Source organism: Myzus persicae, unplaced genomic scaffold (assembly GCF_001856785.1).
Source record: "Myzus persicae strain clone G006 unplaced genomic scaffold, MPER_G0061.0, whole genome shotgun sequence".
NCBI lineage: Eukaryota > Metazoa > Arthropoda > Insecta > Hemiptera > Aphididae > Myzus > Myzus persicae.
The window spans coordinates 50,894-160,309 of NW_019103250.1; the positions used below are offsets into that span (position 1 = coordinate 50,894).

Consider the following 109,416-nt stretch of genomic DNA (forward strand, 5'->3'; position numbering starts at 1 on the left):
TTTGAGGATCTACGTAATGTATACAACTTGGAGAAGGGTAACTTATTTTACTTGCCAATATACTTATAATAAAGTACCTAGATATAATTAATTTATTATATTTGTAATAAAAAGAGAAAATAGAGCATATCAATAAATTTGAGTTACTTTGATGATCAATATTGCAAAATACTTTGGTAAAAGTAATGTAAATAACGTCAGCGTTATACTAACTTTCATCAATGTTGTTGTTATATTTTGATGAATAATAGATAAGAAACATATTTAAATTTACATATTATCTTACCACACAGGTATAGATTTTCAAAAAGTATAGTTAAAATATCTGGTCAATATCTATCATTGAATTTTGATTATGTATTACACCTCGTAGAATTAATTTGATATCAATATCATTATTCCAATGAAGACTAATTGATTAAAAATCGAGAGTATAATAATTGAAATAATGTGTCGGTTGAGTTATATGAATTTAATATTTATGATAATAACCAGTTGCAATTCAAACCACTCTTTAAATTATATAGTATGTAATAATTATAATGTTATATTATCAGTGCCATAATTACATCAGAAGCCTTTTAACAACATTAAATATTTAATATATTTTCGGAATAATTATGATTTCAAAATAATCATTAAAATTTACATTTACTAGTCTTCTCTGATCATTGAGAATATGGTCTAGAATTGTTTTAATTGTTTTTCTCTTGAACCATTGCCTAATACTAGTAAATATATTTAAATACCTAGGCAATTGGTGAAATAGACAATGTGTTCAGGGTTACTATATTAACATTTTCAAGCAGCTGATGGCAAATCTGTGTCTTTTTTACTTATAGTAGGCATTTACAGATACCACTATGGGTACATATTCATTTTTTATTTATTGTCATAACGTGTATTACATTTCTTAACTGATAGTAACTATCAGTATTATTATGAATAATAACCTCTTATACGCAAATCGTTTTTATATTATATTATAGTCATATACAAAACATATAAGCTATAGTCTTTCATTTGTAATAATAGTACGTATTTACTAAGTTGTTGTAGATTATTATTTACTAATATTTTTTCAATGTTCTAAAATAATTCGTTGTCAAATATTTTAAAAATAACAACAATAAAATATATTGTTCTAAATATAGTATTTTTTGAAGTACTTAATATTTAAAACTTAAAAATAATCCAAAATTGTGTACTATAATTCAATTAAACACGTCTGAGATAACCAAATTAAAGAAAATTGAAAATATATTTTCCATCTAATTTAAGTCATTATAAGTAGCATTTTAACTAACATTAATAACACTAGGTGCATAATATTATTATTTAGTTTTAATGATAAATATTATAAAAGAGTTGAGTGATTGATAAAATATAAAATGTAACCCAATCCAGAAAAAATGATATATATCCAAATATATATAATATATAGATAGTCCTTAACGTGAAAAATAAATTACTGGGCAGACTAAAGTAAAAAATTAATCTAATCGATATAGGTAATGACCCCTAAATAGTCAGTAAGATATTGAAAAAAATGTATCAAGTATTAGAAAAATGCTTGAATAATAATAATTACTGTATTACTTACATCAAAAAATATAGTTAGTTGGAAAAGTTACATGTTAAGAATAATTGCATGTGAAATAGGATATTTATCACATTTGTGGCTTTTTACCGAGAGTTAAATTGGTTTATCACCATCAAACGTGACACAGAAGAAGTATATTTTCAAAAGTTGAGAAAAACCCTTAATCTGTGAATTTGTTAATTAGATAACTTTACTCTGTATTCATAAGAACAAAATTACACGAATTCTTAAAAACTCTTTGAAGCATTCTAACCTTCAGACTTCTCTTAACTTTGTAGAGTTCTATGGAAAACTGTACACTTAAAACGTAAGCGTAAACAGACTAACTAAACATTTTGTTTTGTTTTTCTAAATCCCTATTCCTGTGTTATATAGTTTTGGTTTTAAATATTGTATTTAAGCAGAAGTTTTTATCAAATTATTTTCTTTCGTAATAGTCTTCAGAAAGTAAACTTATTTTCGAACGTTAATAATACAATCTTTATAATTTGATAATAATTTTTGAAACTTCTGTTTTAAGAGTTTAGATTTATTTGTATTCTAATGATTTTTAATAAAGGAATGTTTGATTTATTTAATGATCGTTAAATTTAATGTTCAATGAAAAATAGTTTCATAAGCACTTATCAGTTTCGAAAATATTATTTTTAAAATGTGTTCAGTTACGATCGATTGTTACAGTTTTATGTGCTTGTTTTTATTGCCTGCAATACATTTTTGTACTTAAATCACCGTGGTATTGTAAGTAAATTAAATACATTTTATAATTTTAAGCCATCTAGTTCAATAATAGTTTTATACGTTTACATCCATATAAAATCTGTGTTTCTCATTGATTTATATTATTAAGCCATGTTACATTTGGTGGGTATTTTATGTTTTAGTCGAATGGTTCCAAATCAAATTGTTCTAAACTTTAGTTGCAATTATAAAATATATGAACATATGCATTACTTAGTGTAGCATAGAATTCCCAATTAAATAAATGTTAGAACATCGCCCGAATAAGTCTGATACATGACATAATTTCCGTAATGAGGAAGAAGAAGAAAAGCTCTAAAACTCTAAAATCTAGTTGCTTAAATAGATAAATCAAAGAATACAATTGAGATAGACTTTTTGTACCTCACCTAATTAAATATTTGGAAGAACTCTTCCTTCTAATTTTTAGATCTTAATATTCATCAGGGTTGTTTCCAAGTTGTCAGCTGCACTTAATAAATGCCTTTCCACCATTGGTCTGGATAATTTCCCTGTCCCATCTACAATCACTTACTTAATTGTTCGAGATGTTAATGTAGATGATCAAGGACTATTATTAGCTTTTTTAACGAACGTGAGAATAAATATGTAGGTTAAACCGTAAACTCAAATTCAGCAGATTTCCGCCACCTTGGTAGAACTTGGGTCTGATCGCCAACATTTATATCACCATCAAACGAAACTTTGAAAGCCTTCGTGGAATTACACGTGAGCTTATAACAATTCAGCTGATATTTGCCTTGTAATTACATTAAATACACTCTTATAATACACCTATCAGTACCTTACTCACATAAATGGGTATAGATAGAATAAACTCTCAAACCAAAACCATTTCTCGGAGGGTGAGAATATTAGGGTGAATCTCCATTCATGTTCCAAATTAATGTTGTCAAGTCAGAATATTTTAGTTAGGTGGTGATCAATATCCCTCGCGCCGGCGGTTTTAGAAATATAAGACATCGATAATGATTGTCTGACAAATCCAAATGTGTACATATTGCAGTATTGCGCAGCAAACCGTACCACCCCGATTATATGTCTGTAAAAAGCATTTTTTTACCAACTTAAAGTTAATAACAAGAAAAAAGATCATCTTCTGAACCTGTCACATTGCTCATAGTTCTTTGATGATACGTGCTTATATGAAACCTGTGACCACCACACTTGGCGACACTTATAGACCGATCACAGGCACAGCCAATTCTGACACTTCTATCCGTCTTCACGAGTCCCATGGCTGTAAGTCATCGCTCAAGTAATTTCAATCGACTATTTTGTAATCTCTGATAATAACTCTTACGATTTCCAACAATCAATGTACCTTAAATTTAAATTTATCTATTGAATTCATAAGTAAACCTAAATATCTTTACTTTTTTTAAAGTACTGAATAGATGTATTGATTTTTTTTCCTCTCTTGTTTTCCTATAAAATAAATTGAATAGCTGTATAATATTATTATGCTAAAACTTAAGTAAAATAAAAATGTATACGAAAATAAGAATAAAATTTATTTCATTCGTTTTATTATAATACGTTTCTCGTAAATTTCGAATGAATCATTGTATATAGTTTACGGTTCAGCAACATTATCAAGAAAACACAAAGTTCCAAAGATTAAGTCATATGAAAAAAAATGGCCTCACCATATAAAGCTGTTAATGGGCAGTAGTATTTTACAGCCAACTTCGTACCTCGAGCAGCGTTATGCGCCATAATTTATCGAGACATTGGTTTGGTTATTAAAATAATAATGCAATCATCATCACCATCATCATCATCATCATCATCATTGTCGCCATTGTTGTATATTCTCAAAAATAACACAATTATAATACATTAGTGTATTACTATTATAGTAATCGAAAAACCTCTTGTAATTTTATATAACGTCAGAGACAAAGCACAAATAACACGTTTTGATCTTTGTGTTCTTTAAAAAAAATGGGTTTGCAAGTCGTTTTCGTGGTTTATATTCTATAGTGAGTGGTGTTATCGATATTAATGCGATATTATGATTATTGTTATTGTTATTATTTTTAGTATAACCATTATTGTTATTATTGTTATTTATTTATTGTTATTATTATTTTTTTTGTATTATTACTTTTTTTATTGCCATTATTTTTTGGCATTCGCCGAAAACAAACTAAACTCATACATTCGTCTCCGTTATAATTAATACTATTATAACGTACCACTACAACTACGGTGGCTCTGTTACGGCAGTTATAGTAGTTTTAGTTAACGAGCCATAGCCACGAACTGACTAGTGGAGTATATTGGCTAATAACCCATTCTGGACACTGGTTGTGTAGGCAATAATCTCTCATAAACCGTAAAACTAATAACTGAAAAATCGATAAGCTTCGTATAGTCAGTTGTAGGTATCGTGCACTAAAATTCTGCCGCAGTTATTTGTTTACTGTAGTCTACGACGAGTATGCTGCCAACTGAACTTTGCACGTCTTCCTGGATTGTACAAATAGTAGATGATAGTCTGGTTTTAATAGATAAAAAACGAAATGTTCGAATGATTTGCATTGAATTGAAAATTATTGAAAACCTTCAGTTGTATTAACCATAAAGTTAATTCATAAAATAAATGTGGATTACAGAATTACACATCCAGAGAGTACCACAACAAAAATGTGCCAAGTACTCAACCTCAAAGTTGATAATATGGAAAATAATGCATAATATTATTGAGATAATAATGTTTAAACATTTTGAAACAGCAATATCCAATAACACAATATAATATTATTATTTGTCAAAATAAAATTTGTTGAAACTTTTTTTTAGAAAATTATTTTGTAAAAATGTAAACATTATTTTCACGAGAACGCTTAAAATTTAAGGGATAGATATTGAATAGTCATTTTTGTGACCTTTGTCGTCAAATTTTGCATCACATAAATTCAATTCTGCTATTTTCTACTTATTCACACACATCACATGCATACACATGAACACTTAATAATTTGTGAACCGTGAACGAGTATTACACGTACATTATTTTTATGGCAAATTAGTTTACTTTTGCTTCAACTTTGAAGCTATACTCAATATGAAACTTTAGAACCACTACAAAGTGCCGTATAAAGTGCCTCGAAAATTCAAACGTCTTATAACTATATTTTGTTTTCAATTAAAAATTAACAATAAATGTACTTAGTATCAACTATTAAAATGAGTTTCTAATATGTTCAAAATTCATTGTTAAACTATATTATAACTACAGTGATATAATATGTATAACTATCAACATAAAATTACATTTAAAAACTGAAACTAGTTTTGAGAATTATTATAAATATAATGTATGATTTCTGTAGTACTATTACTTAAAATGTATCAAGGTGAAGTATAAAGTTTTGATTTTTTTTTATCAAAACTAATTATGTATAATATATATCAAGACCGTTTTAATTGTTCGTATTGATATTGTCTGAAGGTTAAACAATTAATTAAAATAATTAAATATAAGAAATTATTTAACCCAGTGAATGGATACAATTTATCGCTGGATTTAAATGTATTTATAATTTGGTTTACAAAATATTATTTCCATTCTACATTCTACGTATGATTTTTTTTTTCAGTGACAAATTATTTAAGAACATATATTATCATATTTTTCAAAATTGTTGATTCATTTATGATGTGTAGCGATATTTAATCAACAAAAACAAAAATAAACCAAAGTGTTTTAAATAATTTTATGCCGTAATCAAGTATAATCGCTGTTTCAAATATGTCTTCAAAATGTGTTGACAGTAAGTAATGAGTTAGGTAGTTTTCTTTTTTTCTTGACAAGGCATTGTCAAAATCGTCGTGACAAATGTAAGATCTAGATTCGATTAATGAAACTTTTTGAAGATTCTATATTCTACAAAAATAGAATCGCAGCATATTTTTGTTTAAAGTTCTCTGATTGATCTGTGTAATTGTTTAATGGTTGAGATATCAACAAAAAAAGAATTATAAAATATACTACGTGTTTAGTACTAAAAAAAACGATTTATTTTCGTTTTCAAATATTGTGATTATCAATGCCTAATATCTGTATCTAGTATAGATTACAATTTGGTAAAATATTACTTAAATACTATAACTTAATGAATACCAAGAAAATCATAAAAACATATATTTATAAAATATAATAATTATTATCAAAAATCACAAATTGTAGAATATGAATAAAATATTCTATATTTTTATTTTCATTCATCAAAATAAAGTTAATTTAAATGTAGTTATATGATGTGTATGTTGTACCTATTTGTTTTATATTATTTGGTTTTAAAATGAATGTCAAAAGTTTAAATAAATGTTATTTTATTTACGACCATCAAAGTCGAATTGACAAGTTGTGATATGTTTCATTAAATATAATGTCTGCTAATCCTCAACTGTACATTATAGTACATTTTTAGTCAACGTATTACATTATACAATTATTACATTCATGAAATACATAATAAATTATTGGTTTGAAAACTATAATATAAAATAAATAATAACCTGTCCTAACCTATAAAATAAAAGTTTAACAAAGTCAAATAAATATTTCAAATATTTATCAATATATATTTTTATGTTTATGAACATTTTAGTTAATGTTTAAAATGACTATTTTCTACTAAATACAAATTTAAATTATTGAAACAAGTACTATATTAACATCCACACAAAGTAAAATTGATCAAAAACACCATAATATTAAAATAACTTTACACGCTCAACTCTTAGATAGTAATTTCTCTAAATTATTCAATTTTACTTTTACTATATGGCCCTTAAATTTTGAGCGGGGCGATGAATAAATTGGCTTACAATGATGTGTTTGTTTTTATTATCTGACAACACTTTTTATAGAAACAAAAAATTCTTCGATCTTCAATATTATGGGTGGTTTTGGTAGCAAATTGGATCTAGTTTACACTTAAGGTGTTAAAAAATGTACAGTGCTTTTAACATAACGCCAGATTTCGACAAAACTATATAAATAATTTAGAGCCCGAAGTATTATGACTTCACAAATACAGTCATGCCTGAAGTTTTTTACATTTACAAATAGCAAATTTTTTTTTTTTATGTTAATAAAAATGTGTTCCTTACTCAAATAGCTTGATCATTTTATACATAATGCACCAATAAAGTTTGTTTTACAGCAATTATTATTTTAAAAAAATATTGAAAAGACACAGTCAGGTTTTTAAGTTCCAATTTTGAAGAAAAATTGGATATTTAAAGGTTATAGAAAGTTATAATTATAAAATATTACAACCACTATAGGTATTATAGTACATTGATAATGAATTATAAATTTGTAACAATAATAAATAGGTAGCTTCTATGTTTTTGTCAAAAATTAATTTAACAAACCGTATAATTCAAAGAAAAATAAATAACCTTAACAATATGCACAAATTATAAAATAATCTATAGATATAATATGTGGACTTTACCCTAAATCATTTTCTTTTTGAAAACAATCATTGAATACAAATCTTCACATACATTACAATGACGAACTTACACAATAATCAAATTCACTCAAAAACTTCTCTACTGAAGAGCTATTTCTTCAGTTTTGTGACAATTATTTAAATAATGTAATATTAAATAATATTAAAATTTAAATAGTTTATTGTATAATATTAGGTGATATTTTAATAGTAATATTATCTTATTTAATACCTATATTTAAACTCGTGGTATAATGAGTTATGTTCGACATTTATGATTTTTGTGGTAATTTGTGACATTTAGAGTCAATTTGGGTTTTTTCAGAACTAATAAAATTATAGTATCATTTGATCTAGTGTTATATTCACTCGTTCATAAATAATGATAAATGTAATTTAAAAGTTATGTGATAGGTTCCAATAGTATTTTAACAAATTTCTATCAATAGCATCAATTTACTAAAACGTATGATGTGTCATTATTTATATAAGAACAACAAAGCTGTGTTTCTTTTAAAGTAATGTAATTATATCTATTCTCCTTAAATTTAAAAAAAAAATATATCTTTAGTCTTTATTAATCAGCTGTTTGTATTTTAGAAAATTTAATAATACAAGTCTAGTGATGAATACGTAGACTGTACATTAGGAACTGAATGAATTCCATTGAGTGAGTAATCGATGGGGCTCGAATTATTATTATATCAATGTGTAACTAGTAACTACTATACTGTTAAAGTCCTCTGGGACCTTTTACTACTGACTATATATAGCCGTTTATAAGCTTTTCAAAGTATATAGGACGAGGTTATTGTATTTACAAGTGAAATCAATTGTACGTAATTTGAAATGTCATTGCATAATATAACCACGATATGTCGATCATATTTGTATTTCGTATTTTGTATTTCGTAGAAATTAACTTAAGAGTGTCAACGTGAGTCATATACTAAGCTTGAAGCGACACGCGTATAGTGTGAAATTTAGTTCTCTACTTGTCTCGCTTCACTACAACAATCATTCAATAGTTTTGTAGCTGACGTAAGCTCATCAAAGTATTATGTCTAACTTAACATAGATAATAGGTAAACTATAAAAATGTTGCCAACTTACCATTTCGAAATCATATCAGCAACTAAAATGCTAATTTGATTACGTTTAAATGTAGTTTAATAATTATTATCAATATAGCTGTGCAGCCTGCGATGAACTTCTTAGTTCAGCATATTATGAACTTTCTCGTTTGACGTATGGGACTTCCAATTCTATTGAAAATTTGAATTAAATATCTAGTGGGTTCGTTCTTTAAATGTTTTCAATAGCCGATCACATCAATTCAAACTCAAGTTGAGTTTTTAAAATCTATGAGACAATTTAATGTATAACAACTAATATTTCGATCAATAAGAAACTTCGAGGTTAAATTCGTGGATATAATAATATGATAATAGCACTCTAACGAACTGTCAACAAAACGACTTGTAACGACTATCATCATTAAAAAGTTTATATGTGTACGCAATTGAGTTATAAGTGAGGGTAGTGTTAAGAGTGGATGCCGGAGAATAGAGATAACTATTTGTGATTTGTCTTCCCAAAAAATAGCTATAACGAAGTCGACTTGTAGAACGATAGAACACTAACAATTTCACATCACATATTATAGTAAACCGTACATTTCTTTAGGTGCTTTTTACCAGAAACTTTGTAATAGGTATACCAATAAAAACCGAACTCTATTTTGGTAGCTGTTGGGTCCAACATAATATTAACTCAACATTAAAACAGATATGACCAAAATTATACGAAATCATACATTAAGTGGCGAGCACAACACTTAAGTATAGATTATATGATCCAAATAAGAAGTATAGTGAATAATATTTTAATTGTATTGTTGTTCGCTCTCGTGTAATAGAACAATATTTTGCACATCACGTTATCGAACAACGAGCTACAATACAATAAATATAATAAATTAATAAAACGTTGAATTTATCTGTTAACAAGATTAATAAACACGCTGAATTTTATTTTTGATTTCTCAAATCTAATTTTATTCAAAATTTCCCATTTTCAAAAAAAAAAAAAATAGTGTCAAATTGCATCTTTAACATTATACGTGTGTACCACTACATAGCTGTAATCTTTATATTATTATGCTTAAAAAAAACTTTTGCATAAAAGGTTTTTTTTCGATCTAATAAAATTTTCTTACAATGAAACTTTTACATTCATGCTTAATTTATGCTTTTGTTTTGCTTTGGCCAACAAAATATATTAGATAATTTCTAACACTATTACTTGTATGCATTTTCAGCTGAGAACATATTTGAAAATTATATAAAAAAAGAAGGGTTTCGTGCAATACATTTCAAATTGGTAATGTTTCAAATATGATTCCATAAAACTACGATTTGCATATTAAGCTTTTATTTTTTTGTCGTGCACTTAATGACTTGGAAAGAAAAACTAAAAATCATATAAAAGTGTATACGGTGCATTATGAACAAAACATTAAGAAAATCGATTAAAATGACAAATAGGACACAGTTCCCGGGTATTTAACTTGTCTCTGTGGGAAATTATGGTACGTTTTGGTGTGACATTTAAAAACAATAATAAATTATAGAATTTAAAAAAACAGATTCTAATTATTGATCTTTGGTGCAAATCTTATTTACTGACATTTCTTAAAAATTATTTGACGGAGATTGGTAGATTTGTGCTTTGTTAAGAGTTACTTTTGAAAAAGAAACTCGAAAAATATCCTTTTAGAAGTAATATATTAATAATTTATGATCTATAAACATGCTACATGAAACTTTTTGAGCACTTCTCTATACCCAAAAACTTTTCGCAAAAATCGAAGAAAAAAACAACAAAAACAACACTGGGGAACAAATACATTTAATTTGACATAATAACAATCTTTGAAATGTGTGTGCCTTATTTAAATAAGTGAAATTGAATCATTGAATTATGATTGGTATTATAAGAAAATATGGAACGTTTATTTATTAAGTAATATTATCATTAGAAAATTGTATTTATTGAATCATACTGCAGATAACAGTTACCATTGTAAGCTAATTATTTTTATCAAATTCAATACATTTTTTTATTGTAATAAATATGATTTATTTTAATAATTGGTATACTTATTTCAAACAAATGAAAAAAAATTGTAAACCTAGAGTTAAAAAAATTATAATAAATATTACACATCGAAATTTATCAAAAAAAGAGCAATATCTTGCAGTTAATTATTTCAGTAATGTTTGATTATGATGTTATATTATTACTAAACAACGAATTATTTTATATTCATCTATTTTTAGGTATGTCAGGACATACATGTGTTTTTATCTAATTACTTTTTTACGCCAAGGTGCAGTTTTTCAGCATTGGTAGTCTATGATTTTTCTTTTTAGATTTTAACTTTCAAGAATATGTATTTGTTATTTCAATTGAAGATAAGAAAGAAAAAAGTAAGCGTAAACAAAAAATATTTAGAAAATATATACTTTTTTATATTCATAAAAATATTCATATATAAACTTGGGTTCTATAACGACCGGCGACCAAACTTTTCCGAATGATGCTTTCAAATAATAAACCCAGAAAAATGCTCACTGAAGTACTCGAGTCATCTAATTTTTTTCTCAGCTAGTAAATTACATGATTTGTAAAAATTCTCATAATAGACCCACCGTTTTTTTACTTTCGAGCGATAGCTGTAGATTTAATTATAGCCAGTCCCTTAAAACAAATTACCATGAATGTGCAAATATGACGTCATAAATGCATATACACTCATTACACAACTCAAACTATTGAATTACCGAATGAGCACGAAGGATATTAGGAGAAATAAAATATGTTACATTAACAAAGTATTATGTAATAATAACATTAAGATATTTTTGATGAATGTGCATTAACTAATTTCGTGGACATTATACTCATATCGGTAATATCATCACGATTTTTGCAATTTTATTGACGGTACCTATATTTGCAGCAGAGCAAGGTGTAATACATGTAATCAATCGATAGGCGTCGTGTTATGAGTGTCTACGTTATCTAAAGTGTTGCTTCAAAGTTAAAACTAATTGAATACCAGTATCTACCATAAGTAGCAGATTTTTATTAGACGAATAAAAAACTTACTCGACAACGGAACTCACGTCTTACCCATATTTTTTTGTTTTTTCAACAATTTTTTAGAGTAAAACGGTAGCGAATGAGGTGGCATTATTATTGTAATCCCGCGTAGCAGTATAGAAACGATACGAAGCCACACTATATTTAATATTATATGCACGCTGTTACTAAATTATTGTTATCGTAAAAATAAAACTAATATAAAATGAAACGGCGGCGGCGAACACGCGAGGAAGGATGAGACGGCTGCGCGATAATCCAATATCACGTCAAAGCTCGTATCGCCATCGACCGCTGTGGAAAAAGTTTCCCCCCAGGGAAGACGTGTCGTCTATCAACACCGGTTGCCGGGTGATCTGATGGTATTATAAATAAACGATATCGTGGGCAAAGCGACGGACGTGATGTTTAAATGGCATGTGTTCGGTAATCTAGCCACAGCCGAGCCCCTCTAGACCTGGACGTATTTTTTTACATATTTTTCTATCTTTATTATTTATTCGCCGTATTACATTTATAAATGTTACCGCAGTTGACGAGATAAGTAGATCGCTATCATTGTACAACTATGTATATGTTGACACAATATATGTCTACGACGAGCATTGATGAAATGATATGAAGAAAAAAAGTCAGTTTGTAATTATTACCAATGTCTTAAAAATAATCCATAAATAGTGTTCACTTCCCCGAAAACATAATCATGCTTCATATGTTTTCCTTGCGGAAGAATAATATTAAGTAGATAGCGTGCTACGGTTTTTACATATTTTTTAATCTTTATCATATATTAATGTACCTTAGGTAGGTATACCGAGTATATTTTCTGTCCGTCCCGACTCCAGAGGTACTTCTGAACTTATATATATATAATATGATAATAATTTTTAATTGTAGGTACCTACTTTGTTATAACGAATAATATTATTATAATAATAATAATAACTTCAGTTATACATAATATTGCAGCAACAGTTTATCAGCCCAGTCATATTATAAAATAATGTTATAATGTTCTGAGTGAGCGCCCTTGTACGAAATCCAAATTATTATTATACCTACACGGTGTGTATGTTATATTATATATGCTTTCGTAGCCAGGACTTTGCGCGACCACTGCGGCGGTGGTGTACGCGTAAAATAATTTCGGGGTCGTTTAATGCGTATATATGCTGCGCTACATTCCGTCGTCAACGCCGCTGTAGCCAGCCACCACCATCGTTACCCTAACCCCTTTGACCGACACACGCATACACATTCGGAAAATATTCCACAGAAAAGTTTTCCTCCCCTCTCACACTCTCTCGCTCACTATCTGCCCTCTCTCCACCATCTCTCTCACTCGCCCTCTCACCACTGCATCACCCCGTCTCGCTCTCTTACTCCTTCTCCAGTCTCTCTCTCTCTCTCTCTCTCTCACTCACACTATCACTCCGACCCTGGTGGTCACGCGGTGATATACGCGCGTGTGTGTGTGTGTGTGTGATGGTAATTATCGTATTTGGCGCGGGTGTGCGGCATTCTGACCGGGAGCTTTGGCGCATGCACCGTCCGGAATCGCGACGAGTAGCGCGAGAGTGCCAGAGCTACGTAACCGGCTGGTCGACGGGACGAGTCGAAGGCGATATAGCGACAACGAGCGTGTGTGCGTGTGTGCGTGTGTGTGTGTGTGTGCGTGTGTGTGTGTGTGTGTGTGTACGTGTGTGTGTGCGCGCGTGTGTGTGTGTGTATGCGCGCGCCAGCACACAGCAGATAGCCAGCGAGCGCGTCGTCGTCGTCGTCGTCGTCGTCGTCGTCGTCGCCGCCAACACCGCCGTAGCCGTTGCCGTCGTCGTCCCGCCGCCGCCGCCCGGCGTAATACAAAACGCGGTGGTGCACGCGCCGCCCGGGCAGAAACGGCGAAAACGGGCGCGCGCTTACGGTGTGCAAATATAGAGGTAGTATACGCGGGCGGTACAGGGCGGGGTTTGGACTGCCGTGGAAAGTTGCGCGCGCGCGCTCGCCCGCTCGCTTGACGGCAGGGCGAAAGCTAGCGGTACGCACCATCAGCACCACCGACAACGACGGCAGCAGCGGCAGGACCAGCGTTGGGAGCAGCCAGCCGGCGGTTGGAACGGCAGTGTTGTGGTAGTGGCGACTTGGACGCGTGTGTGTGTGTGTGTGTGTGTGTGTGTGTGTGTATGTGTGTGTGAGTGTGTGTGTCAGAGAGAGCGAGAGAGATAAAAAGCTCGCGCGTGCGTGCGCGTGTGTGTTGGTGTGAGTGTGTGTGTGTGTGTGTGTGTGTGTGTGTGTGTGTGGCGGCGAGCGCCAAAGACGTTCCACCGAGTACATAGGGACAGGTTTTCGTACACAGTCGCACCGCGGTTACCGCTGTCGCAATACCGTCACGAAAACAGCTCATCGATATAATATTATTATTGTTACATGGTCATCGAATAAAATATTCTATCGTTTCCGTGGCCAAGACGTCGTCGTCCGCCGTCTGCCGTCGTATCACACGAGCTGTCTTCACCTCGGAAACCGGCGCCCATCCGTTGACCGGTCGCGGACGCTCGCCGCCGCCGCTCTCTGCAGGGCCGCTGCGAGGTTTTGGCGTCCCCATTTTTTTCCGGCACGTGCCACACCGATCGCAGACGGCACTGTTCCGGTCCACCGCCGCCGCCGTTAAAATGGACGCGACGGTCGGCCACCGTCCCGCGGACACCCATCGGCGCCAAAACACCGGCGACGGACTCGGCGACCAGCAGCTGGTATACGGCCGTCAGCGACGACAGGACAACGGTCGTCAGAAGGAACCACTGATCATTGTTGGCCACAACACGTCCTGTTGTTGATAGGAGACGGGACGTCGACGACGAGGACGGGTCGTGCGCGCCACCGCAACCGCCGCCGCTGAATGGGACATGGGAATACTCCCGTATCTGCTCATCGTCTACCTGATCATTGCAGGTCAGTGTTTAGTAGTATTTCGATTTAATTTTTTTAATTTTTCAGCCGACGTTTTCAGCGGTAATATAACACCAAGGGCTACAAGTGCATCTCCCTGTAAATGTTTGACATCGCGCGTATCTAGTTTATGGAAACCCTCGGGTTAAAGTCGTTATTTAGACTTCCAGAATATATTTAAAATTTTTCCCGATCCCCGAAAGCGACCATACCAAAGAAACCAAGAAAAAAGTCCAAGAAACTTTAACAAGTGTACCTTCATAGTTTTAATTAAATAATTCATAATAATATTACTATGTGCTCCCTATTTCGACTTCATTATGCAGAATCGTTTTTTAACTGTTTTGTACTTTTTCTATTAAACACATGACATATTAAACTTTACGTGTAATACTTAAATAATAATGCTATGTGAGTATTTCAAACGTAATATAAAAAAACATTAAAACCATTAGATTATTTAATGAGTCTTCATCTCATCAGTTTTAAAACCAAAAGGTTATTCATATCGTTGGCAATAATATTTTTTATTTAACATATATTAAAATATACATAAAATCTATATTGGTTTTAACAATAAGCATAATATGTGCGTAATAAATATAATTCAAATTAATACATGAGCAGAGAAATCACCCAGTAGTAACACTGAGATCGGCAATAAAATAAGACGTAAAAAATAAATATCCACCGATATTTTAATTTTAAGACCATTATTGCTTTTTTTCTTTGCAGTGATTATTTAGTTAACAGCTACTGCTGACAGAGATTACTATTTACTACACATTTCGTGAGTTATTTTTCCATTTTTCACCCCACAGCAGCTTTGTTCATATATTTTACAACTGTTGATTTTGACCCGCGAGCAGGGGAAAAAAGACTGCGTTGTCTGTTAATGACGCGGCTGCGATGGGTTTTGCAACTAGTTGCACCCCGTCAATATGCGATTCGTCCGTTTCGGATGATAATATGCTCTAACATCTGCGAAAAAAAATCTTTCACAGTATGTGATTTATATGTAATATGTGACTATGTGTGACTTGACGGTTTTCAATATGGAAATAGAGTGTTCTGAACGTCCACCGATTTGATGATGAGAAAAAACCTTTTAAAAAATATCGCGTCATCTACAACTATGGTATTATAAAGAGGTAATTGGAAAAATTCAAATCACAAAAAATTTGGAATAACTTTTCTCCACAGAACGACACAAAAGGGGATTGCATATGTTCTTAACGTCTTAGCGAGAAATGTCAATCGTATACCCAGTACCACGTACCTACCAGGTGTCAGGGAACTAGTATACCTAGAACTAGATATTTGTCTTAGGTACCTAGGTACTTGAATTTCGGTTAATCGATTGAGTTATTAAAAAAACCACAATAATACAGCCCATTTGGTAAACCTACTATAGGACATTACTGTTGTTAAAGAGCTGATCAGTTAAGATGATAGTTTTAACCACTTTTGAAAATATAACAAGTGTTGTTTCCAATTGCTCATATCTCGATCAAATAAGTTTGTAAAGATTATTTTAGAATTAGTTGACCAACGCTTATTTTCCCGTGAACTGAGGTAGGTACTTTCACTAATACTGATATTCACCTATTTATATTTTACAGCGCTATGTTTTACATAATATTTTGTTCTTTTTTCCTCGAGTGACTTCTGGTTATATTCTGCTAGAGTATTAAAATGTTATATTTTTCGTTTGGAATACTATCTTCTAAGAAACAGAGTCAATTAGTACATATGTAACCTCGTTGTATTTATTTTTTTTAACAATCTAATTTTTACGTGAACTTTCCTCGAATTTAAGTTGAGAATCAAAGTCAGAAAGTAATTGCGATCAAGCATATAGGTTCAAAAATATGTAACTATTAAATATATAGTATTGTACACTGAATATAATCAATTTATTAATATTTTTATTGACTTACAAGATTTTGGATTAAGTATACAATGTATGTCTTTAATAGTTTAATACATACAATAATTGTTTGAAATATTTACCTATTCCCGTTTATATTACAGTTTACATTCAAAAATAGTTTACAATCTTTATGAAATTCACGTTGTTTTTCTTTAAATATTTATTTTTAAATATTTTATTTGCATTAAACAATATTTACCATATCTAGATTATATAAATATACATCTTAAAAACAAGTTAAAGTAATAAGAGCGCCAGGGAATCCGTAATCGATGTGTATATAAACCCTGTAATTTGTACGTATCTAGACTGACATATAAAGCCCTTTGACTTGCCAACCTAAATTTATCCGTTCCACTTTAATTCAAATTCAACGATTTAAAAAACCTGAACTAAATCCAATGTATGATCTGAAAAGCATCAACTAAACATTTATTTTATAAGTTACAGTTACTAAATTCGATTTAATATACAGTATAAATATTTTTAAATGGAAATTTAATTTAGAATAAATCAGAATTATGTTTCAAATTGTTGTTTGGATTTACGACATTGATATTCAATAATATTAACATATTGAATAAAAAATTTTTTATTGACATTACTCATAATATATTATATAGGTACGTAACGTTTTTGATTTGACGATAATTATTAGTTTAAATCTTTAGACGATTTTTCAGTGCCAACTTATTAAATTAAATTTCAATTTAAATGATGGTAAACATTTTTATATGTAATTTTATTTTTATCCATTGGTAGTCTTTGTTATCAAAATTTCCTATTCCCAATTTTACTGTCCAATTTTCTATAAATTAAATTGTTTAGCTAAAAACTTATTTTAGATTCCGAGTTAAGCCTGTATTGATTTTACAATATGTTTTTTTGTGTGCATTTCGAATACTTAAACATAAAAAAAGATTTCTGATAGGAAATTGGTTCTGAAATGTACTTTCAGGAGGTTAATTTTTAATGTTGCCATTATTTTTTAATTCAGAAAAACAAAAAAAATAACTAAGAAAAAACGAGACTTTTTACACAGACTAACAAAACTATCTAGTTTTAGGTTAAATCAATTTGTTTATTAATGAACAACTGTAGGTACTGCTAAATTTCACAAAATGTTTAGTTTATATTTGTATTTTTTTATACATGGTGTGATTTGACTTATTTTGAGCTATTTATAGACTATCACATTAAAAAAAATTAAAAATCGATAAAAAAAAACTTAAAAATGTGGAGTTTATTGTAGTTATTTTAAAATATTCAAGATACGTGGCACAATAATTATTTTATAAGACTTTGAAGTTTGACAAAATTTTCCAATATTACGATGTTCTTTTTAATTATTTTTTAGTTAAAAATCTATCATTCCATTTTTATAGCTAAGGCTTGACAATTTAATGAAAGGTTTTTCATAAGACTACTTAGTAGTTCATACTGGAACCAACAATTCTGAAAATACATAAACACAATGTTTTCTGCTACAGATATTTTAAGTTCAAATTAGGACAAAATTAGATAGAATAAATAACGATTTTAGTTAAATCTTAATAACTAAATATTAAAAATATATATTTGTAATATAAGCTAAAAGACGGTATCTTAGCTTAACTTAGCTTAACTTACTTACCTACTTCCTCCATTTTTTTAGTTTTAGGAGTGCAAAATAATGATTCCAAATATAAAATATTTATACATATATTTTATTTTTTAGTATGACATAATTAATATTTAACAAAGATTATTATTTTGCTTTGTTAATACAAATATTTTTTTTTGAAATATCATCTGCTACAAGTTCTTTAATGTTGTCTGTTATTAAGTGCAGAAGTCTAAACAAATAAAAAACAAAATTAATTTTTAACGTTAAATTGGTAACTTACTATAAAATCAACGTTAGTTGTTTTTATAACTTTTATCTTACCATTTCATCATTTATGACAAAAATTACTAAAATAATACATTAAAAAAAATGTATTTTTACACTTATTTTAGTTTTTTAAGGCCTACAAATAATAATAGAAAACAGTAATAATTGTGATTTAATGAAAAAAAATATCACAACATTCATTCATAACAATTTATTAATATTTTTTATATGCATTGTTTTCAAGTGTAAAAATATTTGATAATTATGACAGCATCATTTTTAATTTTAGAATAATTAAACTAATTATTATTGAATAGTAGTGAATTGTTGGTATGATTGAAGAAACCTTTCATCAAACGTATGTACTTCAGAATTTTTGGAGTTATATATGTTTAAAAATTATAAAAGTTTACACAATAGGCTGTTTTATTTTTCTTATGATGATATAGAAACCTATGTTTTAGAAGTAACATCAGCAATGACGAAACTAGTATTACTTTCAATGAAACCATGTGTATGTATGGATAATAATTATTTATCAATATATTATGCATGCATCTTTGAATAGCATATTAATTTAGTAAAGAAGTCAAAAACTTAATGTAAATTATAATTTATTGCAATTAAAGATGAAATCAGAATGATGGTATTTCAAAGTTATAAAACTTTAAAACTATTACATTCTTGTTATAGCGATACGGCCAATATTATTACTATCTTCATTTTACAGTGATTTTATTAAAGTAATCATCGGTTAAAATGGTGACTCAGAAAAAAAGCAGCCTACAATCATCCCGGTTGTGAAAGATCCTACTACTATTATTACTATTAAGTAAATAGACTACTAAATCAATGGTTGTCGTGACGATTAGGATAATAAAATTAAATTGTAGGGATAGATTTATAAAGATCCAAATTATTTGGGATGTTAATGTTATAGCCAAGTACCTACAAATTGATTGAAATATTTCATCAACAAAGTATTTTTTGACAACGTCCTTAAACAATATTGTTTTGATTGTTTCCTTTTTATTTTCAAAATTATTTTACACCACAATATAGATTTTTTAAAAACCGTTTTAACAGTTATAGATTAATGGAATTTATGAAACATTATACTATAATTTGTTCTTAAAAAATTAACATACTAGCTGAGAAGTCTTTTGTGTTTATAACAATAGGTATTATATTATCATTACACTTGCTTTATGATATTATACTCATTATCAAATATTGTAGATCATTATTCATTACATTAAAAGTTCTTTATTATTTTTTTAATTACTTAAATAAACATCGATGTTTTTTTGTAGTATCACTTGACATCATCAATTGTAATGTTCTTTAAATCATTCACATGAAACCTAGATTTTATACACTTATTCAATAAATAATACAATTTAATTTAATTTCCCGATTTCCCCAAAGGGAATATTTAAATTAAAAGTTAGTAACTAGATTATCAAGAACTAATTAAATTGACTGGTATTATGCAATTATACTGGGTAAAGTTTAACTAATTATTTATATATATATATATATATTTTTTTTTTTCGTAATTGAAGGTTTAGTATTCCGAAATTAGCTCCGGAATGAAATATATACATAAAATAAATATTAACTGAATTAATTACCTATACCTACATGTAGCGATAGATAAATTGCTGGATTAATTTCTATAAAATTGCAAATCTAGTAACAAGATACAAGTTATTTTCTTAATAGGCGTCCTGTCTACTACCCCTTATTGGCCAAGTCAGTTATAAAAACTAAATGTACACTCTCGGGTCACTCGGAGCCCACAAGTATATACACTAGCGACCGCTATGGAAAGTAGTCTCCGGCTTCCTGAGAGTTTCTTAAATTAGTTGTAATTTATTAATAAACGATTGCGGCGTTAATCCCAAGAAGTTCCTGAAGTGTAGTCAATACCTCAAGGAAAAAAAATTACAGTAGCTTAGTTACATTTCAAGTTACACCTTACTTAATAACTTATGTTATTTCTTCAATAAAATACTGACAAAAAAATTATGGGCTCATGATAAAAAAGGGTTTAGTCATTAAAATATTTTATAACGTCGGGTAAAAAATATTACATACCTAATTTAATAACTAATAACTAATATGTGGTTGGTTAGAGCATTGTATTAAATAAACAAAATATACAAATATCAAACTATGACAAACTAAAACATTTATATTCATTTTAATATAATATAAATATTTTCAATTATTCCGATATTGGATCAAAAAACAAGTTTTTAAAACTTCAACAAAAATTGTATTGATGTTGTTCAATAATATCTATTATTTTAATTTTTAAGTTACAATTAGAGTCGTAACAATTTACATTTTAACGTAACGGAATTTGCTTGAAAATTAAGTAACTGATTATAAGTACTAACTTGCTTACGTAACTTTGATATGGGTGAACGCTGATAACTGCCCAGCCCGTGTACATGACTTGTGGAAATTTAAATATTATAAAAATAATATAATACCTACATCACTATAACTATATTTTATTTTCAAAAATCAGCTTTTAGCTGCTGTCGTTTGGTTCATACGATTTCAAAACACGTATACACATATCTAGATATCATTTCCTAAAGGCTAAAGTCTTGTCAAACCATCACCCGGAAGAATATTTCCGATTTCGACAACTTCCGCTGCATCGGTTCAGCATATATTTCAACTTCCTTTTACACGAGTGAAGTTATTGGTGCAAGTTGAACGCTGAGCTCGAATACCAGGAAAAGGAAATATGAACAGTAGCTAAATGCAAATTATAATTTATTCAGTAAATGAACGAACAATGTTTACATACGAACACTGGTACAAAAGTTGAATTTTCGATGTTGCGATGATATTATCACATTCTGTTTATGACACACTAACGATTTGAAAAAGCAACGCGTTAAACGGTGGTAAATCTATCAGTTAAGGCGAGTGATGAAGAAATAAGTGGAATAGTGGGAAAATGTGCCACGCCTGAGAGTTGCTTTACTATATGCTATATGGAACATAAGCGTTACATTGCCTCATTCCACGTACAAAATTCTTTTTTTCTTTCCACCGTTGTCGTCGTCGTTACCATCTCCTCCTCTAAATGGCCGACAATCAAGTTACAAAAGTAATAGTCTATTCAAACACATCTGCGAGCCGAAACGATTTTCCCGAATAAAAAGTTTTGTGACTCTCGTGTAAAAGAACTCCACACTGACACCGTGTTTGCCGGCGACAACGAGGGCGTTTATGGGTCGTCGGCGGGCGGAGGCGTATAATGGTAGCGGGCGGTCTCCCCCCTCCCCCGATCCTTGACAAGTGTACGGTGCAGCACACTGACTTTGTACTTGGAAACTAAAGGTGTGGTATATATAGCAGTAGGAGAGAGAGAGGTGGGAATGAAAGAGATAGAACGAGTGGCAGAGTGTAACGGAAAGAAAGGAAACGAAGTGAGGTGCCAGCACGATACTTACACATAGAGAGAGTCGGTCGAATATATTTCTTTTTTCCATTTCTCACTCCCAGTTTAAGTACTTCGGGAAATATCACCTAGGAGTTCGCTCGGCGTTCCGGATGCAAAAGATTAAGAGACGAAAAACCAAAACGAAACGACTGCACTGCGACCGGCGTGCTGCAGCAGGCGTTAACTTGCAGAGCAAGTTTTTTCTTGACGGCGGCCTCGTCGTTTACGGTCTCGTAAAGTGTGGTGGGGTGGGGAAGAGAGGTGCAGGAGAAAAGGATCTACTACGCGAAGGTCCTGCCACGGGATGGTGCCGTCGACGCCGGTGGTTTTTTTTTCGGCGTAGGCTTGATGAAATTACCGTTGATGCCCTACCCCCGGCGAGCCACCTTCTGCTGCTGCAGTATATATAGATGTATGTAGGTGTATGTATATGTGCACACGCACCACAACGGTCGGATAAAAAACTAAAAAAAAATTGTATTTTCTATTTGATTTATGGCGCCCTGAAAACTTTTGTTTAAAACATTTCGTTCCATCTATTTAACTTTATGCATAATAATATACTGTTTTCCTTCCTTGAATATTTCCAAGAGAAAATTTCATCCGACAAACATTTATATTTAATTATGATTTATGTGTTCGAGAAACGGTTTCATTTTTCGTTTTAGTTCTTATTTTCAATTATTACAGTCTGTTGTACACTTGTTTTCACAGTCGTTTAAATTCATCGCTACCACGACGCAGCAAACGTTGAAGTTACTTAATAATATGATTTCTAAATATTATTACCATGATCGTACAAGTTTCACGGTGTGCGACTGTTTATTATTTCTAAATTGATTGGCCATGTAATGCGCATTTGCAGATACCCCAGAATTGAATCAAACACACCGAATATTAATAAGAATTACTTTATGGCTCTCCGCCTTTAGTACAACATTGCAGTGTTTATAAAGTGTCATCGTGAATTAACGAAGGCAGTCCACCCTGACTACTACGTATTTATTTGTGATATACAATGAACTGAATAATTAGTCGTTCGATATTGAATACATTTACCAATTATTAAATTACTATAGGTATCATAATACTCTCGATATGAGAATGAGACTAGTGACTACTATAGTTTCAATTTATTGTTTTAATATTCTGATAGATATTTAAAAATAATAGAAAAAATTATTTTACTGTAAATGTGATATTGTATTGATTATATCGTGTAGTTAATATTATGTTCGTTCAATGGTAAAAAAGGTTATTGGTGATCATTTATTATAAAAATATAAGCCCTTATCGAAAAACTCGAACTTGAATGCAAATAAAACTGATACTATTAATTTGTGTATGAATAGCCTACTGAACACGCTAGTGCATGGTTTTGGACTAAAATATTATAATTGTTTTTTTTCATTGATTTAAATAAATCCGTAGCAACAGATTGAACGATATTGAGTGATATTGACATAATTAAATTACTCATGGATAAAATTAAAGTATAACGATACAACAATTTTATTGTCAATTTTAGTACAATAAAAGCTATTTAATTGAAATATGAAACGGTAGATATACAGATAATTACATGTTGTTGAGTCTTGAGTTAATCAGTAGGGGCGCTAACGAATTTCGATTGAGAAACAGTTGGTATTTTGGTTGAGCGATGCAGCTAGAAATTCCAGAAACATAGAATTTTCCTTAACCTGTGAGTGTAGTAGCATTCGGTGAAAATGTGTTTGATATATATAACGAGGCAGTATAAAATGTAGAGTCTTCATTAGCCATTAAAACACTGTGAGAAATTTTTGTATGGCCGATTCTTAGTCTTAGATAATTATTATTATTGTTATTGTTATTTACTTAAATATAATACAAAATATAATTTACTATATGTCCAACAAAATGTAAATAAATAATATTAGCAGCCAATGGACCATAACTTGTAATATTATTATTACTATGGGAGTATGGTAATAAACAATGCAATGCATTGATTATATAGGAATTTTTCCGATTCAGCTAAGTCTACTAGTAATTTGCCATCTTAGAATAAACACGATACTAAAGTGTTATTAAATAGATTTTATTTATTCGAATTCGAAATTGGTTTTTATTAATCCGATACGATAAAAAAAAAATATATCCCCTTATATATTAGCTGACAAATCGTACAAAAAATATAATTTAAAAAAAAAGTGGGCAATTAGCAAGTGGATTAGGTTAGGTTAAGTTGAGTAAAATAGTTATTTTACGTTTAAATAACCTTTGTCGTCAAAGTTTTAACCACAGACTCTCATAAAAAATAATTGTGCAATCACGCTTAAATATTTCTTTAAATTTTTGTAAGGAAAATGTATGAGTAATTTTTCATTAAATATTCAAAAATTGGTTATGAATATTAAAAATGTTATACGTTTTTAACAACAAAATAGTTTGAAAATGTTGGTGATTATGATACATTTTTGTAATTTTAACTTTAAATGCGTACAAAAAAATTTAAAATGTGTGACATCTTTTTACGATATTACTCATTTCTTGAAATAAAATCTTATAAAGAACCTTGTATTAAATTTTCTAGGTTTTTAACTCTCAAACGAAAATTCAAGAAAATTTTAAATCCCTAGGTTATTTATTTTTGAATAATAACAAAAACCAAATCCGATATGACTAAAAACTAGTTTTGCGAAATTTTTAATTTATCAATTATAACCTCGCAAAAATACTTACATAATATTACGATTTGGTGAATAGAACGTTTTTTTATGGTTGTACTGTTATAATACACTGCGGGATGGAGTGACGGAGACGGTCAATGTCTTGGGTAGACCGTTTTTCCACTTGTTAAAGAGTCGATCTCATTTTACAGAGACATTTTATTTGTTATTAGGTACTTTTTAGAGCAAACTCTATGCTCTTCAGTAAACATGTTTTCTGAATAATTAGAGTAGGTATGCAGGTACGCGGGTTGCAGCGCATTGCAATAATAAGGTATAATTTTCGTGATAGACTTTACGGCTTTAGGTACATTGAGTTACTGTGAGAAAGCGGCACCCTAATATTATTTATTACAATTTTTACCTTAAATTACTCAATAGCTGTAAACTGTAGTAGTTTCTGCCTCCGGTGTATTTATGCTTGTCGTTTCACTGGTGTTCAGAACATTTTTTTTTTCAAATGAAAGAAGAACTACTGTGTTTAATTTATAATAATAAAAATCATATGCAGAAGCGGTGTAAAATATTATATTGTAATGAAGGGTGGTCGGCTGACATTGCAGAGAACCAATATTTGAAATAAAATTCGATGAGGGTAGATTTATGTGCCACTCAATCCCGTTCGTAACGATTTCGCTGTAATATTAATAAATTACCTGATATTATTATGGCACAATGGTGAATAGGCATTAAAGGCTAGTATGGAATCAGTAGACATTAAAACAAATTAAACCAATAATAACATACGAGTTGGTAAAATTATATGGATAGTCAAAATTAAAGAATGATGTGGACGAAACATTAATAAATTTATGACGCCTGATCAGTTACACAATAATATTAGAGTGTAAGAAAAATGTCACAACCATTACAGTTTGACCTCTGTAGGTTGTGGCATAAAATATTATTATTTTCAATCCATAATTATCATTGTACGAATTGTAATAACTAGTCACTGAGTTGACTAATGATTATGTTCACTCCGATAATATGTATTCAAATTAATAACTATTGTCAAACTCAATCCAGACGGATAATATCAAATTGAATATTATTAGCACAAACATATTACCTCATTTAAAACATATACTTACACATTATTATAAAAAGAAAAACAAGCTTACTATGGTAAACACAATTTCGTATAATACATTTATGGCACTCCAAAAAATGTAACCCAGATGGCTAGGTATTTAATGTTATTTCATTAAACCAATATAGACACGACATTTATACTAATATAATATAACCCTGAATAATAAAAACTTTACCAAAAAATTAACTCTAAATAGTATAATAAATTATGTGAGATCGACAATATAGTATTAAGCCACAAAAGCATTATGAGACAATTTAATTTATATGAAGCAATAAAAATATGTGTCTTATTAGGAAATTAATAGAACCTATTATCTAATGAATAAACCAGGGACGTAATTCATATGGAGTGACTGAAATTGTATAATATGTTTCACAAGATTTTAGGTTAGATTTTGAATAAATAAACGCAGTAACAAGAAAATATCAAAATTCGTATTCCATATTTTTTCTTAATCGTCCTGTATAATATATATAATTTTTACTCTGATTTTTTTTTCTTAAATTATTTTCAACTTTTCGTTTTTTATGAATAAATATACTCTCACAATATACATACCTACATACATAATGTATCTCGTTCATATTTATGTAGTATCATTATTCATTATTTTTACCAGCCCTCCATCTCAGCTCCACTATCACCTAAACTAAAACTCTGGATTTACCCCCTAAAACCGGCAACCGCATGGTTCTGAGTAAGAAGTTAATAAAATTTCACTGAGGCAAATACAATTGTATAAAATATAAATATACATTTTTTATTGCTAAAATATTTTACTAATATTATACATTTCTTTGAATAATGCATTTATTTTGAAGAAGTAAACATAATTTCGAAGTTTATTTCTGACATAAAAATAACGATTATTGCAGTCATTTGGGCGGTTGCCTCGCATGCAGTATAAGAGGGTGAAACCAGCTCAGGACAATGGGTTTTATATTATATGTATACATAAGATGTAAATGTGTGTTTGTGTGTATCATGGAGTGATTTACCGAGGGGCCGTGTTTAAAATGGCACTCTAACTACACTTTTGTGTCTGATGAATGTTATTGTTCACGTCTCATACGAACGCGTATCTTTATTTTTCAAGTGGGTTCTCATTCTCGTACACTCTCATCCACATCTTTTACGCTCGACCAAAGGACTTAAACACCGAGAAAATCGGTAGGGTAATTTCAATGGGGATAAAAAAAAATAAAAAATAAATGAAAAAATGTTGACCATTATCTTAACGATACCAAAAACGTAAGTCAATACAGTTATTAAAACAAAGGGTAATAACGTTATTTTTTTTAGTAAATAAACTGCAATGTACAACAAAAAATTATCGTCAAGGTAAATATTTTAAACAATAAAAAATATCATAAGATAGTTGATATTATAAAAAAATTACCATTAAGGTTTTACACATTTAAGTTGGTTATATTCAATTACATTCAATAGTAATTAGTTCATTTACGTTGAAAATAATATTTTTAAGTTCTAACTAACTAAATTACTTGTCAATATAAATAATTAAATTGCATTTACAAAAAATAAATAAATAAACGTTAAACGGTATATTATATTTGAATAAAAATATAATTTTTTCTTAAATATTGTATAAAAAGTTAAATATAAATCTTATTGGATTTACCATGTCTTCGATTAACATAAATTATTAAAAATTATAAATTAATACAATTTCTATGTTATTATAATATACATAAAAATTTAACTCAAAACTTTGATGTTTCATCTGTCATCATGACATCAACAATTGTTAAACTTTTACAAAGTAGGAAGTCTCAGTTATATTTCAAAATTTAGATTTTCATTAAATATTATAAGATGGTGGTGATGTTTTAATTCTACTGCATTATTTATCATTGAGTTTTAAAATCAAAATTATTTTGTAGTAACTAGGGTAAATAAAACACAATGTAAGTTTTATTTGCAAAATATAGAAATATTAAAATATTTATTCATTATAAATTTTGTCTTATGTGTAACTATTAGTATAAGCTGTTGGCACATTCTTAAATTTTCTCAAAATATCTATAAAACCAAAATCAAATTATCATTTTCTTAAGTAATTTATAGACATGATGAATAAGTAAGTTGAATTATAAGTATAAGATAATTAAATACATTATTCACTAGGCTTCTAAACATTTTTATTTCTTTAATTTGGTTTTTAAATAAGTTATTAAGGTAGGTATTACATTTCTAACGAACTTTTGCAACCATCACCAACAGATTATAAACTGTCTATAGCATGGAATCTTAAGTTTTCTCAGAAAAAGTTTATAAGTTAAATTTTTTTATAACTAAACATTTTTAATATTCTATTTACCTTTTTAACACATAAATTATAAAAATTATTTACAACTTAATTACTTTTTAATTTGATGTTGATAAGTTTTATTCTTGAATAAAATGAAGTATTCTTGATGTGTATTTATAAAAATAACTTATACGTTGCTAATTAATGGTTTTTTTAATACAGCCATTTAGTTTTATATATTATTACAGTATATGTCTAATTTCTACCAAATACCAATTAAACTAATAAAAATATCTAATTGTTAGTATAAAACATAATATTTGCATTTTTAAACTTATTATAGTATGAAATTGTACTATTATTATTATTATTTTTTTATTTATGATTATGCTGGCTTCAAAAAATAAGGTTGACCAACAATTTTTTATATTTTGTGTCTTATACGCAAATGTGTTAATATTTAAAACAATAAATTGGTAAATATTTGTATTACTTCGTATTACTAAATCACAAAATGAAAAGTTGTTTTTCATTGTTGTAACTTGCCGCAATTAAATTGAAAAGTATATCCAAGTAACTAATCGTATAATGCACTACTAAGTCTATAGTCTAATGAAGTATTAAAATGTTCATACTATAGCTAGACTTTAGCCTACAACTTTCTATCTTGGACTTTCATGGTATAATCAATCTTGCTATCTTGTCAATGTCCTTATATTCAGTATACCGAATACAAATTGATTGAGGAAAGACAACCTTCATGTACGTTAACATCGAAATAATTACGAATACTTACAATCTTGACCACTTTATAAACAATTGGGCGAAATCCAATTTCAATTAAAAAGGTTGGTTTTTGTCTTTATAACTATTTCGAAATATAAAGGAACTTATTGACTATACAATTATTGTAACTCATAATATGTTCACAATATCTTTGCTTAGACAGAAATAAAATTTCTTTCGAACCATTTCGTAAGCAAATAAATACTCCGAGACTAAAATGGAATAATTTATTACTTTACTTATGTGAACTATCTAGTATACCTTTTTATTACAAAACAAGCACTAACAATTTTATTATATTATTGTAAGACATGTAATTTGTAATGATCATCACCTATTATCAGAAACCATACACTTGCGACATATACTGATAATATTTTGCTACCAACAAATATTAAACCTATGTCAACTAATTAATTAAAAAAATATTTTATGATCAAAAGGATTATTTCAAGCATCAGCTAGGTAAACAAATCAATATGTACGGTTGTTATGGAACTTTTTCGATGTTAGCTACCAATAATTAGCTTGCTGACATGATATATATCTTATTCATGAAAAAATACAAAACGCACGGTCCAGCTGTCTGTATCTTTTATTCTTCAAATATAATAGTACAATACCGAGAAAATATATCTATTATTAAAGCCATTTACCAGGTATTTTATCGAAAGCATCAAGGGAATCAGGCTTTAGTCCTTCAAATGACAAAAAAATATTTCTGATATTGTTTGAAAATCCTTCGTTTTCATAATCATATATTTTAATAAATCATTTTGTTTATTGTTTTCCATATCATACATAGGTATATGTACCAACTACCAACATACATATTTGTAGCCACTTTCATTTAGAGAATCACTACTGCCGGATAGTTAACTACTGATTACAATTTTATGTTTATAATATATAGTAAAAATAAAAACCGTTGAACAAATTAATAAAAGATAGCTGAATGATAAATATTTAAATAATTTAAATCGTTAATTGAGTATAATAAATTATTATCTTTGTAAATGTAATTTATTTATTATTAAATACGTTATTAAAAATAGTATTTATATAATAAATTAATAATTTTGTTAGTTATTTTCAATTACTTGATTTAAACATTTGTAGCATATTATATTGTAATAATAAATTAAGAAAAAATGCCTAGAAATTCATATGTACTTGAATACAATTTAAAATTAAATATACTCGCCTGATATCGGTGTCTTAGCNCAGAACATTTTTTTTTTTCAAATGAAAGAAGAACTACTGTGTTTAATTTATAATAATAAAAATCATATGCAGAAGCGGTGTAAAATATTATATTGTAATGAAGGGTGGTCGGCTGACATTGCAGAGAACCAATATTTGAAATAAAATTCGATGAGGGTAGATTTATGTGCCACTCAATCCCGTTCGTAACGATTTCGCTGTAATATTAATAAATTACCTGATATTATTATGGCACAATGGTGAATAGGCATTAAAGGCTAGTATGGAATCAGTAGACATTAAAACAAATTAAACCAATAATAACATACGAGTTGGTAAAATTATATGGATAGTCAAAATTAAAGAATGATGTGGACGAAACATTAATAAATTTATGACGCCTGATCAGTTACACAATAATATTAGAGTGTAAGAAAAATGTCACAACCATTACAGTTTGACCTCTGTAGGTTGTGGCATAAAATATTATTATTTTCAATCCATAATTATCATTGTACGAATTGTAATAACTAGTCACTGAGTTGACTAATGATTATGTTCACTCCGATAATATGTATTCAAATTAATAACTATTGTCAAACTCAATCCAGACGGATAATATCAAATTGAATATTATTAGCACAAACATATTACCTCATTTAAAACATATACTTACACATTATTATAAAAAGAAAAACAAGCTTACTATGGTAAACACAATTTCGTATAATACATTTATGGCACTCCAAAAAATGTAACCCAGATGGCTAGGTATTTAATGTTATTTCATTAAACCAATATAGACACGACATTTATACTAATATAATATAACCCTGAATAATAAAAACTTTACCAAAAAATTAACTCTAAATAGTATAATAAATTATGTGAGATCGACAATATAGTATTAAGCCACAAAAGCATTATGAAACAATTTAATTTATATGAAGCAATAAAAATATGTGTCTTATTAGGAAATTAATAGAACCTATTATCTAATGAATAAACCAGGGACGTAATTCATATGGAGTGACTGAAATTGTATAATATGTTTCACAAGATTTTAGGTTAGATTTTGAATAAATAAACGCAGTAACAAGAAAATATCAAAATTCGTATTCCATATTTTTTCTTAATCGTCCTGTATAATATATATAATTTTTACTCTGATTTTTTTTTCTTAAATTATTTTCAACTTTTCGTTTTTTATGAATAAATATACTCTCACAATATACATACCTACATACATAATGTATCTCGTTCATATTTATGTAGTATCATTATTCATTATTTTTACCAGCCCTCCATCTCAGCTCCACTATCACCTAAACTAAAACTCTGGATTTACCCCCTAAAACCGGCAACCGCATGGTTCTGAGTAAGAAGTTAATAAAATTTCACTGAGGCAAATACAATTGTATAAAATATAAATATACATTTTTTATTGCTAAAATATTTTACTAATATTATACATTTCTTTGAATAATGCATTTATTTTGAAGAAGTAAACATAATTTCGAAGTTTATTTCTGACATAAAAATAACGATTATTGCAGTCATTTGGGCGGTTGCCTCGCATGCAGTATAAGAGGGTGAAACCAGCTCAGGACAATGGGTTTTATATTATATGTATACATAAGATGTAAATGTGTGTTTGTGTGTATCATGGAGTGATTTACCGAGGGGCCGTGTTTAAAATGGCACTCTAACTACACTTTTGTGTCTGATGAATGTTATTGTTCACGTCTCATACGAACGCGTATCTTTATTTTTCAAGTGGGTTCTCATTCTCGTACACTCTCATCCACATCTTTTACGCTCGACCAAAGGACTTAAACACCGAGAAAATCGGTAGGGTAATTTCAATGGGGATAAAAAAAAATAAAAAATAAATGAAAAAATGTTGACCATTATCTTAACGATACCAAAAACGTAAGTCAATACAGTTATTAAAACAAAGGGTAATAACGTTATTTTTTTTAGTAAATAAACTGCAATGTACAACAAAAAATTATCGTCAAGGTAAATATTTTAAACAATAAAAAATATCATAAGATAGTTGATATTATAAAAAAATTACCATTAAGGTTTTACACATTTAAGTTGGTTATATTCAATTACATTCAATAGTAATTAGTTCATTTACGTTGAAAATAATATTTTTAAGTTCTAACTAACTAAATTACTTGTCAATATAAATAATTAAATTGCATTTACAAAAAATAAATAAATAAACGTTAAACGGTATATTATATTTGAATAAAAATATAATTTTTTCTTAAATATTGTATAAAAAGTTAAATATAAATCTTATTGGATTTACCATGTCTTCGATTAACATAAATTATTAAAAATTATAAATTAATACAATTTCTATGTTATTATAATATACATAAAAATTTAACTCAAAACTTTGATGTTTCATCTGTCATCATGACATCAACAATTGTTAAACTTTTACAAAGTAGGAAGTCTCAGTTATATTTCAAAATTTAGATTTTCATTAAATATTATAAGATGGTGGTGATGTTTTAATTCTACTGCATTATTTATCATTGAGTTTTAAAATCAAAATTATTTTGTAGTAACTAGGGTAAATAAAACACAATGTAAGTTTTATTTGCAAAATATAGAAATATTAAAATATTTATTCATTATAAATTTTGTCTTATGTGTAACTATTAGTATAAGCTGTTGGCACATTCTTAAATTTTCTCAAAATATCTATAAAACCAAAATCAAATTATCATTTTCTTAAGTAATTTATAGACATGATGAATAAGTAAGTTGAATTATAAGTATAAGATAATTAAATACATTATTCACTAGGCTTCTAAACATTTTTATTTCTTTAATTTGGTTTTTAAATAAGTTATTAAGGTAGGTATTACATTTCTAACGAACTTTTGCAACCATCACCAACAGATTATAAACTGTCTATAGCATGGAATCTTAAGTTTTCTCAGAAAAAGTTTATAAGTTAAATTTTTTTATAACTAAACATTTTTAATATTCTATTTACCTTTTTAACACATAAATTATAAAAATTATTTACAACTTAATTACTTTTTAATTTGATGTTGATAAGTTTTATTCTTGAATAAAATGAAGTATTCTTGATGTGTATTTATAAAAATAACTTATACGTTGCTAATTAATGGTTTTTTTAATACAGCCATTTAGTTTTATATATTATTACAGTATATGTCTAATTTCTACCAAATACCAATTAAACTAATAAAAATATCTAATTGTTAGTATAAAACATAATATTTGCATTTTTAAACTTATTATAGTATGAAATTGTACTATTATTATTATTATTTTTTTATTTATGATTATGCTGGCTTCAAAAAATAAGGTTGACCAACAATTTTTTATATTTTGTGTCTTATACGCAAATGTGTTAATATTTAAAACAATAAATTGGTAAATATTTGTATTACTTCGTATTACTAAATCACAAAATGAAAAGTTGTTTTTCATTGTTGTAACTTGCCGCAATTAAATTGAAAAGTATATCCAAGTAACTAATCGTATAATGCACTACTAAGTCTATAGTCTAATGAAGTATTAAAATGTTCATACTATAGCTAGACTTTAGCCTACAACTTTCTATCTTGGACTTTCATGGTATAATCAATCTTGCTATCTTGTCAATGTCCTTATATTCAGTATACCGAATACAAATTGATTGAGGAAAGACAACCTTCATGTACGTTAACATCGAAATAATTACGAATACTTACAATCTTGACCACTTTATAAACAATTGGGCGAAATCCAATTTCAATTAAAAAGGTTGGTTTTTGTCTTTATAACTATTTCGAAATATAAAGGAACTTATTGACTATACAATTATTGTAACTCATAATATGTTCACAATATCTTTGCTTAGACAGAAATAAAATTTCTTTCGAACCATTTCGTAAGCAAATAAATACTCCGAGACTAAAATGGAATAATTTATTACTTTACTTATGTGAACTATCTAGTATACCTTTTTATTACAAAACAAGCACTAACAATTTTATTATATTATTGTAAGACATGTAATTTGTAATGATCATCACCTATTATCAGAAACCATACACTTGCGACATATACTGATAATATTTTGCTACCAACAAATATTAAACCTATGTCAACTAATTAATTAAAAAAATATTTTATGATCAAAAGGATTATTTCAAGCATCAGCTAGGTAAACAAATCAATATGTACGGTTGTTATGGAACTTTTTCGATGTTAGCTACCAATAATTAGCTTGCTGACATGATATATATCTTATTCATGAAAAAATACAAAACGCACGGTCCAGCTGTCTGTATCTTTTATTCTTCAAATATAATAGTACAATACCGAGAAAATATATCTATTATTAAAGCCATTTACCAGGTATTTTATCGAAAGCATCAAGGGAATCAGGCTTTAGTCCTTCAAATGACAAAAAAATATTTCTGATATTGTTTGAAAATCCTTCGTTTTCATAATCATATATTTTAATAAATCATTTTGTTTATTGTTTTCCATATCATACATAGGTATATGTACCAACTACCAACATACATATTTGTAGCCACTTTCATTTAGAGAATCACTACTGCCGGATAGTTAACTACTGATTACAATTTTATGTTTATAATATATAGTAAAAATAAAAACCGTTGAACAAATTAATAAAAGATAGCTGAATGATAAATATTTAAATAATTTAAATCGTTAATTGAGTATAATAAATTATTATCTTTGTAAATGTAATTTATTTATTATTAAATACGTTATTAAAAATAGTATTTATATAATAAATTAATAATTTTGTTAGTTATTTTCAATTACTTGATTTAAACATTTGTAGCATATTATATTGTAATAATAAATTAAGAAAAAATGCCTAGAAATTCATATGTACTTGAATACAATTTAAAATTAAATATACTCGCCTGATATCGGTGTCTTAGATTAATTGATTTCACTCAATCTCGTAGTAGTGTTTTTATATATCAAACTTTGAACTAACAGTAAGTATTTTATAATATTAAAACTTTTTAAACATATAAAAAAATTATTTTTAATATGGATCAATGTGATCTTAAGAAACTAAGGATAATAATATTATGATGTATACTTATACATTTTTAATAACCAATCTACGATTAAACTAAATCTAAAAATACATGTCAATGAATTTATAAAAATTCCCTGTGCCGCCTATTATAGTATACGATTTTAAAAACCAGTTTTCTTTTTTACTTCACTTTTTTAATTCTTAAAATTGTGTTGTAGTACAACTCATTAAAAATTAAAACCATTCACCGTAGTATAAACTTTGAACAGGTTTAAAAAAACTGTTAACGCCAATTTTACGATGTTTTAATAACTAAGCAATATTGATTTTTTGACGTTGAAAAAAATATTTTTTTTCTGTGGATGATTTATATGACTCATTGAAACTTTTTTATTTGATTGATATAATTTGCATTCCAAACACCAATAATGAGTGACAATAATAATAATTTGACTAATATTTAAATAATTTGTTTCCATAAAATTCTGAAAAAAAAGTAGAGCCGCTTAGTTGATTGTCATTTAAATCATTGTGTCTGACATCATTAATTACTCTGTGATGATGTGTGACGTATTTGACGGATTAACTCTACTTTAGTACAATAGTATCAGCTGAATTGATAAAAACGCTAAAGGGAAATATCTGAACTATATCGTAAGAAATATATTAAACCGGTAGAACATTTTGCAAACATTTGTTACCTACTGCAAGGTAAAAATAAACGCTGGTACATCAATAATTTGTTTTTTGTACACAAAGTTTTTATTATAATTTGTAAGCAATTATATTATATTAAGTACCACCTACCATTGTTTGAGATTGACAGCCCGTAGAACTTAATTGCTTTAAATATGAATATTTTAGTTTAGGAAGTTATTATACAACCTAAACTTAAATTTGTATACCATATTTTTTACATTGTTGTTATTATATTATATTTTAACAAAACCCAAAGACTAATTATAAACATGTTGAAGTTCTAGACTTCAGTGAAATATACGCGTATTTGAATTAAAGAAATACTTTTGAAACTATCCTCGTAAAAGCCTAATGAAAAAAGTTTTACCCAAATATGCTAGAAATATTTGTGTACACTCACAAATCTTTTTTAAATATTTAGTAGTCAGTCTAACTGAATAACTGCAGCACTGGTATACAATTCTTATGTATAAATTAATGCTGAATAAAATGCGATGTCTTCTATGAATCATTATTGCCGTAAAATGTCGTGTGATTTATAAAATTTAATATTTATTTCTGTAACAAACTATATAATAGTATCTTCGTAGCATTCAGACCAATCGTTTACTCAGGACACAAAATATATTATATTGCTTTTCCTGATATTACGTAGACAACATATTTTTTCTGTAATATAGATAGGTACCTTATATAGATAGGTCTTATATTGGGCCATAAAAATTATTGCAGTCTTCTACGTAATAGAAATGTTGGTAGTCGTCACGTATTACATAATTTTGTGTATCCTGGAAAACATAATATTATTATTATAATTTATATGGACACAAATCATCTTCTGATCCAAAAATATACTCTTATAGAGTTAACTCCGATGTCCCGCACTGTATCGACAAAAACGCAATGACGTATTTAATATATTATATTATATTGTGTACAATTATATATAAGTAAACGGGAACAAATTCGCTATCGGAGAGATTTTATATTTTTGACTTTTAGAGTGTATTGGATTTTCCAATTTAACCGTCCCGTCGTCATCGGTCTTGATAGCAGAGCTGCTTTAATCACATTTTATCGTAATAATATATGTTCCACGCGGCATTTAAATAGCAATAATCGTCGTTAATCCGATATAGGCTTTCAAATTCATCGTACTGTCGTTATCAATCGTCTCCTACTACCAAGCTCCTTTGCGTCCACCCAATTACTTCAAATACGATTATATCTGACAGTAACAGACATCCTGCAGGGTAGTCTTTCGTAGAAATGTGAAAAACGAGCGAGTCACAAATACTGTAAGTAATAGAAATCAAAACGAATATGTTCGGATCGGAATCAAAAAAATTTTATTCTTTATTTCGTTCACGCCTGTTGGTGCATTTTTTTGGTATTTCATTTTTTTTTTTTTTTTTAATACACTCTTGAGACGAGAAGTTGTGTCCAACAACAATCACACAATTGAATATGATATAGAATAATATGCAAAAAAATATATCTCATTAGAAATATCAATCATAATATTATAATGTCGGGTGGTTATAAATGGAATAATAAAATTATGAGTATGAATAAATACTGCGACTTTCAGAATGGATTTACCAACATAATAGATATTATGAGATGTCAGTTCGTCAGGGAAGAATTTTGAAGAGCCTAATTCAAAGTTTGGATTGTGAAGTAGGCAATAGCTATAATAATATATAATATTAGGCTCACGACCGGAAATAATAGAAGCGTAAGACTGATTGGCCCGACGAGGATAACCTTCTTACGATTGGAGAAAGGCTCGGGACATTTTTTTTTAGGATTTCTTGTATTTTTGTGACGGCTGAAACATTTGTACATGTACATAACTAATTACTAATAAACGTGTCGGCGAGCTTATCAAAAACACATCTGTCGTGTTTTAAACATTTTCCAATGTTTCTTTTTTTTGTTTTATTTATATTTTATCGTAACTATATTATGTATGCAACTATATTCCTGCTTCTCGTATTCATTTGTCAACGTGAACCCCAAACTCGAACCTTCAAAAGCTTTTTAATCTTCTTTTATCTAGCTTTCAGGCGGCATCGTGTTCAGATAACTCACTTTATGCGGTACTCCGGTATAATCATCCGATTCGCTCGATCGAATATTCTCATTTTAATTAATGAATTGAACTGAAACAATTATAATAAGTGCTCACAATGATACTTACAAAAATGCGCTCTGTATTGTATATTTATATAATATGCAAATCAACAAACTTTTTGTTTTTAATAAGGCAACATCCGAACAAGCTGATATTGTATGAGATATTGTATAAAAATATTTTATTGTAGTATACAATGTTATAATATGCAATTATTTTTTTTATTTTGTATTGTATTTTATTTTTCAAGCATCGTTTTAAATAATTTTATAAACATACTAATCACACAGTTCAAAAGTACAACTGAGAAACTCGGTATTAGCTAACTTTCAAATACATTTTTTTTATATAGCTAAACTCTTCACGTCATGTTTCTTATCAAAGAAACTGAGTGAGATTTTTTTTCTGTCACGTAGTATAAATATTTAAAACTTTCGCCTTACTCTTCAGTTTACTACTCATGTATAGAAAACAAAAGTAAACTCTTTTCACTTTTATATTATTTCTTCCAGATGATATGCTTGATATAGAAATACGCTAACTGAAGCATACATTTATAATTCATAGAGTTATAAAAACAGCTTTACCCGAGCCCATAAGAAATTAATAGGTGTACATATTAATGTTTTTTTTTTACACTGAACAGTGGAAATTCAAAATTACAACTTTTGAATTTTATTTGAACGTCTAAATTATAAAATCATAATATTATTGTTTTAAAATAAAAAATATATAACAGGCACCGGCCAAAAATTATTAAAAACCTTATAAAATCTACATCTAGTAATCATTATTTAATCAAGATTATATTTATATTGCTGTTAATTTAGTTAACAATCAAATATAAAATATGTACTGTTGAAATGTATGTATCTTAGTCGTTGGGATTAAAAATTCTATATAATATATCAAGATTACTCTCCAAAGAAGAATTAAAATTATCACACCAAAGACGAATGCCATCTAATAAACTTTAAAATTATAAAATTTGAAAATAGTTTTGGGCTACCCGTTCGATTGGGTAAGTCCACGCTTTCTTTTATCCATTTTATTTTGAAGAAAAGGCTAATACGAGATGTTACCAAAAATATTGAAAGTAAAAATCAGACGGATTGAATAATGGCTCACTTTATTTGTGAAATAAAAAATGTATATATTTGCATCATAATATACTGATATTTGTCAACAATGGGCGAATAAAACTAAATTACTTTTATACAAAATTAAAGCCATAAATGCTAAATATATAACTATATACATGTATATTTTTTTTTATCGCAAATAGTATTTATACACACGATGGCATGATGAGCATCTGAGTACCTACTTAAAAAATTACTTTATTCAACATAAAAATATATTTATACTATCATTATTATTGGATGAACAGAGGATAGAATTTATTCTGTATTTCCAGATTTTTTTCTCATCATAATAAGTAATAACGTACAAAAAACAATATTATATGGCAAAAATCCTGTGCAGATAATATATTGTTTCATATTTTATGTTAAAATATAGTTTATATTTACATTTGGGTGCCCATTATTTTAGCACGCCGCTAGTACCCACCTACCTACCTATAAAATAGATTATAATATAAATGCGAGAATAATAACAATAAAACGTGCGATATACCTTTTTGGAAAATGGAATATTATTATATCTGACTATATACATATATATATATATATATATACTATTATTATTTTATATAGGTATATACGATCTTTAATCACATCTAAATGGAAATAAAATGCACCGGCGTGGTGTGCGTCGGTGAAAATTGAAAGAGAGATATTTATTGCTCCTCTTTGTGTACACACAATATGGCTAATATTGAATAGCAGCAGCAGCAGCAGCAGCAGCAGCAGCAAGCACACTGCCATCAGGAGCATCTCATCCATCCGGCTTTTGTTATTGATTTTCTCTTTTCCTGTTTTTTGAGCGCGAAAGAAGCACGGTGGCAGCACCGGCAACGGCCACGGGACGAGTGGGCGTCGGGCACGGGTGGTCGAGACGAAGGCGGCTGCCTGCGTATCTGCTCGTTGTATGTTTTTATATACACACACACAACACGCACACATACACACACATTGGGGTAGGGAAGTGTGTACTACCTTAATGTCGCGAGTTTAATGTGAAAAGGAACGATGCGGGTGGATTTTTAATTAAGACTCGTAATACGTATTATGCATTATGAAGGGTTAAACTTATTAAATGAGAAACTCCGGTTCCCATGTTCATTGCGGCATAAAAACCGAAAGAAGAAAAAAAATAAAAACTGCAGAAAGAGAAGAACAACTTGGTCGGAAGTGGCGGGAGAGTGGCGTGGATACACCGCGGTGGCATGGCATGCAGGCAGTTATACCTACCTACCAACCTACACTGTAGCAGTATAGTTGTTGCAGAAAGAAGACGGAGAAGACTGCAAAAAAAAAATTAACGAAGTTCCGCACTCCCGCCGCGTAGGTATAATATTATACAGTTGTCTATACACCGACATTCACCTCTGTGGACCCGTGTCTGTGTGGGGTACTCTGAAGTAATAGTAATATGTACGAATATTATGCGTTTTTACATAAGTATTCGCCGACACCATCGTATCAACAATGATACTATATGATCTGCCTAACACTGCAAGTTGTCGCTGTCACCGCCACTTTTGGTCGTTTAGACACATCGGAGTGGGTTCTTGAGTTATTGAAATAAATATTAATCACTATAACTATTTTTTAAATGTTCCAAGTACACCCATGTATGTACAGTCGTATATGACACATATTTAGGTGTAGCTGAATTGAGTTCAGGGACGCATTTCCGTCTTAAATATGTAGCTCACCATCATCCACCCCTAAACCAACCACCAAACAGTACATACATTTTTTAATTAAAACAGTAACTGATCAATAACTATTTAAAACTTTTTTGGTCTTGTGTATTGGCGTTTACGAGATAAATTGTACTTTGTTTTGATTCTTTTATACTCTTTTGCCCACCGATTAATTCATCACAACGAAAGTCAATAATATTCCCCCGAGGGGTTTGATGGCATCGTGATCGGTTTGAAAGTTTCAAATATTCGATAACCTCTTTGGATATACACCTACCTCGTTGAATATCGTTATTTGTAAGCGGCATTTTAGTGTGCATAATGGAAAACTACGTTTACCCACAGCCACCGCTTTCTTCGATGGCAATAGGGTGGGATGAGTGCGTGGGAGCGCGAAGTAGCTAGGCAATAGCAGCGACGGTGAAGACTGACAAGATTGATGGCGTGGACCCATCATTACCGTAATGCGTTCTTCCGGATCGATTTGATGTGAACTTTTTATTTACTATTATTACCATGTGGCTGGATGGAAGGACGATCGCAACCGAAAAGTGATAATAGACAATTATTTCTGTAAACATATTTCGATCAAAAAACAAACCAAAAGATTCAATCATCAAGTGCTTTGATATTTCATCAATTTTTGTGTCAGTTGTACTCACCGAATTTATTAAATTAGCTTTAGCTTGCTTTGTGTTTATGTACTATGATTGTTCCGAAAAATTCCAGTGATTTCCACCGTACAGTAAACATTGTGCGGTTGGCCATAAAAATAATCAGTCATGGTAAATAGATTATATATTATGTTTGTTGTCTTGCAGAGGCCCAAAGTAAACATAAATAGAAAGCGATGGAAAGCAGAAAACACTTATTATTGGGAATGTGAGGAATGATGTAAGAAATAGTTAAACTTAGAGGTCGAAATTCAGTCTTACTCCCCAAACGAGAAAATGACGCACATACGTTAAACGGGACGACTACTGTCGTTACCACAATACGCTTATGTTTACCTAGTGGATGGAAAAGAAAAAGGTTGAAAAAAACGCATTCGTATATAACAGAAAGGAGTTGACCAAGTAGGATAGGTATATATACAGTATAAGAGGAAAAAAGTAGGAAGGTAAGAAGGGATTGAATTCTGAGAGGATATTTGGACAATCTTAATGCCCTCTTATCCTCTTGATCGCATCTATATTGATATATCAATGGTCAACAAAAATAATGAAATAAAAGTCATTTCGACGTTTCCTCACACGCCCTGTTTTCATTTAGAAAAAGTATGAGCTATTATTATCTTCAAGAAATCTACTAAATCCGATTTATAATTATTTATTTTTAAAAATTATTATAACAATAATTACAAAACAATAAAAACATAAGCAATTATTGTCATATTTGTTGAGTTACGGGTAAATTTTATTGCAATATATTAAACTGATCTTTTGAAATATTTAAAATTTAAATAGAACATTTCTTGATTATTTTTAATCCAATAATTCACCTTTATTTTAATTGTTTATCAACAATAACTACAATTATAAATCAATGCTGAATCTTGCCTAACATGTAAAGAAAAAATGATTTTTAGTTAATTAACTATTTTTTGAAAGTGGTTATATAGATGATTCAAAATGTAATAAAAAATAGTTGTGACGATAGTGTATTTTTATTTAAAGGCTGAAAAAGAATCTTAGCGTTATATATGAACTATCGATTCGAAAACACTCATTTATAATAATTTTAAACTTAAACTAAATGTCATAAATTGAAAAAAAAATCAAAAATAATATTTTAAATAAGTATTTTAAACTCTTAACAATTTGTCAATAAACTAAGTATTAATGTATTATTGCCTTTTGTCTTATAATAAATGTTCTTTTTGTTTAAAATGTTAGTCCTAAAAGACAGTTTTTCGAATGACAATCATGGAATTTAGTATCATTTATAACTTTGAAAAACATCCTTTTAAATCCCTCATTGTAATGAATCAGTTTTTATTCATTTGAATATAAGCATTAGTTATTTTGAACACTTGTTCAACAGATTTTTTATGTAATTTATATTCTGTTGTATTAGTGAATGACTATAAAACGAATTTCATTAAAACGTTATAAAATCGGTGAAAAATATAAAACGAAATACGCTAATAAAATCCTTTTAAAGTTAAATATAATGATAAACCATAAAAAGCGCAATAAAAAACAAAGCGAATTTGTTCCTACGCGAAAAGAATCAAATAAGAGTATCTAAGTTTTCCAGATTGTAAAATTGTTTTTAATCAATATGTACAACATACATATAATAATTAGATTCTGGTTTGTTATACAATTACTTTGACCGGTCATACACGAGTAATGTTAAATTATAAATGAATCATTTTTATTGTTTTACGTGAACTGACATTGTAATAATGGTCATTTTTTAGAAATCTTTGAATTATCTACCTCCATAGTATATTTTATGAGATTGAAAAAAGTCTGAAAATGACGAATTCTAGAAAATTCCAAATATAAATAATAATAATTCCGAAATTAGATATTATATGATAGGACAGATGTGTCCTTAAGACTTCGACTCAACAATTTTTCCTCTAAGGCGAATAATCGACCCTGATCATATTTATTTTATATAGACCGATAAAAAAAGGTTTCCACACAGCCACCCCCGTGTATAATTCAAGGTCCTTCTATTTCTCTTTGGAAAGACACATAAAATGCAAAAGATGAAACAAGATAATAATAACAATACAAAATCCAAATATATGGACATATATATACACACACACACATTACACATACCTGTATAGAAATATTGACGTCGTAAAATGAAAAACTCTTCCTTTTCTATATCACATCCAAATTTTACTGGGGACAAAAGAAATAGAATACGATTACATTCACCGGAAAATAAAATCTAACGATTACCGTGACGTCCGTTAGGCGAGAGGAAAAAGCCAATTTTAACAAACCCAATATTGGAAATGAACATTTGCTAGGTATATGTGTATTTTGGCCAACAGGGAATCCTATTTAAATGGTTATATTTAGTGTGTTGTTCGAAGTTAAAGTAAGAGGACGAAATTATTCCGAGAGTACCTATGCATTATTTAAATGTGACCAAAATTGGGTTGTATATTTTCAGTATAAATCACGAACAATTCATAAGGTAAAATAATTTATGTAAAACGTTCTACTTTCTAAGTAAATATAAGCAAGAGTCCAAATATATATTATATACTAAGTACCGCCGTTATGTTTAGATTAAAATTTAAATTAATTTAGTAAAACATTATGAAGTAACCTAAATCTATCCACCGCGATATTTGAAATAATTTTGCATCATCGCGTATCCTTAATCTATCATTGTATAATACACAAAATATAAGTGATATAATCATACACTTTTTAATTTCAAAAACTAATATAATAATAATAAAAGAAATATATAACTTCAAAAAAATTTCTTTTAATCGTATAGTTTGAATTATGTTATTGAAGTTGTATGATCAATGATAATATTATCATGATCATTATGATACAGCAATTAATTGGATAATTTAACTCAAATATCAACAAAGTACTTTTTATTGGTGAGTCATCTATGAATTAACTTAGATGTGGTGAATTAAGGTGGGCTCATTTTTTTTCATTTAAATATTTTACAACTAATTTTGACATTGCCAGTTACATCATCAATTTATTTGAAATTATTGATTTGATAAAGGCATTTATGCACTTGTGTAAATTCCTAATAATGATATACTACATTTTACATAACGACAGTTTCAATTATGTAAATGAATCATTGCACAGAGTCATTCAATAAAAAAATAACATTGAAATCAATAATGAATTGTTAAGATATAAAACAGTAATTAGTTTAATTCGAATTAACTACAATGATTAAGTTAGGTACTGTAGTTCATTTGTGTCGATAACAAAAAGTTACTTGATTATGCACCAGATACTTCATTAAATGAACTAATAGCTAGGTATGATTAATATACATTATACCTACTCCAAATATGAAATCCATATTATATATAGTAATACTGAATCAAATGATGGATAAACTTCAAACTATTAGTTGGAGAAAGTTTTACAAATTAGCAGTTCACAACTTAATCTTTCCTAGAAGAAAAAAAAATGGTTTCATTTTAAATACCTTTAAACTTATTATACTTTTTTTTGTTTTGTTACATCTGCTTTGCATTTTAATTAATAAAGTTTCAAACTTGGTTCGACAGTTTTTTTCCACTTAAAAATATTATCAGACACACTTTGTATTATTTATTACACATTTAAAACATAGTATTTAAATAAATAAATATATCAGAATCGACTTGATTGTATCTACGCTTACTTCAAACATTTAGTATAAAATTATAATAAAGTTATATTATAGATTTTCGATATAATCAATAACAGTACAAATATATCAACTAAAAACGCTTGATCTTATAAATTACTTTATTTTATCTCGGACAAAATTTATATATCCATGTTATTTATAATAATTAATAATATTATACTCATATGACCACGCCAAAGTTGTATAAAATAAAATATTAATAATAAAAAAGTGTTATTAAGTCATTATAAATAATATGTTATCAATCATTTCATTAAGTTTATAAAACTTGTAATAAAAATCTAGTATTAAAAAATGAAATTATTGATAGCACATAAAATATTATAGGTAAAATGGGCTTATGAGAAAATTATTCATATTTTTATTACGGCAAGTAATCAAAAATATGTGGTAAACATAGAAATAAAAAAAAAATTATAAATGATTTCAATCAAATACTATATTATTAGCTTTATTTATTATACTACATCTATAAAATATACTTAAATTATGAAATAAATCACTTTAATATTAAAATTTTTAATTTAATTTAGAATTAGAAACTAAGTACTATTTTTTTTTTCTATAACGTCCTGATTTTCTACACCACAAAATCGTTTTGTGTTCTGAACTGGAACTGTTCTGTAATATAGCAAACACCTGTATGATTTAAGTTTTGAGACAAGAGCACTTGAACTGACAATAAAGAACTGTTGCTTAGTTATCGCGTTTACAGTAGTAGAATATGTTATGTTTCTGTTAAGAGTGACTTGGAATATCATAACCCCTGAAAAATATGGACACAAAAATGATAGGTGATGATACTTGGGCTTCTACTAAAAATACAACATAATATAGTTGGTGATCATTTACAAAGCATCGATGTTAGACAAAAATTTGACAAATGTCAAAATACATGTGAAGGTCCTCACTCATTGTTGTGTATTAATTATCTTTGAATACCATATCGCAAAGTTAGTAAATAACCAGAAAACAGAACTTTCTATTATACACTGATGTTCACTTTGGTGAAATACGATAACAGTGAAATAGATTATGCCATGTAAAGGACATCGAAGTTTACTTGCAATAATACCAAGTATGACGTACCATGTGTCTCCAATAAAAAAAGGTTCACTTTTGAAACACGAACAGATATAATTGATCGATTTCGTCCACTACTTTACGTCATCGTTGCTCTTGTACGGCAAAATATGATAAATTATATTATCTGAAGCCCTGGAAATAATCTGATCAAACTTCTATGGTCTCAAAATAATTCTATATTTCACATTCAACACATTGTTATTTTTTTCACACCAACAATGTTTCATTCTATTTTTTTTTTTTTTAATAAACATTAATTAATTAATTTTATGAACATATTTTGACGATAATATTTAAATAACCTTTAAATTAATTTCCTAATAATAATTTGATACAACCTTAAAATGATGCACACTTAGTATTAATATATTATTATGCATGAATACACAGTTAACAGGGAAAATGAATTTCATTCGAAAAGCGAAATGCAGTTGTCGTTTGTTTTAGATTAGCGAACATCCATAATATTATAAGAAGAAATAAGCCCTACTATTCCAAAAAGTAAGTTTCCCCGTCGTTTTCAAGCGTAAGTAATATATGATGGAGATGATTCATGTTGTAACTTGTATAGTTACGTATGAGATACAAAAACAAATTATACAACAAAATCCATATGTGAAACAGCATTTCACCGGCCGATTGCGACGCCAGCGCACGATAATCGGTAACCAATAAAAAAAACTACGTTAAAAGCGTGAAAAAACCCCAAAATTTCAGCGATACTTATCTTTTGACAAAACATACTCCGATGGGAACTTGGCTTTAAAAAGCTTTTAAGATTAGGGCAATTTTCGTTTTAAAAAGCCCTTTTTTATGCGCATCGTTTAATATGGTAAATTATTCACGGGAAAACGGGTTTTAAATCATTTTTTCATTCATTTTTTTTTAACTATAACGAGACCCGTTATAAAAATAAGTATGGCATATTATACGGTCATGTAGTAATTAGATGTATAATAACCATACACGAGTATAATTTGTCGAATTGAAAACCACCGCTTTCGTTCGTTATTAAATTATTATAAATCTGTAACAGAAGTTATGGTTATAATTAGGGCTCGAAAGCTGATGCATTCTGAATTTTTTTTAACACCACATACGACGCTTTTATATCAAATTTGTGTGAAAAAGTGAATCCAATCGATATCACCATCGCAAGATTATTTAGACAAGTCTATACATATTTTATGGCCTCGAGGAATAAAACATGTCAATATTTTATTATTTTCAATCTCTGCCAATCTCTATATGATGAAAGCTGGAAGAGGTATAAAAGTCATATACTCCAAAATGGAACACATAAGTTGTTTGGCCCACGGATTACACTGGGTTGCGAAGACATTCAAAAACACTACCACTACAATAATTTTAGATCAATTATTAATATCAAAGATGAAAAAAAATATATTTCACCTATCGTGTGTTCGATATTTCAAAAAAATAGTACACAATATTTCTTTACCACCACAACCTGTATTAGAAAGCTGATGGGGATAATGGCTGAAAAGTAAAAGTTGCTACCCGGTCTTCCGACATAACATTTTGAGGATACTAAATGGTTTTGAGAGCCTTATACAAAACTTCCAATAAAATACAACCAATTACAAACGAAACGGGTATCCCATACACGATTTATAGGTACCTAATCAATTTTTGACCCGCAGTTTAAAATAACAAAATTACCAAATGTATTATAATATATATTTATCAACAAAATATTATTTAATATAAAATAAGTATCTCTATCAAAAATTATACATTTATAAATTCATTCAGCGGGTATCTAAATAGCCTGGCTCCTATACTCCAGGTTCAACAGCCCACTACCAACTCCTCACTGTGATAGTACTTATTTTCGAAAACATTTTGAAATTTAAAAAAAATATTATTGGTCCAAACAAAGATGATCAAGTACATCAATTGAAATAATTAGAGCTGCGGGATAGTGTGAGCGATTATGATGTAAAACGTAATTAAATGTATGTTAACTCCAGCCTTGGAACTTTGGCTGATTCTGTTTCTAAGTTACAAACTTTTGAGAGCAATCTGTGCAGCTCGATACAAATTAAAACAATATTGAGATTAAAATTAAATCAGCTTCTGAGTATAGCATTGGACATTATTATTGGAAATCAAGAACAAATTGTAGGCTATATTTGAAAAAAATACTGAATTTTAAACAATTTCAAAAATTATAAGTGTCGAAGGAGTTTCAAGAGTTTTTAAGATGACTTCAGAGCTGAAGGTTTGGCCCTTTTAAAAGTTGCTCCCAATCACTGCAGTGGACTTGGATAGGTATTTTATACATATATACATAAATATTTACTTTCCGATAATCGCCTGATCGCCGTTCTTTTAATCTTGACAACATCAAATATACTCAATTTAATGCAATGCAATAAGTTTGAGTAATCTTTAAGATTTTATAAAATGTCTACCTATATTTAAAATTTAAAAAATTTGTATAAGAAATTATACCTACCATTCATTAATTTAAAGCCATATTATTTGTAATTTTTTAAGGTAATTTTACATTTTTAGATAATATTTGCATATTTTTTCAATGTTTTTAAGGTCATCTCGATTCCCAATATCCTCGGCGATTATGATTTGAGAGGTTTTTATTTCGTTTCCTTTGCAGTCCTGGATTACTCTTAGAAATCTCGAGGTATAACGATCTGCGTAGTAACCGGACAAACCTTTTCTCACACACACATTACCCGTCAGCCACCGTATCGTATTATGGCAATAATAATAATATAGAACGACAACTGGAATATCGTTCAGACAGACCAGAACCAGACCGAACGATGTGGAATATTGCACAACATCGATTTCCGACTATGCGCGAGTGACAACGGCTAGAATTATTTATGCGAGCGTGTATCTTTTTAAACATTTATTCATTCTCACTCCCTCAATCTCTCCCTCTCACTCTGTCTCTCTCACTCGCTCACTCACTCTTCTCGGTGAGCACACACATAAATTACAAAAACAAAAAAAAAAGCCCCAGAGTGAAAGGAAATGAACAAAACGTTATACACTTAATACACGAAACGAACGTTGCAGTGCAGATACTGTCGTCTATATATGGCTCGACGCACGACGAGAACATATATTCTCGCTCGATTTTATACTTCAATTAAAAACCCGACGATGTTCACCACCACCACAGTCGAGTGAAAACGAAAACAATGAACAGTCGGTAGGTACTCGTATGTTTTTTTCTTGTTTTTCGAAACCTCCTGTTATGCGTATATGGAAACGCCCCCCCCCCCCATCCACTCACGACATCATGAATATCGAACAACAAAACGTTCATGTGGTTATCTCAATATTTCGACATTATATTATTATTATAATACAAGCAAACCGATTTTTGAGTATTGTCACTTATTATTAATTTTATACAAATCGTTCAAAAGGGTGTACGTCACTTTTGTGACTGTTTATTACTATCTATTTATATTTAATATAAAGATATACCCGGTGGTACAGCTATACAAGTATTTAACAAACAACGGTACAAAGTAACTAAGTAGTCCAAATATTGTATAAAAACAAATGCGAAGGGCTAGGGCTTAATATAACTTTACACAAAAATTCTTTTTTAACTCAATATTTCGGTATTGTTTATGTACACATTTATTATTTATACATAAACACTAGATATACATTTATTCATTAAAGTGGCTTAATTTTGATTTCCCCGGTGGTTAAGGCAAACTTTAGTGTCTGTATAAGGTCTCCTAAATTACCAACTCAAACGTGGCCTATGCTGCTTTAAAATTAACTGCACATTTTCCCCACATTTAACATTTTCCACATGAGCCTTAAATTAATTTAAAGAAAGTTTACAATCTACAATGATTTAATAATAATGTTACAACGACCTGGTTTGCTGACATTGTCTTCATTAAACGTTTCAATATTTTTTTTTTTTTAGACATTCGGTCGTTTTCAAGATAATTTATTATTTATAAAATATATAATTGCAAAAATCAATATACTGCAAGTATTCAGCTGCGATAGTAATTATAAATTTATTTTTCGTATAAAAATTATTTTGTGGCTACAATTAATTACAAAAATACAAACAAAGTTTATAATCAAATTCTTAGTTTGAAAATATAATGCTTGGTAACGCCATCTTTATAATACGCAGATAGTACCTTATAGAATTATTCCATCTCGTATTTCTTGTGTTAACATATATTTTAACCAGCATTGATGATGAAAACAAAGTTTATCAAACATGGGATTAAAATAAAAATGATTTTCTCGTCGTTAAATTATACAGTTCTAAAACTTAAAACCATGAATAACATATTTACAATTATAATTCATTCTTGTATAATATGTAAATAATACGATTTATGTTTGAAATATAACTATACATGGTACAAATAATTTGATACATTTATGTATCACATTATATGTAGCATATCATGTACCCATTTAAAAGTTATTTTATCCTAAGGGGATAAAAATTTCTTTCATTATCGAAAACCTATCGTCAGTTGTAGACTTTCAGCTTAAAGCAACTACTCATAATTCATGATACAGTAACAATACGGTGTTCTGTGATAGTTTATTTCATTATGACATTATTTACAAATGTTTTATATCATTTTATCATTACCTACTTAGAATTTGAGATGATGATTAATATTTACGTTTTAAAAAACAATACAATAAAACTGCAAAGTAAAATATTTTATTTTTTTCAAAACGTGATTTCTTCATGACAGGTGATTATATCTTAAACACACTAATGACTTTTAACACAGGAATAATATAAATTTCAAAACATTGTAAAATAAATAATATTTTGAATGAGCTACGAAAGTGTTATTTCGTAATTATTGTAAAAAATGAAAACTGTTTTGTGTTCTCTATATATAACATTTAAATCATAACATCTGCTATTTTCGTCTATTATTATTATTATTATTATTATTATTAATATGAAAGCTAAAATTACACAGACTGTTAGCCTAACTTAATATTTTATATTTCAGAAACTGATAAACATGGTGTATTTGAATTTTTACATAGATGCTGTTATAACAAATAATTAGTGTCTTACATAGAGTAATAAAACTTATGGTGTCTTATTTAAAATAATTTACCATTGGTGAATAATTGAAAGTATTTAGTGTACGCGTACAACTTTGCGCTCGTGAACAGAAAAAAAATATCCATACCAAATTCACTAGTGATTTTCCAAATTACCCTTACTAACAGGAAGCAGCTGGAAAATTCTATTAAGTTATATAATATAATCCATGATCAAGTGGTTTTAGCAATAATTTGCACATATAATTCTAGTTTCACAGCGGCAGTAAACAATTCCAGTGCAGTGCACTCGGAGGCCACTGTTTTTTCTGTTACAGTAATTTGGAAAAGTTCAACCCTCGGAGGCATTAAATTATGGTACAAACGCGGAGAGAAAGAGGACTAAAAGAAAACCCATTGCTAAATTATATAAGTTTAAATTCAGTTTGAGTAGTAACTAGAAATTGTGTAATAATATCGTCAACGTTGTGGACGTCATAATAGTATGATTTTTATTAAATCGCAATCAAGCTGATGAGCATTGTCCACACATTTGTGGCAGCTTTTTATAAAGCTTTTGTTTTTAACTTTATTACTTAATAGAGCATTCGATTTATGCGAAAACCACAAAAGCAACCAATTTAAAAAAAAAATAACAAAATTTATCAAAAAATAACAGCGGTATTTAAAACGATTTATTTTCAAAACTTACTCTAACAAAATAAATAATAAACATTTTAATTCATCCATTCGATACAACATACCATAAAATAATATTTAAATTTAATTAACAAAAATTAATAGGTACCTATATATTATTTCTAATCAGTAAGTACCCATTAATAAAATTGAATATTAAATTAAACCTATTGTTGTTCATTATTCCTTATTTATTATAGCTAATACTTTAACTTTAACTTATAAACCATGTTATCGAAATAAGTGTCACAAATACCGGGCATCGCCAATAATAAAATATGATAATAAATAATAAATCTGATCTTTTGTTAAAATTTAAACAATATCATCATACAAATGTAAAAGAGTTCGTTTTAATCATATAAAAATAAAATAAAAACAATGTAATATCCTTTTATCACATTTTTTTTTAAAATTTTTAATATGTTTTCTTAGTCTTAAGAGTAATCGTAGTTTAAATTCCTTGTATCTAAATCACAAATAAATCACAAAATAGCGATAAAGATTAATAAAGGTACACGCTGAAAATGATTTTAAAATATAATGATTATTATTGAAGGGGAATTAAGGATGAAAAATAATAAGTAACAAAATGAAAAAGAGAATTTTGCTATCCTTGTAAAATGTGATTTGGCCCAATCAATGGATAGTGTTCGACGTGTTTGTTGGTATCGTTTTCGTTTACACTGTAGTCACGTAAGTAGAACGTCCCTCCGTCAGTTTCCATCTCACTCACTATCTTCACTAGACGACCAAATACATAAAATGTATATATATACACATTTTTGTAATACCTACATATAAATATAATAATAATATATAGAAATGTGGATGAGAAATAACAGGTTTGTCATGTGTAAAAATACAATTGGAATGCATCATACAGGGTGAAATCACATGCGCTATTTTTTTCTTTGCATTTACGATTTTTTTATTATTTTAAGCACAATGTCGTAATATATTATTATTATTAAATTACTCTTCTGAACACGAATTCACAAATTCTTTTGAAAATCATTTAACTAACACATTAAAAAAAGATAAAAAAAAATAAACACCACTGCGGTAGGTACCTAGGTAAGTACTTGTAAAAGGCAAATACTTAACAAAGGCAAAAAGAATATTATTTAATGTACACTGCGCCGTATAATAATTTTAATAAAATAAAGAACTGGAACGAGAATAATTATAATTAATACAATGAGCGCTGCCCTCTCAAAGCATACCCTGTATAGTGTATACATACACGCATACGTGTGGTAGTAGGGGACCGACATATTTCCTGCGTTTGACTACTTCCTCGCCGCCATGAAAAGATAAATGACACTGGGAAAATGAAAAGGATAGAAGAAAATATTCTTTTTCCTCTGCGATACCCTTTCACTGACGTTTTTCCACATCACAAACATCGGTTCACATTATCGATGTCTGCGTACATGACTTATTTGGATTGTGCATGATTTTTTTCTTTAATACATAACTTTGAACTTCTGGTTTTCTACAGCTATGGAACGTTTGATCTTTAAGACGATTCATGAATGCGCAATAATATAATTTACTAATACATACAATTATCATAAATGTATAACTACTAAACTGTGTTAGGACTTTACCTAGTATATAATATACATTATTTGATTAAATTTTCTGACATAAATTATTAAACTTAACTAACTATTGAAAATTGTAATGGTTTTAAGACTTAATACAAATACGTATTATTATGTATAATATAATGGTATATGATCACAAATAAGCAAACTGCAATGCCTAAGCACAGGATTCAAATATTAAATTATATCAGAATATTCAAAGTTAACATATTATGCGAAAAATAATTGAATCGTAAAAAATCAAGACTATGTTGAATAGTGATGTTTCAAACCAAATGTAGTAGTGGTTTGACGACTACAGGTGTCGCTGTAAGGAAAAAATGAGGTGTACTTTTTGAAATGATTTTGCAGAATACATTATTATTAAGAAAGCAGGATGTCAGTCCATAGCAGTAATAAAAATTGACAGATAGATTTGAAAATTAAGTTCAAAATGAGTTTAATGAAAATAAAAATTAAGAAATACAGAAAAAATTATTTTATAACTGTATTAGTTGATTAATAATTATTATTAATAAAGTTAATTACCTTTTTGAATAATGTAAAATTCTATTTGAAGTTGATTTTAGCCCTATAAAATTTTATAAAGTTTTATAAGTCATATAAGTCCTAGTTTGACTTCAAATTTGAATAGCTCAATTTGGTTTGAGTTCAAACAAAGAAAGACATTCAGTTTGATCTCAACTATTTAAAGTGTTTAAAGTGTTAAAGTGTAGGTTGTTATTTGATACAATATATTATGCATATTAATTCCAAAATGTAAAATGATTTATTTTTATATTCCCTAATATTATCGAATTAAAGGGTATATTTTTATCAATGAGGATTAACTATAATAATAATAAACATTTTACATTTACTTCAGTCATTTTCGTCCTATCTAAATGCTAAATGATAATAATAATACATACTCACTGAGAACTTAATAATATAATGTATTATATTTCAATATCATCAAAACTTTAGGGTTGTTATAGAACGATAATCATTATAATAATTTGTAGTATACGCTTTGTACATAAATATTTTTTTTAAATTCAAAGCTTTATCTCTCCCGTAATATTATTGTACAGAATCGATATACATAGCTTTGCCATAAATAGCAGGTATATTGGCACAAGAAGGCGTCTCGTCCGCCGCACTGCACCAATATAAATCAAATATTATGATGTATAAAAAAATATTACATTCGTATGTATAAGTTATATTTTCCAAATACAATATCAAACAATAACCAGAGAACAATAACATGATTCAATAAATGAAAGATACAAATCACATTTCAACAGACGAATGCAATATACCATAGATATTATTATTTTTTAATTAAAATTAACTCTGAATAAATATTTGTCATTAATTGTATGCCCACATAAAAATATAATAATTACTATACCAATATTGTTGACTATTTATTTTATAAAGAGTTAATTTCCATTATAAATATTTAGGTAATAGGCGGTACACGAATAACGTAAAATCTAGAGTTTGATATTTATATAATAAATTACTATAATCGTTTTAAGGTTTCTGAACTATACCTGTACGTTTCTCAAAATTATAATTTCGTGTAAAAGTACTGGAAAAATCTGTATTTAACTCTGAATTAATGAACTTTACGTCAACGCAGAATTAATGTCACCCACGATAAAGCTCCGAGTAGGTAGTATTAGTTACTCCATAAAGTGATTAAATTTGAATTACCCTATTCCAAAAGATTTATGTCGATATATTTTCAATCGTATTCATTACTGCGCGGAGCGTATACGAGATTAATGGAACATGTAATGAGTGTTCAAGTAAACAAATTAAAGGCAAATGCTTTAAGAATGTTTTTAATAAAACAATTTACCAACACCTGCTAGGGGGCCGATCCATTTAAATTAGTTGAAGTTATGGTGAAATTAACAGGCTGGCTGTTATAAGTTTGTACAATAGTTTCGTGTTCTGCAGCGGCGATCGATCGACCTAACCTAAGTTTGATTGCAACTTTTCACATTCCGTGGAGACCGAAGATTATCGTTGACATGAAATTTAGTAGTGTCGCCTGAGGCTCTGGGTCATCCAAAATAATAGTAAAAAAAAAACCTAAATTGAAAACCGCCTAGTCTGGGGAATTTTGTTGCTGGTGTTAGTGTTGGAAAACCCGTCCGCGGGATAAAAATATTTATGGTCCGACGTACAATTTGTCGTCCGACGTCCCCGCTGGTTACAAACGTTTTTCTTTAAGGGCCAACGGCTTTTAATTGGTAGATTGAAATTGATTATATCTTTGACTCGGAATCCACTATGTATCCTTTCGGCTTTTTGGCTTATATTATATAATCACCATTATGTAGTATACTAGCTGTCCAGCCCAGCGTTGTGAGTGTAAAAGATTGGTTTTCCTTTAATAAATTTATTTGTACAAATATGTATGTACTATACTTCTATAATTATAATTGTAATATAATATTGTAACTAATGATCACAATATAAATAGACAACAACAAAATAATTTCTTTTCGTGACCTGAAAAAATGCATATCTGAGGTATCTAAAAGTAAGGACTGGAAAAATAAACTTTAAGTCTATAAACACACAATATACGTCTCAAAGTATCAATTAGTATAACTTTTTATTGAAAACTATCCAGTAGTTGTTCTTGAGTAATAATTAAAGCTATATAAACCAACGTATTTTATAAATATAGAGACGAAATATTAAAATTATTATATCAGATCAATATTGTATTTTAATATGCAACTTGTGACAACTATTTGTAATAGAAAAAACAATTTTTTAGACAATTTCCATTGCGAAATACCCATCGGGTTTTCCCGAATTTTCACATTTTAGAAGAAACATTTCCAATTTTTCTGTCCATAAAATGCTATTCGGAATATTACAAACATTTGAAAAAAAATTTTCCAAATCGGTCCCGCCGTTCTTGATTTATTCTGTTACCAACAGTCAACAGACAGTTTTTTATTATAAGCTACCTCTTCTGTATGTGCCAAAGATTTGGTTTTTTTTAAAATATATTTGTAAAAAAAAATGTATAATAATATGCCATATTTCTACTAATAATAATATTATAGTACCGTAATATGTAACCTATGAAAACTATTTATATAAACAAAAGGAATGCTGATTTATTGTGAGCAGAGAAAAATTCGTATGTGATCTATTCACTTGTGCTGCCCATAGGGGTTGGAAATAGGTTTAAAATCTTCTACTTGATATATTCTATAAATGTTTTTTTTAAATCAAAATAATCGGATGGATAGTTTTTGAGATTAGCTGTCGCAAATAATGTAGATATCACGTTTATATAATTAGATAATAATATTATATAAGTACTAGCTATTATGTGTATTATTATTATTATTTTCACTGATTCGTAGCGACCGTGTTTTTATACTCCGTATATAATATTATTATAAGGCGTTTAATACAATACCTTAACCAATAAACAAGCTACAGCGATGGTACTGAAAATTGCTAGTTACCTAGTAAAATAAAAAAACAAATTAGCCCATAATTAAAAGAGAAATAACCCATTCAGTAATTTAGACTAAAATTGTTTTTTTAAGCCTTATCTGCCAATCTAAAAGATACAACAGATTCGTTGGACAGCGTAGTATTGGAGTTTCACAATACATTGGTATTTTTAATATATATTTTATACAGCGTGCTCTTCTTGAGTATTATAATATAAATTTTAGTTCATCAATTTATCTTAAATATTAACTGCATATAGTTTTAAACTCTCTAGTTATATTACAACAATAATACAATTATCAAATATATAATTTTAAGAACATTTTAGGTCTTTTTATATTATTTATATACTATTTTGAACTAATTTGGTATTATTCACTATTCTTGTATTTTTTTATTATTATTATTATTATTATTAATATATCGTGCAATTTTTGTTTGTATTTAAAAAAGCATGAATATATTGTACAATATTTTTCATAGTTTTTTCTTACTATAATATTTAAAAATATGATAGTTCATATGTTTTTTTTTATGAGCATTTTAAATCACGAACATTTGTAAATTATTTTGTGGTTAAAAATGCATAGCATTTTTAATTTTAATACCCAAGGTTTGAACATTTGGTGCAAGATTCCTCATAAGTTTTTATTACTGGAATTAAAAAATAATGTTTAGCTTAGTCACATTTATTTTTATGAGCGTTTGAAGTTCAAATGTTGTTAAAATTGGATATTAAAACGTAAAATAACGATGTATCTCCTCAAAAGATTTTCGTTTGTCGGCCATTTGAATTTTTCTAAAATTTTTTATTTTTTTTCTCACCTTACAGCAGTTAGCTTAAAGTTTTTTCAAATTTTTAAATTTTATTTACAAGGATATGTATATGTTAATATTGAATACAGTAATTTTTTTTTAATCCTACGATTCTATGTAGCACTACAAACAAAATTGCATCCACCTATAAATGTCTGATCGCGTCTAAACATGGGCGGATAGGCCTACCGGGCAACCGGGCATTTCCCGGTGGGCCCCCTTCGTATTTTGGGAATGGCGCCTTTTTTATGGTTAACGCAATGACACATTAATATTATATAATTACAAAAGAAATTTCAAATTTGAAAAATTTTATTATTTTATATTATAATCTTATATTTTTTAAGTTTTGAACTACAAATTATTAATTAACACTGTGGTTTTGTCAACATTTGAACTTTAAATGCTTATAAACAATAATCATTCCTATATGTATCGTTAATATTTTAGCTATAATAAAAACTTATATAGTATATACCTATTACATTTTTATCTTTTTAACCGGACAAATAATTTTTTATTGATATTTGTAGGAAAAAAACTCAAACTAATCAAATACAATTGAAGTGAAAGGTTACCAAACAATTTTGACAAATTTTCTTTTTTTTCCCAATTATTTTAAAAGTACTGGAGGATTTTTAATGTTGACCTACCAAAAGTACTTACTAGATCAAATTTGCTTTTGAAAACATATTCGAATAATAATTCAAATATTTGTCGTAACGATTATTCGAATAACTTATTTGGAAAAACTAGGTATCGAATAATTATTCGTTAGTTTATATTAGTTGCGGCCCATCACTAAGTATATAATATAGGTGCTTATTAATTATTACGATAATTGTAATATAATCATGTATTCATGTAGAATATTAACTAAAAGAAACTATATTTTATAGGTATCTTAGTATAATTTTTACACTTAATAGCAATCAGCAGTATAAAATAAGTAGGGGTTGTCAAATAAATTTTCTAATATTTTTGAAATACAAATTGTGTTTCTTAATGTGTCTATTACATTTATAATTTTCAACATTATTTAAAGTGTAAAAGCCTAAATTAAACACTCAACTTTTATAATTAGATGTACTTAATTGTCAATTGATAATGGAATATAGATGTTGTTATAATATATTTTATAGATTTTCTAGATGTTAATATTGCCAAATATAACAGACAAATCATACACGTCCAATGTTTTGTTTTGATATTGTAGGTAACATAATTAATCTAATACTGTACTTGCGAGCAACTTTTTTTTATGTGGGGCCCCTTTTTAAAATTGCCTGGTAGGCCAAAAATGGCCTATCCGCCCATGCGTCTAAATAATGTTGTACCGTAAATTTATTAATATTTGAAAATATAATTTTTGAAAACTAATTTTATATTTAACAGCCACAAGCCACTATGACTATGGTGGAAAGTATTTTTTGATTGAAGTGATCTTAAAAATAAAAAAATTAAAAAGTTGTTTTTGGTTCTTAATTTTTTTCCCAGAGATAACCAATTAATAAAACATAAATTTTTGAAAACGTTTTTAAAGTTGAATTATTATTTTTCATTAAATATTAAAATAATGTAAGTCTCAAAGTTTAAACAGGAGTTAGAGGGTGGATGAGTTGTTTTTAATATGAGTAAGACGGCGAAGAAACGAGAGCAGGATATGCAAGAGGACACACACCCGGTGGGACACTTGGTATTTTATGGGTACCTATAATATAACATCGTAAATAAAATATTTATTACTGTTATTATTATTTTTAGACGATTCTCTGTAATAATATAGCATATACATAATAAAAATATTATATAGTGATATCGACATGTTAATATTATATTATATTTTTTTGTCTCGTACAAATAACACTCTTATAGTTCGGTACAGCGTGTGGTACGGCAAGTTGCTCCTCTCACTATACCGCGATATTCGAATCCCCGAGAAAGCAAAAACTAATAAAGTCCCAAAAGTAGTAGCAATAACAAACACGGCGCGTTTTCGTTATCATTTCGATCACGTTCGAATTGGACGCTATCGAGGGTAGGTCGGCAGCCCCCCCCTCCCCCCGTCACAACGGTATAGCTACGGCCCTGTTTTGCAGTTCTTATCTATATACTTATAGTAAATATAGTGGTTTGTCGAAGAGCTGGAGTCGGCCAGATACTGCGTCGCCAATCGACCTAGTCAGGTCGAGAAACCATCCACCTCGCCCCCCAAACCGTATATGGTCCGGGGTAATAATAATTGTAGTAGTTGGACTTTGACGTTTTCATTTCAGACATCGTCGACAGGACATCTATTGTATACCTATATCGTCACAGGCTTTTCAAACTTGGTGCACTGCACAGCAATGGTACGTCTGAGAAAAGAACTTATCTCATGCGAGATGTATTATACAGGGTGATTCGACAAACACGCTCAACTCCTACATTTTTTCCTCAATAATGAATTTGTTCAAATTCTGATTTTCGGAATCGTTATGAATATTCTACTCAAAGAACGTAATAATTACTGCCAAATTATTAAATGAAAAAAATGGCTCACCTCAGTTTTGTATGGGGAGAGTATGCTAGATGATTCACTCTGTATAATGGAGACATCGATTCGTGGACGAACAGTTTTTATAATATTATGTGTCAAATAACAATCTCTAAAAACGAAAATAAGATTTCACTTTTGTTCCGTCCCGCGCCGACTGTTATACGGCCTCTTTCAGCTCGATTATCGTCACAGGTAATTTTCGTTGCTTTTAGTTCAGATTTATTTTCACATATTATTATTTCTACTTTTTTTTCTCTCTGATAGAAAAATTGTTTTTGTTTTTTTTTTTTTTCTTTTCTTTGACTCACGACCTTTAGTAATTTATTGACACTATAATACTTTATTAATAAGTTTTTACTTTCCAAACTACATATCAACAGAACTACGTACAAGGACATACACGAGCGACCATTCGTATTTTATCCGGAACAAACCATTCGTTTTTCTTCCAATGATTTTTTTTTTCTTTCGTTTTATCTCTCAACGAAGATAGTTTTGATAGAAAATTAGATATAATACCGAACGTGCAAAAAGTTTGTAGAAAACTTTTCAAATCGATTTATATTGTACCATATTGGATAATTACTAAGTATGTGACTAGATGCTGAATTTATGCAAAACAAAAACAAAAAATAATAGTAATAGTTATTTATAAAGATCACGTTCAGAATTCCATTCAAAGTTGACTTTTTATTATTAGTTTTTTATAACTGAATAATATAATATATATATTATCGAAATGTAGGTACCCTATTTATGGCATCCCAAAAATCGACAAGTATTCCTAAACATATTAAAACCATCTGAAATGTTAATATATTTTATTAATTATTATTTCAGTGAATAAAATTGATCACATTACCTTAAAAATTATTGATGTAATTAATAAAAAGTGACAAATTCTTGGCTATTCATCAACAAAATCTATCAATAATATAGTTTTGAACTAATATAATATATTAATTACATTACTAATTTATTGAATTGTTAATGTCAATTAGCAAAATAGAAGTGGAATCCATTCAGTTTAAAATAAAATAAACATTGATTTTGTTAAGTTTTTTTTGTTTTCAGTGTACCCTTATTTTTAAAAACCTTTTTATTAGGGCTCGTAAAGTAATGGAACAATGCGATCGTCAGATATTTTAGTAGGTAACATAAAGTTTTTGTTTTTGTTGAATCGTATATAATTTAATTGGGCATACTATGTAAATATTTGTAGTTTATTTTTATTTTTTACGACGGACGGCTTACAACAATTTTTAATGATATAAAAACAATAGATACTGTATTTATTTTGAAACGACATCAATTAATAATAATCATCATCATTTTGATTTTTAATATGGCTAAACGAGTTTTGGTACTTACAATATTTTGACGATTTTTGTTCTTATAACGTTCGTTCGGATATTATTATAAATAATAATACACTCGACATCAAAACATACATGTATAAGAAAACAATGATATCCCGCGACAGCTGTATAACAATAACAATGTTAATATTATAATATGATTGACACCAAATAATATAAATTATAACTTCCATAATATATGTTACAGTATACATAACATTATATCCATGATGCTATTTACTATTACCATTGGATTCTGTATATTATTGGGGAATGCAGAAATACTTCCAAACCCACCCACCAAACGTGGTGGCGGCAGATAACGGCATACTCGTTTATCAACCATGTATACGGTTTGGTGGTATAATATTATCATGTTGTGCGTAAACAAAGTATTGCAGATCTATTATAATTCTATAATATAAAGGCCAAAATTAGATAGTTCTGAATGTCATATTATTATCCGTTTAATGACGTTGTCTGTGGCGTGAATTTATAGCCTGGACCGTCGATTCGGATGCTGTGGACAAATTAGGAATGTTCAAAGTGTATTGTCATGGTACCACAACAATCCTAAGCTATTAATTAATAATTATTATTAATACATTAAACGGAATTTAACTCCACCACCACGCCGCCACTACCATTTCGTGCACATGATGACCTCCGACAAAATGCGCCCTCGTTGACGTTTTGGAGCATAATATATATCTTCGAAAAACTATTTCGAACGGGTGAGCTCACGAGAGCCTTCTCATTGTGGTACGCAATTGAAGACCTGGGAGCAATAGCCAAACATATTTTTCAATTGATACGGTTTTTCAGGAGGCATTTAAAAATGTTTTAAAGATATACATATTTACATCTAACTTCAATTCGTAAAAGTAGCAACCAGTGCCACAGTATCAAAATCAAATTTGTATGACCTCAAAACCAAAAAATAAAACTCGGAGGTGTCTAATAAAGTTGCACTAAGAAGTAATTATTTCTTATAAAAAGTGTTGATTATATTTTTGTATAAAGCTGAATCCATAACAGGGTAGTGTGGATGTTTTTGGGAGTGTGTGAGTGTATACAACTAAAATGCGTTGTTAATTTCAATAGGTATTGTATTATACAATATTATTACGTGTTATTTCTTCCACGATTCTGCTGTATGAAACGTTGAACGAGCTTATATGATGATCCACAGTGGAAAGGGCTTACCCACTTAGTACCTTATCATGTCTTGTAGCTAAAGCGCAAAAATTATCTTCCCTGTAACTATACATAATAATGTTTATATCATTAACCCACTCATATTGCGTACACACACAGCATGAATTAATATTGGTCCATATTTTTATTTTACAGAAACGCTATGCGGACCTCACGAGAAGCGATTGCTCAACGATTTATTAGACCCTTACAACACACTAGAGAGGCCAGTAGCTAATGAATCGGAGCCACTACAACTTAGTTTCGGCCTTATGCTCATGCAAATCATAGATGTGGTGAGTTATTTTGTTTAGTTTATTATATTTTAATATTTAATATAATAAACCGCAATAAATAGATTTGAATTAAATAATTCAAATGCATTTTCATTTAGTATACTTGTGTTATAATATGTTTATTATATTTGATATTTATTGTACTGCAAATAAATGAAGTTTAATATGAATTAAAAATTGTGTTCTAAAAAAAAAAATGAAAAGGTCACACGATACAACTGATGGTTTAAAAATCGAATACAAAAACAAAATATCAAAATGTATTTACAGCATGGGATTTTATTTATAATAATTAGTATAAAATGAACTCGTATTTTCTGAACAATCAATAAAAAAACCAAAGCGAATAAATGCGTACAAATAGATAAACACACCGAACACAAAATTATTTTTAAAAAAAATTGAACCATTTACGATATAACCACTAAACGCCATAAAAAAATAAATACTATACCTCATTTTCATGGTACCTCGTTATAAATATATAATTTATTTATCATTAGATTACATAATATTTAAATATGTATAAATATCGTTTAATTGTGGTTGCTATAAGTATGCGTATAGTTGCGATAAGTAACCTATCATGGATTCTAAAAATGATAACTCGAATAGTATTAAAAAATGTCGATGTCCCATTTGGCTTACATTCAAAGCAATAGATAATTTTATTTTCTTGCAGCTAGTTTTGAATTCTTTTTTTTACTTTTGTACGTGCAAGTCATCTGACTTTATTATAATGTGCTTTTTTGTAGTCATCGCTGTTTTTGTTGTTTGGTTTGGTAAAAACCCGTTAAAAATGTTTTACCCAGTTCACATAGTCCGCTAAAAAATTCTAGCTCAAAGGCGTGGACAAAGCGTATAATTTGTGCAGGGTGGGCCGAGTGAAGTTTAATGTTCGAAAAGTACCCAAGCAAGTTTTTTTTCAAACTTTTTATTTTTATGACCAAAATACTTTGTACAGCTGTAAAATAATAGATTAAGGTCTTGAAGGTGCATACAATATTATTGTATTTTTATTGAATTTAATACATAACAACATATTTAAAATGCATATTTATTGTCAAATTCCTAAGCAGATTTAGATAAGATTCTTCTTGGTACTCGTCATAGTAATTCATAATACGATTTTTATAACGAAAATTATCAAGTTCAAAGAATATTTCATTAATTTGATTTAATATTAAAGTATCCAATTAGGTACCTTACTTATTTGAAATAAAAGTACATTTTTAGTTGTAGGTACCTACCTATAGTATGTAAATAATAATTACATCATAATATATTTAAACAATACTTATTAACTATGTTCAAAATGTATTATTTTACTTTAAAAATATAATATTAAATTTATGGTTTTTTTTTTTGTAATATAAAAATGCAGACTATATTGAACAATATTATACATGGTAACAAATTTTTGAAAAAATCATTATTTTCAAACAAAATTTCAGTAATTTTACGAAGTTATTTTAAACCATTAGTAACAATGAACTAAAATGTACAATTAAAATTCCAAAATTAAATCTGACAAATATCAGAATATTTAATATAATCATTCATCTCAATTTTAATATTAGATTTTCAAATGAACTCTATTTCTCAAACACAAATACATTATAAAGTTTAATTCGGCTTACAAATGGATTCCTCGTTTGCATAAATAAATGAATGCATGTTTTATAGTTTATTCTGGCGATTTAGATATAGATATTCCATAAAAATAGTTTCTGTCAAATATCAAAAGTAAATGTGTTGTGTCCCTGACGTAGAGTTACCGCAGTTTCAACTTCATTACAACTACATGCCGCAAAGATTATCAAAGAAGTCTCAAATTCATTTGGCTAATGCCAAACATTTTATATTTTGGTCACGAATATTTTATCCTAGCTCAAGTACAGAAAATAATTCAAGATTTTTACCCAACTGGCTTTGCAATATATTACCTATGTTAAATTTTAAATAAGGGGAAAAACTAGTATTTTAAGAATGAGTTAGGTAGATACTTATTTCACTGAATGTATCCAAAAGAGCAAAGGGGACACGAGGACAGTTTAATAAAACATTCCTAAGGTATTTATATTTTTTTTTCTGTCCGTCACCACCGTGTTTCCACCAGAAAAAGGAGAACTGTTTAAAATTTATGTATTCGTCCTCAGAGTGTAAACGTCAGTTACCCCGGTTACCTAGCATTCTGAATGTAAATTTATCGACCTCTTTTAAAAAGGGGTTAGAAAACATAATATTTATATCTATAGGTAGGTATACATAAATACATTTTCGCACAGTTGAATTATTTCGTATTGACAGAAAATTTGTGTAACGCAATGCCAACGCATAAATGAATCGACGTCTCTTTATTTAAATAACTCCTCAAAATTTACGTGCTTAAAACTTATCATAACACGATACTTTGAACAATGTTTTGTACTAACACGCACGTAACTATTTGTTTCAGGATGAAAAAAATCAGCTGTTGATTACCAACATGTGGTTAAAATTGGTAAGTATATTTTGAGCTGAATTTATTACAATTTATTTCTTACAAAAGGTGATATTGATAATGTTTTAGGAGTTCATATTATCTTAAAAATATAAGTAGTTAAAATGATAAAAATATGTTCTAGTTAAATTATATACTACAATATGAAGTTATTATTGAATTTTATTGAGATATTTATTATAACTAAAATATGTTTATATAAATATATAATTGTAAGGAGGTACCTTCAATTTTATAAAAATATTTTAAGTTATAATATATCATGAGTATAAAATATATTTTATTAGACTTTCAGGAAAATAATTAATAAAAGTAATTTTATATTGAAAATGTTTAATCGCATAATCAACGTACCTAGTTGTTAGTTTATCAATTCTACAAGTTATAAGAACCTCGCTGTACTTGGAACGTGAAGACTTCTCTTTGGCCTACAAGAATTTAAGGAATTCACCAACAAAAATACCCTTGCTCTGTTGCCAATGTATATTTTTCATTTATCACCATAGATTCAACTACATGAAACATTATTTCAGCACAAATGCGAGGATAATTTAAGACTTAACTCCGTTTACTGAAAACGTCCCGAAAAGAGTCTTAGTTATACATTGCTAGGAAGGATTGGTATTGGATGTAAAGGGAATGGATTGGGGGGCTACCCGTGTGGTACATAGAAAATAGAAATGTTGGTTGAAGTTTTTCGAAAAACATACATAGTTATAGAATATTTTAAACCATATCTCACTGTTAGTTATTTTTTTTTTATAAAGTTATTAATGTCTATAAATGTAACACTTTTACTAAAGCAATGTGTTCAAATGTTTTCAAAATAAAAACCGTACACCAAATGTTTGAATAAATGTATATAATATTAAATAGATTATAAAACTCAAATTATTATTTTATTGTTCTCGAAAAAAATTAATTATTTATAATATCAGATTTAACATACAACACGTAAAAAAAGTACTTAAACAAAAATTAAATAATAATTATAATGATAGTAAATTATGCACTGTGATTTGCAAATATTATGTAAATAATCATCCGTAAAATAAATATTCTGTCATTCTTATACTAAATGCAATTTAGTTGAAGTAGGTACGTCATAATTTTTTGCCGAGACTCATTCAAAATTACAAGATTTTATGCCTTCGGCATAAAACTTTAGTAAATCTCAGTTGTTTTAATTTATATGAAATGGAACGTTTCATTGTTTGTCTTCTAATCTTAACTTTGTGCAAAACAGTTCTATATACTACCATATTGCGCCGACGGATTGGGTATACAATATGAACAGAAAAGGAAATTAAAATATTTTTGTGTATTGTACGGCCGAAAAAAATCGTTTATGTAAAAAAGAGTAGTTTTCTTAAATAAAAATGTTTTAACACATATTTTTTGTTTTTATTATTTAATAAAAAATATCGGCTACTAGGCCATTAGTTCTTAATATACTCGTATATTATTAATTTAGTCTTAAATTAGGTTATATAAGTTGATTCCCTCTAGGAATTTGACAATGTTGGTGTTTGATAGGAGATCAGGTTGATGGGTTGCACAACTGGTATGGTATGTGATGTTTCATCCTTGTGCCTACATACATTAAACATTCCGTTTATGTATTTTCCAGTGAACTATTACCACATAAACTATGATTATATTATTAACAACAATCAATATCGATAAATTATAAATAATTATTATTTTGTGTTCAATAGGTAAGAACATTATTGAATTATAGTCATGGTTTTTATTAAATTCAATATTAAATAGTACAACAAAAATTACATAATATACTCATTACTACATTGTTACGCATTTGTAATTCCCTGTTCATAAATAGTAATTAAATTATTGATTCCAATAAAATGCCTTTCCTATTTAGTCCCATATATTGTATCTTATAAAACTTACCAAATTCTGTTTTAAATTAAATAGCACATAACGTTGGTGTTACTTATTAGATTATTATTTTATTTTTGAACTGATAAGTATCCTGAGGAGGAACATATTATTTTAAACTTTCTTTCGGCGAATACAAATATACCTCAATATATAGTATACGGTATAATATTATAGCAATTAGCCCAAATGTAGAACGAAATTCCTAACAGCCTCTCTCAAGTAGGTATAAGTACCTACAAAAGAAAAAACCAATAATAATACACAAATGTACCTCAAAATGGTGATTTCAAGCTAAACACTTCGATTCTTAGAGCTTAGGAAAATCTATAGTTAGAGTGAGGTATTTTACATGTTTGTATTTTATAGTACCTACACACGTTTACTCCGAGTAGTTTTCAAACAAATACAAAATGTTTTGTCCTCTTGATTAATGTAATGTACAATCATATGTATCCATATAGGTTTAGGTGGACCATTTGTCATGATTTTTATTTTTTTGTCTCTTCACCTAAAGTCATAAAAACGGTTAGTAACATAAACGATTAATCACACACGTGGTGCCACTGAGTGACAAATAAAGAACGAAAAAAGTGGTAGGTAGGTATTCTGTAGAAACATTCACGGTGGCGGCAATATAAACCAATTTAATGAAATAAAAAAACACTAAGCAAAATACACTATCTCAAAGTGCATGACGCGTACTATATAACCGTTTTTGTTTTTTATTCATAATTAAAAATAAACGAACAAAAACTTTCAATTTATATTTGTTTGTTTTTTACAAAGTATTAAAATGCAATTTGTCACACGAGAAAACATAATTTAAAATATACATCAACAGTCAACACCTGTATTATCATGAATCGCTTAACCCTTTTTAATGTATAAAGTTTACCTATGTATTTTGTTTATATATTATATAAAGGTGGTCCAAAAAACTTATTTAAGAAATTTAAAATGAAAACCCTCTCATTTTTCAAGTGATATTAAAAAATAATTTTGTGAAAATGTAGACCCGATTACTCATCCCCTTCAAGTTCCACAAAAGGTTTAAATTACAGCCCAAAGAGGTTTTTCCTATTGTTTTTCAATTACTTATTAGTTATTTCAAATGTTTGACTAACTTTAATAAATTGTCTACAACAGTCATCATAACGAACGTACCTACCAAAATAATGATAAAAAAACAAAATATGTAAATAATCTAACAAATTTTCGTTTTACAGTTAACTATTTAAAAATATTTTTTTGAACAGATTTTTTTCTTTAAAATAAATTATAATCTTACTAGGTATCTACAAAATAAATTGTTACGAACAAGTAACAATAGAAAAATATCATTAGATCACCCGTATTTTTTTCTATTGTTTTTATTTCTATACTATGATATAAGTTTTTTTATGAAGATGATATTCAGTGATAACCACGCATCCAAGCCATTGCTGAGCACAACATTATATTCAAGCAGCATTTATTTTTAAACCGATTTCCCTCTATTTATTAATATATACTGTTATTTTTAATACCTATAAATATTTATTTTTCAAACAGTAAATAGCTATACACCTAGCCAAAAGATAATGGGAAAGATGCCAAAAGTAGATACCTACAGTTTGAATGCTTTCCTCCAAGAAATATTATAATTAATTCCAAGAACTCCTCATAATCACTTCTTCTCAGCCAAAGACAATACTTCATGGATCTTTTAATTTTTCATAACATTTGTGTTTAAAAAGTTAAACGATGTATAAACTAAATATAAACTAACTTCTATGTATTAAAATATAAAACTAACAATAATATTATCGATTATTATTGGCCTTATTATGAACTATACGATAATAATTCTTATATAATATTATTGACAAAGGTTCGGTGTTTTAAGAAGTAGAAGTGTACAATATATTATACATACTTTATTTAATTATTAAATGTATCATTAAAACGATTTTAATTTAAATTTAGGAGTGGAATGACGTCAACCTCAGGTGGAACCACAGCGACTATGGTGGTGTGAAGGATTTGAGAATACCACCGCATAAGATATGGAAACCAGATATGCTCATGTATAATAGGTTAGTACACATATCACATTAATGTCTACACCTACACAGATGACATGTAACTCTATCATAAACATACATTTTTACGTTATTACAGTAGCATAAGCACACTAATAGTATATTTTAAAATTTTATAACCTAGTTAATAAACTTCACACGTTTGTCATTAATAGTTGAATAAACTCAGGTAGCGATGTAAAGGATTACACTGTGTGGAATGAGTCGAGTCAGACAAGTAGACCTTGAAGGTTTCTGGGTGACCTGAGGGGGAGGTTGGAATGCATTGGATAATGATGCATACGAAATTTGAATTGTATCTAAAATAGTTTAATAATATTTAAAGATTGCGAGTGCTGAACACGAATATGTCGACGATCTTTTGCACTAAACAGAGGTGTACGCCCAATGTAGAGGTTAAAGTATTTGGAGTATTTGGTTTTCAGCTTATTTCGATCATTTTAGATTCAAACCAATTATATAATAAAATAAAGAATTGTCTGTGAATAGTAAAAAAAAGAAGCAGTCGAGAAAGGGTTGTTACTTTTTTTAATCTAATGGCCGTGTAATAGAGTCATAAAACACACTCAAGACATTTTAACAGGATCTTGATTGTCGATTTATAGGGTGATTCTTGAGAGAATAACCCGTATTTATAATAAGAATACGGCATTGAAAAAGTTGCAAACAAAATTGTCTATTTACTATTATGTCAAAACGTAAAGGACATAAAAGATAAGAGACAAAATTAATGTGATAAAGTTGGAAAACCAACCGAGTGTAGATAGTTAAGGATATTATAGTGGATGCAGATGTATAAAACATGTATAAGTTTGACCTAACAGAATGGAACAACAAGCCACTGAAATAATATGAGTTAAAATAAATCATTCCAAAAGCATAGGGAAGTTTTCTGATAGGAGTGAGATCAGAATAACTATACGATCTAAGAGAATTCAAATGAAAGGTTTGCGTATGAAATAATATAGTCAAAAATGCCATGATAGTGGCGTACCACAAAATTTATTGAAAAACTCACTTGTCCGCTTTTCTTATTATGTATTTCAGAATCATATAACAAGATACAAAATAATTAATATCCGATGACATCTATGATGTATTCATTATAATTAAAGATTGCATATCTTGGACTAAAACTTGACTATAGTGAAATAAAATCAGTAATTTTCAATTAAAATTAATCGACTGAGTAAATATTTAATTTTAATCAGTGGTGGATCGTGAAAGCCTAGTAGCCGATAAGATAACACCCCTCTATCACATCCCTATGTTACGAATTTTTAAAAGTTTTGGTTAAATCGATTTATAGGTATTAGGATGGACATTAATATAGGTATAGATTATCGAAATGAATTCACTCAATTTACTTCGTGTGTGTATGTGTGTGTAATAAATACTTAATCATTTTATCAGTGTAAATCCGTCGAATATTGTTAAGAATATAATCGGATAATTAGCACTTAAATCCCTAAAACTGAACAAACAATATATTTTGAAACTTATCAAACCGCAATCAATAATCATTTTTAAACACCTCAATAACCTCTACTCAAATCTAAGACTGTGACATACTATTATATTGTTGTACGTTTAAAAAACAAAACATAATATGAAAACGTGACAGTTATTATTATCTACCTACCTACTATTTCCACCTGATAAACAAATGCACATTTTTCCCTTCAAAATTTAAAACTTTAAATTATCGTAGACAAACCTGCAACAACTACCCACACCTACGTAATAATGTTATTATTTTACATCATATTATTATAATCACACCGATGTGTAAACCGTCTCTCTGAATTGCGTGTGTTTAGCGCTGATGAAGGCTTCGACGGCACGTACGCAACCAACGTGGTGGTCAACAGCAATGGTAGCTGTGTGTTCATTCCACCGGGGATATTCAAGAGCACGTGCAAGATCGACATCACGTGGTTCCCCTTCGACGATCAAAAATGTGATATGAAATTTGGCAGCTGGACATACGACGGATTTCAGGTAAACTAGACAGGACAACTACCTACACGGGTGAAACGACACGAAAGCGTGAAACTTTACTCTAATACCTAATATAATATTATTGGGTATATCACAATTTCGCGACGTTTTGTTTATTCTGCCCATCAAAATACTATTATTATTTTCATCGAACCTTCCGTCGAATTAACCGGCTTATTGTCGTGTGGTCGCAACTCGCAACTATAATACAATATTAACGTAATTAAACTCACGTTATAATTGCTTTACGGCTCAAGGCATGCATCATGTGTTTTTATTGAATGTGATATTGTAATACATAAACTAATGACTACAAAATATTATGTTATATTGTTATGAAAACATAATGTGGAAAACATGAAACAATAACTTCTCACGTCACTATATACTCTGACAGCAAAAAGAAGTTTTTTATTTTTATTCTCATACATGACACAGAACATTATTGGTGTATTTTTATTAATTTGGTTGAATTTACTTGATCGACTTTTTGATAATGGTTACATTTTTTTAATGATCCAAAGAATTTTTTTAACCTAAACTAATAATTTTTACATCCTGCAGTTTCGTGCACCCAAGTATTTTTCTAATACAATCGTTTTTATTGTACATTTCAGTTGGATCTACAACTCCAAGATGATCACGGAGGAGACATCAGTGGTTTTATTACTAACGGTGAATGGGACCTGCTTGGTGAGCAAACAAAAAACAGTTCGTTTTCGAAAATGATTTTTTTTCATTTTTAACAGCTTTGAATTGTTTATATTTACACTATTTCTGATTATTTACTAATACATCAATTTTAGGTCTACCTGTGGTTTTTTGAGAGATATATACTGATAATTATTTAGTAAATAGATAATTTAATTTTTGGTAATAACTAATTATCTTTAAGCAATTTAAATTTCTCTCAAAAAACCATAATATTATAATATTATTATACTTGTACATACATACAAACCATAATTAATTAGTTTTGTTTTCATAGTTTTCTAATATTATGTAGGTACATTTCATTCTAGGTAGAAAATTAATAATTAGCCTATACAATTCGTTTATTTTAGCATCACTTAGATACATATTACATAATATAAATTATCAATGTAGTCATTAAAATACAACAATTTTAGAAAATTCGTATTCATTCATACTTATACGAATGAATAGTTATTATTTAGGTATGCTGAAACTCTTGAATAAAACACATTAATTTGACTTTCAAAATATTTTTATCTTTGTTGATATTGTTAACAAATTTAAGAGAAATCATAATATATCCTTTAGAATCCATGTAATAGTTTTGTTACCTAGTGTACAACACGATGCTTATAATATCGTGTATTGTTATACTTAAATAGATACTTACCTACAGTGAATCAAGTAACGTTTGATAGTGATCAATATGGGTATAATGAAGTAATACAAAAGTCATAACTTTGTCATACAGCACAATTTAATTATAATAGTGTACAAACTCTTATACGTGAATACAATCCTCAACATTCAAATGTTTCTCGAGTTTCAGTTACCTACGTACCTTTACATATTTTATTATAAATGTTTAGATCCGATACTTTGACATGAACAATTTGCCATTGAATACATAGTGGTAGAACTCTATCTAATAAAATAGACCACACGACACAAATCAATAAAGCACATATTATACACAGTATAGTCTTAGGCATTATGGTGATTGGTAAAGAACGAATGGGATTGAGCTGCGAACAGGACCTACCTATTGTACTTCCTTATTTGTTACAGAAATTCTATTGAAATACTTTATGCATAGATACAGGATAGGTACTTACACAGCTTACTTGTTTATAATCTACTTGGTATGTGTACAAATATTATTCCAGATACTTTACACTATCGTTTATTTTATTTTTAATACACGAATTTATCCAAAAAAAAATAAATATCGTTTTCGATTTTCAAACAAATCATATTTGTGTTTTCCAATTATTGTCCATAAACTGTCTACTATCACTCTGTAGAACCTATTATAAATTGGAATAATGAATAACACGGATAAAAACATATTCATTTGAATTTCAGCCTACAAAGAAGCATCGTTCCAATTTATTTATACTCTCCAAGTGAAGATAAGGTAGTAATAAAGTAAAAATAGTAAAAACCTAAAATATTATGATATTTATTAAATATTATACTAAAATATTTATCGACCAATCATTATTTGATGAGAATACTTGCTGAACATATACTTTTAGTACATAGAATACATTTTCCTCTGATTCCAAATATCCTGAACAAAATATATAGTAATATAATAATGATTAAAATATTTTTAAATACATCTAATCCAAAACTGAAAGTTATATTTTTAAAAAAAAGTTGTATAAAATACTTTTTTAAACTTGCACTAAATCACATCGATTTAAAAAGCATGGTGTAGATAATAGGTGTACACATAATTATTAAACACGATGATAGTGACGAATTCAAAATTTGTATTCCCTGAAGTCCCTTAGAATTTCTGTTTTTTTCTGATTTTTAATAATATAGTTATTTTTTTTGACCAGATGTATTGAATAACTCGATGAAGTTCAACATTTTATATGCTATGATCTCTGCTCTATGATACGATTTTTAGATACGATCATATCAAATACAATAAATAAAATCAATTATTTTCTGTATTAACAAAAATCAAACTATTATATTATTGCTGTTCTACGAACGATACTTTTGCTTATTGTTTTTATAGCGTATGTAACATAATATTATTATTTATTAACGTAACATCATAGCAATCAATACAGTTAATAAATTTGCATTAATTAATAACTATAATACATAGGTAGTATTTTTTTTTTAAATATTAGGATATTTTATTTGAATTCGTCACTTAGAATCAATATTAGTACTCGTCAAACTTCAATTGATGAATAACAATACAATATTTGTATGACAGTCACTTTAAACACGTAAACAGTTTAGGTACCTTATTAGTTTATTTTTTTAATTTTACATTTTTGAAAAAAAAGTCTTGAAATAATATAGTATTGACATAAAACTAAAACATCACATTAGATAAATACACCTGAACACACATTTGATTTAATGTACATTATTTAGCTTCTTAGTTTGTTTGCACGTTAATTTAATTTTAATAATCACTGGTCTAATAATTAGTTAAAAAGCTTATTATTTTAATTTTTATGCTACTATAGTATGTAAGTAGTTATATATTAAAATAAAATACGGTGATTCATTTAATAGAAACTTAGTATTATACTAATATTTTCAATAATTATTGCAATAACAACTTCAGTTCATAATAGCCTAATTCGTTCAAGGTTTTACTAATAATATACCAGTTTTTATTTACTTTATTATTTATTTAAAAATGAACTTGATTCCAAACAAAAATCATATTATTTAATTTCAAATTTAATTAGATATATTATAATATAATTATATGTTTTAAAGTTCTATACATTTGATATTAAAATAGAGGAAATAATTTAAATTTCAATACGTAAAAGTTATATTTTCATGGAGACTTTTTTGTAAAGAATTGATGTATTTTGGAACGGTTTAACAACTTAAATTGTAATACATTTGTAAAGTTAATGGATCACCTTATTTATATTTTCCACCTTTAAATCTATTGTGATATTATAATATGTTTATTACAATGATGTTTTGACACACAATTGTTGTTTTTTAATGTGTTTTTGTTTCCACAAAAGTATTGATTCACTTGAAAACAGTTAAATCATAAAAGATAAATATTACTGTTGTAAATGAAATATATAACGTCTGGACCGTCTGAGCTGTATATTATTATTAATATAATATAACGCATCGTGTAATATTAACATGAGCTATAAAATAATATTTATGATCATATATTACTTAGTAAATTTTTTACTCGACATATTGCACCTATGTATTTATTTAATGGTACGATTTTCATCGATTTTCATTTATATTATTCTGAGGCTTGTAACTAACCAAATACTTTCTCTCGAAAAATTAAGTTCGCCAAAATTTGCTTCACTATAATCGTTTTTAATATTTAATGAGATTTCCATTTCATTGACAATAATCAAGATGAATACATAAAAGTTTATGGATGCTGAAAATAGTTATAAGCTCATCTAGGTATATGACATTTTTTTAATTGATTATTTGCAATCAAAACTATCTTACATTTACCCCAAACATTATTTACTATTTTCAATGCGTAAGAAATATATTTGATCAATACTCAGCATATAAGACAGCTGATATTAAAATCGTATTTAAACATGATGGTTAATGTTTGAAAACTTCGATACGCAGCACTCCAACCATTAGAAGAGAATAAACGAAGTACTAAATATAGATATTTCTGACGATTTAGTAATATTTTTCAATCGCACCCCATATATTTTATGCTTTCATGTTTCAAATAGGTACTACGTTTATAGGGGGGTATAATGATATTAAATAAAATGCCTAAAAAAATCACCAATAAAATTATCAGTGTTCGTCACATAAACGTATGGTCACCGATCTAGAATTAATGTCATTCAGAGAAAATCAAAAATTCTAGAGTACCAACTACCAATGTGATTCATAGCAATTCGTAATGCTTTTTTGTGGGAATAAAAAAATCATTTTTTTTATAACGTCTTTCATAAAATTTTTGAACTATGGAGTTTCCATGAAACTATTTTCTTAAAATAATTCCTTAATACGTCTTTGTTAATGCTCGTAAATATCAAACACGAAAACACACGATGAACAGAGTCGACAAAGACCCTTGGAAATCCCTGTTGAAAATATACCGTACTGATTGGTCATTAGTTAAGCATTAACAGAACACTCGAGAAAAACCATGCGATTTAAACAATATAATATGAGAAAAAGGGAAATCGCTTAATATCATGTTTACAATGTTTACACGAAGAAGGAATATACAATATTTTCTCCTCTCAGCATTTCACCAATTATTGTAATTATAGCATATGAACGTTGGGCTTGGTCAGAAGTTCCTAACCTCTGAAAGCAAGGGTGGGTCATTGAAATGGACCCCTGTACCAATAGGGTTAGGTACAGCGGTATAAGTAGGTAGGCAGTAAGGTAAATAATAAAATATAGAGGTACCAACCTATAATCCAGTATAATATACATAATATCAAATTATATCTGAAACGGTGACGGTCCAGTGCGTTTAATAACACAATGTCATGAATACAGAGATAATAATATTGTGACAATAATTAATGTTTGTTTAATCTTTTTTTTTTTTAATAATCGCTTTCCTTCACACATGACTCTTCCTTTTGGCAGGCGTTCCCGGAAAGCGCAATGTGATCTACTACAGTTGCTGCCCCGAACCGTACATAGACATAACGTTTTCCATCCTAATTAGAAGGCGCACCTTGTATTACTTTTTCAACCTGATAGTCCCGTGCGTGTTGATTGCGTCTATGGCCGTACTAGGATTTACTCTACCGCCGGACTGTGGCGAAAAGCTATCTCTAGGTAAACGAAATCAAATTAATAATCGTTTAGTAATATGATAATAAATAACTATTTGTGTTTTTTGCAACATGTCAGAGTGTCTCCCGTCGTGCAATGTCATTTGCTGTGTGTGACATAAATTAGGGGTTTTTATTAATTTTAGTCTTAAGTGTAACATAATAATACGGGTATACATATTACATATTATACCATAATGATATTATATACCTAGTGACTAGTGGTAATGTTGTGAGTCACCGATATATTATCTACGGTTCAGAACCATATATAACTACCTATACATAATGCATAATGAAATTAAACTAATTAAATATATGTTTACGTAATAATAATATGATATTATTGCGCTTATAAATTTATTATATAACATGTACATATTTTTTTCAGCTATTTTCACGTCTCTCTCGGCAAACCACTTATAAATAAACATTTACTTTTGGAAACTCTATCGTAACAGCTTGAGTGGTCGGACTGAAATTAAAAAGTTGTGTCCTTTTGGTCGGATACCTTACCTTTACTAACTTTTTGCAATTTTCAATATGTATCAAGAGCTTTTCATTGGCCATTAATCGAGTTTAACCAAAACCACGACCTTCAGGTTTTTATTTTTCATAATTACGAGCATCTTTTGTAGTATTTTATACAATAGTGACGTGTAATCAACCAAAATCGAATTAATAACTTTTTCGCATTGTTGGGCACGTCAACAAAAGAAAGAAAACCAAAAATTGTGTTTCCAAAACTAATTCTTTTTGGACGTGATTTATTATTAATGTTTACGATAATTTTTTTGAATACTATTGTTTACTGCAGTCTGTTATTATATTATACTACACGTAGGTAGAAACTTACCAGTGTATAAATTATAATTTAGGTGAGTAATTCAAAAAAATAGCCATTGTCATTTCGAGTCATGTGAATCAAACACACCAGAAATATATATAATTATATCAACTTCAATATTATTATTCCATTTTTACATCACAGAAACGAGTGTCGTAGATTAAATTATCAATTATTCGAACCACGACTAGATCATCCTATAATGACAGGGGTCGAATGTATCTGAGATCGCAGTCGTGTCGATTTTAAGCATTTCACTCTGTCCGATTCTGTGCAATACTATAACGACAGCAAACCTTAACGGCAGTGACAATTATTATTATTATATTATACAACTATAAACTAAATTAAATTAATGGGGTGCTCAGGGGTAAAAAAAAGCCTGATCCAGCAGGGATAGATGGCAGTGTTTCGTTTCAGGATTCAACCGGGGAAGGTGCTTTTCTTTAAACACGCCACACTCTCTCTAATTTCTATTCACTCGTCTCGTTTCCGACCACTGCGTCTTAAAACAATAAATAAATAAATATCTCAGTATGTGATACAATTACGTCGTATTTTCGTGCGTGTATTATATCGGAGGAAGTGGTGGTAATGCGAGAGAGAGAGAGACGGAACTTTCGCGAGGTAGCGAAAAATAAATTGTTATTCACACTCGCACACACATACACACCACACAATATTCGTGTGCATCATTATTTTTTTTCTTCTTTCACTTCTCAATCTTTTCGGTTTTCACGTGTATATGTGTGCGTACGTGTGTACCAGCTACTGTGTATTTTTACATGTTTTGGGGACGCTTGTCGGGCCCAACGATTTTCGTGGTATACCGCTACCTCTGTTTTGTTTGTTTCGTTTTTGGTTTTTTTTTTTTGGTTTTTTTTTTAAATCAGTTTTTTACAGACATGAAAGCCGCGAGGAGCTTGAAAAACTACTCGTGTTGTCCGAATCCGTACGTGGATATCACTTTTACCATATTCGTTCGGCGCAGAACAGTTTATTACATCGTCAACCTGATATTGCCAAGCGTTACGCTGGCCGCTATGGCCATGCTCGGGTTCACGCTGCCCTCAGACTGTGGGGAGAAAATGACCTTAGGTACCTACCTAAATGCGTACACAGTCTCACACTTTACAATAATAATGTATGAACTCAAAAACACACACACACACACACGAACACGAGTACACCAACAAACGTTTACACACAGGCGCACATACACAAACACAAACTCAAACACTCACAAGCAAACACACTCTCACACATTTACGTACACAAAAGCGCGTGTGGCCAAACAATGATAATATAATAATATTATAATGTTCTGGTGACGTCGTCGATGACACGACCAGACTATAATATTATAATACCCATCATCATTGTTGTTATTATTATAATTCATAATATATTATATATTATGTATATGTATTTATATGTCTGTATATAATGTTACAATTCAATAATATATACTTGTTGTAATATCTATTACTATACCCGGTTGTATACGAAACGAACCGTAGTAACCGCGGTTCGACGAGACGTTCTCTTCTTCAGATTAAACGGGCGGCCGGGGAAACGATATCGTTATTACTATGATTACTATTATTATTATTATTATTATTATTATTTTGTTTGACACTTTGTTTTGTTTTGTCAATCTACCATAATTGGCGTGTAAATATCAATGTTTTAATTAAAGGTGTAACGATTCTCCTGTCGTTGACCGTTTTTCTAAACATGGTGGCCGAGACAATGCCGGCTACTTCGGACGCAGTTCCTCTTTTAGGTAACGCACGGCCAACTGAGCATTTTTGTATACAATATACGTACTCGTTTTACACGAAAATCTATGCGTATATGATATACATAATATATTGTAATAACATATTTAATACATTTTTTTTCGTGGTCACACGACTTGGCTAAGGAGGGCACACAAAACTACTACCACAATGGTAACCGAAACGCACCGAGTATATTTTTTTCATTATATATGAATTTATATAAATATATATATATACATATATTGTAAAAATATTATTGTATTTTTTCACAAACACATTTGAGGTCAAAAATGTTAAGTACTCTATATGTTTTTTTTTATTATTATTATTATTTTTTTTTTTTTTTTTATATTATTTTTTTTTTTTTTTTTCTTCTAATGACAGCGTAGTCGATTTTTATTGACAGGAAATATTATATTTGCATATAAATTAATTTCCGTAAAAATCTATCGTAGTATAGGTATTAATATAAACTCCAATTAAATATTTTACTACCATATATTATAATAATGTAGAATGTAACACAGTTACATTCATAAATACATATGGTGCAAGCAATCATAAAATATGAAATATAATATAATGATTAACATTTAGTTTAAATTCTAAAAGAATTTTTTTTTAAAGTGTAATTCATTATTTATTTTACAAAGAATACCTCTACACTTTTTAATTTAATTAATCAGCAAAAGTTCATACAACTTACTTACCTATAAATCTATACTAATATATTTATCAATATACAAAATTATTATAAACACATTTCGATTTATTAAGCAATAAGCTAAACATGACTCTAATACCCAAGTATTGGGCACGGTTAATACTATATTTTTTTATGTATACAAAAAAACAATTTCAAGTTCAACCAACTTTTTACATTTTGTATATTTCTTCATAAATAAATATATCGGTCGTAAATGCCATTAAATAGTCTGATGATACTTTTGATCCCCCGTTAGATGGAAAATCATCTAAAAAAATATGGAGTTTTCAAAAATGTCCCGATATAATTACCTGAAAACGTGTATTTATATTTAAAAGAAATTTCAATGTGATTGGTTGGAGCAGGCTGTCAGTCGAAATTACGGGTCATCAACTAATAAACCGGTTATTAGATTTTTACACAATTAACTTTTTGAAGAAGCTAACTCGAACAATAGTTTTTTTCTTAAAATGGGTGTTTGAGTGAGTTTTATTACACATCTATTATGTGGATATTTTAAAAATAATTTTTGGAGTAATAAAACCAACGATAGTTAATATTAGTTGCTATTGAAATTTATAGCTGAAAAAATTGTGTTTGTGCTAATGACTTTAATAGATTTTGAACACAAAATCTATTATGATTCTATTGACACAAACGAACTATTTTATTTTAAAAGAAAAAAATCAAAATATACTTATTAAGTATATCGTAGCTCGAGAGGAACTGGAGACCAGGTTCCCATAATAATTGCATTGACAAAATACACATTTTCAGCTTATAAAAAACGTGTTGTAAACAATGACATTTTATATTAATTTATATTATACATTTTTTTTTTTTTCAAATAATATGTATTCTTTTCAATAATCTATTAAATTCATAATTAATATATTTTTTTTGATGTTGGCGAACAGGAGTTACGGTTTTGCTATCGCTTACATTCTTCCTAAATATGGTGTGCGAAACAATGCCACCTGCCTCTGAGTTACCACTGATAGGTATAATCAAATTAAAAGTTTGTTATTTTTCTTTGTGTTGTTGTTGTTGTTGTTTTTATTATTATTATTATTATTATTATTATTATTATTATTATTATTATTATTTGCACCTGTTTAAGGGTTTGTACTTGGATGGCAGGGGTGCAACAATTGGGGGACTTCAATTAATAAATATCAAATTTAACGCGTACCATATAAACATCGCAATAATACAAAAAAAAAGAAATATATTATTATTGTTTAAAAAAAAAACATTTTAGTTTCGGTCACAAATTGCTTGGAGGCTTCACATAGTGTCAAGTATTTTTTCTTTTTTTTTAAAATTATTTTGATACGGCCAAAATAAAACAATACGATAAATGCTTATTAGATATTAGATAAATATTATGCTTGTTAATGATAATTATTACATATTCTAGTACTGTAGGTTAACACCTACAAAAGTTATCCTGTGGGAATACATAACAATGTTTTGCTCGAAAATCAATTGTCTAATTATTTAAGAACAAATTTCGTCAAGTATCAAACTTGTATAGACTTAAAACGCTTTGTTTAAACACAACTTTTATTATTGTTGTTATTATTATTATTTTGTTTATTATTTTTGTTATTTTTATTATTTATCATAGTAAAATATGATTACATACAACTCAAATGAACGGTCACGGGTTTTTGTTTTTTCCTTTTTCATTCGGCCCCATCATAATGTTTTTATTTTCCTCCTATACATATTTATATTATATAGATATAATATATATATGTATAAAATACGATATACGTACATAATATTATATATATTATAATAGGTATAGAGAAAATTAAATAAATAGATGACTTTTTGTATGACGTACATAATATAATGTTATTAATATTATAATATTATCAATAACGTACCTATACCTACTGCACGTGTTAAAAAATAAAACATAACTATTACTGAATGCATATACTAAATCGTACATGTATGAAACTATATTAATATGTCATTTAGAGCGCTTAGTGCCTATTTTAGAATTATAGTTGGTTAGTAAAGTAATGCTCGGGATACACCCATAGACAGACACAAGTCACAAACACGCACAGTACACGCACAGATACAGAATATTACACACACACAGTATACACGTACACTAACACACCCTCACACTCACACACTCACACACACACACACACACACACACACACACACACACACACAAACACTCCTTGCAATGTATAGAAACTACACTATAGATGAATATATATATATATATATATATATTATATTATACGCTTTAGAATGCGCTTTCAGACGCGCACACTTAACACACTGAACATGCCCCGATTGCTGTGACTACAGCAGAAATCGCTACTTTGGGGATGCAATTTAGTGGTTTCAAAAGAATAATAAACCCGCACAGGCTTCGATATCGTCCGGGTGATAATGTACATTTTCTTATGTATTATTATAATATACCTCCCACTTGCCGGTTCACCACGATTTCCATTATCCCTCCACGTTACCTCCACCGCCTCACGATCACCAACGAACCACAAGTCCTCCATTCTCAAGAACTAGTTATATATACCACCACTAGCTCCCGATAGACATATTATATAACATTACAATTGAAATAAAATATATACTATATACCTATACGTATACATATTATATTATATTATTATATTTATATATGTGTGTATATAATATACTCGTATGTGTGTGTGTGTATAATATATAAATATATATAAATATATATATATATATATATATATATATATATGTATATAATATATACTCGTATGTATGTGTGTGTATTTATATATATATATATATTATATTGTACAAGATCGATAAACAAATATCGTGTAACCATAATAATGCATGTATTGATCTATATTATTTTATTTTATTTTTTTATTATTTGTTACATGAAAAACAATATTGTTTAAAATGTCTTTGTATTTGGGCATAATAAACGTCTTAAACTTTAGAGTGTGGAGTCCTTTAGCTTTCTACCAGAGTCAGTGTTCGCTTGATTAGTGTTAATAATATACAAGTCAAAGCAATAATAATATCATTTTTTTATGCGCACTGTAAAAATATTACCTTTTCTTATTAAACAACTATTATATTATATTACTATTAAATTTTAAAACAACAACGTTGCATCTTACAAAACGCAAGGTTTTATAAACGATTAATATTATATTATTATATTATATATTTTTGTAATGCGATTAAACTATTTGGAATTTCAGTCGATTTATTATTATTATTATTATATTATAGGATCCCTGCATAATAATAATATTCTGTTGCTTACTATTAAGACATATTATATTATAAAAACAGTTAACGGGATCGCATTAAACGTATATATCATAATATGATAATAGTATACCATAATATAAACAGCACTGTATTGTTTTATTTCACCCTTCGAACCTGGTCTCCAGAAGAAAAAACTTATCGTAAAGAAATTATTAATAAAAAAAAAAAAAAACTATGGCAAAAAAAATAACGACCGAAAACATATTATATTTTCTCCATGTTAAGTGACCTGAGAAACAAAAACCCAGTGAGCACACACGTAATAATTGTATTTTTGTAGTTTCCGTGTAGTTAGCTGTTTTGTTCGAGTTTATTTTCGGTTTCATTTCAACACTACCGCTGTAAACTGTTCATATAATATTGGTATTATACGTACATGTATTAAAATGAAATTGTATTCATCAGCAACACATATAGGTACAAAAGATTATAATATTATATAATCATTAGGTCTAAAATATAATTTGTCGTACACAACTGTTTGAAATTTGGTGTCGTCACGAGTAGGTACTCGAATTTTCGTCCATTAGTTTTTACTATTTTTTTTAGTCACCGTTAGCCTATTATACTTATACCTAAACGTTATCATTGATTTAATTTTGTTATTATTATTATCACTATAATAATTATTATTATTGTTATTGTTATTTTTATTTTTATTCTAATTATTATTTTTTTTTTTTTTGTATTATTATTATCATTATTATTATTACTATTATTATTGTTATTATTAATATTATTATTATTTAATGGAATGTGTGGTGTTTGGCATTTATGTTGTTTCAGGAGTGACAATCCTCCTATCACTGTCCGTATTCTCACTCATGATAGCCGATGCCTTACCACAAACATCTGAAGCTATCCCCTTACTAGGTCAGGCAAAATTAAAAATAAAAACAAATAAATACATGTCGTATTAGGAACAATTTAATATTAATTATATATATAAATATATATATATATGTGTGTATTTAATCATATATATATAGGTATATCTATATGACTGTGCATAATATATACATACACGTATATATGTATTCACTTAAATCTTATATATATATGTTTACATACATATTATATTTATATTAAATTATATAAATTATGTTTCATATTTTATATACATATTTTTAAACACTGTTTTTATACTTGTATTTATATATATTTAATATTTATACATATAATATTATATAATATATATATATACATATGTGTATGTATACATCCATCTATTGCTGTGTAACCATAACCTAGTTCGAGTTTTTCATTTTGATTTTTTCCATTTAAATAAATCACACGCATATATATATATATATTTATATATAAATATATTTAAAATTATGTATATATATAATTATATATGTATATTTTTTAATATATATACATTATACATATACATGTTTTGCGGAATTTTGTGGTTTGTGTTCAGCTCAGCTTGCTCTTACTTTCTCTGTTTTCTCGTACATACAAAATAAAATAACACATTCAACACACTCGCAACAACACAAACAATTCTAATAATCAAAAATACGGTATTTTGTGTCTGAAAGAATAATAAAAAACCATAACGCTATGAACTCTAGATAAATCCTTTTTTTTTAATAGACGCATAAATTATAAATTATATAATATAAATACAATTTCCGAGACTTAAAATTTATTTTTCTGAGGAATTCTATAATTTTTAAGCCATTTGTAAAAAAAAAAACTTGAAAAAAAATAACTAAAAAAAAGAATAATACCATTTGAAATGAAAAAATTTATTTTTTGCTTAAGATTAAAATAATTTTACTATGTTTTGATTCTCATAATCCTCGTTTAAATATAAAAATAACAAAATATATTTTTAAAAGATAAATACGTCCTAAAATAAGTCTTATGTCACACCGTTTCGACCTTTCTGGGAGAGGGACTTTCTGGAACCATCGAAGTTCATAGCGATATGGTTATCGAAATATCGGAATCACAAAACACATACAAAATAAATTATTTACAATTATCAATTTTCTTTGCGAAAAGCCGAAAATGCTTGTACAATGTACATAAATACAAAAACACAAAAAAAACATCATATTTCTTCAACATCATTACAAACATTTCTATAGCATGCTATCTTTTTGTTTATGTTTCGTAAACTACTTGATCGTCACCGTGTTTCATTGTGCATTCGTATTTGTATTTGACATTCTGCTCTCAGTTGTCCGATAAACCATCTAAGCAGAAAAAAACCTAAATAAGAAAGAAAGCCGTGCGAATGTTAAATAATAATTTTTAAAAAAAGCTACTACTAAATAAATACGTATATTAATGTATATATATATGTATGAACATATACATGCTTATATTATGTTAATATACACTACTAAACATTTAAAATAATGTACACAGTTTTGTTCGTGTGATCATGAATACGTGTCAGTATGTTTTATTTATTCATTTATTTATTGTTTTTGATTTCACTCATTACAGTAGTTTTCTGATTGTTAATTTATTTTTATTTTTTCATTTTCTCTACATTTTGTTTCTGTTCAGTTTGTAACACCACACTATTAAAACCGAAACAAGGTACCAGATGACGTGATATTGCAGACTGCACCAGTGATCTATTGATTTCCAAAAGTTAAATAATTATTAAATAATTAAAAACATTTTTTTATTATTATTATTTTATTACAAATCAGTATAACTATAATTTATTCATTCGTTTTTTATATAATATATTATATTATATATTATATGTAAAGTAAAATATACATTTTGATTTATTGCAAAATGTTGATATTATTTTTATTTTCATTTGATTTATTTTCATTTTTACGTTAAACATGTTTATCACACTTTATTTCACCATTTCCTTCCTTTTCCTCCTCATTTTATAAAGTCATTTTATAATTTATTTATCGATTTTATTTTTTTATTTTTTATTTAATTATTTTCTCTCAATGTTGTGTGAAAACAATAAAACTGATTAAACCGATGTTGCCGCGTCAAAGATAAATATTAACCAATTCGTATTGTAAATTAAACAATATTTGTTTATTTCACAAATTAAAAAATGGTTAAATATTAATTTAAAAAACAAAATGTTTAATCAATCATATATATTACTATAATAATATATTTGTGGGCCCCTCTGCCTCCAAGTAACAAAGCCGGTAGTTTCTTAAAAATTATTTAGCTAATTTTACACATGACTTCATGCAAATCGGTTAAAAATAAATAAATATATATACATAGATTATAAATGCATTTTACGTCGAGTAAACGAAAACATAAAACTAAAAGGCGTTAAAAACTGTATTCTACCCGCCATTAAAACTATACAATATTTAAAAATTCAATTGATTTAAAACTGAATATTTTTTTTTTAATGCAAAACAGAAATGATTAAATAATAAGTTATTTTAACTCCGATTTGTATAAGTCATTTAAATTATGATTACCTTAAGACCATAGATGATGAACTCTGGTGTAATTGTTTCTAAGGAATGAATGTACATACATACGTCTGTCGTGTATACATCAATTTTAAACATCTAGCGAAGTTTTTGTGTAAACAACTAATATTTTAAAAAATACGTACAAATAATTAGTTTGGTGTCTTATATTATTATTATTTTGGTTTTTTTTTTTTTTGATAAAACATTTAATAGAATATATTTTACACTATTTATATTATTGAAACTCAAATTTTATTAAATATTTATGTTGGTGGTAACAATTGAAGTATAGCAAAAATGTAAGATGACATTATAGGTACATGGCCATTGTAATACTGGTTTATCATTTATTTTCTGAGTGTTTGGGCTTAACTTAAAGTCTCAGGAAGTAAAATTTATTTTTTAATACAAATAGTTATAAAATAATGGTAGTTAAGACATTAACAGGTCAAACAAACAAAATAGATCGTACTCTAACCAGTGAAAATGCACTACTTTATACTTCATCCAGTTAAGTTAACAATATGTCATTACTAAGCCCAAATACACGTAAATGTTTATATTAATTACAAAAACACAGGGGAAAAGAAAAAAAATGCCTAAAAACAGTGTGATTATATATTTTTTTACCTGCATTGTTTTATTATTTGATTTGTGTATTACCAACATTCAATTCATACGATTTTATTGTTACTGTATTCTGTTTTTTTATAAACTGGGATTTTGTTTGTAGTGATAAATCATTTTTTCATCGACATCACGCAGCAACCTCTACTCAATATATAATTTAAATGAATGTTTCGTCTATGTCATAGAAAACATTTTAAGAAAATATTATACAAGTGACAGTATATCATAAAAGTGTAATCTATAAGTGTCCAATATCATTATTATTATTATTATTACTATAAATATTATTATTATTATTATTATCATTATTATTATTATTGTTGTTGTTATTATTATGTATATACAGTATACGTAAAAGCGCTAAAAACGCGCCGATGCATGTGGACACGTCTTTATCAATTTTTTTTTTGTGTATTTTATGTATACAATGAAGGGAATTATTTGTAAAGATACTTTTGTTTAATTCATCAACTAAAATCAAAAGAAAAGTACCTACTTCGCTAGATGATAAATCGTCAACGAAAATAATAAACTTCATTCTATAATCATCCATGGTCTAAAGTGTTCATTTTATAATGATGATGATTTAAACAAGACTTGATCGTTTATCAAAAATTAAATTTAAAATATAAAAATAGTTACGAATGTTACGATAATTATTGTATTACTTGCATGAGTAGTACATTACTTTACATCTGTCTGTCTTAAATATACAAACCTGTCTTGTTTATGTCTGATTTTATTTTACAATTTATTATCTATGTAGTTTGTTTAGAATACTTTTTACTTTCTCAGTCATTACATTTCAAAATAGATGACATTATATTTTTTATAAGAATCCACTTACGAATTCTACAGTGACTTGGAATTATATATTTTTTTTCAAACTTAAGTTTAATGAAATAATAAAAACAATTATAACTATAATATTAGTTATTACGAAAATCTAATGTATTATAAATTCAAGTACATTCGAAGTCACAAATTAGATTACATTTTTTGCACTTAGAAAACATGAACGCACGATGCTTTAAAAACAACGGACAAAAATAAATACCAATGCGACGATTATTAATATATGTTTTATTGTGTTCCTGCGGCCTTTAGGTACATATTTCAACTGTATCATGTTCATGGTTGCATCGTCAGTCGTGTCCACAATCATGATTCTGAATTATCATCACCGTAATGCGGACACTCACGTCATGTCCAAATGGGTAATTAAATTATTATTACATTATAATATTATGGCATTATATTGGAATAAAGAATAAATACACATTAAGACTAAAAAAATAAATAACAGAGCACAAGAACAAAGTAACAGTAATCTAGTTATTATTATGATATAAAAAATATTCGATTTTAAATTATTAAATTAAGAATATTATCAAATTAACATTTACTGTTTATAAACCTTATTTTTAATTATGTTTAAATTGGCATAACATAACTTAGGTATAAAAAGTATTGGATAAATATTTTTTTAGTAAAATTATATCTCTAATATAAAACATACCAATTACATTTAAAACTTGAGATTAGTTTAAAAATCATATATATGTGATAATATAATAGTTTCGATACATTGTGTAGCAAAATTGCCTATCCAACGCGCCGCTACATTTATTGTTAAACGTATTTTATATTAAAAAATAATGTATTATCATCATTGCTGTTTGAAATGTAGTTTCTTAAATAATAATATGACGTGTGATGAATATAAATTAATGAACAAAAGCATTGATCTTTTAGTAGACAAAGTTTAAAGTATGTCATGTATTTCAAATATGCAAAAATAATATTCTGTTATTGTTATACAACAATTTATATTATGTAATTCGGTTTAGATTAAATTAATATAAATAAATTAAAAAAGATATTTATTACAACATAATATCGAAATCAGTCCATTCATACATTTTTGTTTAAAACCTCGAAATAAAGGGCGCCCGTAGAGAGGCTGGCATTTCTTTTTTCTATAGTAATGTTAAAAGCTTTTTTTCTTTAAGTTAAGAAAATTATTATTTACAAAAAAATAGTTAAATGTTAACAAGTGTAAAAGCACTAAACAAATCCGTTCGGTGCTCTCACATAAATATTTGCTACGTTTCTAATAGATTGTACACACAATACAGAAATTTAAAACTGTATAAATCATAATATGTTATAAACTATATTAACTGTAGATAGCTCAATGCTAGCACCCAATTAAACATTCATAGGATGAATGGAGGGGGAGTTCGGAAGTTTCCATTGTCCTGTAATTTTCCTAAAAATATTTGAAAAAAATTCTAAAACATTGATAGTAAACATTTTTTTGGTTTAGAGTATTTCGTTTCAAGATAGATAAGCTCTTATGCTTTGTTAAAAAAAATCAAAAATTGTTGTATAATATATAAAATGTTTTCAGAATCTACTATTTTTTACAGTGGTTTCAATTATTATACATGATACAGGTTATACAATGACATAATTAGGAATTGGTTCTGGTGTAAAATATGAGTTTTAGAAATTCTAATAGTGGGGGGCTATGCAACCACATCCCCCTTCTTCGTTTAATTTCATAGATCATAATATTATGTTAATTTATTACTATAAATTTAATTAGGTAAATGGTTTGATAACAATTTTCAAAGACAATAAAGAGTGTAACTCTTAATTTAGTAATGGTTGTGCTCAATTATGATTCAATGATAAACCATTGAGTATGTTTACGATTATGAACAAACGCCTAGAGATATGTCAGCCTATTTTATACTACTACCAAATAATTCGCGATTTGAACAAATTTCATCAAAATCTTAATTTACAACTGTCGTTATAAATTAATATAGCTTTATACTAAAGTTTTTTTCTGGTTATTATAATAAAAACTTTTGAGAAACCTCGTTTTCAATTTTCAAACCTTAGGTTTATATTTAAATTGTGATGAATTTATAACTAAAAATAGTTTGTCATGGTTCTGTCTGGTTTTTTTTTTAAATTAGAAATTAAAATAAAATATTGAAACTATCTATTTTCGATACATATGTAAGAACAATTTACAATGAACCTTTTAATAAATTTCAAGCTAATAAACAAAATTCTTCATCCTAAAGTCAAAAAAAAACTGAAAAAAATTGATCATTTTAAATGTCTATAAATAACTTACAAACAGCTATATTATACTTCAAATTTGACCACGTCTTTAATATTCATATTAAATAAAAATGTGTTGAAAATAAAAAAAAAATTTTGAATACCAACAAATAAAACTTGTTTTAATTTGTTCGTAGTTTAACCCACTTTATTATTTGAATGCTTACGATAAATTGGACCATTTTAAGTCTAACACTAACTACACGGTATATGAAATTAAACTACATCATATTGTAACTCAATAATAAACTATACTCATTATTATTATTATATACCTACAGTGTGCATTATACAACACACGGTTGATCAATTCCTGGAGCCTATAGAACATTATTCGAGTAGACGTTATCGATTCCACGTAAGGGTTGGGTCGTCTTTATTATAATAAATTCAGATTGGAAATATCTCATCCTCTCCCGGTACTATTCATGAGCCACTGAGTTTGAGCAACCAAGTATAAAATAATTTTCGTGTAATTTAATTATATAGGAGTTATCGCATTACCGCGGTCACATAATTCCCTGGACTTTGTTATATAATATGATTAAGTACAGAGACTTAATCTGCAGTGGTAATGCTATACCACGAAATACAAATAGGACAGAGGTCAGTCGACGAACATCTTAAAAGTACCTACTATTACTAACAGCTGCTGGTTCCCCTAACTCTTCCAGGGCTAAAGACGCGTGGAGACCCCATTGGCGCAAGAAATTCGTCACTACAATTCGTGGTTGGGCGCGGTACCTATGTTTTGTTAAAGGAATTCCTTTTTACGAATTTCGTCAAAATTATAAATTCAAATGCTCATTAAAAATTAATATGGTTTGCCCTAAACTTAGTTTTTGTTTCTAGTTTTTGAATGAAAAACTTATGTGAAAGCTTGTATTTAATTATTAAATAAGACTTTAAAGGTCTTCGACCATTCAAAAAATTGTTTCACCAATATTTAAATAAAAAAAAAAGAAAATATCAATAGCTTAAAAATAGTTTAAATGAGTCTAAATATTTTTTTAATATATTTTCCAAGTACAATATTGTATAAAAAATGTTAATATAAATATTTTGTGAACATTTCAACTACCAGAACTGTTATTCGTTTTCGAAATCCAACTAAATACGATTTTGCTTAAACATTCCAGTTTTTTCCGATTGTTTCGAAAAAGATTTTTAATTTTTTCCTCCAAAAAGTACCAACTATAGTTCCAATTAGCTACAAGAAACCACACTCAAAATTAAATATCGAAACATTTACACTTACATTATTGTAAAATCAATACATTCGTCGTTCCACTTAGAATCTAAATTGGATTATTTTAAACTTAAAATGGACTGTATTAAACGTTAGATAGCTATAGAGACAGCACATGTGAGTTTCTACGATGTATCCTCAAGAGACTATAATATTGATATAAGACTTTTACCACATATTAAGGCAACAAAATATAATATAAATTGATTTAAATATAACTGTTTATTGACTTATTATTACGGAGATATCATTGTAATGCAAAGGGATGGTAAAAAAAAAACTTATTATTACTACTAATTACTAATAAATTAGTAGTGACTAGAGTACCTTTAAGCATATAACTTAATGACGTTTACACAGAAACAGTTCAGTTACAGAAAAATTAACAATAAGAGTCTAGCAACATTTTTAAAAAAAAACTTAAGGGTATGAGAGCTCTATTTACTTCTCGTCGTCACCCTCCCCCCCCCCCCATATTGTCTACCCTGTTTATAATCAAAATATACTTAGACAAGGATACTCGTAACAGCAACGCCAAAGATAAAAATACCAACTTGAATAATAATAATAATTCGTGTGCGTGTCTAAACAGGTGAAACTCATGTTCCTGGTGTGGATGCCGTGCTTGTTGTGCATGAGCCGACCTGCCCGCGACGAGCCACCCGCCAACGGGAGCAAGTCATCCGACTCCAAGAACAAGTCGGCGGCGTCATCCATCCACCATCTGCCCGACCTGGAGTTCCGGGCCAAGTCGTCCAGGAGCCTGCTGGCCAATGTGCTCGACCTGGACGACGACCTGCGCTCGTCAACTCGGAGCTACCCGGGCGCCCGGAGCCAAGTGGCGCCGATGCCCGAACACGTGATGGTCGAACAGCAGCAGCAACAGCACGCGATGTTGACCGGCGGTGGCGGAGCGGCGTCGGCGGTGGCCGCGGCCTCGTGTCTGGGGCCGCACCGCGAGCTGTCGCTCATCCTCAAGGAGCTCCGGGTGATCACGGACAAGCTGCGCAAGGACGAGGAGGACGAGGAGACCACCAACGACTGGAAGTTCGCGGCCATGGTGGTCGACCGCATGTGCCTGTACATATTCACCTTCTTCACGGTGGCCGCCACCATAGCGGTACTCATGTCCGCGCCGCATGTCATCGTCACGTGATCGCGCCACCGACGTCATTGCGTCCGGTTCCGGCTTCTATATATATAAATATAATATAATATATATATATATATATATTATATAGGTATATAGATTTTGTTTTATATTACTATACAAAATGGTTGCGGCGGAGCAACCATATTATATTATATTATAATGACCACATATGATGTCACATCTGCATAGAATGCGGAAAAGTGTCATGTAGAAATCGGTGTGGTACCGTTTTAAGTATATATTATACGCATACGAGATAACTATAATATTACTAAAAATTATTAAATTATTATTATTATTATTATTATTATTATTATTATTAAATACTCCTCCTAATATCTAAAATTATTATAATTATTATAATTTTTTTCTTGAAACTACTTCTTCTCTAATGATGGTTAACTAAAGTATATATATCTATAAATATATATTTGGTTTATTATATGTAATAATAATAATGATATATATTACTCTGGCCCTGCTCCTTGAAACGAATTAATGAACGCACATTATTAACGTTTAAACTTGTTCCATGAAATATTAAACCGAACACGTCAAACATAATATTATTTACATCAATAATATTGAAATAATATATCCAAGCGAATAATATTTTATACGAGGAATTAAAATAGGCATATTTATATTATAATATAACCAATTATTGAATTTACTACAAAGTTGGTCCCTATACCTACGTATTCAGTGTACGATATTGCCATATTTTTAACATATATTATATATTTGTTAATTTTTTGAATATTTTCATAACACAGAGAGTGTTATAGTTGAATTTGACGTAGATAAACTGCCATGAGAATAGATTATTAAATTCGTTTATTCATTTTTTTCGTCTTATTTAAGGAATAAGGGCTCTCATAAAAAAATGTATTCACACCTAATTGACATCTGAAATCTCATAATAATATTATACAAATTATAGAATCGATAAATTTTTCATTGTCACAGCGTTGCAAAATCCACAACATGTCGTGACACTAACCTAAACTTTAAAATCAATAGTTATTATTATAACGATATATTATTATTTATTATATTACCTATATAACTGAACATCGAGATACAACATGAACGTTTCTATTACTAATTTCCCAAATATACATAGGTTTAACTAAAATTAATATTTATAGCTTACTATAATAATGTATTGTATTTTCATATAAATGCAATTATTTCAAATTATATAACTTCTATTGCATAATACATTAATACCTATTGATAATATTTTTTTATTATTGATGATGAGTTTCTCAATATTATTGATTCAACTGTGAATAGTTTGAAGTGCAATTTCATTAATCACACCCATGTGAACACATTTTGTCTCGAACAGTCAGCAATATATTTACTTCTTATTATTATCACTAATATTTTTACCACAAAGAGCAAAAACAGTTTCAAAATTCAGAGGTTCCGCAACTGCTCTGAAAATACAATACTAAATAGGTAGTCTCCGAGTGACTTGATTATCGCCAGTCATTGTCTTTAGATTCCTACTTACAAAGTAAACACACTCTATCGATTTTGGTTTTAATAATTAAAAATTTTAATTTATTTTAAACATCAGGGGTGTCACAAATTGTTTACATAATGCCTGTTGCTAATTGATTTATTTTTAACGGTGATAAGAATTATTAATAACTGTTTATTAAAAAAGTATTTCAGTAATATAGAAAATGCAATAAATTATAAGTCTGATATAATGAAAAATCATACCATTATAGCATTTTCGACGAATTTAAAAGTCAACTTTTTTCCGTAATAGGAAATGGATTTTCCGTCAGACAAACACGATCCAAATGTCAAACTGTGGTTCAACTTCGGTTCTTAATATGTAACTTAAAATAACGCGCTAATAGAACGTATGGGTAGCTATAATTAATATTAGTAAAATTATTAGATCGTTAATATTTTACTGGAATACATACGTCAATAACTTAATTTATTCCATTATCTATCTCTATAATAATTACTAAAAGTATAAAGTTATTTGTCATGACACCCAATTTTTGTGTCCTCTTGCTCAAATTAAAATATTTATAGACTTGATATTATCATATTATTAGTTTAGCTAAAACAATTTGCTTTTTATAATAATCATCTGTGAAGTAAGAAATAAATTTATATTAATCAGACACTCCTAAATATCTAATACGTAACTAAGTAAATAGATTATTATGCGATCAGATTATGCAAATAATCGTATTTAAAATTTGTACAAAATCGATCACATACATTGTTTATGTATTTGTTAGACATGTACCTATTAGATTAATTAACTGTTTTATTTAACGTGCACGTTTTGCTGTGACAATCTTAAAATTATATCATCATAAAGCCCAAAGGTAAATATTACAATAGTAATACTAATAATTATTAAAATTATTATCAATATCATTATTATTATTATTATTATTATTATTATTATTATTATTATTATTATTATTATACATTTAACTAGGTATTAAAAATGTCTAATGCATTAAATGACAAAATCTTGAGTCGTCTTCCGGTTCAAATAAATGTCATATAACAAAAACAAAAAATAATTGAAAAATATATAGGTTATAAAATACTTAAATTTCATTTGATAAAATACCTATATATAAATTATTATATACCACATATACAATTTAGTAGAAATATCATAGAATAGCGATTTGGAATTAATTAATTTTCTTCGATGATGTTTCATGATTGATCGTTAACAAACAAAGTGTTAAATAATAAATTCAGCTCAATTAATTGCTTTAATAAATAAAATAAAATAAAAATTATTGTAAATTAAAAATACATAAACTACGTTTGTTTAGAGCTATACATTGTTTACGTAATATAAACAAAACTATTTTATAAAAATGGAAATCATTTTAAAATTAAATGTAAAAATGATTATAAAAAAGTTTTATATTAAAAAAAAAATAAAATAAAAAACATGTAAATACCTACTTTGTTATTTGTACGTTGTTATTGAATCTTGTTAACATAATTATAATTGATTTTATATTACTGTAGCCCTTAGAAATAATAAAATATTAATGTATAGGTTTTGAGCATTTTGTTATGTTTTAAGACGTGATTGAATATAAAACAACTATAAGAGACTTAAACTATGTGTAACATGAATTTGACAACCTTATATGCTTGAACATATGTGTAAAAAAACACAGTAATCCATATTATACATCTTATTGTAAGGACATTCTACTATAACGACATTATTATATCAAATTGTTCTAAGACGTTATTTTATATATAGTTACTCTTGTCAGTATTATTTTTATTATTATTATTACTTTTATCATCATTAGTTTAAATAGACGAATAGTAAGATAAGTAAATAAATTAATCGAATATTTAGGTAAAAGAAAAGTAACACGTCTTCATTTATATACCTAACAATTGTTCGTCAGATTTCATCTATTATCTGAATGTTTAATTTTTATTATTTTTTAATAATTTTATTTTACTAATATTGTTGTTTTTATTATTTATTTGTTTATGTTTAGATACAGCTGAACGCTCTGTTGTATTACTTTTCCAGTCTTTAATCTAAAATTATAATTACGAAAAATTACAAAAAAAAACATAGGAAATATAATACAACTAAGTCCCTAATTAGACTTTAGTTTGATTCAATGATTTAATATTGTATGCCCTAAAACCATATTACTATCATAAAATTTAAATTAAATTAAAATTATGGTCCTGCTCATCTAGGCGCTGTTTTTTAAATTGTTAAGCAAAAATAAATGATTAAAATTAAAAATATATTACATAATTATTATGAAATAAAATTAAATCCATTTTATTATAATATATATATATATTATACATGACGTGTTTATATATATGTTATATTATCGTTAAGTAAAATACAATAATTTCGTATTCGTTATCAACTAATCGGGTTATATCCATTTAAATTTTTAAATTTTTGTTTTGTTTGTACGCCTAAGTTCATCTTTATCTGCCATTTCTTAGCAGACAATCAAAAATATTTAATAACATTAAGATTTGTTGAGAATCAAAGGAAATAATTTTCTTTTCTATTATTTAAAAACCTTTAATCGTTGTTTTTTTGTGTTATTCTAATACCGTTTTTATTGCTGTAATAGGTTTAACGTTTTACTAAGCCGTAACACGTCTCTTTCTTAAATTTTTTAGAGTTTTAGTAAATAAAAACTGTTCAACCGTGATTTGTATAACTTATCATAGTTCTATGACAATTTCATTTCAAACCAATAAAAAAAATAAGAGCATAAGAATGTTAAATTGAAATATTAATAAACAATTTTAAACACATACTTTATTTGTTAATAATGGTTTGGTAAATGGTCTTATGACTTTTTCTCCATGTTTTTTTTTCTACTCAAAATGTCATAATATGCTAATACTCTTAAAATTATTTATATCATTAGATTACGTAATATGTTTCGTTAAGTTTTTTTTATTTTTGTGTTTATTTTATACAAAATTTGTTTATTTTATTTTTACAGTTCATGTTTATTTGTTTGTAATTTCTATGACAAATCGTAATGTGCGATTTTATAGGCCAACAGATTTTAAAGGCCGATAAATATCTAATATTAATAATGATATCCGTAATGTTATTATATATTGATGAAACAATACAAAATGGTGTACCTACACATAATATAGATTTGCTCATAGTATTTGTTAACTCTTGTGTAATGTAGATGATATTTAATTTCAAGCAATTTGTACTTATAAATATAAAAAGTTATAATTGTGATTATTAAATTATATTAATTTTAATCGTTTACTGGATATTATGTTGACTCTTACGCTCACACAATAGGTAATAACACGAACTAAATCGATTTTTACAATGCCTGGGGTTAAAAACAAATTGAATATTTTGAAAACCAATACCATTATTTGCGGTTTCACTAAATTTTCGTTCATATGTATAGGTACATAATATGAATAATTTAGTTATGAAAGGTGATAAATAATAATGGTTAACTGTTTTCGGAAAATTACTTTTTTATAAAAAAAATATGAGTATTCTGTGCTTATGGTCGGTCAGTATTCGGTGATCCACTTAAAGTACGACACCCATCATTTCAAAAACTACTAAAATGTTTGAAAATATTTTTTTTAAATAGTTGATAGTTTAAAGTCTTCCCAATTATATTTTTACTATTTTTATCGTCATTATTTTTAAGACAACATGCATTTTTAATTCCTTATTATAAAGCAGAATATTTTTTGGAGAATTTAAGTACATGTTTTTGGGAGAATAGTTGATGAATTATAAGTAATTATTTAATGTCTCGATGAGTGAGTGGAAATCAGGAAATGGTACATGTGTGTACGTGGATAGGAACCCAATAATCCATTTTTAGCCTTATGTAAACCAGCGGCTGGTATCAAATTAGTCCCTACATGCCGAATTGGTACCAGCTTGAAAAAGGTATTTAACTTAAGCCGAATTTGTTACCATTTAATTATGCAAGCCTTCCCTTTCGTGGTTGTGTGTTAAGACTTCTTCACATAGACAATCTCCATTCAATTTCACATAAGCTTTTTCGTTTTGTACATGTCCACTTCTGTAAACTAACCTCAGCAAGACTCCTTTGGAATCCGAACTTGTAATTGTCAATACTCAACAACTTAGTTCCCTTTTTACTAAACAATAGCTCCGTAATAACAAGCAATTTAAATTTAAATAAGACGATGTATAAGCGGAAACAAATTTATGTGAGAGTGTAAATGACACAATGCATCAATTCGGAACTGTGTAGTGCTCACTAATAATATTGTCATACGCATATAGGATACAAGAAATAGGAATAAAGGATGCTACCTACCCATAAAGCGATATAAGTACGTATCTTAATCATCATCTTAATCGGTCAGGTTTTCACTATCTGAGTATATTTTACTGTATAAGCTATAGAGTGTAGGTACTTCTATATTTCTTACCAATTACACATAAGTCATAGGTCCATATGCTTTATATATGCTTAGAAATGAAAATTGTAACTATTTGGCCTGAACACAAACGGGATCGAAACCAATTCGGCTACTCCCAAACCAATACCCATCACGCAATCTGTAGATAATACCACAGATTAAATGAAATGTTTCTGTGATGTGTCAAAGCCTATACAATTATTTATATTTTGATGTATTTATTCAATTCATTTCTACAATACTGATAAAGTGATAACAGCTGATTATAAAAAAAATTACAATAATACGAGAATTAAAAATAGTAGGTATTGCGTACGATTTTAGAAACACGAATAAAAATATGGAAGAGAGGTAAGTATAACTACATAGAAAGGTTTTGGTAAAATAATTGAATTAATCAGGTTGATGGAAGACCATGTTATGTTGAAAAGACAGCATCATAATAATTATTATAAACATAATATATTTGATTATTATTGGTATTACCCATAGACGTAACTAGAGGAGGCTTATTGGACTAAGCCCCACGTCACAAATCACAATTCCTAGTCTCACCAACGATAACTACATTTTAGATTCTGAACGAAGCAATGAATGTATTGATTTAATGATTTTACAATAATAATGTGTTTTTGTGTGAGCGTGTATGTTGTTACATTATAATTAATCGAAATAATGCTTAAATATTCAACTTCAGTATCTTTTCCGATGGGCAAATGAATCTAGTTGGTGCATTCGACAGATCAAAATTTAAAATTCGAAGTAGTTTTCGAATGTACCAGGAAAAACAAACGAAAAATAATGGATAAATGGGAATTTGTATGCAAAACCAGTTTTCGACAAAAAAGATTTTGGTTTTTGGTGTAAATCTAAACAAAATTACATTAGATATAGTGTGTCTACCTTTATTTAAAAAAATGTACATCGGAAATTCCAAAGAAACTTTTATGCATGTTTGAAATTCAAATTTTTACTACATTTGAAATTTACTTGATTTATCATTTAACGATTTTCTTATTTTGTGGAAATTCAAAAAAAATATAACCATTAATACTCAAAATTTACACCCTATGTTTATTTTACACTCGATACAATTTTCAAAATATTTTGAGCTGTTTACAGACATTTTAAATCTAGTTTGTTTTTTTATAAATGTCAATAAAATTGTATTCGTAGGGTCAAGAAGCTTTAATACAGGGTTCCTCTCAGTGTTACAATATCAGCAAAAGTAATTAAAATACATAGACAAGATAATTTTTTTTATAAGCATTTTAAGTTCAATTTTTATATCTAGGCATTGAAAATTTAAAATAAGGTTCCATGTAAATAGTTTATACCGTAACTGAAAAATCTAAAAAATATATAACCAGTTTTGTTCATAATTATTTTAAGTTCAAATTTGAACGAAAATAATAATTTTAGTTTTGTGTTGTAATTTAAAAATGTTATTTGTGGGTACTTGAGACTTCTAAAATATATTATTATTACAAATATTACTACAAACCGTTTTGTATGTGTTTTAAGTTAAATGTTTTTATAGCTCAAGCTTTAACACTAATTAATACAGTCTCTCATAATTTTTCTAACGTTGAAATAAAAATAGCAGAAGTACATACCTAATATTATGCAGTTTTTTTGTAAAAATGTAATATAGGTAGTTAAATATTAATTTAGGGGGGGGGACTTGAAACTTCTAGCATTATATGATATACTTTCTATCCACTGTTAATTTTTTTAAACCATAATAATAATTCTAAGCTATTTATTCCACAAACCACAAGAACTTATTTTTACATTGTTCTACTGTCTACTGTAGGTACCTAATACGTTAGAAGACAGAATTGAATTAAAGTTAATATGCACTATATGAAGTGTTTTGGGCAATACTTAGTTCAAATTCTAGAATTACTAATAAATAATCAAATAATCTATTAGTAATATAAATAAATTGTAATATACCCTTAGAAATAGCTGCTTATTGACTCATTAGCAAACATATCTGCTTAAAATGGTTGTGTTTACAACTCTTTATCATTGAATTCAAATTTAACACATCTATTACAGGAAACTAATTACGATCAGGTAATTAAAAAATATCAGTTAAAAGGAATTTTTTAAGGGTCAAAATAAAATTATTCAAACTCCTTCATAAAATTAAAAATTGATTATTATTTTTTTAGTACTTAACAATAGTATATATGAATGTTTGTGTAAGTTTAATATAAATAGAAAATTATTTGTTATTAAACAAGCACGGAGGAAAATTAGTTTTCAGTGTGTAAGCATATAAAGTACAAAAACTTATACAAAAAAAGTATTAATAATTATTATAAATTTAACTCTTGAATACACTTAAAATGGTTACATAGGTCTTCCACGTCCACGTCCCTGTTGCTGTTCTTCACCACCACCCGCCTTGGGATTTTTAATTGTTTGATCTACCGACAGAACTAAGCAAGCGGCTTCAATAGCAGCTGCAAGCGCATTTTTTTTAATAATCACTGGTTCCCAAACACAGTTTTCAAAATTGTCTACAACATGTTCACGATTGATATCCACACCAAATGCTTCACCTCCTTGAGCATGTTTTTGGCGTAATTTGTTCAATATATTAGTTGCATCAAAACCAGCATTATCACACAATTGTCTTGGAATGATTTCCAATGATTTTGCAATAGCAGCTACAATCAATTGTTCTTTGCCAGCTATTGATCTAGAGTAATCACGAAGTACTTTACTTAGTTCCATTTCAATAGCACCTCCACCTTTACAAATTCAAATGCAATTAATAACAACAACAAAAATCAGTCAGAAATAAATTTACTTACCAGCTACAATGGAGTCATTTTTTACAGTTCTTCGGACAATCATAATAGCATCATGTAAAGAACGTTCAGTTTCATCTAATAAATGTTCTCCGCCACCACGTAGAATAATAGTGCATGCTTTGGCATTAGGACATCCAGAGAATATATTGAATCTATCACATCCAATTTGCTTTTCTTCAAAAGCATCACATTTACCAAGTACAGAATCGTTTAAGTCATAAGTTGTAGCAACAATGACACCACCACATGCTTTCATGGTACGTTTTAAATCTTCATCAACAACACGGCCAGCACAAAACATGTCTCTAAAATAATTATTAAAAATACAACCAATTATATAACACAACACAGGAAAGTTGACATATCTCGCATACCTATCAGCAAAGTATTGAGTAGCAACATCCCCAATTGGCAGTTTAGACAGTACTACCTGAGCTCCACTTTTATAAATATGTTCAAGTTTCTCATATAAAATGTTCCATTCAGTATCAACGACTTTTTGAAATTCCTGTAATAATTGAACACATATAAAATAAATAACTAAATTACAACAATGGTCTATCACAACACCACAAAATGACTATTAGTCATAGACCTATTAGTTAATAAATTTATGCTATTAGTATTCAGACCTCAGAGCTAGAGGGAGTGGTTTGTCCAAAAAACTCATTAAGAATACAATTAAATAGCTGCATGAACTCCAAGGTGGTAGCATGTTGCAGATTAACAAAAATTAGGTTTATATGGTTTTTTTCTTATTCGTGTCACCAATTTTTTTCAAAACAAGAAATTGCAATTTGCAAAACAAACTAAACGCAATAGGCCACCAATAGCTAATATGAATAATAAATACGACTATAACGTTTATAATAGTATAACATAAACAGAATAATAGTCAATAATTAATGAGTAATAATAATAATAACTCTAATCAAAAAAACAACCTCGTGGACACTAAAATCTATAACACAATTTATTGTTAAACGTTGATTTTAAGACTTAAGTACCTATTAATCAGTTTATTTTATACTAAAATGTATTATTGTATTATAAATATTGTCTATTGCTACTAGTAAGATATGTGTTTTAGTATGTAAGTAAATAATATTGTAGTATTTTTCAAATAGTTATAACTATGCTAAAAAATAATCAGTATTCATGGAATAGACCAATGGTAAGTGGTCTAGGATTAAATAAAATGTTATTTCTAAGATGGAGAGAACATAAATGGGTGTGGCATCCTCTTAAATACTTACTACATAAAATTTCAAATTCAAGTTATTTTTTATGGGATTACATTTGATTATTTATAACAACTTAATACTCAATTTAATTTACTCTCAAATCTTAAATTAGTAGTAGGTAATATTAGAAAAAATGATATAAATTTAATTTACCTCAACAGTATTTACTCGCACTTCAGCATTAGAACGTTCAGCTTTCAATTCCAGCTCAATATTAAGCAATGCAATTTTTGGGGACTTATAATGTTTTGGCTGCATTTCAAAACCAGCATATGAAAATGTTTTCTTAAATGACACACCAGTAATGAGTTGTGAATCCTGTTAACATATACAAATAAATTAAAGCAACAATAATAAATTGTGTATACTATAATTTTTAAATATAAAGATAAAAATGAATATAAATTAGAATAAACTACTTTCATAATTAATTACATATTTTAAATAATAATATTACTATTAAGAAATATTATAGTATTTTCTATTCAAAGTTTAAACCATTTATGACATTTTGTCCTTTATCTACCTATATTATTTATATAACTACTATTCTTATAAAGTGGTTCACAAGTAAAATAATTGTCTACTTCTTTAGCCGAGACTACATACCTAGGAGATTTAGGGTCGTTCTAACAATGTCAGGTAAAAGTTAATGGACACTTAACAGGAAGAATTCTGTAATTTAGTGCAAGTAATCTATTGCTTTTTTTTTTTAAACAGTAACTTCATTATTAATAATTTTACTTGGCATTATGAAAAGTAATTTAACTAGTTCAAAATTATGTTATTTAATGTAAGACTATTAATTACCTAATGTAATTATTACTTTATAATAATATAATTAACAAGTAGCATAATTTTTATGCAATTTACCAAACATTGAGGAGTAATTACAAATTGGGGAGTTACAAATTTAATTGTATTAGCTAACATTAAAAAAATTACCTGTAATCCACCACCTTGAACTTTTTTAATACCAATCATGTTTAATGGCAATAATTCATCTAACAATAATACTGCGTCAACGGCAATCTTTGAAAAAAAATCTTTCTCTTGATGGATTAGCTTTGAATTAAGAGCAGTGGCAGCACACTTTTGAAGGAAAGTACGGTATTCTTCATCATTATTAAATTTCATCTATAAAAATAATAGTAATAGAAATGATTATAGAATTAGTTAAACTCATATATAACTCAGTAAATTACTTTATAAGCAATTTGATCAATTCTGTCTTGTGCAATTTTTAAGCCTTTACGCAAAGCTTTAATGATAATTCGGGGATGAACTCCTTCTTCAACATAAGGTTTCACTTGTTTAAGGAACTCTCCTGCTAGTAGGACAACACTAGTGGTACCATCACCAACTTCAGCATCCTGTGATTTAGCAATATCAACAAGAATTTTTGCTGCTGGATGGATTATGTCTGATATTTTCATGATTGTTGCACCATCATTGGAAATAGTTGCTGTACCTCGACTATCCACAATCAACTTATCCATTCCACGTGGACCTAACGTAGTACGAATAGCTTCAACGACAGCTTGGCAAGCAGTGATATTAGATAATAGTTGAGATTTGCCTTGGCTATCTTCAGTTCCTTCTTTAAGCAATAAAATTGGGGGACGCTAGAAAAAAAAATTTTAAATATAAATACCTACAACACAGTATACAAAATTAAAAATATTATTCAAAAATAAGATACATTTTTTACTTTCTAGAATGATAAGTGAAAATGTTAATGTAAAAACAAGAATAATGGTATATTGTGTAACAATTCCATTAAGTATCTAAATAACTTATTAGTTATAGGTATCTGAATATACTGGTTTCTCTAAGTACCTACAGAGAACCAAATAAAGCAAAATTAACTTTGAAAAATAGAAATTTTGATATATGAGTCATTATTAAGAATTTAAATATTTCATAACAAATTTGAATAGCAGGATATTTTTGGGACACCATTATCTCCATTTTAGATTATATACGATAGTTGAATAGTGTCTAACAAAGAAGTTTCAGAACTTATGTTTTCTTATATAAAAAAACGGAAAACAAATGAATAATCAATATCAACTAAGTGTAGGTTATTATTACATAAAGTATAAATGAAAATTAATAATACTTGGTAGGTATTTAATCCTTTAATAAAATGTTAACATGTTCAATATTTTATCAGGAATTACCACCACAGGATCTTTTTCTATTTCAGTTGTATTTCAATACACTTTCGACCAAAATTAAAGACAATCAATTAAACGATCTCATATTTTGCACTCATGTGGTGAGAAAAGTAATAGGAATAATACAGGACCTTTCATGTACCATGTCATGAAATGTAATTGTTTAATAAACAAATAATTTTACAAGTACACTTACCATCTTGTAGGATTATTTTTAACTTTTAACACTTAAAGAACTACTAATAAAGAAACTAAAAAGAAACAAATCGGTAAAGTAAATATCACAATTCACAACAGTTGTAGAACAGTACAAGAACTTTGGGATTTAATATTTTATTTTCAATTGTATAGTTTCTTACTAACCTATAATCGTGTTTCCCAAATGCAAGCTGCACACGACTGCAAAGAGGTTAGAGAACTGTTCGGTGTGATTGGTAGGCATGGGCGGTAGCATTTATCATAGTAATATGGCCATGGTTGCATACCAATTATGGTAGGCGAACATAATTGTCCCATTGAAATCACTAACCAGTAACCACTCTTAGATAGAATTGAAATTTTAACACAACATATTAAATTGACTACTTTTTAAAATAAAAATAAAAATAAATATCAGAAATGACTAATTTAATTTAATTAATAACTAAATGAAATACTACGATGCTCTTATTTTGTTGTATAAAATGCAATACCAAAAAATCGTAGATACTTGAATAATTCACCAAATGTTTATTTTGTCATTAACTATACCTACATTGTACATAATAACATTTTCAAAATATTTTGACTCGTTTAACTTAAGCTATAGCCTATATGTATATATATAGAGTGATCCATTTAAGAGGGTACTCTAATTATTTCAAGGAATATTAACTTTTTTGAATTTTTTTTAAACTTTTAGATTTATATGATTTATAATATTTAAATTGTTTTCACCTTTATATTTCTTAAAGAAACCACCATCAACTTTTGATTTTCAAATGAGAACATATAATAAAAAGGTCATAAAATGATGAAACTATTTTTATTTTAAATTTTCGCATTTAAGTTTTTATTTTTTTTTTTTTGGTTTACGAGATACAGTTCCTCAAAGTTTGGTGTTTTAAGGAGGTGTTATAGTCTGTAATGCTGCAAATATCCAGTTATCCAAAAAAACAGTTTTCTACTAATCATTCTTCGTAATTCGGTATGTATAATTAGTCGATAAGCTAATAAATGATCTGTGTTCAAAGTGAATCCTGGAAAAAATGTCCGGGGACATTGAGTCCCTTTTGAAAAAAGTTGGACAAATAGTCCCAATTCATTTTTTTATTGTTGGACACTAAGTCCGATTACACTTATTGCCAAACAAAAAGTTCAAAAATATAAATTATAGTTCCATATACAAATGAAAAAAAACATCGATGACTACAATAATAATAGTTTAAAAAATTCAATACACAAAACGTAGAAGTTTCGTTGAAAAGGTATTGTGTAAAAATAATTTTTTAGTATGGTTTGACTTTGAAATTTTGATTTCGGGGTGCCAGGCTGACCGACCTATGAACAGTTTAAGAAAACATATATACAACAATTTAATATAAAAATTAGTATCCAACTTCTATTAATTATATTCATTAGCAATTGCATATAATTATAGATGAAAATTAAATAGAATATTTTTAATTTTCGAACTTTTTGTATAACAAAAAAAATGTGCTTGGAGTTTTTGTTTGACAGTAAACAAATTAATTTTTTGTTCAATTTTTTTAAAAATGGACTTTTTGACAATAGTCAATAGTTATTACTCATTAATTGTTACCTTCGGTTGAACGAATGAACGATATCGAATTCATCACTTATACCAGCTCTTGGTCTTTACAAATGAGTAAATTCAGACATTCAGTAAATATTGTAATCACAGAATAGATTAGATTAGATCAATTAGTAACTACTCCTTAAACCAGTCTGTTTATAGGGCAGTTTGTATGAACTCAACATTATATTTATCGCTTTATCAGTGATCAGTCTCAAGCTCGCAATTCCTCGTCTGTCACCGCGTATAAATTAATTATAATTATTCAATCATCGACCACCATTGTTGAATATCTCAAAATTTTAATTTCAGTAACTTCATTCATTATAAACAAAACTTAATTTAACTTTGAAAAAGTGTTAGGTATTTGGTTATTATTTCTACCGAAACACCCACGTGGCGTTAGTGTAATTACGATTAGGTACCTCAACACTCAACAGTCTATACATCGCTTGTGTTCACCACATTAGTATACACTTTTCACATTTTCCTTGTCTATACTAAGATCTTAAACATTATCAAAAATAATCATGCCTTATAAATGGACGCTTCAGGCCGAGGATTTGGAATCTCATAGTTGGTGCGAACTCAGACCCTTTAGACGAGCGGTTCGTGGTCTCATAACCAAGAATATCACTGTTCAAACCGATTGTGACGCGATTTTGAAGATAATTGACGATTTACACAACAAATACACCCCATTTAGTTCTATCGTGCGTTTCCCTGAAAATAAAATTTACGTAGACCTCAGCCATCGTGTTAACGCCGATAACTTACGTTTGACGATCATGGCAGCATGTACTTTTAAAGGGCTTCAAAACATTAAAACATTAAGCCGTCTAAACGGTTATAGAGGAAATTCTGCTCCTATGTCCTTGGTAGAGGACAACATGTATTACAAAAAAATGAACGATGCCATCGTCTCTTACTCACATGCAGTTCACGATCTTTTTATGCCTCAACCCGGTTTAAACAACACCAGTAATCAACTTACTGTAGGCATTTACACTAGAACAAGTTTTGAGGAGAGATCCGGACTTGTCTGGTCTTAGATAGAGCCAAGAATAATTCATAATATTTTCAAACTATGTCAATGTTACTCACTAATGTTTTTTTTTATCTTTATTTTTATATGTGATATTTTTTTTTGTTATACTACCTACTTATCATATTTTGTTCATTTTGCTCATTTTATTAATTATATTTTAATGCATAAATGTTTATGTAGTAAAATAATTTTTCATGTAGTTTTTATTGCATCTTATTGTCACTACGTATTGTTCCTAAGGGTCATATTATAAACATATTAATTATTTGTTGAACTACAATTACCATTTACTATATTTGATTATTACTGAAATATAATGCAGCTTAAAATTTTGATTGTGAACATTTAATTCCAAATTGAAGTGCCTACTTACTATGCACATTTTAGGAGTAGCTATAAAGCTATCAGCTATGGCTTCAGAAAATAATGGAATCATTCAAAATTAATGTTCTGTTCTAATGGCATCAAATTGTTCTTGAATTATCTATAGATTTTGTTAACACAAATCTTATCCAAAATTCAACCTGTTACTTAAACAATTAACAATACCATC

The 109,416-nt window shown here is 28.2% G+C and overlaps 2 protein-coding genes across 5 annotated transcripts; one reads left to right on the forward strand and one right to left on the reverse strand.

The window, feature by feature from the left end:
• Nucleotides 1–13,844: 13,844 nt before the first annotated feature.
• LOC111034091 (acetylcholine receptor subunit alpha-type acr-16-like) lies at nt 13,845–97,412 on the forward strand. 4 transcript variants are annotated; one of them, XM_022315123.1, is made up of 11 exons: nt 13,845–14,958; nt 63,415–63,554; nt 66,013–66,057; nt 69,928–70,037; nt 71,864–72,044; nt 72,662–72,737; nt 77,352–77,546; nt 79,293–79,487; nt 84,981–85,067; nt 89,369–89,478; nt 93,244–97,412. In XM_022315123.1, the coding sequence occupies exons 1-11, from the start codon at nt 14,913–14,915 to the stop codon at nt 93,805–93,807; spliced, it is 1,749 nt and encodes a 582-aa protein (XP_022170815.1). In that variant the 5' UTR covers nt 13,845–14,912; the 3' UTR covers nt 93,808–97,412. The 4 variants fall into 4 exon arrangements, with proteins under 4 accessions (XP_022170815.1, XP_022170817.1, XP_022170818.1 ...); XM_022315125.1 differs by lacking the exon at nt 79,293–79,487 and having other exon boundaries at nt 13,948–14,958; XM_022315126.1 differs by lacking the exons at nt 79,293–79,487; nt 84,981–85,067 and adding an exon at nt 81,797–81,880 and having other exon boundaries at nt 13,951–14,958.
• A 4,619-nt stretch (nt 97,413–102,031) lies between these two features.
• LOC111034083 (T-complex protein 1 subunit eta) lies at nt 102,032–106,410 on the reverse strand. Its single transcript, XM_022315114.1, has 7 exons — nt 106,217–106,410; nt 105,046–105,465; nt 104,786–104,977; nt 103,994–104,158; nt 102,971–103,104; nt 102,597–102,901; nt 102,032–102,533 (listed from the first exon to the last, which is right to left on the reverse strand). Exons 1-7 carry the CDS (start codon nt 106,217–106,219, stop codon nt 102,130–102,132), a joined length of 1,623 nt encoding a protein of 540 aa, XP_022170806.1. The 5' UTR covers nt 106,220–106,410; the 3' UTR covers nt 102,032–102,129.
• Between the last annotated feature and the right edge of the window lie 3,006 nt (nt 106,411–109,416).

Coding starts and splice junctions, on each gene's coding strand:
- LOC111034091 (XM_022315123.1), top strand. CDS start 14,913: ATGGGAATACTCCCGTATCTGCTCATCGTCTACCTGATCATTGCAG. Junction 63,555..66,012: donor TCATGCAAATCATAGATGTG/GTGAGTTATTTT, acceptor TATTTGTTTCAG/GATGAAAAAAATCAGCTGTT. Junction 77,547..79,292: donor TGGCGAAAAGCTATCTCTAG/GTAAACGAAATC, acceptor AGTTTTTTACAG/ACATGAAAGCCGCGAGGAGC.
- LOC111034083 (XM_022315114.1), bottom strand. Junction 104,978..105,045: donor TTGATCAAATTGCTTATAAA/GTAATTTACTGA, acceptor TTATTTTTATAG/ATGAAATTTAATAATGATGA. Junction 102,902..102,970: donor ACTCAATACTTTGCTGATAG/GTATGCGAGATA, acceptor TAATTATTTTAG/AGACATGTTTTGTGCTGGCC.